The sequence below is a fragment of the Peromyscus eremicus genome, chromosome 17 (genome assembly GCF_949786415.1).
Source record: "Peromyscus eremicus chromosome 17, PerEre_H2_v1, whole genome shotgun sequence".
In the NCBI taxonomy this organism is placed as follows: Eukaryota; Metazoa; Chordata; class Mammalia; order Rodentia; family Cricetidae; genus Peromyscus; species Peromyscus eremicus.
In genome coordinates, this window is record NC_081433.1 from 19,364,052 (window position 1) to 19,488,036 (window position 123,985).

The following is a 123,985-nucleotide window of genomic DNA, read 5'->3' on the forward strand; positions in this document are numbered from 1 at the left end:
CCGGAAGAAGAGAAAGAAACGAAATCCAGCTCGACTTGAATCGAAGGAGAATCTCTACCCATCTCGAAAGTCAGAACCTCGGAACCAGAAAGTCAGAACCAGAGTCGTGGTGTCCGGGAGCCCACTCTCCCAGCTCTGGGCACTTGCGCGGTGGGCATCCTAGGACCCGCAATCCCAGGTCCGTCTGCAGCCACCGGGTCGGCTCGCGGGCGCCCCCTGGCGGCACCGCCGAACACTGCCTCGAGGGGCGGGGCAGGGCGGGCCGACGAGCGGGGGCGGGGGTAGGGGCGGGGTCTTTTTTGCGCGGATTGATGGCGTCATCGAAGCGACCGGCCCGGAAGGAAGTAGCTTGCTTGAGGGGTGTGGCGGTTTCTGCGGTTGCACGGGGGGTTCAGACGTGTACGGAGCGCCTGGAGGGACAGCCTGGTACGCAGCCCCCGCCCCTCAGTGCACGATCGGCCTCGCCGCGGCTCGGGGATGGAGCTGACCCTGGCGGAGCTCCAGAGCTCTGGTCCCCCGCCGCCGCTCACCCTCCGTCCGCCCACCCGGGAGCAGAGAGAACCCCTGTCTGCCCGGTCTCCCGCCCACGGGTCCTTTAGCGGGTCCGAGCCGATGCTGTCGATCGTGCCTGCCTCGCGGAGGAGGGCGGGGAAAGGGCGCGAGGTGGGCCAGGGTGGTGGTGAGGGCATTTGCAGAGAGGACGCTGCTGCTGCTGCTGCTGCTGCTGGGTAGCTGGAGGCCGCCACGGTAAAAATAAAAAAAAATAAGTTAGACCTGAGAGTTGGAATCCGCGCCCTGTGCCCAGGGGCCGGTCCGTCACCGTAGTTTTTCCAGACGCTCGGTCGCATCTCGGTGCCTGGACGTTTGGGACCCTCCAGGAGTCCAGAGTATCCCAGCCTTGAGGCACTCCCAGTTTCCGATAACCACCGGGCTTGGCGGGCAAAGGCTGTGGGAGAGTGTGGTTTCGGTTTTGTCAAGAGAGCTGTCCCATTTAAGTCCAAAGGAATAACTGGAGAGGTGGACGACAGGCCAGAGGATCCTACCTCGGGAACTCAACTGCCTGCTGTCTCTCTCCCCAGAGCCCCAAGGGAATGACTGATGGTTTCCTTCGAAATGGCAGGCAATTAGAAGTAGGAGGGCTCTGGCCAGAAATACATAGCCACAGCTGCCTGTCATTCGACATCCTCTGTAATTTGGGCCAACACACTGCAGCTGCCTCTCTCCCCGTACTTCTAAGTGGCTTCAGTGACAACACATTAATGAGAAGTGAAGAGAAGGCTGTGATTTAAACCCTGCCCAATTGGCACCAGATCTCCCTTAGGTACGGCGGGCGGTATCTGGAGCACTTAGTGGCTCTCCGCTGCAGTGGGCGTTATACTCCCACAATTAAGGAACGGGATGTTGACCGAGAACAGGGATGAAATGAGCTGTAGATCTGGCTAGCGCTGTGTTTCCCCTACCACGGGCTGCCTGTGAATCACCTTCCATGAGCTGCAGCTTGGTGAGCTAACGCTCAGTGGTGCGGCCTCTCTCCTGTAAGTCAGGCCACGCATCGTCCCTTATCTTATCTCTAGGATACCGGTTCACTGATGGCTCAGTTGGGAGCAGTTGTGGCTGTGGCTTCCAGTTTCTTCTGCGCGTCTCTCTTCTCAGCTGTGCACAAGATAGAAGAGGGACATATTGGAGTGTATTACAGGTAAGGCAAGAGACAGGTGTCTCCTTTCCCCACTCGCCGGCTGGCAGATCTTGCTAACGTCTGTATAGTTTGTTAAGTAGGGGGGTCCTTTTCAGGTGGAGTTTCTAAGTCAGTGGCCATGGGTAAGGGTGCGTGTGAGCGTGTGTATTTATTTAAATTCAAAATTGTCTTTAGTATGTGCTGGTGATACGTGTGTTTATAGGATTAAAGGTAGAAATCTCAAGGAATCACTGCTCTTTCAAGATCATCTCTGAGATACTGTTTTCTCTTGCATCCCTTGAAGAATCTGGTCTCCACACTGCTGGGCGACCTCTCTATAAGCTGTCAGAGTCCCAGTTCTTGATGGCAACTTAAAAAGTATACTTCGCTAACTTGAGAGTTTGTTTTGTGTTGTTGGGTCTGTTTATTGGGTTTGGGTTGTTTTTGTTTTTATTTTTTCTTTGTAGCCCTGGCTGTCCTAGAACTCACTCTGTAGACCAGGCTGGCCTTGAACTCAGAGATCGACTTGCCTCTGCCACCAAGTACTGGGATTAAAGGCATGCGCCACCAGGCCTGGCTTGAGAGTCTGTTTTAAAGTGAGTATTTCAAGGAAGTGTGTATGTCTGATTTTTATCAGTCAAGGCAGCTTTGGGAGTGACTCTTTACATAATCGAGTCACTTTCTTTCCACGGGCCTCTTTGGCCAAGGTTTTCATTTGAGGTTGTAGAAGGGGGAATTTGCTTGGTTTGTGGTGTTGAGGATCAAATTCATGCATGTTGAGCTCTTGCTCTCCCACTGAACTACAGCCCTAGCCTTGCTATAAGCCTTTCTGACACCACCCCCTTTTTGAGACAGGGTCCACTGTGTAGCTCTGGCTAGTCCTGAACACTATATGTGGAACTCACAGAGATCCACCTGCCCCTGCTTCTCTAGTACTGGGATTAAATGCATGCATCAACATGTTCAGCTTGACCCCTTCTTTTATATGGGTCTTATTTAGTGCTTTTTTATGGAATAGCAAGCTCGAAAATGCTTGTTGAATTAGAGTTGTAGCTCAGTGGAAGTGCTTCCGACTAACATACTCAAGACCCTTAGTTAAAAAATAATAAAAAGGTTTAAGTTTTTGTTGAGTTCCCACTCTTTAGTAATTTATCTCTGCCGTCTGCTTTCATGGTCCCCCAAAGCTTTTAATTTTGTCACTCATATACAACTTGACTAGAAATATATTTGTCCGAATATATATTATATATTTAATATGTGTTGAAGTGACTTTAAAATTATTCTTGAACTAAGTATGATGGCTCAACCCCTGTAATTCCACCACTTGGGCGAGGGCAGAGGCAAGAGGTCTACTATGAGTTTTGGGCCATCCTGGGCTATATAGCAAGTACTACGAAATCAGGGCTGTGCAGCAATCTCTGTCTCAAAAATGAGCAAGCTCTGTCTCAAAAATGAGCAAGCTCTGTCTCAGAAGTGGTGCTCTATCGTATGTGAGTCCACGGATGCTTCTGGAACATGGTCAGGTAAAGGCACACCAATTACCCTCGTGCTCTAAGCTGGACTAAAACTTTGGTTACGATCCTCTCCCTTCCTCTGTTATTCAGTCTCACTTGCCTCCTCTGTCGTGGAGTATACCACTTCCTATTGAAGTGTATTTAAGGAGCAGGGTGTAGCTCGTGACAGTAGAGTACTTTGCTAGACTGTGTGATGCCCTGGGTTCAGCCCTAGCACTGCCAATGCCAGGGTTCTTTTAATGGCCTCTGTCACTGGACTCCCAGCCACAATGCCGCTCGTTGATAACTAGTACCGGGTTTAACATTCTGGAGACTGCCACAGGCTCAGCAGCTGGGACAGACTCCCTCTTATCCTGGGTGTAGGCAGGGATTCTGCTGTCTTTGTTTTTTAGTCTACATACTTACTTCTCTGATGTCTTATGTTTTCCCATCAGGCTTCCTAGAATGTTCAAGTTGAGACAGAAGGAAGAAAGAGAGACGGGATGGGCATGTCACTGGCATGTGTCACTCTACATTAAAAGTTTAGGAGTAGAGAGATGGTTGGCCCATAAGTCTTGATCTGAGGCAGTGGTTCTCAACCTTCCTAGTGCTGTGACCCTTTAATATAGTTCCTTATGTTGGGTGACCTCCAACCATAAAATTATTTTCATTGCTATTTTATAACTGTAATTTTGCTACCATTATGATCATAATTTAAATAACTGTTTTTAATGGTCTTAGGTGACCCCTGTGAAACGGTTGTTCAACCCCCCGAAGGGGTCATGTCGCACAGGTTGAGAACCACTGCTTTAAGGGATCTTGAGATATTGAACTTCCCTTTCTCCCTCCTCTACAGAGGTGGTGCCCTGCTGACCTCCACCAGTGGCCCCGGTTTCCATCTCATGCTCCCATTCATCACATCCTATAAGTCTGTACAGGTATATGATATGCGGCTTGTGTGGTGTGGTTGGATCACTGCGAAGTTGGGTTGTTGACTAATACACAATTTGAAGTTAGTTAGCTGTTAGATGAATAAAATGCCTTTTCAGAGACTTACTTAAGGATCTCTCTCACACACACTTACCCAGAGAGAGACAGACAGAGGCAGGGGCTTTTATAATATTACTTGATCATTGAAATGGCTGAATGGAGCCATTGCTTTGCCTTGGCCTATCAGCCCCAAGTGGAAATCATTTCCTCACTTCTCAAGTGGGACTGAAGAAGAAAAGTCGAGTATGTGTGTATGTTAAATCACAGGTTACCATGACAGATGAAAATAAAACATGGAATTTGGTTGTACTTGTTTGAACCTAATTGCATGGGGAGGAAAGTTGGTTGGGTGAGGGCCAATGCCATGTCAAATGGGAGTAAGGTTAGTTGTAGCTGGCTTCCTCCTGGCTGAGGGAGACTAAATCTCTCTAAAGTCTGTCCAACTAAGAAAACTCAGCAACCCAGCAGAATGTCCACCTTCCCTTGTGAGCATCCTCTCTTGCCTTTGCCTTGCTCTGTGGACTCACGGCGCTTTGGGTACTTTTATCAGAGTCTCACAGTAATGCTGAGCAGGTACTGTATTCTGAAACCAGTCAGAAAGGGAGTCTGCTGCTTCAGCACTCGTAAAATACACTCTTCAGGCTCCAGACTCGGTGTCATGTTCTTTATGATCCTGCCCATCCATATGTGTTTCACATACAGCAACACCAGAGTAGGTACTTTTGCTTGATTTCAAGTCTCAGCCTGTGAAGGGGGGTTAGTTGGGACAGTCATGTTTAGCAAGGGTGAAGCTCAGTCCAAACAAGCAGTCAGTTACAAAGGCTTTGGGGCTTCCCCAAAGTAGTTGGTGTCTGTCGTTGCCCGTTTTACATTATCTGATGTTTCCTCTGTCTCCAGACCACTCTCCAAACAGATGAAGTGAAGAACGTACCCTGTGGGACCAGGTAAGGTACCAAGAGTAAAAGGCGGTGCCAAGCTGAAGTGATGGTGAAGCCAGGATGAGGATGAACTCTGGGCACCCAGTGGGCTCCGAAGCCTCTTAATCCTCTATTCCTTCCATGTAGTCAGTTGCTTTGATCAAAAGATACTAGTGACACAAAAGATAGGAAGTGCCCTTTCCTTCCTGACGATGCCAAGGTCCTGCTGTCTCCTTGTGCAGGTTTTAAGCTCTGCACATCTCCTCCTGCTTGGAGGTGTGAACTGCCTCACATCCTATGAACACTGAACTCCTGTCCTCCCAGTCATTAGGAGATGTCACCAGATCCCAGAGCTCCCTGCTAACTTGTCACTTCTCCCTCCAATAGTGGTGGTGTGATGATCTACTTTGACAGAATTGAGGTGGTGAACTTCCTGGTCCCAAATGCAGGTATGTGTTCCAGCTCGTCCATACGCGTGCACACAGCATCTGTGGGCACCACAAGGATTGAGAAATGAGGAAGCTGAGGAGGTTTGGAGGGGATTGAAGTTGTGGATTTGTCTTACGCTAAGCCCGCCCTCTCCTTCCCCACAGTGTATGATATAGTGAAGAACTATACTGCAGACTATGACAAGGCCCTCATCTTCAACAAGATCCATCATGAGCTCAACCAGTTCTGCAGCGTGCATACGCTCCAGGAAGTCTACATCGAGCTGTTTGGTAAGAACCTGGTCATCGTCGATGCCACCCCATCCCCCTCCCTGAGGCACGTCAGGCTTCAGCAGTCCTATATCTGTCTGTTTCTGAGCTACCACACCATAGAATGGGGAGTACATGAATAATACCGAGAACAGCCAAGCATGGTGGTCCATACCTGTAATCCTAGCACTCAGGAGGCTGAGGCAGGAGGAAAGCAAGTTCAAGGCCAGCCTGGGTTACAAACTAAGACTTTTCCTAAATAAATGACTCCCCCAAAAGAAAAAGTAAGATGGGCAGATCCTTGGAGTAGTCAGACATAGCACTGGAGTAAGAGTGTAATAAAGGAGTCCCTGCTGGCCTGAAGAGAGGACCGGGACAGAAATGTTCTCACTGTCCCTGGAATACTGTTCTTTAATGAGAATGCAGTGATTTCTAGAAGAATCTGGCAGGCCATGTAGCCTAACACACTCATTTTCAAGTAAGTATACTGGGGCCAAGAGCAGGAAGGTGAGAGGGCTGTTGCTGGTGGAGAGCAGAGCTGCACCCAGACCCTCCTCTGCTGTCACTTAAGTGTTTTTCCCACTGAGTGCAGGTGCCAGGGATGGTGGTAAGGATGGTCAGTCCTTGCTGCATTCTACAAGTAATGAAAGAAGTGTGGCTGTTTACACTTTCTAGAACCTTTGTGGCATCCTCCCTCTCCCAGAGAGGTGACTAGGAAGCACTGAGTTAAAAGGATCCACAGGCTTAAGTGGAACTTGTCTTTTTCACCTGGTCAAAGGAAATGCAGCCTTGATTCTGCAACAGAAGCATCCCAGTTAGTGTCATGGTTCCCTTGTGGTATTCTGTTTGAATTTACATCTAGAAGCTTCCTAGTAGCCATTGCTAAACGCAGATGGCCTCTTCTTGACACTAGGACTGAGCGATGACTTTCTCCAGGAGCACTTAGAAAACAGGGTTTTTGTCAGTGCCGGGGCTGGAAGCCATGTCCCCGCAGCGTGCTAGGCAAATAGTCTACCATTCAGCTGCATCCTCATCCCATGAGTACTTTCTAGAAGTGAAAGGAAACACGTCAGAGTTGGCTGTGATCATAATTAACCAAGTGGCCAGGTGTGGTGACACAAACCTGTACTCCAGGAGATCTCAGTGACTGTGAGGCCAGTCTGGTCCACATAGTGAGTTCCAGGACAGCCAAGACTACCTAGTGGCTCAAAATAATAATAACAATAAAAATAATAACTCAAATGGTTAGTTGTTTTATTATACTTTTACACTGAGATTGAGGAAATCTTTCAAATCACTTTCAGTGTTTCTGTAGTGGAAATGAACCTAAATTCACTTTAAGAGTTTGTACTCTTTTATTGGTTTTTGATTCATTATATTTAAAAAAAAATTAAAATGTACTGTATCTTTTTATGTCACGATAATAGAATTTAATGAAATATTAATTTTCTAGCCATTGTTTTAGGGCTTGTACCATTAATGAACATTTCAAGACATATGAAACATCAAAAGACAAAGGATCTCTAATGTCCCTGGAAGGAAATTAAAATAGATTGTTTTGTGTTTGAAAACTCTTGATGTCCAAACAGATACCCTTAACTACTTATTTACTGTTGCTTTCCTACAGTGGAGCTGGGAAAAAGTCTTCGCCTTGAAACTCTTTTCTTTTATGGGCTGGTATCCTAGTTGGCTTTCTGTTGCTACGATAAAGCACCAGGACCAAAAGCAACTTGGGGAGGAACGGGTTTAAGTGCCTTACACTTCCACATCGAGGTCCATCACTGTGGGAAGTCAGGGCAGGAACTTGGAGGCAGAAACTGAAGTAGAGACCTTGGAGGAGTGCTGCTCACTGGCTTGTCTCCATGCTTCACTTAGCTTGCATTTTTATAGAGCCCAGGAGTGCCATGGCACACAGTGATCTGGACCCTCCTACATCAGTCATCACGCAAGAACATGCCCCATAACAGGCCCGTCAGTTAGTCTGATGGAAGCAGTTCTTCTTCCCTTTTCCCAATTGTCTCTAGTCTGTGTCATGTTGACAAAAAGAAAGCAGCATGGCATTTATTTCTTCTTGTCCTCTTAAGCCCGTATCAGATGGGAGGTGCTGACTTTATGCCTTCTCTCCCTCAAAACTGAGAGGCATGTGAGAACGTATTCAAATATAGAAACATCACAAGTCCTTGCCTACTCATAGGACAGCTGAGAATGCAGTTTAACATAACAATCAAAGGAGATAATCAGGTGATTCTCTCCCTCTCGTGTGTGTGTGTGTGTGTGTGTGTGTGTGTGTGTGTGTGTAGATGGAATCCAGGCCTGCCTTATGCATGCCCAGCAAGTGATCTACCACTGTTCCACTCCCCACCCCACCCCACCCCCAAACCATAAGGTTCACATCTTGGTTGCTAGCTAGCTTCCATAGGCTTCAGTCTGAGCATCTATAGAAGAGAGGAGAGCCGCTGTTCCTCACAGGCTATCCCTTGGGCACAGATGGCAGCTGACAGTAACAGCAGTGATCGTGCCCCGATATCCCAGCCTGGTTCTATTGACTCTCTTTCCAGGATCTCAGGGAGATCTATGGAAAAGAAGGTGAGGCCAGAGAGGCAGCTTTAGTGTTTGTGTTCATAGAGTGGGTCAGTGATAGCCTTTCCCACACTTGCCTCTGAAACAGCTCACATTGGAATTCCAGACTAGGAACTGGGACCAAAGCAAATGTATGAAAAGACATAGTTGGACTGGGGAGATAGCTAGTAAAGTACTCGCCTCAGAAGTATAAGGATCTGAGACTGAGCCCCAGAACCCAAAGCTTTGGAGTGTTATAGCACAGGGAGACCGACAGGAGACTCCCCGGGCCTCACTGGCCAGCCAGTCTGGCCTAATTGCTGAGCTCAAGACCGGTGAGAGATCCTGTCTCAAAGGAAGTAGATAGTGTTCCTGAGGATGACACCCATGGTCCCCTGACCCCTGTGCACACATACTCAAACCATGTGAACACACAGCAAACATTAGAAAAAAGACAAGCTGATTTTCAGAACGTGAAATTGCATTTTCCCCTTGTGTTGATAGAATTCACAATGAAAGCAATATGAGGCTCTCCTGAACACCAGGCCAGGGATTTTGCTTTGTTTTCTGGTGTGTGTGTCTGCATCTGTGTGAGTGAATGAGTGGGTGCCATGTGTGTTGGGCGGGGAAGTGTCTACAGAGGCCAGAGAGGATGTCAGGTCCTTTGGTGTAGCTAGAGTTTTCCTGCCTGGCCCACAGTCAGGGCAAATCTCTCTCACCTGCCAGTCCCACAGCCGCTCAGACCCAACCAAGTAAACACAGAGACTTATGTTGCTTACAAACTGTATGGCCATGGCAGGCTTCTTGCTATCTGTTCTTATATCTTAAATTAATCTATTTCCATAAATCTATACCTTGCCATGTGGCTCGTGGCTTACCGGCATCTTCACATGCTGTTTGTCATCGCGGTGGCTGGCAGTGTCTCTGACTCAGCCCAACCGTCTTATTAAATAAGAAACACAGAACCAATGCAAAGAAGAAAGCCAAGAGATCAGAGCTAAGAGCCTTACCAGCCTGCTGCAGCTAGCCTCTTCAGCCAGGAGACCTCTCCAAAAAAGAGCTACTTCCTGTGTGTTTGTCTTTATGTAGTCTTTCTGTTCTGCCTTCTCATTGGTTGTAAACCCAAACACATGACTGCCTCGTCACTGCCTGTCTGTAGAGACTTCCAGGTCTTCTATGGTTGGTATTGAGATTAAAGGCGTGTGTCTCCAATGCTGGTTGTATCCTTGAACACACAGAGATCTACCTAGCTCTGCCTACCAAGTGCTGGGATTAAAGGCGTGCGCCACCACCGCCGTGCTCTTGCTATGGCTCTAATAGCTCTGACCCCCGGGCAACTTTATTTATTAACATACAATTAAAATCACATTTCAGTACAAATAAAATACCACCATACTTTGGAGCTGGAGTTACAGGTGGTTCTGTGTGGTATATGGGGCTGGTAACTAAACTTGGGTCATCTGGAAGAACAGCAAGTGGTGTTTGTTTTTGTCATGGGGCTTATGCTATAGCTCAGGCTGGCTCGGAACTCACTGTGTAACCCAGACTGGTCTCAAATTTATGACATTCCTGCCTCAGCTTCCTTAATGCTACACACATGAGCCCCTCCATACCTCCAAAATTAATTCTTGATTTGAGAATACCTATACTGCTGCAGCAAGTGCTCTTAACCACTGAGCTCTCTCTCGGCCCCTTGTTTTGTTTTTTAACTAATAAAATGACTAGGTTTAAGAACTACCTGTTGGTGACAAGACCTCATAGTGCTGCCCAGGCCAGGCCTGTGGTTCTTTCTCCTCCTTCAGTCTCCCAGGTGCTGGTACAGGCGTGTGCTTCCATGCCCAGCTCTGCTTGCTGCTTTTCTGAAATCCTGACATAGCCATTCTGCCCTCCTCCAAGGAACCATGGTTCTGCCTTCTCTTGATGCCGTTGGGGAAAGGCTGCTCAAGGAATGTTTTAAAATTGTTTTTCGTTTCTTAAGCTCAGGCCCCTGGAAGGTACGGCTGATGTTTTAAACAATGAAGGGGGCTTTGTTTTGAGGCCAAAGTGAGAGGTTACACTTGGCTCTCACTTCCATGGAGGGCTGCTCCAGGGTCTCACCTTAGGTGTCTGGCTTGTTGTGTACACTGTTTTGGAAAGACAAGTCAGTGGGCTAATGTTTTGTTTGTACTCTCTCCACATTCTTCTCTCCTCACCTAGACAGCCTAACAGCTCCATTTGTGTCTCTCTTGGTTCCAGATCAAATTGATGAAAACCTCAAGTTGGCCTTGCAACAGGACCTGACCTCCATGGCCCCGGGACTTGTTATCCAGGTGAGCATCGCCTCAGTGGGGAGTACTTGACACTGCATGCTCTCTCCCGAGGGAAGCTCCTTTAGCACAGGGACACAGAGCCCATTGTCGCGGATGTCATTTTCATTGTTGGTGCCCTTCTCTAGGCTGTACGCGTGACAAAGCCCAATATTCCTGAGGCCATCCGCAGGAACTATGAGCTGATGTGAGTATGCCCTGAGCCTAAGCTGTCCACCGTGAGCTCCCCGCAACCCATCCCAGAGTGGCAAGCTCTGATTTTCCTTCCTTGAACATCTGTTAGTCTGTTGTCCCTCGGGGCCACAGAGGAGCCCTGGCGAGTAGCCATGCTTTTAAAAGGTGAGAGACTCATAGCAGAGGTGGAGATAACAGGGCCAGACAAGTATGTTTGCTGGCAGTCTAGTTGAGTCAAGTAGACTATGTTTCTGTTTTGTTTTCCCCTGAGAGGACCTTGTTTAGTGTCCAGGCTAGCCTCAAGCTCCTGTTCCTCAATTCCTGAGGAGCGGGGACCACAAGCATACACCCGGGCATTGGGTTGTCTTTCTCACAAAGGAAGCCTTATATCAGCTAGTGGAGGCTGGGCCACGGAACAGCCCTGCACAGGAGAGCGGAGGCGCCCTGGTGTGCCTCTCCTCGGGATTCTCCGGGAGTGTTGCTGTTCTCCAGAAACTGTCTCACAGATCTGTGCTTTTCCTTCCAGGGAAAGCGAGAAGACGAAGCTTCTCATTGCGGCCCAGAAGCAGAAGGTGGTGGAAAAGGAGGCAGAAACAGAGAGGAAGAAGGCCCTCATTGGTCTGCACATGGTTCTCTAATCCTTTAGGGAAGAAGGGTTGGGGTGGCAGATGATGTAAGGAAGGAAGTCCAGGGCATGGTTAAATCCTCCAAAATGCTTCCGGTGTGCTGGGGTGGCATTCTTATCCCCAGGAGCCAAGTGGGAATTGTCGGACTGTGGATCCAGGTAGTGAGTCTTGAGTTTTTCTGTATCTCTGAAATGGAAGGAGCTCTTTTCTTAATTCTTGATAGGAATAACCACCTCATTTACTAAGAACTTCATAGTGAAGTGACTCAGTTGTCATATGTCACCACCAGAGGAAAGCACTGTCGTCTGCTTGGACTCTCGTTTGGTTGGTTTCCTAAGTTTTAGTGTGTGTGCGCGTGCATTTTGTGCGTGTGTGTGTGTGCGTGCATTTTGTGCGTGTGTGTGTGTGTGTGTGTGTGTGTGTGTGTGTGTGTGTGTGTGAGAGAGAGAGAGAGAGAGAGAGAGAGAGAGAGAGAAAGAGAGAGAGCACTGTGCAGTAAGCAGGAGCCCACATGCCATGGCACAGTTGTGGAGGTCAGAGCACAACTCTGGGAATGCTCCCCTCCTTGCACTGTGTACTCACTCAGGTTGCCAGGCTTGTCTGGCAAGCACTTTTACCCACTCAGCCGTCTTGAGGTGCTTGCTTTATTTTGCTGAACTCAGAGATTTGTAAACATGTCCCAGGTCATGTGGCAAATCAGAGGAAGCACTGGGGCCCTGCTCCAGATCTCTGGTCACAGCAGTTGACCGAGATACTGCCTCAAGTGAGTGTCAGGTGAAACTACTCTTTAAAGGGTTGGCTTGGGAGAGAAGGTAGCTTGTACCCCTGACTTCCCGGAAGCATGCTTTTCTCCTGGGTCAGCGTCTCCGGTTACTGTTTCGTGCTGATGTCATGCTCCTGTGCTCACTGGGCCATTCATCTCTCAGGTGTGCCTATTGCAGCTGCCCTCTGTGGACTTGGCTCTGTGAGCATCCCCATTCAGGTATCAGGGCGCTCAGGTCAGGGGAAGGCACAGTCAGTCGAGGTTACTGTCTGTGTGTGAGTGTATGGGCACATGCATGCCATGACTGCTTCTGTGGAGGCTAGCAGACAACCTGTGGGAACCAGCTCTCCTTCCACCATGTGGGCCCTGGGATTGAACTTGCATCGTCAGGCTTGGCAGCAGGCACCTTACCCACTGAGCCATCTCTCTGCCCTGGCCAAGCTTCTGACGTGTCAGCACTAAATCCTTTCTCAATTTTGTCTACTCAGAGGCAGAAAAGGTGGCTCAGGTTGCAGAAATCACCTACGGGCAGAAGGTGATGGAAAAGGAGACGGAGAAGAAGATTTCAGAAATTGAAGGTGAGCAGACGTGCTGTCGTGCCTGGTGGAGCACAGTGACTGAGATACAGTCTGTGCTCTGTTCTGGGGGTCGTGGTGTCTCTGAAATACCAGCTCTCCTCTGCTTAGAGCTGGGGTTAGAACTTTGAACTGGCCCTGCATAGCAAGCAGATTTTCACAGGACAGTACTCAGCAGGTGTCGGTTGTGTTGATTATTCACTGAGCATTTCATTAGGAATGAAGATGACGAGAAACCAGGGTGATGGGGCTCTGTGGGTAAAAGGACTGCTGCCAACCTGAGGCCCTGAGTTCCCTACCCAGAACCCTGACGGGGGAGAGAACCAGCTCCTGAAAGTTGTCATCTGACCTCTATACACTCACATGGCATGCTTGCACATACGCGCACACAAGTAAATAAATGTCTATAAATCAGTCATTATTAAATAGGGCTAAGAGCAAGGGTGTCAGTGAGAGGATGGTTGATGGGTGGAAGAGTCACGGGCCATGGTTACCAGTTAGAATGGCCTTTATTAGAGAGAAGAGGGGATAGGACAGAGAAGCCAGGCCTGGCAGAGGGGGGAAGCAGGGCAGAGCAGACAGCAGATAGGAAACAGAAAAGGGAGGCAGAGAGAGAGAGAGAGAGAGTGTCAGAGTCAGTACAGGCATGGTAACATTCCTATAGTCTGAGCACTTGGGGTAAAAGCAGAATGGTGTAGTGAGTCAGAGGATATCCTCAGCTACAGAAAAAGACCAGAGAGAGAGAGAGAGAGAGAGAATGAAGAAAAGAGACGTAACAGTCCCTGCCGTCCTGGAGCTCAGTCTAGCAGATAGATCTCTGAGCATTAGGAATTAACTCTGACACTGGGCTCGAACAGCAGCTTTCCCTGCCTTTGCTACCTCCTCTTCAAAAGTCCTGAGGACCAGGCGTGTCGATGCACACCTCTGCTCTCACACAAGCCTGTTAGGGGAGGAGGGAGTCAGTCGCTTGCATTATTTGCATCTCAGAGTTTGCTCTCCAGGTCCATGCAGGTATTGCACTAGCCTTGAAGACATGTCTCAGCTCCAGCAGCTCTGGAGCTGAGAAGAAGTGTTCTTTGCTGGCCTTCTGACCACGGCTCACCTTCAGCTCCCCCTCTGGGCCCTCACTTCCCCACTACCCTCCCTTTGCTTCAGGTAGGGCTTCTGTCAAGCGACTCCAGGACCAAAGTCGATCCTCCTGGAAGCTTCAGGCCACAGTGTTCTGTGTAATTGTACAGGCATTGTGGAGTCTGCAGGATTTGCAGGGACCCACTGAAGAGCTCATTAGGATGTCACAGATCTGTGGGCTCTCACCAGGGAGCTCTTAGTCCAACAGTGCTTTCATTTCCTGTAAATACTTGTCCTGGGGCTGAGAGAGGCGCAGCAGAGGAACTGAGTTGAGTTGCCAATGCTCCACATTGTGCAGGTCACAACCACCTCTAAATCCCACTCCAGAAGTATTTTACACCTCTGGGATCCACAGGCATCTGCACTTATTTTTTCCTTTTTTGAGACAGGATTTCTCTGTGTAGCCCTGGCTGTCCTGGAACTTGCTCTGTAGACCAGGCTGGCCTTGAACTCACAGAGATCTGCCTAGCTCTGCCTCCTGAGTGCTAGGATTAAAGGCGTGGGCCACCACTGCCCGGCTACATCTGCACTTACACGCATATAATCCTACACAGATACACATAATTAAAAATAAATAAATCTTTAGTAAAACATGCCATTCTGGGGTGCAGTAAGATACCCCAAAGTGTAGCTCAGAGTCTAACATACTTGCCTGGTGCGTTCAAAGTCCTGGGTTCAGCAAACAGCACTGAAAAAAGAAAGGACTTCAATTTGCCTGTTATGGGCACACCTGTAACCCTGTGACTTCGGAGGTGGAACATGAGGATTTAGCATTCCAAGCCACCTGGGGTCAGGTTAAAAACAAAACAAAACAAACTGTCTCCAGAACACCAGCAGCAGGCCAGCCAGATGACTCAGCTGGTAAAAGCACTCACTGCCCAGCCTGACAGCCTGAGTCTGAGTGTGGCCAAAAGAAGTAATTTCCCCAAGTTGTCCTCTGATCATCACACATGTGCCATGGTGTGCATGCCCCACCCCTGCTCCCAATAAATAAATATTATATAAATAGTAAGTGTAATAATAAAAAGGTTTGAATTTGTTAAAGGAGTCAGAAGAAACAGCAACAACCACAAAACAGCATCCTCAGAGGGTGATCTTTGTCTCTGAATATTCTGATACAAATGTGACTGGAATGAGGCTGGCGCGTTCCCAAGACAGGGGCTCAGTGTTGAGGGGTGCATCAGTGCCCAGCAGGGAGTTGCCCTGCTGCAGGATGAGATGAAGCAGGTCTGAATCTAAACAGTGCTCCTCTGAACCACCATACGTAATTCTAGAATTAGCCAGCTTCGTCACTGTTAGAAACTTTGGGGAAATGAAGTTGGAAAGGGAACTGATCTATTTTTCATTTGTGCTGTTCACAGAGACCCGTGACAGGCATGGCAGTGCATGTCTGTAATCCCAGCACTGAGGAGGCTGAGGCAGGAGGATGCCATAGTAGAGGTTTTCCTTTTTGCATTAAACTGAAACTCTTGCTATACTGTCTTAAAGATGTTAAGTTACTTTCCTTTAGAGAAATGCTTTCCCTGTGCTAACAGGAAGGCTATGTAGTCCAGCGCTAGCCTGAGCTATAAGGTGAAACCATTTCAAAAACAAAACACACAAAGCAGTCTCGCCAAGGTCATAGAGACCAGGAAATGTCTTTGTTGGGTTTTGTTTTCTGCAGTACTGGGAATGGAACCTGGGGCTTTGTGTGTGCTGGGCAAGTGCTCTCCCACTGAGCTATAATTGCCAGCCCCCAGAGCACAGGTGTTTTTCTGCCCCTTCCCTTGGTGTTTTTCCCTTGACCCAGTTCCCTGCACCCTTCGCCCTTAGATGCTGCATTTCTGGCCCGGGAGAAGGCGAAGGCTGACGCCGAGTGCTACACGGCTCTGAAGATAGCAGAGGCCAATAAGGTAAAGGGCGACCCACCATACTGAGGGTGTGCGGGGTCTGCTGCCCTACCCAGAGTCCACAGCAGTACTGAGGGTGTACGGGGTCTGCTGCCCTACCCAGAGTCCACACAGCGGTGCTGAGGGTGTGCGGGGTCTGCTGCCCTACCCAGAGTCCACACAGCGGTGCTAAGGAGCCTGTGCTGGGCGAGACAGGCACTTCGCAGGCGGGGAGCCTCAGCGGAAGTTTCATTTTTGTGTTAAACATGGAAACTCTTGGAACTGTTGCTAATCTGTCATAGGACCTTGGATTCCTTTCTCTTAGAAAAATGGTTTCTGGGTAACAGGAAGACCATGAAAAGTAGAAGGAGCATGTCTGCTTGACGGAGACCCTCTCCAGATGAAAGTTGAAAGGGCACCACCAAATTCTTCTCTAATGTCCTCGCTCCTCAGCTTCCTTCACTTTTGTGTTCCAGCTCAAGCTGACCCCAGAATATCTGCAGCTGATGAAGTACAAGGCCATTGCTTCCAACAGCAAGATTTACTTTGGCAAAGACATCCCCAACATGTTTATGGACTCCGCAGGTGGTCTGGGCAAGCAGTTTGAGGGGCTAACTGACAGACTGGGCCTCAGCTTAGAAGATGAGCCCCTAGAGGCCACCACAAAGGATGATTGAAAAAAAATGTATACAACCTCTGATGTGACGCTTAGAGAGAGCTTTATTTTTTATGATGAAACAGAACGCTCCTCCTGTCCACACTACCTTCTTTGACTCTTCAAGTTACTGTGGTAAGGAAGAAGAATCTACCCCCCTTCCGAGAAGGGAGAGCAGATGGAGAATTGTTTTTTTGGTTTTATTTTTAATTCAGGTAAGTAGGTTATATGACTTCTGGTAAGGTGTGTACACTATAGATTTGACCCTTGACCTGCAGGCACCAACTTTGTCCCTTTGAAGCTGGCTTAACTGGGGATACTATTGGGAAGAAGTTAGATGTGTGGCCGCTGCTTCCATGAAAATGTGTTCCACAGTTGTCCCTGGCCCCGGCGTCTGTGGAACGTCAGCTGCAGAGAGCAGTGGCCTGCTGCTTTCTAACAGTGGAGTGGGTTATCCTGGAGTTAAGCTGGGTTGGGTCCTCCTTAGGAGGAACCTGGTGCTAGGTTTTTGCAAGATTTTCTATACACTGTACTCTTGCCCTCGTGTTCTCTGACCGTGTCCATCGCAGCAGGGCTCAGTCACCCCACACGCTCCTTTTTCAGAATGGTCACCTCATCTGTGATTGGTATCTTCAACAGTCTGTCCATTGGTTCCACTCAGCATCAAGATGGGAACAAACAGATGTCATACCCAGTAGGCACCGTGGTGCTGGCTGGCTACTTACATGTATACTTTTATCATTGTGGAGATTTTTCATTGAAGAGCTCTTGACCCTGGAGGAGACGGGGCCAGCCAGTCGACATCCAAGTAGTAGGCCTATGGCCTGTGCTGGGCATTTATCTGACACACTGATAAAGGGATCTTTTAAATCCAGAGAACAGGCGGCTGCTTGGGAGTCGGCTCCAGGGCAGCTACATAGATGGAAGTCAGAGTTGATGCCCAAGCCCCATGGGCTGCACTGAATCCCCATGCTTTGTTTTTTACTGCTGGTTAGGAAAACAGTGAGTCACCCTGGGGGACTTAGGATGGGAAGAACAAATAGGAAAGAAAGGTATTTCTTAGATCCTGCAATTGGCCCGGGCGGGGGCAGGGCTGCAACTTGCATGGCCTGTGAGTGCTGCACGCTGTGGAGAGCAACTGCAGAGTTCACTGGCCGCCATGGTGGTAGGTACCCTGTGTAACCGTGCTTGGCCTTGTTATTAGCTGCACCCCTCTCCCCATACTCCCCCACACAAAGCACCTACTGTTACCTTTTAGGTGAATACTATAAATGATATTTGCTGGCATCAGTCCTCATTTTTGGTTTTATAAGTCAGGCCAATTTTGCTCCTAAGTGGCACCAGGCTTGTCGGGTATGTGGGTGTCATTTAGCCTGCCTAGAAGGAAGCACAGTGTTAGTTCTGCTGACTTCACATGTTGCCCTTCTCTGTTCTCACTCCTCATACTGAGAGTTCTCCAGCCTCTGGTCGTGGCCACACTTTGTCCAGACTATAGAATGTTCCTGAAAAGGATAGATGTTAATGTGCTCAAAAGTGGGTTCTTTTTTCCCCAAGACTAACTCATCTTCCCACTTGCTGCTGTTGATCCCTTGTTGAGAGCAACATGCTGTGCCCAGCATCCCTCTTCCTCCGCAGGCTCAGAAACACTATTTCACTGGAGTCAATGTAAGGGTGTGTCACCAAATGGCACCCTCTTCGTCTGAAAGTCTGTCTGCTACTCCATTCCGATTGCTCGTCCCTCCATCACAAAGAGCCTCAATAAAGTCCTGCTGCAAGTGCTGCTTCCCCACCCCTTGAATGTCACTTGACAGAACAGAACACATTAATGTTCCCATGTCACTAACAGAAATTCAGTAGTTGTTGGTATCTGTCCCCGCAGTGAAATCATGGAATTCAGCTGTCTTTTTAGCATGGGATACTAGTCCATCTGTCGGTATGACTTTGTTTTTTGTAATACTAGAAAATCTGATTGTAAAGCATTTAAATTTGAAACATAAAATGTGATAAGCCTGCAGTTTTGTAGGCAGTGAAGTCATGGCTGCTATTTATATAGAGAACTTCTATCAAAATAAGTAACTGTTTGTAAAATTCAGTTTTGTAGGATTTTCCCAAGGCACAACCACCTTGGTAGAATGTTTCTCACTCACTAAACTTGCAGAAGCAATTCATATTCAGAACAGTTTTTAATCACTTTTCAATATATGGTCAGAATGTTTGTAAGGAAACCTAAGTTTAATAACTTTTTTATAACTAAAAATAGATGTAAAGGAGTGAGTATGGTTGCTGAGTTGAGGACGAGGGAACCACTGAATGAGGCTGAGTAATACAGTGATGTAAAAAAGGGAGATGTTTCATAAATGATTTGTGGTCTGTATGTGTCTTATAAAGTAAGAGAGCCATATTACTGACCTGGACTTATCGTAAGTTGGAATTTGCTAAACTGTACGTTGACAAATAGCTCCTCTGTCTGTAAACCTAACCGATTTTGTTGTCTACAGTGGGATTCTAGCCTCTTTGTTTCCTTATAAAAGCTGTAATGGGCAATCACGTGTCTGTACTTCCATCCCTTTCTATCTCTACTTCTTTGTAAACTGGTGAGCAATTGTTTCAGTGTGCCCCAAGGGCATTAGTGAGCCTTTGTAACTGAAAAATGATTCTTGTTACAGTAATCATTCCATAAATGATACTAGATTAATTACCTTGGGTTAATAGCTCCAGGAATTGTTTAGAAACACAAAAGGTCTCATGTGAATATACTTACATTCTTGGATTTAATTTCAGTCTTGCTAAATAAAATGTCTTTGTCTTTACTTTTTTTATTAAAATAAAATTTACCAGCCAGGCGGTGGTGGCGCACGCCTTTAATCCCAGCACTCGGGAGGCAGAGCCAGGCGGAATTCTGTGAGTTCGAGGCCAGCCTGGACTACAGAGTGAGTTCCAGGAAAGGCGGAAAGCTACACAGAGAAACCCTGTCTCAAAAAACAAAAAACAAAAAAAAAATTTACCTAATACTAGGATAGGTGATAGAGATATAACTTCCTTGTTAGGCTTTCTCTGAGATAGATCTTCCCAGCAGTCAAGCAAAAGCAGGAAGACCTGTTGGAGGCCAGCCTGGTCTGCATAGTGAGACCCTGTCGAAAACAAGCAGAATGAACATATTGCTGCACTTCTCCGAAAGATAAAGGCATTCTCAGTTGACCCAAAACCCGCGTGATAGCAGTTTAAGTAGGTAACTCTGAGACTGGGCTCTGGCAACCTGCCTGGCCTAGTGTCACCAGATAAATGTCAATGTCAGTTAATTTTACAACTCTGTCTCATCCCAAATAGTGCACAAAATCTACTTTTATAGGATATTTGCTCTTTATCTGAAATTCACATTTAACTGGGCATTTTAAATAAGTTTCAGTTTTTGTTTTTTTGGTTTGTTTTTTTTTTTTTTTTTTTTTGGTTTTTCGAGACAGGGTTTCCTGGGTAGCTTTGGAGCCTGTCCTGGAACTCACTCAGAAAGATCCTCCTGGCTCTGTCTCCCAAGTGCTGGGATTAAAAGCGTCTGCCACCACCGCCCAAAGTTTCAGTTATTTTATGTGTTTTGCCTGCATGTATATCAGTGTACCACATGCATACCTGGCCCTATGCCAGAAGATGGCGTCGAGTCCCTGGACCAGAGTTCAAGCAGTTGTGAGCTGCATGTGGGTCCTGGGAATCAAACAGGGTCCTCCTCAAGAGCAGCCAGTGCCCTTAACCTCTGAGCCATCTCTCCAGCCCTCTGAGAGTAGTCTTATTTCTTTTTGAAAATGATAGTTTCTGCTGGCAGTGGTGGCGTATGGCTTTAATCCCTGCACTCAGGAGGCAGAGGCAGGCAGATCTCTTTGAGTTCAAGGCCAGCCTGGTCTGCAGAGTGAGTTCCAGGACAGGCAGGACTACACAAAGAAACCCTGTCTCGAAAAAACAACACACACACCAAAAAAAAAAAAAAAAAAAAAAAAAAAGATTAAAGATTCACAATTTGTACCTTGATTGTATCCCCCCACATCATCCTCTTAGTCTCTCCTGCCCCCTAAACCTTTTCTCCCCAAGTCCCTTTCCTACTTTGGTTGCTTGTATGAGCCTGAGTAAGGAGTAACTTGAGCAAGGGCAACACCACTGAAATATGACCCCTCCCTCTCCCCCAGCAACACAACTGCCTAAACTCCCCAGAGACCAGTGGGGCTTCACAGGCTCCTTCCTTGTCCACAATGGAATGTTGATGGACCTGATGGGCCCAGTCTTGTCCAGGTGACCACTGTTGCTGTTGTTAAGGGATACAAGAGCCATGACATCCCCAGAAGGACAGCATTTCACAGCTCTCCTCCCTAGCCTCTGGCTCTTACATCTTTTCCCACCCCTCTCATCCAAGATGTTCTTTGAGCCTTGGCGAGTGTGCTAGATGCTCTGTTAGGGTTCAATGGTCACTTATTTTGAGCACTTTGACGAGTTGCAACCAATCAAAGTTGTGACAATGTTAATCATTATTCATTATAAGAAAAACAGCTTCTCTGACCAAGGCTGAAGTCAGCACTAATCTATGGATATAAATAACTTAGAAGGCAGTTTGATACCATGTCTACTAGCAAAACAATAGTAGGTTATCCATTAGGGCCTATGACCTCCCCATCATGAGCTTTTGGCCACGTTTACAGTAGTAGGCATGAATTCCACCTACGGAGTGGGCCTCACATCCAGTCAAAGAGCAGTTGGTTGCTCCCATAATAGTCATAGCGCTATTGTACATCTTGCACAGCAGGTTGATTTTGTAGCTCATGAGGTTCAATGCTAAGTGCTACTGATGAGTTATCTCCCTCAGTAGCCTGCATAACACCTTCTGGCATTACCAAAATTAACCATCAAGGAGGAAGCTTCCAGCTCAGTTCTAGCCTAATTTCTCTATGTCCTGTAAGCAAAGAGTATGGTATCTTAAGCAGGAGGGCCTCATCATCTAGTTAGGCAACCAAGAACAGTAGGAATAGCCAGTATTGTTGGTCTCCCTGACCAACAACTTTTAAAGCGCTATCCCACACACAGGGATTTTCTTTTAATAACCTAAACAGCATTATCCATGCCTAGTGTCTCTGTTACATTTGACAACACCAGTTAGGCTTGCTCAGGGATTTTGTATTGTTTTTTTAGTGTTTGGGGACAGAGTTTCACTATAGGCCAGACTGACCTCAAACTCAAAGTAATCCTGCCTAACCTTCCCGAGTGGTAGGATTACAGGCATGAGCCACCAAAGCCCTGCTTTCTTGGGGTTTTTAATGGTGTTCCCTAATCTTGGTGTTGGTTTGAGAACATGATACACAAGTAATATGAATTTACAACTTAAGAATATAGTTATCTGGAATTGGATTGCCAAGATCCATGCCCTTATCACTTGTAGATATGTGGTTTTGAGCTTACTTTCTGATTCTACTCAAAGCTTTGTGCATGTTAGGCAAGTGCACTCGGCCAATAAACTCCAACCCCACCCCTTAGAGTTTTTTAAGATTTTTTAATTTATGTGTCTCTGTAAGTTTACTAAATTCTCACTGTAGTTCAGTTCTGATCTTAAACTCACTATGTAGCAACCCAAACTGACCTTTAGTTCATGGCCTTCAGGGCTTCAGCATGCTGGGCAGGAGCTTTTCCTCTGAGCTGCAGCCCTAGGCTTACTCCACTGCTGCCTGGCATTGTCTGTGGCTGTCCTGCTACTGAAGGGAAGAAGCATTTAGAGCTCATTCTGCTTCCACAGCTTCCACCCTAGACGTACCATCAGGACTGGAGTCAAATCCTCATGGTTCAGAGTATAAACAGTGGTCTCTGTGTCCCTAGAGTCAACTGTTTTGGTGGCATTTCTTCTCCACATCTTCTCTTCTCTCTCTCTCTCTCTCTCTCTCTCTCTCTCTCTCTCTCTCTCTCTCTCTCTCTCTCTCTCTCTCTCTCTCTCTCTCGTTTTTCGAGACAGGGTTTCTCTGTAGCTTTGGAGTCTGTCCTGAACTAGCTCTGTAGACCAGGCTGGCCTCGAACTCACAGAGATCCACCTGCCTCCCGAGTGCTGGGATTAAAGGCGTGCGCCACCACCGCCCGGCAGCAATTACGTTTTTAAGAAGAGAAAGTTCTGCGGGCGGTGGAAGCGCACGCCTTTAATCCCAGCACTCGGGAGGCAGAGGCAGGTGGATCTCTGAGTTCGAGGCCAGCCTGGGCTACCAAGTGAGTTCCAGGACAGGCTCCAAAGCTACACAGAGAACCCTCTCTCGAAAAACAAACAAAAAAAAGTGGGGGCTAGAGAGATGGATCGGTGGTTAAGAGCACCTGTTGCAAAGGACCCCGCCTTCAGTTCCCAGCCACCCACATGATGGCTCCCAACCCGCTTCAACTCCAAGCCCAGGAGATACTCCAATACTCTCGTACACCATGATGGACATACGTAATGAAGGCAAAACAGTCAATACGCATAAAGTAAAAATTAAGAATGCTTAAAAAAAAAAAAAAGTTTGTTTATAATCCCGGGCACGGCTCGGGACTAGCTCGGCGCTCGGGATCTCCGCCAGGATAGCCTCGGACTTCCCCAAGATGGCGCCAGCCTCTGCCATTGGGGGGCGGGGGCTGGATGCTGAGCGGTGATTGGGCCTGGCGGGGGAGGGGGCGGGACCGGAAGTTACTCTCCGCGGGTCGCCGGTTCTCCCCGGGGCATCCTCCGGGGAATGTGGAGAGCCGGCAGCATGTCGACGGAGCTGGGAGTCGGGTTGGCGCTGCGGGCCGTGAAGGAGCGCGTCCAGCAGAGTGTGGCACGGCGGCCGCGGGTGAGGACGGGCCGCGGGGCACTGGGGCGGGCGGAGACGGGGGAGACACCCGCGCGGGACCGGGTGTCACCGTGACGCAGAAGGGGCTCCCTGCTGGAGGAGCTGGGGCTGGCGGGGCTGGCGAGGTTTCCCCGGCGGCCTGGCCTTGAGGCTCCGGGCTTCCTGGAGGGAAAGAAGGTGCTCACTTAGGGAAAGGGACTCGTGTCCAGGTGTCTCTTCCATGTGCCGTTTCCCGTCGCCACGGCGCTAGGTCCCCTCAGAGGGCCACATTCACCCCACGATCACGTGCGTGGGGGCGGCGGCGGCCCTTGGTCAAGGTGCGAGAGAACTGACAAGGTTTTACTCTGACCTCCACAGAGTAGGGGGGAGCTGTCAGGTGCCCAGTCACAAGCATTTTTTAAATTTCGGTATTGGTTGTTTTATCCCCTTTTGGACTTACGAGACCAGGGTCAGTGTCTGCTTTTCTCCATGCAAATTAAGCTATGGTGTGTGGCGAGACAGGAGAGAAATTAAAAGCCCTCTCTGGTCTAGTGTTTATGGTCTCAGATTTCAAAATGATGCCCCAAGACAGTCTTTTCTTAAACTGATGTCTAGATGGTACCTTGAACAAGTCCCGTTAACTTCTCCAGCCCTCGGTTCATCAACGTGAGGCTAGGAAACAGTCCGTGAGACACTCATCACGGTCCTTCAGAAGGAAGTAACAGGCCACTGTGTGGTAATTGATGTGGTGGTTCTGTGAAAGCCCCAGAAATGGTGGGGTACACGTAGACAGCTCCGGGAGGATCCAGCTGCAGCTGGAAGCAGGGAATCCCTGCATTTTATGTGACAGATGTGGGGAGAGTGTGGATGACTCTAATGCTGAGTACAGAATTGTCGGTGTGCCCGTTGTCAGCACCGCCATTGGTTGGTTGAGTCATAGACTGAACAATACATTGTCTTTATCCCAATCGCTCTCCTTTCAGAGTGAATGGAAGCATTATTAATAATTACATCAGGCCCAAAATGAATTTCTAAACTCTTTACTTGTTGTGTGAGAACCCAGAAGTGAACTCCCTGCTCAATAGGATGCTGCCTTCCCTTAATGAACTGATTCTGGCTGGGGTGGTGGTGGCACACGCCTTTAATTTCAGCACTGGGAGGTAAAGCCTGGCAGATCTCTGTGAGTTCAAGGCCAGCCTGGTCCACAGAGTGAGATCCAGGACAGGCAACAAAACTACATGGAGAAACCCTGTCTCGAAAAACAAACAAACAAAAAATGAACTGATTCTGATGGGTTTGTTTTTTTCTTTTGTTTGTATGTTTTGGGAGCTGGAGATACAACTCAGCTCCACAGCTACCCTTTATTTGGAGGTTGGGGTCTAAACTCGGGCACTCATGCTCCTATGGCTAGCATGTTACCCATTGAGACACCTTTTCTGCCTCAGATCCTTAAACCTCTGGCACTGTTTTTCGTGAGAATCCTCTGGAACACTTGTTCATAAGGCAGTCTGCAGGCAGGGTTGTAGCTCTGTGGTGAAACACTTGCTTGGTGTTCCCAAAATCCCAGGTTCTATCTATATCCAATATCACAAAACAAAAGAATAGGGAGAATGGATCTTACCAAGTGTATCTTTTTTGTTTCGTTTTGTGTTTGTTTTTCTAGACAGGGTTTCTCTGCATAACAGTCCTGGCTGTCCTGGAACTAACTCACTTTGTATCCCAGGCTGGCCTGGGACTCACAGAGATCCATCTGCCTCTGCCTCCTGAGTGCTGGAATTAAAGGAGTGTGCCGCCGCAGCAACCACCACCTGGCACTACAAGGTGTATCTTATTGGAGCAATATTTTCACCCATTCACTCATGTGGCTCTTTCTTTCTTGGCAGGATCTCCCAGCCATCCAACCCCGGCTAGTAGCGGTCAGCAAAACGAAACCCGCAGACATGGTGATTGAAGCCTACGGTCATGGCCAGCGCACTTTTGGAGAGAACTATGTAAGATAACCTCTTACAAAGAGCCTTTGGAAGAGTTTGACTACCAGGTTTCTGACCACTCTGTTCTTACTCCTTAGGTTCAGGAACTACTAGAAAAGGCATCCAACCCTAAGGTGCGTAGACACGGGAAGTATTGGTTTCCACATAGAAGTCTTAGCTCTTAGCTAAAAGTTAGACCCACGTTGGTGATGGACTTTTAGAGCGGAAAGCTGGGCTAGGGATGGGAACGGTCCACATGTCACTTGAGCCCCAAATAATTCTCAGCTACCTTTTCTGTCTTTATTCAGACTTTAATATTCTCTTTTGTGGCTGTCTGTGAATAGTGATTTTTGGAGCTAGCTGAATCTTTGGAGATTTGAAAGCATACATCCAAGGGTATAGGATGCAGTCCAGTGGTGGAGTACTTGCCTTGAGAACAAACCGTTTCTGTCTCTAATGAGTAATATCTGAAAAATAGAGTGAGTTGATGGGAACAAGGAAGGGAAACAGCGTTAGGCTGAGATGACGCTCTGAGTTTCCTTGTGTCTCATCGGGAGACTGGCTGAAGAAGTGACAGTGGTCCCTGTGTCAGGGAGAGCGGAGGAGTAAAGGATGCTGACAGGGCCTCCGTGACATCCGTATCAAATGTTCCCCTTTTTCTCTTCAGATTCTGTCCTCGTGTCCTGAGATCAAATGGCACTTCATTGGCCATTTACAGAAACAAAATGTCAACAAATTGATAGGTAAGACAAAACTCTACATAATGCTTTCTCCTTCTCTGTGACTGTATGGCCTCTACCCCTTTCAGAGTAAGCAGCTTTGAGAGCATTCCCAGCTCACCATTTGTGTTGTGGGGTTTCTTCGAAAAAAATAGTAAATTAAAAATAAGAATGAGCCGGGCGGTGGTGGCACACGCCTTTAATCCCAGCACTCGGGAGGCAGAGGCAGGCGGATCTTTGTGAGTTCAAGGCCAGCCTGGTCTACAGAGCGAGATCCAGGAAAAGCACAAAGCTACACAGAGAAACCCTGTCTCGAAAAATCCAAAAAAAGAAAAGAAAATTTGGAACCATTGTTTCTTCACACTTTATCCGTTCCAGTTACTTACTATACTATTTGAGAGTCCACTGTTTGCATTTCTCCTGCAGAGGCTGGTAGATCTGTGTTAGAAGCTACTGGTCTACAAAGAGACTTTCAGGCTAGCCTGCCTCAATAAAATAAATTAAAGGGGCTGGAGAGATGGCTCGAGGGTTAAGAGCACTTGCTGCTCTTCCAGAGGACCTGGGTTTGATTAGCCAGCATCCACATGGCAGATAGCTCACAACGTCTCTAACTCGAGTTTCAGGGGATCCAACACCCTCTTCTGGCCTCCTCAGAAGGTGGTGCACAGACCTTCCTGCAGGCAAAACATCCATGTGCCTAAAATAAAATAAAAAATTTAAAATTAAACATTTTAAGTAAATAAAAAATCTGTTTAATTTTTAATTTTTGTTTTTGTTTTGGTTTTGGTTTTTCGAGACAGGGTTTCTCTGTGTAGTTTTTGGTGCCTGTCCTGGACCTCGCTCTGTAGACCACAGAGATCTTCCTGGCTCTGCCTCCCGAGTACTAGGATTAAAGGCGTGCGCCGCCACCCACCACCCCTCCCACCCCACCTCCACCCTTGAATTGTTTTATTTTGTTGAGACAAGACCTGGCTGTGTGGGATAGGATGGCCTTAAGCTCACCTTTCTGCCATGCCTTCCAAATGCTGGGATTTTAGGTATGTGCCACCAGAATCTTGAATTAATTGTTCAAATATAATAACCATGTAGTCTGAGTTTTAAACATGGAATATATGTGTTGACTCTGATGCTCAAGAAGTTTCAGATCTTGGATCTTCAGTTTTTATACTAGAAATTCTAAGGCCACCATAAAAGTAACACAACAAGGCGTTATGGCTAATAAAAGCATAAAATGAGAGCCGTTATAGAATTAGTCCCAAAGGCAGAGAAACAGTAAGAAAAGTAAGGCTAGAGAAGTTAAACAACTTGCCCAAGATTAAGCACTAAAAGGTGGCAAGGCTCTACCTGGCAGCCAGAATCCCACCACACCCATCAGGGCCCCAGCTGACTGCACGTGTTTGCACTGGGGTCCTTGTTTGCTTTTGCTGCTGTGATAAAGACCATGACCAAAAGCAACGTGGGAAGAAAGGGATTATTTGGCTCACACTTCCACATCACTGTCCATCACTGAGGGAAGTCAGGGCAGGAACTGAAGCAGAGACCATGGAGGAATGCTGCATCCTGGCTTGCTCCCCATGGCTTCCTCAGCCTGCTGTCTTATACAACCCAGGACCTCCTGCCCAGGGGTGGCACACATCAGTGAGCTGTGCCTTCCCGCATCAGTGATTCGTCAAGAAGTGCCCACGGACTTTCGCCTAGAGGCCAGTCTGATGAAGTTCTCTCTTCCCAGATGACCCCAGCTTGTGTCAGGTTGACAAACACAACAGTGACAGCAGCTGGCTTTGCCATTCTGAGTAATTTCATTGGCTGTGCCTAATGTCCAGTTTGTCAGCTCAGAGTTTGGCATCTGATACACTGTAGTATGAGGGAGGGGTGCTGGTTTTGCTACAAGTTTGAGTCTTTTTAGATACATGGGAGGAATAACTTAATGTCCTTACCTACTAATTCTTTCATTTCCTCCATTTTGGACCAGTTTCAGCTAATGTAACTTCTCATTATGCACTGTCCTGAGAATAATTGCTTTTCATATTGCTTGTTTGGTTGTCTTTGTTTGTTTGTTTTTGAGACAGAGTCTGATTCTAACCCAGCCTGATCTAGGTAGGACCTGTGGTAATCCTCCTGTCTCATCCTGAATGCTGGGACTGCAGGCATGAGCCACCAACACACTCAGAAAGATGCCTGACAATTTTGTTTGGATTTCAGACATGAATTTTGTCTTGCTCAGTTCTAGCTATTTTTATATTCCTATAAATATTCTTCTGCTTTGTTCTGGAGCATAGTTTACATTTTATTGGAACAATTTGATCCTTTTAGGGTTTGGGGTTTTATTTGGTTGGTTGGTTTTTCATGACAGGGTTTACTCTGTTATGAAACTCTGGCTGTCCTGAAACTCTCTCAGTAGACCAGGCTGGCCTCAAACACAAAGATCTGCCTCTGCCTCCCAGCACTGGGGTTAAAGTTATGTACCACCAATCCCTTGCTTTGGGTCTTGTTCTTAATATCGGTTGGTGTATAGCCAGACCAAAGCTGAGTTTAGAAATATTTGCACTACCAAGGCATAGTGTCTCCATCCCGACCTGTATTCCACGTCCGTTTTGAACCTCAGGCCGTGTTTCTCCTGACTGTAACTTCCTCACATGTGTGCATGCTTCAGTACCCAGTGGAACACTCGGGCCCATTAAGATCACTGGTTCACTGAGTGCAGCTCTGTCCTCACTCACATCTGCAGAGTGGACTCTGGGCCCTTGCCACCCTCACAGCTCAAAGTCCACCACATCCTACCTGTCTTCTTCCCAGTGCCCTGTTGGAGAAAATCCCCAAGATAGAAGCTGGGGCAGTTGTGGGGCTCACCTCATTTGTTCCGCACTCTCAGAGATCATGATCTTTTATTCCATGATATTTGATCCTTATAAATGGTTGCTTGAGGGATGTGTAGTCCCCTCCCGCCTTGGGCTATTTTTAAAGAAGAGGAAGGTTGACCAGATGGCTCAGTGAATGAGAGCACCTTCTGAACAAGCCTGCCATTCCTACGTTTGATCCTCCAGTTTCCTCAGGGAAGAAACAGCTCCCACAAGCTGTCCCCTGATCTCCACACATGCCATACATACATCATACACATAGGATGATAATACAAAAATGATAACAAATAGGATCTGATTCCTGTACTTTCTCTCCTCCCAGTGCTGGGGGCTGAACCTAGGGCCTCTCTCAGGCTAGTCAAATTTTCCACCACTAAATTATATCCCAGTCCCTTTTTAAATTCTGAGTTAGGCCAGGTATCACTAAGTTACTTAGGCTAGATTTAAACTCATTTTGTAGCCCAAGTAGGCATTGAGCTTGTGATCCTCTTCCCTTATCCTCCGAAGCAGATGAATTTTACAAGCCTGTACTGCCAAGGCTGGCTGAGAAGTCTGTGTTTTTGGTAGAGAGTCTCGTTTAGCCCTGTTTGGCCTCAATCTCATTGTATAACTGAAGATGACCTGGGGTTTCTCATTCTCCTGCCTCTGCTTCTTAAGTGCTGGGGATTTCCAACATGCACCACCACACTGGGTTATGTGGTGCCTGGGATGGCATTCTTACCAACTGGGCCACATCCTCAGCCCCACCCTCACCTCCACCCTTTTTTAGTAAGAAAAGGCAAATACTAAGAACAAGGAATTTTCCAAGAGGAAAATATACAAAGGTTCGTAATCTGAATAATGCTCATAGATATACAGAATAATAAATTTGTCTTTCTAATCAGATTTGTTTTTTAAAAAAATATATGGAAGATTGCTAACATCCACTGTTTCCAGACCATGAATAGATCAGCACTCTCAGGTTTTCACAAGGATTTCTGTGTGGTGGGGTCCTGCTGGAGTATCACTCCAGTGTGTGAGAAGCCCAGGTTAGCCCCCCAGCAGCTCATTTCATAAAGAGAACATGAAGTCCATTTGTATTGGTTCGCATCACAAGCTTCAGTACTGTTGATTTTGTAAACTTGGTTAACCTTTTGTTGTTCTGCACTCAATTTTCCCTCTCTGTAGATAATTGTGTTCTTCAACTGTGGTTAAAAATTACAAAGACATAAGGGCTGGAGAAATGGCTTAGAGGTTAAGAGCACTGACTGCTCTTCCAGAGGTCCTAAGTTCAATTCCCAGCAACCACATGGTGGCTCACAACCATCTGTAATAAGGTCTGGTGCCCTCTTCTGGTCATACATGCTGTATACATAATAAATAAATCTTTAGCCGGGCGGTGGTGGCGCACGCCTTTAATCCCAGCACTCGGGAGGCAGAGGCAGGTGGATCTCTGTGAGTTCGAGGCCAGCCTGGGCTACCAAATGAGTTCTAGGAGAGGCGCAAAGCTACACAGAGAAACCCTGTCTCAAAAAAAACAAAAAAAAAAAAAAAAAAAAAATTACAAAGACATAGCCGGGCGGTGGTGGCGCATGCCTTTAATTTCAGCACTCGGGAGGAAGAGCCAGGCAGATCTCTGTGAGTTCGAGGCCAGCCTGGTCTACAGAGTGAGATCCAGGACAGGCACCAAAACTGCACACAGAAACCCTTGTCTAAAAAAAAAAAAAAAAAAAAAAAATGCTGATCAGGCATAGTAGCCCATGTCTGGAGTTAGGATTGCAGCTATTCAGGAAACCGGTACAAAAAAAGTCTAGTGAGGCCCTGTATTAGTTACTTTTCTGTTTCTGTGATAAAATGCAAAGAACAAAAGCAATTTAAGGAAGAAAGTTTATATTGGCTTGTAGTTCCAGAGGATAGGGTCTATCATGGAAGAGGAAGAAAGGAGGGGCAGGGGGCAGGGAAAGAAGTTAGCCGCTGATGCAAGATTTCTGTGCTCAGGACAAGTAAGCCGGAGGGTTGCATCGCGGTCCTTTACCTGTGGCAAGAGTCATAGTCCATCTTCATAGAAGATGGCTTTGATGGCCTCACTGTCTGACTGAGCATCTAGTATGAGCTGCTTTGGTGTCCTTGTCAAATGAGAAGAGCCATCCCAGAAAGTTTAAGAACATGATACTATCCTTCCAGACTAGCATTTTGCCTTTGGGTCGCCTCTCTCTGACGTTTGGCCCCTTTCACCCAGTTTGAACTGAGACAAAGTTAGATCAGGCCCGCTACTTACTCAGAATCTCAGTTACCAGCTTCTTGCAATGCCCCACACACACACACACACACAAACACATCCGCAGTCTGATTGTGGCATGTTAGCGTTTCCCTTATCCATCTTCGCCGGTGAGATGGGGCTTGTCTGCCTTTGAATTTCATATCTAATGAACTCACATGCCTGTCTTCTTGGCCAGTCATAACATTTAACCGTCCTTTCTTTTCCTGGAGTACTTCTCCCTCTATAGATCAAAGTTTATTGCGTGTTTCCTCCAGCATCAGGGAGAATGGAGACTGCTACTTTCCCTCTTTCCCATTACAGCTGTCCCCAACCTCTTCATGCTGGAAACGGTAGACTCTGTGAAGTTGGCAGACAAGGTGAACAGTTCCTGGCAGAAGAAAGGTTCTCCTGAACGACTAAAGGTTATGGTCCAGATCAACACCAGTGGAGAGGAGAGTAAGTGACCAGGCCTGAGCCCAGTGTCAAGGGCGTGGTGAGGATTCATTGCGGTGATGCTGCAGAACCCTGGACATCTGGCTTGCTTGCTTTTTGTTAAGAGTGGGTGCCAGGCATTTGCTTCCAGCCATCTCAGTGTTCACATGTAGCAGATCTTAGCATGAAGGAGCTCAGCATGGGCATGTTTTCCAGATGTGCGCAAGAGTCAGGTTGCCTGGGTTCAGACCTCAGGTTCACTGTTCTAGTCATGTAACCTTAAAAGGGACTTAGCCTCCCTGCCTCAGTTTCCTCTAGAGACTGATACTAGTAAGAACACTTACAGTTACTGTATGAAATGAAAAGTCTTAGGGCTGGCACAGTGTTTAATAGATTTTAGAGGTTACCATTATTATGTTATATGAATGTTCCCTGGCTGGCTACATTATATATAAATAGATACAAAATTGACTCCAGAGTGTATTTATTACATTTCTTGACAATTAGCTGTAATTTGCCCTAATTAAATAACAGTGAAAATTCCTGCTGACTCCATTTAATAAATGGGGGCAAAGGCAAAGCAATACTAATAGTTCTTTTTTGGTTTTTTTGAGACAGGGTTTCTCTGCGTAACAGTCCTGGCTGTCCTGGAACTTACCTGTAGACCAGGTTGGCCTTGAACTCACTGAAATCTGCCTGCCTCTGCCTCCCAAGTGCTGGGATTAAAGGCGTGCACCACCACTGCCCGGCTTATTAATAGTTCTTAAACTACATAACAAGTAACCATCTGCAGCAGTTCCCCTAACCATTCTTAACTAGTAAGTTAAACTTGGCAAATAGACAGCCTCAAATTTATTATGTATATATAATTTACTTTTTGCATGTCTAGTAACAAATTGATAAAACCATAAAGATGCCAGGTGTAGGAAAAAGTCCTGAGACTCTTCTAGGACTTTTCAGTGTGACCCCCCCTACTGTACAAAGACATACATATATTAGTTCCGTTTCTATTTCTGTGATAAAGCACCATGGCCAAGGCTACTTGCAGAAGGCAGGGTTTATTTGGTTTATGTTCCAGGGAAAAGGTCCGAGGCAGGGGAGCATGGCAGCTGGGACAGAAGCTGAGGGTTCACATCTTGAACCTCAGCGTGGAGCAGGGGAGAGCTAGGAGTGATACGTGGCTTTGAAACGTCACAGCTGGCACCCACATACTTCCCGCAGGGCCACATCTAGACCTAGCCAAGCAGTGCCAGTAACTGGGGACGAAGCGTTCAAACTTGTGAGCCTACAGGGGATATTCTCATTCAAACCACCTCATGCTTTTCCTGTACTGTTTCCCCAGCCATGCTCAGCTAAAACCCGGTGGGTGTGGCTTAGTGGGAGGAGCCTGTGTGTGAAGAACCATGGCTTCAGTCTCTGGCACTGAGAATAAAAAGTAGAATCCGGGGAAGGAGTAAAGAGAATCTGGTCTAAACGTCGTAGACCCTGAGTGGAAGAGGGGCAGGCATGAAGGGCCTCACATACACAGTCACTCTTTAGGCTTAGGGTAAGAGTCACCTCTGTTGTAAGGAAGGGATGGAAGTGTAGCCTTCTTCTGGCTGTTAAGACATGTTGGCATACCCATCTTCTGTTTCTTTTTGTGAAGGTAAACATGGCCTCCCACCTTCAGAGACCATAGCCGTGGTGGAACACATAAAGGCCAATTGTCCCAGCCTGGAGTTCGTGTCATGACCATAGGAAGCTTTGGACATGATCTTAGTCAAGGACCAAACCCAGACTTCCAGGTACTGGGGTTGTCGGGGTGATGCTCTTGGGCCAGAGAAGCATCTTGGGGCTGTGGGTGTGTCCCACGAGGAGAGTGTATGTGCAGCACCTGTGTTTGATCCAGCACTGGTGGGCTGCAGGAGCATCCCAGCAGCTTGTAGGGCTGGCCGTGTGGTACTTCAGGGACCTCTCAGAACATAGCCTGCCTCTTCTGAAATCTTCTGAGAAGGGGAGGGAAGCCTGGGCTCCCAGACACATACACACACACACACACACACACACACACACACACACACACACATCTTCCTTAACTCAGTTTTCACTTGGCTAAAACAATTTTTAGAGCAAGCTTTTCTTTCCTTTCTAGTGACTGGTGGTTTGCATGTTTTTGTTTTTTCGAGACAGGGTTTCTCTGTGTAGCTTTGCGCCTTTTCTGGGACTCACTTTGTAGACGAGGCTGGCCTCAAACTCACAGAGATCCACCTGCCTCCGCTTCCTTCAACAAATCCTACCGGCGTGCGCCACCACAACCGGCTTGCATTTTTATTGTTGTTGGTTTGTTTTGTTTCTCCACTGCTTGGGGTAGAACCTAGAGTCTGGAACATGCTATGAAAGCATTCTACCACTGAGCCACACCCCCGGCCCTGGTAGTTTTCTTGAAAGTAGGGACTGTGGCTAACATACTTATAGTAACTTCTGATAATTATGACACACCTCAAAATCACGAAGAATAGAATCATCAGAAATAATTTGGTTTGATGACTTTCCTTTTGTTTTCATTTTGATGGGTTTCGCTTTTCTTCTGTTTTGTTTTGGCTTAGTTTGGCTTGGCTTGCTTTGTTTTGGAGACAAATTCACTACCCTGTGTAGCCCAGGCTAGTCTTGAACTCCGGATTCTCCTGCCTATTCCCAAGTGTTACAGGCAAGCACCACTATGCCCAGCAGATTTGGTCATCTTTTGACATCATAGGAAACAACCAGAATAAAATGGTAACGCTTATGTTTTGGTCAGGTGTTACTGTCCCTGCGGCAGGAGCTATGTGAAAAGGTGAACATTCCTGTGGACCAGGTGGAGCTGAGCATGGGCATGTCCGGGGACTTCCAGCATGCTGTAAGTGGCGGGGACACACACACACACACACACACACACACACACACACACACACACACGACTGGAAGAGGTTGTGGGAGGGGGGTGTCTTTTAAATGCCTCATCCTAGTAACAGAGCAGTCACAGTGACTCAACTATTTTAACATTGATAAAAATTACAACTGAATACTTCAAACTCCATAATCCACTCCATGTAATCTGGGAAAAGGCTGATGTGTAATTTAGAGTTTAATGAGTGTGTTATAACATGGGTTTGCTCTCCCAGAACCAAAAAAGAAATTTAAAACTGATTTTTAAAGGCATTTCATACATAAGTCCTAGGGCCTTTGCTGTGTGACAGTAATTATGAACTGAAGCAAAGTTCTGTGTTAGCAACTCACATACATGAATTTCCAAGATAGTAAATAATACCTGGGTGCCGTGGCACACTCCTGTAGTCCCGACACTTGGAAATCAGAGTCAAGAGGACTGCTGTTAAGTTTCAAGTGTTTGCAACTCTCTCCTCTGTGCTGTCTTCTTTCCCACAGATTGAAGTAGGATCTACAAACGTCCGGATCGGAAGCACCATTTTTGGAGAGCGAGATTACTCCAAGAAACCCGCCCTAGACAAGACTACAACAGACCTGAAGGCCTCAGTGCCATTGGCGCAAGAACAGTGAGGCCAGGACAGCTAAAAAGATCGACTATGCACCAGCCTAGGTTTTCATTTCGGTGTTCCGCATGTTCCCAAGCACACTGCCGTGACCCGTACAGAGCGCTGAGGATTACATGTGTTGATGGAGACCGCCTGTGCTTCACCTCTGCCTAGGACGCTCCATTCAAGCAGTGGCTTAGGCTTGAATGGGAGCAGTTCTGAGACTCCAGAACTGACACCAAATCAGTAGCCAGGAACTGAGATCAACTGAACCCTGCCAGGAGCACCTAACCCTCTCCATGAATGCCTTTCCCTGGGCATCTTCTGGGTCGCTGGTGTCTATAATCGAGAAAATCAGAGGGATTCCCATTTGCCATCCCACTCTAATAGAACGCCCTACAGTTGTTCCTACAAATCCCCACTGAACACTCACTGCTCTGCAAGGGGGTGACTTTTGCTCCCAGTTTCTACCCTGGCCCGTAGATGTCTTCAGTCACAGCTCCTCTGTGGCACTGAAATTCCAGGGAAACTTGTAAACAGTGCTTGGGCTTTTCTGACACCTTGCTGAAAAGGTGGGATGTGGGGCTTTCTCCTTGGGGACCATAGTGATGGAAAGTGGGTGTCAGGATTTCTTCTCGATCCTAACCCTTTTCTGGTTTTAGCAAAGACTGTCCCCCACTTGGAGACAGAAGCCCTTCAGAACTATTTCAGGTACAGGGTTTCAACAAGGCCTCACTTGCTTTCTCTTTTCTGGGGCAGTATTTCCCAGGTGTACTTACAGCCATCCCCCAATACACACACCGTATTTACAAGCCAGAATTTTGCAGCTCTTGATGGTTCATGATGTAGCAAGAGTACAGGAGCACCTGCCTGTAACTCTGGCTTTTGGTGAGGTATGGGCAGAAAGAGCAGGAGCTGGATGCCAGACAAGGCGAAATGAGACCCTATCATCATAAATGAATGAATAAATAATAAGACAAACTAGGAAGCACATTCTCCAGAAAGAACAGGAGCTGGATGCCAGACAAGGTGAAATGAGACCCTATCTTAAGCAAACAAACAAACTAGGAAGCACAATTCTCCAGTAACCACAGAAGAGCTTTGGTGTGGGCTGTTTACTTCCTGATAGCTTTTCCTCTTGTTTACTCCAGCCCTTGTCCTTTGTTTACCCAGTAACTTCGGAACCTGCTGCTGCTGAATGTAATTTCCTAAACTTAAACCACTGTGGTTCCTGTTGTGTTTCAAGCAAAGCTAGCGCGGCATCTCAGAGTCTGATAATACAAATGTGAGCTTGAATTATACCATCTGTGCCAACTCCAGAGCAATTAAAGGTTTATTTTTATGATCTGGTGTAATGAGTGAGTATAACACAGGGGGCATTGGAGCTGATAGGAAGCAGCTGCGTTCCTTGTCCGGCACCATGCCAGCCTGGCTCTGGAGAGGCCTACCCTTGAGTCAAAGATGCCACCAAGGCCATGCCATATGTACAAGAAGAGTTCTAGACTTCATGAGCAAGAAAATGTCTTCGTAGTGCTTAGTGACGTGCCTACAGACAACACATGGGTGGAGCCTAGTGACATGCAGACACAACACACGATGAAGCCTAGTGACATGCCTGCAGACAACATGATGGAGCCTAGTGACGTTCAGACAACACACGATGGAGCCTAGTGACATGCAGACACAACACACGATGGAGCCTAGTGACATGCAGACACAACACATGATGGAGCCTAGTGACATGCAGACACAACACATGATGGAGCCTAGTGACATGCAGACACAACACGCGATGGAGCCTAGTGACATGCAGACAACACACGATGGAGCCTAGTGATGTGCAGACACAACACACCATGGAGCCTAGTGACGTGCAGACACAACACGCGATGGAGCCTAGTGACATGCAGACAACACACGATGGAGCCTAGTGACATGCAGACAACACACGATGGAGCCTAGTGACATGCAGACAACACACGATGGAGCCTAGTGACATGCAGACACAACACATGATGGAGCCTAGTGACATGCAGGCAACACACGATGGAGCCTAGTGACATGCAGACACAACACATGATGGAGCCTAGTGACATGCAGGCAACACACGATGGAGCCTAGTGAGCAGACACAACACATGATGGAGCCTAGTGACATGCAGGCAACACACGATGGAGCCTAGTGACATGCAGGCAACACATGATGGAGCCTCGTGACATGCAGACAACACACGATGGAGCCTAGTGACATGCAGACACAACACGTGATGGAGCCTAGTGACATGCCTGTAGACAACACACAATGGAGCCTAGTGACGTGCAGACACAACACACAATGTTGGCAAGTTCTAGACCCTCCAGGCCTACATAGTAAGTTTCATGCCGCCTAGGTGGTAATTGAGACTTTGTCTCAAAATGAAGGTTGGTTGGCCTGTCGGGAATTAGGAAGGAGCCTGCCTCCTGCTGCATGAAGCTCTTTGGATTGCCTCTAGATGGCGACATCGGTTGGCCCAGGGAGCATGCAAACTTCCACATCAGCTAACCTGGAGAGCACACATTCGTGGCTCCAGCTCCGTCAGCGGTTTATCCTACGGGGGACGATTCAGTTTTGCTTGCTTTATGAGAAGAAATGGAGGCCAGAGAGGGCATGTTCTCCCAGGTGACACACTCACGGGTGCTTTTGGCAATCTCACTCCCATGCTGACTTGGTTAAAGGACCTGAAGGTGACTCTGGAAGCTTCGGGAAGAGTGGAGTGGTTAAACAATAAGAGGTCTCCCTGGCTCGTGCCTAGAGACAAGAACACAGCAGAGGAGAAGTCAGGAGAGGCTTTAGTCCAGACGAAGGAAGCCAGACTATCCAGTGCACCCACAGCAGGATGGCTGTCTTAAGGACATTCAGCCAGGCTATGAAACTGTCTTTTGTCTCATGTGAGGCAGCTGGTGGGGTTACTCCCATGTTTTTATAGCAGCTGTGGCAGGATCATGGCAAGTTTAGAGTCTGACCCACCCATCCACCCATGCAGTATTAGCCGTCTCTCCCTCCCCTGTATTAGAGTTCTCTAAGGAACAGAACAGATATAATACACACACACACACACACACACACACACACACACACACACACACCCCTCCTTGGAAAGGCCAAGGATCCGGTAGTTGCTCTGTCCACAAGACTGACTATCCCACCAGTCCAGGTGCTGGAATCCCAAGGCGGTCCTAGGGAGTTGCCTGTTTTCAATCCACATTGGAATCCCAAAACACTGGCAAAGGAATTGCTCAGGACAGATGAGCTTGCCAGTGAGAGCGGGGGCAAGCGAGAGAAAGCACAAGCTTCCTTCTTCTGCGTCATCTTTTTATGTGGGCCGCCACCAGAAGACGTGGCCCAGATTTTGAATGGGTCTTATGACCTCAAAAGGTCTGGACTTAAGTGGTCCTTCCCATTTCAAACAGCCAACCAAGAAAAATCCGTCACAGGCGTGTCCAGCTGCTTGCGTTTCAGTGACTTCCAAATGTCACGTTGACAACCCAGACTAGCCATTGCCTGTCTCTGGAAGCCAGCATCAGGTTAGGGAGGCTCAGGAGGCGCCAGTAATCTATCAAGGATTTGGTCTCTTGGGAAGAGACCATACACACACATACCTATGGCACTGGTGATGGAGCCCGGGCCCCAGTGCATGCAGAGAAGTGCAGCGCCATGAGGCTGCACCCTGACCTTTACTGTGTTCCGTCACTTTTCTATGCACTAGTTATACACAATCATGGACTTCACTTTGACAGTCTCATGTACGTGTAGAATGTATTTTGATCATATTCACCAGCCATCACTCTCTCCTGGCCCCCTCCCACTCCTGCTGGTCCCCTTACTCTTCCTAACCAGTCCCTCTTCGTTCATGACTTTTTTCCCCCTTACCACATATCTTATTGAAAAGTCTGTACCCCACCCCACTCCCTTTTTTTTTTTAAACCTTCATGGTCTGTAAGTCCTCTCCCCTGTATTCTTTCTCTCTAAAACATTTAAGCTTGTTGTTGTTTTATGTATATGGGTGGTTTGCTTGAATATGTGTATGTGCACTACATGTGCCTAATGTTCATGGAGATCACAAGAGGGTGTCGGGTTGATGGATGGTTGGGAGCCACCGTGTGGGTGCTGGGAAGTGAACCTGGGTCCTCTGAAAGAGCAACAAAGGCTGTTAACTGCTACTCCATCTCTCCAGCCCCCACCCCTTTTCAAACTAGTTTATGAGTGTGGGTGTCCTGCCTGCACGTGTGTCTGTGCACTGCATTTGTACAGTTCCCACAGAGGCCAGAAGAGGGCGTCAGATCCCCTGGAGTTATGTTAGCTACCAGGTGGATGTTGAGACCCAAACCCAGGTCCTCTGCGAGAACAGCCAGTGTTCTTAACTGCTAAACCAGCTCTCCAGCTCTCCTTCCTCTTTTTCATCTGTGTGTGTGTGTGTGTGTGTGTGTGTGTGTGTGTGTGTGTGTGTGTACACATTCATGTGAGTGAGTGAGGGCATGCTCTTGCCACTGCACATGTGTGAAGATAAGAGGACAACCTCAGGCGTGTGGCGTCCGGTCCTCACCTTGTTTGAGACAGGGTCACTTTGTTGTTCATAGCTGTGTATGCCAGACTAGTGGATCCACAAACTTTCAGGGACTTTTCTGTCTACATCCCATCTTGCAGCAGAAGCACTGGGGTTACAAAGGCATGCTACTGCGCCCAGCGGTGGCAGTGGCGCACACCTTTAGTCCCAGCACTTGGGAGGCAGAGCCAGGAGGATCTCTGTGAGTTCAAGGCCAGCCTGGGCTACAGAGCAAGATCCAGGACAGGCTCCAAAACTACACAGAGAAACCCTGCGTTGGGGGGTGGGGGGAATGGATGCTACTGTGCCTGGCTTTACATGGGCTCTGGGGATTTGAACTCAGGTCTTCATGGCTTGCATCATCTTTATCCACTAAACCATCTCCCCAGCCCTGTAGTCTCTCATGACAGCTCATCAGGTATTCAGGCTATTTGTAAGTATCCCTCTTTTGGATTCAGCACTGAAACGGGGAGTGGGGACATAGACATAACCTTGTCCAAGGTCAGAAAAAACTGGAAGCAGGGCAAAAAGGAAATTTACAAGTGGTATGACTATCATTGGCTGCTATTATTATTATTATTATTATTATTATTATTATTATTATTATTTGGCAGTGCTAAGATTGGTCCCTGGGGGTTTTCTGCAGGCGGTCTACCACTAAGTCACATTTGGTCTCCATTGCTAACTTCAGCCAGCGATAAGCAGTGTATTAGATTTGCAGCTGTAACTTCAGAAAGCCATATTTCTGTGAAAGAAGCGCTCATTTTTTCAGTCCCTCATGCTAGTTCAGAACTGATGTATATTAACACAGCACGAAGTCTGAAACCACAAACACAGGGGGTGAGAAGGAAGGAGAATTAAGCCCAGACACGAGGAGACTCAGCCTCCCATTATCCCGTTTCCCTGGCTTGCACATTCCTCCTCCAGATCGGTTTTCACGCAGGCTACAGGGCTCCAAGTGTACAAGACTGCCCCCACCCAACTCCTGTTACCCAAGGCTAGACAGAGAAGGAATGAAGTCTGGCGTCCGCTTTGTACTTTGGAAAGCCAAGTAACTCTTAGGCTTCCCACCAAAGCTTCGGGAGAAGGACCGTTCCTGAAAGGGGGCTGTATGCAGTGTTGCCAGGGTACAGTTGGAAATGGTTTACTCTGAGAACTCTGACTGTCCTTACCATGAAATCAGTTGGATGCTCTTACATCATCCTCATGACTAAGGGCCAAGGAATCCAAACCACCGCCATCCTCCCAAATGTTTTACTAGTCTGCCTTCTCCGGAGAAGCACAAAGAAAGAGGATTTTTGGGGTTTTTTTTTTTGGCTTTGTTCTAGGATCTAACCCAGCCCCTAGCACATGCTAAGCAAGGATACCACCAATGAACCACATTCCCAGCCCAAGAAAATGATGCTCTTTCCTGACTGTTTTGTATCAGCTTGTGCATACATGGTTCGAGTGGGCATTTGTTTCTTAAATATTTATAATCACAGTGTGTGTGCGTGGCTTGCTTGAGCACAGGTGTGCGTATGGAGACCAGAGGACAACTTGCTGGAATCGGTGCTCTCCTTCCACCCTGACCCAGGGCTCGAACTCAGGTCCTCGTGTTTACACCGCCAACACTTCTTCCCACTGAGCCGTTTCACCAGCACTTGAGGAGGCATTTATAAGGTGCTTAAACCTAAGTTCCCCTTTAATGACTTACGCATCCCGAGGGGCCTCAGAACTAACACTTTCTTCCCTATAAAGGATTGGACAGGTCAACCGAGGGAGCATTAGGAAGGCACCAGAACGATGATGCAGTACCTTCCTTATTATTTAATTTCTACAAGCTTGAACTCGGAGATGCCTCAGCAGCAGATGGCGCAATTTGGGCACTGAAGTGCTTCTCAGCTGTTAATGAGTTAGGCGACCCCTGTGCCAGTTGCATGCCAGGTTTGCCCCCCCCCCCATCACCATCCAACAGTGGCCTGCTTCTGCAGCCTCGGAGCTCAGCTTGACTGGGCTGCCAATTTCCAAAATAAAATCAACGTGTGACCTTATTCAGCAGATGTACCAAAGAAACAAGCGCAGACCAGGGCCAATTCTGAAGCCAAAAAGGGAAGATGAGAAGAGGGGGAGAGAGAGAGAAAGAGGAGGGGAGAGGAACTTGGCTGGACATGAAAGGTGTCTTGTCTGTCTGTTCCCCATTAGACGCAATTCTCTCGCAATCTGCAGCCTCAACATAATTCTCTTGACCAGAAACTCTCCCGAGAGATAGTGTCAGAAGGAAAAACAAACATCAGTGGTACATCTTCTGACAGCAAAGTCGCGTTAAAAACCTATCTGGGGGAAGGGAGAAGAGATGTGAATATATCAGGGGAGGGTACTCTCCAAAGCTGGCTACATGGTGACTAGGCAGGACAAGAAGAGGGGCCCAGGGAGGGCTGATGAGCAAGGCTATGGCTATCCAAGGAAGCTAGGCCCCAAGTCTTTTTACCCTGCTAGCCACTCCGATACCTCAGGATCTGCCGTGCGTGGCCTTTCTGGGCCCGGACTCAGCACTAAGTTCCCATGAGAGCGGAGGCTTGTAGCTAGGTGATAAGAGTTCTTGACCTGGCATGCACAAGGCTCAAGGTTCCATCCCCGGCCATGCAAAACAAACCGAAAGAATCAAACACCACGGAGCTAGGCTTTTCCACCGGCCTGAAACACGGAGCAGAGCTCAAGAGCGTTTGGAAGAAAGGGCTCCACCTGTATAGCTCCACTTTCCAACTGTACCAGCGGCCAAAAGCCAAGAACTGAGCTCTCCCTGGAAACCGTTGCCAGTTCCCCAGACACCTAAGGCCCTCTTCTCCCGCAGGCCCCTTTGACTTGCCTTTGAGCTAAACAGCCTAGCATTAGGGAAGCAGGGCTCACTCCACCCATCGGAGCTCAGGGGAAGGTTCTGGAGGGGGAGGGGATGCAGGGCAGGGCAGGGCAGGGCAGGGCCAGACCAGGCCACCTTCTGTGCTCAAGTTTCTAGGCCAGGCATCCTGTTATAGGAGAGGCCCTCTTTAAAGGAAGAAAAACTAATCAGTAGAAAGAAGCAAGGCTCTCCCCCTGCCTTTAGGACTTGTTTATTACTAGGATATCTGATTTCAGCAAAGGAAGCCAGCTCCGAAGCAAGGTTTTTATTGGCCACGAGCAAGAGGAATCCAGGGTTTGCTTTTGATTTGGCTTCCCCCTGAACCCTAAGCACTGAAGGGTCCTGCTTTGATGGGACAGCTTGGTTGGGGGTGGCGGCGGGGAGTAGCAACTCGCTGTGCCAAACAGCGTCAACGAAAGTTCCCTATGGAGGATGAGTGCAGAGCGTGGGTCCGAATGGGAAGCTGGCCTCGAAAGATGCCAGAGACAACAGGCCTGCATCTGGAACTCAGTGACGGCCTGCCCCTCTTCCCCGTTGAGTGGGGGAATGCAGTCTTCGTTGGGAGACTACCCAACTGAGAGGCCTCTGCAGTCCGGCCTGCCTGCGCTTGATGGTTTCAATGTGTTGGGAAGATAAAGCCAACTGCACTCCCCAACTAGAAGAGTTCAGGGGAGGGAGGCTCCCGCTGGGCCACAGACTCCCCAGACGATGGGAGAACTGCTCTGCATGGTCCGGTAGCACCAGACATCCCTATCTCATCCTAGTCCTGCGTCCTCGCCATCTTGTTTCCTAAGTCTTCACAGGAAACACCGCCCACACTGCAGGAAAATGGAAAGTGCCTCACCGCTTTGGGGTCCTTGGATGAATCTAGCCGTCTTTTTATATGCCTTCTCAATCCGCATCTCTCCCGGAATCCCATGGTTTCTCGTCTCCCACAGCCCACTGGACACAGCTGCATGCTCAGTGGCCATAGCATGCACATGCACGCGCACACACACACACGGCTCTGCTATTGCTTTGACCAGCACCCTTGAATGAGGCATGGGATGGCCAGCACCATGCTGTTGCTGCGGGTGTACTGGGACTTGAGTCTCAGACTGAGATTATGGTGGGCAGCCCCTTGAGAAGCATAGGGTAGGGGATGGTTCTGCCTCCCTTCCTGGTCTAAGTCTGTGACTGGAAGTGGTAGGTCTATGGAGGCAGCCATTCTTTCCCTCTTCTGATAATGTGGTGTCCTTCCAGGATCTGCGTGTGTGCCTCCTCATGTACGTCCATAGCCACTCTTTTATCTTGGAGATGAAGTCGGTGCCCTGTTCTGGTGTTTGCTGTCTGGAGCATGCCAATACTCACCTGTGAGGCCCCGGGCCACTTTGGCAGCCAGTGGGCCATTTAGCTCTCTAAGCTGAGGCCCAGAGCTTGGGGCAGGGGGTGGGGAAAAGGGGAACAGGGCTCTCACTGTGTCCACTTCAAGGAGCCCAGTCATCAAAAGGACTTTGTACAGTGAGTTGAGAACATACCCCTAGAGGAGCTACAGGAATAGAAAAGACAGCCTTGCCAAGTGGGGAGTTGCTACACACACACACACACACGAAGTCTATGCTCAGACATGCACACACAGCCATAAGCACACGTCATACTATATGTGCATACAACCACTATAGCACATACATACACATATGCTTACAGCCGTGGATGTATGTGCATGCACACACACGCCCATGTGCACACAGCTACACACATGCACAAGCACAGTCACAGACACACACAAGTTGCGATGGTTGCTGGGAGACTGATGTCACTGTGTTTGAGTTTAAACAGCAAATCTGTTCTTTACCAAACAAATAACCTTTAGGCCAAATTCTTCCTGACTAGGGGAGCTTAGTATCCTTATCTCCAAGTAGGGGCTGAAGTCCCAAGCCACGTGACATTGCTGTGATGCTGACATATGACCAGATCCTGGCATGTACTGGAAGGCAAGGTGGCGCCCACCCCACTGTCTCTGTCCCTCGCTCCTTGGGATCTTCAAGGAGTCATAGAAGGAGAGCATTGATGGGCAGAGCAGATAAGGACCTGGGGAATAGCCCGCCTTCCTGCTGGCCTGCCTTCCTAAGTGAAACCTGACACTGTAAGACCCAGTGAGGAGGCAGCTAAAGCTCCACATGCTGAACAGCCTCCCAGCGTGGGTCACTCCTGGATGACCACTGACATAACCAGCTGGGACGAGGGGGTGGAAAGGCCCCCGAGTCTGCTTAGCTGCTGCCCAAATATGGGCATCCAAGCCTTCCCCTTGGTCCCTCCAGCTTAACGCAGAAAGACCGAACGACTGGGACGTAGGGCTGGCGGTGTAGCTCAGTGTCCATGCTCAGCACGGCAAAACAAAATCAACAAAAAGCCTCACCATCTGGACATCTTAGACACAGCAAAATCAGCCTGGAGCAAAACGCAATGCCGACCTCTAGACTCCAGCAAACACCCCAGCCTTTCCGTTGCAATGCTCAGGCTGGGGAGAGAAGTGATAACAGATTCCACATGGACGTGGATTTTCACACCAAATTGAAAAATCCAAGCTCCCAGGCTGCCAACCCACTTGGACTGTGTGATAATGGAGGTGTTTGTCTGAGCCCCAAGCATGAGGGGTTTCTGCACTCCTGGTTGGGCCATGGTGTCGACAAACAAGTGTAGTGACTCAGAGAAAATGGTCCGCACGTTATGGAAGGAACCCCAGCTCTCAGAGAGGTGTAGCCTGGTGGTGCGGGCGCTGAGATGTGAAAGCTGGATTTGAAAAAAAAAAAAAAAAAAACACCAAACCACCAAACAGTGTCCTAGCTAGTTTTATGTCAACTTGATACCAGCTAAAGTCATCTGAGAAGAGGGAACCGCAATTGAGAAAAGGCCTCCATAAGATGGGGTGTAGGCAAGCCTGTAGGACATTTTCTTAATTAGTGATTGACGTGGGAGAACACAGCCCATTGTGAGTGCTGCCCTTCTTGGGCTGGCAGTCCTGGGATCTATAAAAAAGCAGGTGGAGCAAGGCAGTAGGCAACTTCCCTCCATGGCCTCTGCATCAGCTCCTGGCTCCAGGTCCCTGCCCCTTTTGGGTTCCTGTCCTGACTTCTTTCAATGATGAACAGTGGTGTGGAAGTGTAAATCAAATTAACCTTTTCCTCCCCAAGGTGCTTTTGGTCCCGGTGTCTCGTCACAGCAGTAGAAACGTAACTAAGACAGACAGGTATTTGGATCCCTTTAGTGGCTGTTTCCACAGAGCGGAGAAGAATGAAAAGCAGGATCAATTCCAAGTGTCAGTCTCTGGGGATGGAGAGGGGACCGCTGCTTTAAACTCTAGGCTCTTCTGCACTAGTTCAATTCAAATCTGTGGTGGGAGCCAGAAGCGGGTTTAGCAACAGACAAGCGTTTCAGATTTATGTCAACCTCGGCTCTCCACATACACCTCGAAAAGAGAAATCCACTCCTCACTCTTCCCGGCCCCACCCTGGGCCAGCATCCTAGGACACCTTTGGACACTCTAGGCTTCCTGTGTTCTCTCTCCAACTTCACGTCCGAGATAGAGCCTACAGCTTTCTCCTCTGTTGTGACTTTTCCTGGAAAACCGAACACATCTCCATTCACCCCAGATAGGGCACTGATGGTTCATTCCAAGTCGAACTTAGTGAAGCAATGAGCTTCTTGGAGAAGCATGGGCAGTTTTATCATCAAAAAGCCTACCCCAGAATGGGTGATAACTCATGAAAGCTGTCTACTAGAGTTCCTTGACCAACTTCCCGGTGCTGGTTGGTTCTTGTCAACTCAACACAGGCTACGGTTGTCTGAGAAGAGAAAACAGGCGAGAAAATGCCTTGGAAGACTGGCCGATAGGAAAGCCTGTGGGGAATTTTCTTAATTGGTGACTGATGCAGATGGCTCAGTCCATTGCGGTGGGGGTGCCCCCCTGGGGCAGGTGGTCCCACGTGGTATTAGAAAGCGGGCTGAATAGGCTGTGGGGAGCAGCACTCCTCCATGGTCTCTGCTTCAGTTCCTGTCTCCAGGTTCCTGTCCTGATTTCCTCACTGATGGACAGTTACCTGGAAGTGGAAGCTGAAACAAGTCCTTCCTTCCCCAAACTGCTTTAGCCGTGGTGTTTCATCACAGCAATGGAAACTGTAACTGAGAGACCCAGCATTTATGTACTACTTACATGTTCTCAAGGAACGGCTTATCAAGTCTTAGAATTTTCTGAGCTTCTGGAGCCTGTGTGTTTTGTGACCTTTCTGGATCTGTCTTAAGTTAGGGTTTCTATTGCTGTGAAGAAACACCATGACCATGGCAACTCTTATAAAGGAAAACATTTCACTGGGGTGGCTTACATTTTCAGAGGTTTAGTCCATTATTATCATAGTGGGACATGGTGAAGTGCAGACAGACATGGTGCTGGAGAAGGAGCCAAGCATTGCGCGTCTTGACTTGCAGGCAACAGGAAGTGGTCTGAGACACTGGGAGTGGCTTGAGCTTATATGAGACCTCAAAGCCTGCCCCCACAGTGAAACACTTCCTCTGAAAAGGCCACACCTACTCCAACAAGACCACACCTCCCAATTGTGCCATTCCCTTTGGGGCTCATTTTCTTTCAAACCACCACAGGGTCTAATTTTTCTTTTTCTCTCTAGAAGGGGATGTTTCAATTCCCAGGAAGTAGTTGCATAACCTACTGAACAGCCTTTAAAAAAAAAATCATTGGCCGGGTGATGGTGATGCACGCCTTTAATTCCAGCACTCGGGAGGCAGAGCTAGGAGGATCTCTGCGAGTTCGAGGCCAGCCTGGTCTACAGAGCAAGATCCAGGACAGGCACCAAAACTACACAGAGAAACCTTGTCTTGAAAAAAATAAATAAAAAAAATAAACAAACAAACAAAAATCATTATACATAGAGCAGGTTAGCCTAGAAATCATGATCCTCCTGTCCCAACCTCCCAAGTGTTTTTTATTGGTTTATTTGTTGTGGTATATGTGTGGAAAAATACAAGGCCTCACATGGTAGGTGAGCATTCTAACCCCGAGTCAAACATCCAGCTCTCTCACTTAGTGTTGACACTCAGGACACTCCCTGATGTGAGACTTGGGGAAGCCTCAGCTCTGGGGCAAGGGCACCAGGCTTTATGCCTGCCCACTCTCAACACCAAAGTGCAGGGCAGCATATAGCTGAGGCTCGCAACTGCTCAACCCTGTGTAAAGCAAAGGCCAATCCCCAAAGGAGGACGAACCTCCTACACCAGCGCATGCACACACTTGTGCGTGCACGAGCACGCACACACACACACACAGACACACACACTCAGGCTTTAAGTTTCAGCGACTGAGCAACAGCTCCTAGTAGTGGCAAGTGTTCAATGAAACCCTGTGTATGTAACTTTGCACTTATTAGTTACTTGGTTACTGCTGTGACCAAATAGGAGAGAAGCAGTACTTGAGGGAGGAGGGTGTATTCTGGCACACAGTTCAGGAAACAGGGAAGGTATGGCTGCTTGCTCACATGTCCGTGGACCGGAAAGCCAAGAAGGTGGCATGCCAGGATGCGGCTGGCTTCTCCTTTCCTCCTTTTTCAGTACAGGACTCATTCAGGATGAGTCTTCTCCTCTCAGTTAATGCTGTCTGGGTACACCCTCACAGACAAACCCAAAGTTGTCCTTCATTAATAATGCCTTGAGTGGTTTTTATTAGCCTTTTTATTGTATTTTGTTTTGTTTTGTTTTGTTTTGTTTTTTCGGTTTTTCGAGACAGGGTTTCTCTGTGTAGCTTTGCGCCTTTTCCTGGGACTCACTTGGTAGCCCAGGCTGGCCTCGAACTCACAGAGATCCGCCTGGCTCTGCCTCCCGAGTGCTGGGATTAAAGGCGTGTGCCACCACCTCCCGGCTATTTTGTTTTGTTTTATTTTGTTTTTCGAGACAGGGTTTCTCTGTGTAGCTTTGCACCTTTCCTGGAACTCACTCTGTAGCCCAGGCTGGCCTTGAACTCACAGAGATCCGCCTGCCTCTGCCTCCCGAGTGCTGGGATTAAAGGCGTGCGCCACCACTGCCCAGCTTTATTATATCTTTTATATACAAAAACAATATATTTATTAATTCTTTGAGACTATTGAGCATATACACCACCACCCTCAACTCCTCCCAGAACTACCCTCTCTACCTTCCCATCCCTACTGAATGACAATGAGAACATGGCCGCTCCTAGGTATGGTTGAGGAGAAGGGTTTATTGTAGATATGAGGGCAAGAACATCCAGAGGCATCAGGAAGAGTCCAGACTGAACATGGGCAGCAGAGTAGAATGGGCCATGAGAGGAGAGGGGGTGGGGAGAGCAGGAGAGGCAGAGAAAGAGAGAGAGGAGAAGGAGCCAAGAGGACCAAAAGAGCACATGGGAACCACAAGAACCGGGAGCAAGCCAGGAAACCAAGAGAGCACATAGCCAGAATTATATAGGAATTATATATGAGTTATATAGGAATCAAGAGCAGGGTGAGATGTGCTCAGAGGAGCCACAGGTACTGAGTGAGACTTGTCCCAGGTTTCTGCGGGACCTGACACCTTCCCACCTAATTTGAGTTTACTTCTTTTTATCCCCATCAAGTCCAATTTAGGTTGGCCAACTAATCTTCAAAGTGGGCCCACCCTGGATGTGATTGACCTACCAGGGTCATATCATTAAAGAAAACTGATTCTCCCCCTCCCGGGGGTTATCAAACGCCAATAGCTCCTCAGCTAGTGTGGGATTCATGCCCACCCCACCTCCTCTGTGCTGGTGTTTTCTCTGGCTTCAGCCTGTGTAGGTAGGTCTTGGGCATGCTGTCGCAACTGCTGTAAGTCATATGTGCGACTGTGCTACTGTGACCAGAAAACACTGTTTCCTTGAGGTCATCTTCCACCTATGGTTCTAATAATCTTTATGCTACCTCTTCCTTGAAGATCTCTGACCCTTGGGGGAAGGGATGTAATATGTATGTCCCTTTTAGGGCTCTGCACAGTCCCTTATTCTGTACACATTGACCAGTGAGGGTCTCTATGTTCATTGCCCTCTACTGTAAGGAAAAGCTTCTCTGGTGAGGGTTGAGAGATGCTCTGTTCTATGGGTATAGCAATATGTCAGCAGGAGTCATTTTAATACTATGTACATTTAGCAGAATAATAGTATTGGGTTCTCCCCTGGGGCCTAGGACCAATCTAGCCACAGTCTCTTGGCCCCTTTAACAATGTCAGGTAAAGCCAGGTATGGTGGCATGTGCCTTTATTCCCAGTACTTGGGAGGCACAGGCAAGTAGATCTCTTGAGTTTGAAGCTAGCCTGGTCTACATAGTGAGTTTCAGGACAGCCAGGGATATACAGAAAAACCCTGCTTTGTTGTTGTTGTTGTTGTTTTTTAAGCCAGATAACAGTACCGCCTCATGGAGTGGGCCTTAGATCCAATCAGAAAGTGAATGGTTGCTCCTGTAGCACTTATACCACTATTACACCTTGTCGGGCTAGTCATTGTAGTTTTCAGGGTTCACAGCCGGGTAAGATCAATGATTTCTTTTCTCCTCTGGCAATGAGCATGGAACATTCCAGCACCATGAAAGCTAGCCAGTAGGAACGACACTTACAGTTAAGTACAGCTTGATCGCTCCAGGTACTGGGACCCAAGTGTCCCTCATTGGTCCTGCTTCCATGAGCGGCCATGACCAAGAGAAAAGGGCAGGCAGCCAGCTAGTGCAGGAAGGCGTTGTTTCCACAACATTCTGCTTACACACACAACTAAACAGATAAGCACAGTCGCTATTTTAGCTAGAAGTTAGCAGGGTGAGATAGGGAGAGGGGGTGTCGTTAAAAAAATACAGGCTTCCCCCAGACTGGGTACTTGGTGTGTGTGTGGTCAGGGAGGGTGTTTGGTTTGCTTCAACATATGAGGAACGAGAAGATCAAAAGCAGTTGTTTGGGGAAGCCAGAACTGTCAGGAACGAACAGTGGGGTGGGATGGGGGGGCTGGCAACTGGGGTGAAGGGATTGCCCTCCCTGTTCTGAGATGTCCCCTATCAGAAAAAGGACAGCCTGCAACACCCAAGAACAGGTCTGGAGCTGCTAGATGCTCCAGGTGGGGGGTGGGGGTGTGTGTGGGGGTGTAGAGGTGGCTCACAGAGGTTTGTCCTCCAGGGAGATGATGGTGCTGCCACCTAGTTTTTCTGCCATGGTCCCGCCGTCCTTGACCTCCATACGGCAGTCTGCTTGCCATTCATGCTTGATTTCTGTCAGCGTCTTCCTGATGCCTTCTGTGGAACTGGCATAGACACCATGGCTCTTAAGGGTGCTTCTCAGGGCCCAGATGAACACCAGGCTCTCCTTCTCCTTGTCCGATTGTTTCACAGAAAGCATTATAGCAGCCCTGGTCTGGCAGCATCTTGACAAAGGTGGGGGTCATCTACATTTGCCCCATATCTGCCAGGATTCCCTTGCCTTCCTGCAGGGTGGTGTTTTCCTTGTCCTCTCTCAAGCAGAAGGGCACTGGCTCCTTGAATGTCACTTTCTCTGGCACTGACGACTTAAATACCTTCATGTCGTGGAATGCTTTGATCCCACCGTCAGAGACAGTCCTGCCAGAGGCCCTGTTTCCAGTGAAAGGGAGATGAGAGCACAGAGGAACTGAGGCTCAGCAGCTTTAGCTGGGATCTGACTGAACCCCCCCACCTCCTCTGACCCCCCACCCCCACCAAACCCATCCCCTATTGTGATCAAATTGACCATCACGATGAACACCGCAGAACCCTAACCCCACCCACCAAGGTGGCTCGCATCCTCTTCCTCTGTCCCACCACCTTGAAGCCTCAAGTCTCCCTGGCTGACAGGAACTCTGGCCTCCAGCTGCTTCTCCTTCAGGGCCCTGAGGGAGGGATCTGCTTGCACTGAGGTTGGGAAGAAGGGTGTCTGCCCTCAGCCGGGCCTCTTTACTGTCTGCGGAGAAAAGCCCAGGGACCTAGAACAGATCACAGACTTCCCAGACCTGAAGGAAATTCAGTTTCCTACAGGCTCACCATCTCCATCCTCCAGAAAAGGCCCTTCCTCCATGACCTCATGAGGCTGTGGAGAGGAAGCATCATCTTCCGGGCTTCCTCACACCCACACCAATTCTGCCTTTGCTTTGTCCCCTGGCTCCCTCAAACATGGCTCTTCTGGGTAAGGCTCCATGCTCTTCCTGCCCAGGGGTAGGGGAAGCTTTAGAAGCCCATGCCTGCCTAAGGCCGATTTGTCTTTTCAGTCAGATTACCCATTACTTCCTGAGGCTCTTTTTGGGGCCACCAGGGAAACTGATGGCCTTCTGCTCCATGTTTTTCTCTATACCTCTTCTTCCCCATTTGTCACAATTTCTAACTATAGTCATCCTTGTCCTTCTCCACTGAGTAACTGTTCTCCTACTAAACCATCAAATCCATGAAGGCGGTGACCATAGTTTTGTTTTCACTCACCTAGCAGAGTGGAGAGCCGTGGTGGTTTGAATGGAAATGCAACCCCCCCAAAGGGAGTGGCACCGTTAGGAGGTGTGGCTTTGTTGGAGTAGGTGTGGCCTTGTTGGAGGAAGTGTATTACCGTGGGGGTGGGCTTTGAGGCCTTCTTTGCTCAAGTACAATCACTCTGTGATACTCACTTCACTTCCTGTTGCCTGTGGATCAAGATGTAGGACTCTCAGCTCCTTCTCCAGCACCATGTCTGCCTGCAGGCCACCATGCTGCCCACTATGATGATAATGGACTAAACCTCTGAAACTGTGAGCCAGCCCCAATTAAATGTTATCCTTCATAAGGTTGCCATGGTCGGGGCTAGAGAGATGGCTCAGTGGTTAAGAGCACTGGCTGCTCTTCCAGAGGACCTGAGTTCAATTCCCAGCAACCACATGGTGGATCACAAACCATCTAAAACAAGATCTGGTGCCCTCTTCTGACCTGCAGGGACACATGCAGGCAGAACACCGTATGCATAAGAAAAAAAAAAAGTTTCCATGGTCATCATGTCTCTTCACAGCAATAGAAACCCTAAGTAAGACAAGAGCCAAACTTGATTTGTTCCCCAGAACTCATCCCCCCACCATTTTTTTTTCTTGTTTTGAATGAGTGTGCAAGAAGTGGGGAAGAGAGACAACCTTCCTGTATTACCCAGGCTGGCCTGGAACTCATGATCCTCCTGCCACAGCCTCTCTGATGCTGGAATTATAAAATACACCACACCAACTGGCCTTAGGGAGTTGTTCTTCTTTGTTTATTTGTTCATTTGTTTCCTTGTTTGTTTGCATGTAACCCAGGCTAGCCCTGAACTCCTGCTCCTTCCTTCCGCCACCTTCCAAAGGCTAGGATTAAAGGCAGGTGCAGCCATGCCTGGCTCCCACCTAGTTTGGGTGCCAACCCACGTCCCAGGTGTGCTTCTGACAACGGGCTGTAAATCTGAGTTCCCAACTGGGATTTGATTGATTTGCTGGAGCTGCTCAGAGACCTCAGGAAAACATTGACTGACATTGGCTGATTTGATGAAAAGATGCAGGGGACTGTATCAGGGAAGGGCAAAGAGCTATGTCCTATGTGCTCAACTACTGGGAAGCTTGACAAACCATCCCTTTTGGGTTTTATAATGGCATGGTTATGTCGGCATGATTGATCAATCATTGGCTATTAAGTTAACCTTCCTGTCACTTCCCAGGAGATCAGTGGCTAGGACATAAAGTTCCAACTCACTAATTCTTGTCCTGGTCTATCCTCTAGTCAGTGGCTAGGACATAAAGTTCCAGCCCACTAATCCTTGTCCTGGTCTTTCCTCTAACCAGTGGCTAGGACATAAGGTTCCAGCCCACTAATCCTTGTCCTGGTCTTTCCTCTAACCAGTCCCTTCTAGGAGCTGTCTACCCTCAGTCAACTCATTAGCATACAAAAAGACACTTATTTCAGAGACTCCAAGGATTTTAGAGTCTATGCCAGGAAATGGGAACAAGACCAAATATTTATATCATGGTGTCATTGAGCTCCACTTTCACTACAAACATCTTGGTTCCTTCTCTCCCTCCCTCCCTCCTTCTCTCTGTCCCTCCCTCCCTCCCTGTCCCTCTCCCCCTCATCCTGTCCTCCTCCTCCTCCTCTCCCCCCCCCCCGTGTGTGTGTGTGTGTGTGTGTGTGTGTGTGTGTGTGTGTGTGAGAGAGAGAGAGAGAGAGAGAGAGAGAGAGGGTCTTTGGTAGCCTTGGTTGTCCTGGTACTCTGTGTAGACCAGGTTGGCCTTGAACTCACAGAGATGCATGCCTGGCTTGGCTCCAATCTCTCTCAACCTCATTCAGCACCTTCTGTGTCTAAGACTCTCATCTCTCAGATGGACTGTTGTTCGGCTTTCCTGACTGTCTCCTGTGAGTCCCACTTCTTCCTCTCCTGTTGGTTCCCCAAGAGAGGGTCAATTTAAGTCTACTTCCGAGCCCAGAGTGGAGGTGGTACATGAATGTAATTCCATCACGGGAGACGTTGGAGTGGAGCCAGGGAATGGCTCAGTGGGTAGACGTGCTCACCACCCAGAATAAACCTGGAGTAAACAGAGAACCTACTTCCAAAGGTTCTTCTCTGACCTCCATGCACACACGCTCTGGAACACACATCTCTCCCCCACATGAACATAACTTTAACAGTAGAAATGGAGCAGAAGGGTCCTGAGTAGGAGGCCAGCCTGAGCTGCACAGTAAGATCGACCATAGAGAAAGCTTGTCTCAAGATAAACAGGGCTGGGGACATAGCTTGGTGGTAGAGGACCTGCCTAGAATGTAGGATGCCCTGGGATGTCGTTCAATCCCTAATACTGTTCTCTCTCTCTCTCTCTCTCTCTCTCTCTCTCTCTCTCTCTCTCTCTCCCTCACCATACATACATTCCTCTTTCTCCACTTTTCTAGTCCTCTCTTCTCATGCAGAATAGAGTCTAAAGTCTTTTCCTTATCTGTATGTGTCCCCAAAGTCACCGTGACCAGCTCTCACTTCTCTCCTTGCTCTTCCTGCTTCTCTCTGTCTTGCGCCCTCCATCCACACTGACCCCCACTCTTCCTTGAACACACCATATCTGTCCCCCTAGATCCGTCCAGCCTGCTCCTGCATTTCTTCAGAACTCAGCTGGAGGGCACTTTTCCAGACGGGCCTTCCCCATCTTTGCCATCCCTTACCCTGCTTGATTTTATTCCATTTGTCTCTTCTTCAGCTAGATCGTGCATGTCTAGTTGGTTGTTGGCATGTTGTCTCTCTCTCTCTCTCTCTCTCTCTCTCTCTCTCTCTCTCTCTCTCTCCTCTGTAATATCACCTGCATGAAACTCGACATTCTTTGATTCATTGCTGTGTCTTCAGTACCTACTGAAGTATCTGGTACACCGTAGATGCTTAATCAATATTGTTTAAATGCATGATGATAGCCTCAGTAATGCTTTGTTGATCATATAAAAGAAGTTTCTATGATTATTTGTTGGACATTAAGATAGTCTGAAGTAGCCAGGTGGTGGTGGTGCACGCCTTTAATTCCAGCATTTGGGAGGCAGAGGTAGGTGAATCCCTGAGTTTGAGGCCAGCCTGGTCTACAGAGTGAGTTTCAGGACAGTCAGGGCTACACAGAGAAACTGTTTTAAAAACAGTAACAACAAAGATAGTCTGAAAGACATAGAAATGAATGAAAGAGCCCTAGGCTGGACACTAGTTGTGTGACACTATTCCTGGGGAGACATGAACAAAAGTCTACATACCTCAAACAGGGAACTGACAACAGACCGAAGTACGGAAACCACCAAAGTCCAACTTGGGAAGCCAATGAATTCTATAGAGGTTATTTACAGGAGTAGGGGTCACTTACAGGAGCAGAAATGACTCAAAGACAGCTGCATCACAAAAGCCCACCCAACCATGGGTGCAGCTTACCAGGAGCACACTGCACAGCCTGCAGGCAACTCAGCAGGTGCAGTGGTGCTCAACCTGTGGGTCAAGATCCCTTTGGGGGTCAAAAGACCTTTTAACGGGAGTCACATATCAGATATTTACATTACAATTCATAAGTAGCAAAGTTACAGAGATGAAGTAGCAATGAAATGATTTTATGGTTGGGGAGTCACCACAACATAAGGGACTAAAAGGCCACAGCATTAGGAAGGTTGAGAATCATTGATTAGAGAGTGTCCTTTGCAGGTAGCTCAGTTGGTCTGAGAGAGTGTCTCTGAGAGTGCATACATATACATGCACTTGGGGAGGGTGGGGCCTAGTGAATCTGATCAGTTTCAGGAACTTCCGGAAGCTATCTTGAGCTATTTATTTCCTGAGCTTAGTAAGTTTCCTTGCAGGATGGAGTGTTTCACCTCTGCTTAAAACATCCTGTTGTTTCACCTCCCTGTAAACACCCTGTGTCTTAATGAGGTCCCCCCCTTGAGTGGAAGGTTTAATCTCTGAGGAAACAGTTACACAACAGGTAGTTTCGTTGTGAGATATCTAGTTAACATGCTCAAGGCCCTAGATTTCATCCCCAGAAGCAGCAACCACAAAAGGAGCACAATTCAAAAGGAACACCTAAATAGCTAAAATGCTTGGAATATCAACTAAGCTACCACTATGGTTCTGCATCCCTGTGAACCCAGCACTCAAGAGCTAGAAACAGGAGGGCAGCTGTAAGATTGAGGCAGCGTGGTCTGCATAGCAAGACCTTGTCTCAAAACAAACAAACACCCACTTGAGAAATTCCAAGCATTTTAGAATCTCTGTTAGGAACCAGGAACTAACTATGCCAGGCATGCCTGTACCTCGCCATACCTGTAACGCCAGGCATCCCAGCAGTGGAAGGAACTCCAGTGTGAGGCCAACTTGAGCTAACAGTGAATTTGATTTGACACCAGCCTACCTTACATAGTGAGATCATGTCACACACACACACATAAAGGCCAAATCAGATGTAGCCTCTCACACCAACACAGTGCTTACCATCATCACATTTCCTCAGAATAAATACACTTGTTAAGTCAACTCTATAGGTGACCAGGCTGGGAATGTAGCTCAGGGGAATTATGTTTACCTCACAGGTACAAGGGCCTGGGTTTGACACAAAGGAAATTTGTTGTTTGTGGAAGCTGTTGGATTGGACTGAACTCCTGCACTAGGTCCAATAGAACACAACAAAATGGACTCACCCATGTTCCATGTCCGCAAGCTAAATTACGCTGTTTTATATAACCTTCTGAGAAGGCGAGAGCTAGAGGCAACAGCCCAGTCCTGGGCAGGCCAGCTTGCGTACATTTTCACACACACTGGCCTCTCTCTCCCCGTCACCTCTCCTGCTGAACCTCACACTCCCAAGTAGTCGCCCCCATTCTACCCTCACATTGTTTTGTTTTATTTATTTATTATTATTGTGTGTAAACGTGTGCAAATGTGTGGTGTGTGTGAGTGTGTCACGACACACATATGGAGGTCAGAAGATACCTTCCCCAGTCTCTGATTTTTACTGTGGATCGAACTCACGTGTCAGGCTTGTACAGCAAGGACTTTTACCCACTGAGCCTTCTTGTCAGCCCCTTTATGTCTATTTTTTTAAAACTTGATTCCATATCTGAGAGAAAGCATGCTGTATTTGTCTTTCTAAGCCCGACTTATTTTACTTTATAGGACATCCTCCAACTCCTTCTACTTTTCTGCAAATGACTTATATTTGTTCTTTAGGATTGAATATGTAAATGTATACCGCATTTTCTTGTCTTAAATTTTGAAAATTTTTTTTGAGATTATAATATAATTACAGCATTTCCCCTTTCTCTTTCCTCTTTCCAAATCCTCCCATATACCACCATCCCTTGCTCTCTTTCAAATTCAAGGTGTCCTTTTCCTTTCATTGCCGTTACATATGTGTGTATGCGTACGTGTGTGTGCGCGCGCATGTGTGTGTTCCTAGATACATGAATACAACCTGCTCAGTCTGTATGATGTCACTCATGTTTTCAGGTCTGACCATGTGGTATTGGATAACCAATTGCTGTGCTCTTTCCCAAGGAAGACCCTTTCGGCTATTTAGGCATTCCTTAGCTGCCTTTGTACTTTGTCTAGGGTTGAGGCCTCACGGGCTTCCTCCTTTCACGTTAACATGTCTACTGGTGACATTCTTGTTCAGGTCAAGTTTAGGCAGCCATGTTGGTGAAATTTCATGGGTGCAACTTCTGACATTTCGAGGAGACACAGTCTAGCAAGGAAACTCCCTATTCCTCTGGCTCTTATAATCTTTTTGCCTCCTACCATGCACTAATCTATTGGGAGGCACCTACTCTGATCCATAGTATAGCTATTGTGACGAGTGCTGCTATAAGCATGGGTGGACAGATAGCTTTAGTCTTGCTGCCTTGATGCTTTTTGCTGTGTATACAGAGTGGTCTAACTGAACTGTGTGCTGGTTCTGGTTTTACTTTTAAAACAAACAAACCTCCACACTGATTTGCATCGGTCTACACTCTCACACATGGTGCTTGAATTTCCCTGCCCCATCTTCACCTCTCTCTCTCTCTCTCTCTCTCTCTCTCTCTCTCTCTCTCTCTCTCAAATTCTCTCTCCCTCTTTCTCTCTATCTGCAGGGTCTTACTATGTACCTCTGGCTGGCCTGGAACTCATATGTAGACCAGTCTGGTTTCATATTCTCAAAGATCCGTCTGCCTCTGCCTCTGCCTCTCAAGTGCTAGGGATAATAGCATGTACCACTCCTGTCTCTCATTCCTTTCTAAAAACAAGGTCTCATGTAGCCCACATACCTGCAAACTCTCTGTCTAGCCAAGGATGATTTTGAACTCTTGACCCTTAATCCTCCTACCTCTGCTTCCAGAGTACTGGGATTACAGGTGTAAACCACCAAGCTTGCATTATGGAGTGCTAGGGATTGAGCACAGGGTCTCATGCATGCTAGGTTATCAGTCTACCAACTAAGCTACATCCCTAGCCCTGTTGCTTCTTTCTTGATGGTAGCCATTCTGACTGAAGTTAAGGAGAGGGATTTTCTTCTTGCTTTTGTTTTTGAAACACTATATAGCTCAGGCTGGTCTCGGAAAACCCAGGATGCCTCTTCCCAAATTGCTTGTGTATGTCATGATGCTCAACCTCAACTCAGTGTAGTTTTAATTTGCATTCCATTGATGACTAAGATGTTGGACATTTTCCCATCCATTTAATGACCATTTGCACCTTTTAAGAGCACTGTCCAGTTTTTTGTCTTCTTTGTTCATTGGATTATTTGATCTTCTGATTTGTGTGTTTAATTTTTTGAGTTCTTCATATATGCTGGATGTTAATCCCTTTTTCAGATAAATAGCATGCAGAAATTTTCCTCCAGTGTGTAGGCTGTCTCTTCATTCTGGTAATTGTTTCCTTTGCTGTGCAAAGCTTTATAATATGATACAGTTCCATCTGTCAATTCTTATGATCTCCTGACTTGTTAGGGTCCTACTCAGAAAGTCCTTGTTCATGCTTAGAACTTTTTAAAAAAGAGTTATTGTTAGCCAGGCAGTGGTGGTGCATGCCTTTAATCCCAGCACTAGGGAGGCAGAGGCAGGCAGATCTCTGAGTTCTGTGAAGCCAACCTGCTCTACAGAGTGAGTTCCAGGACAGCCAAGGTTACACAGAGAAACCCTGTCTTGGAAAACCAAAACAACAACAACAACAACAAAAGAGTTATTGTTATTAGGGGTGTGTGTGTGTGTGTGTGTGTGTGTGTGTGTGTGTGTGTGTGCCATAGTTGGCCAGAAAAGAATGTCACATCCCTCAGAGTGGGCATTACAGGTGGTTGTGAGCTGCCCAATAGGAGTGCTGAGAACCAAACTCTAATTCTGCAAGAGCCAGTACTCTTAATGCCTGAGCCATCTTCTAGACCATCACGCTTATATCTTGAAGTGTTTCCTTCTGAAAGTGTCAAAGTTTTGCACCTTTTAATTGGGTCTTGTATCCAAAAGTCTTTGCTCCATTCCGAGTTTATTTTTGCATAGGGTGAGAGATAGGATCTGGTTTCACATCTCTGCACATAGTATCCAGTTCTCCATATCTCTGCACATAGTATCCAGTTCTCCATATCTCTGCACATAGTATCCAGTTCTCCATATCTCTGCACATAGTATCCAGTTCTCCATATCTCTGCACATAGTATCCAGTTCTCCATATCTCTGCACATAGTATCCAGTTCTCCATATCTCTGCACATAGTATCCAGTTCTCCATATCTCTGCACATAGTATCCAGTTCTCCATATCTCTGCACATAGCATCCAGTTCTCCATATCTCTGCACATAGCATCCAGTTCTCCATATCTCTGCACATAGTATCCAGTTCTCCATATCTCTGCACATAGTATCCAGTTCTCCATATCTCTGCACATAGTATCCAGTTCTCCATATCTCTGCACATAGTATCCAGTTCTCCATATCTCTGCACATAGTATCCAGTTCTCCATATCTCTGCACATAGTATCCAGTTCTCCATATCTCTGCACATAGTATCCAGTTCTCCATATCTCTGCACATAGTATCCAGTTCTCCATATCTCTGCACATAGTATCCAGTTCTCCATATCTCTGCACATAGTATCCAGTTCTCCATATCTCTGCACATAGTATCCAGTTCTCCATATCTCTGCACATAGTATCCAGTTCTCCATATCTCTGCACATAGTATCCAGTTCTCCATATCTCTGCACATAGTATCCAGTTCTCCATATCTCTGCACATAGTATCCAGTTCTCCATATCTCTGCACATAGTATCCAGTTCTCCATATCTCTGCACATAGTATCCAGTTCTCCATATCTCTGCACATAGCATTCAGTTCTCCATATCTCTGCACATAGTATCCAGTTCTCCATATCTCTGCACATAGCATCCAGTTCTCCATATCTCTGCACATAGTATCCAGTTCTCCATATCTCTGCACATAGTATCCAGTTCTCCATATCTCTGCACATAGTATCCAGTTCTCCATATCTCTGCACATAGTATCCAGTTTTCCTAGCATCACTTCTTGAAGCTTAAGCTTTTTCCCAGTCTTCATGTTTGGCTCCTTTGGCTCAATTCAAATGGGTGTTGGCACATGGGTTTGTTTCTGGTTTTTGTTGTTTTATTCTAACCCATTAGTCTATGTTTGTTTTGGGGTCAGGGAAGATAACTTTGAAAGCACCAATCACTCTTCTTTCCTGCTTCTGCTTTTCTCAGCCCTTTTTGGTCTGTAAAATCAGCATCCTCTGCTTGGCTCATCGACACACTCATTTTATAGACTGAAGTATGGCCTGATTCAAGAACAATAAACACACATAAAAGAGAGCAGGAGTTTAAAAAAAATAGAATGAGGAACAAAAGCCAATTAAACTCCTTAAATTAAATATGTTGTAATTACATTGCTTTTTTCAACTGTTTGCTTTGAGACAGCATCTCTTATATCCCAGGATGGCCACCTATCCAAGGGTGACCTTGATCGCCTGATCCTCCTGCCTCTATCTCTGGAGTATTGGAATTACAGTTTATAACGCGGTTTTGTAGATCCAACCCAAGGCTTTGTGCATGCTAAGCAAGCACTCTACCACCTGACCTACAGCCCCAGCCTAATTATGGCCTCTGACATTTCATTTTGTCCTCATTTACAGAGGGGAAAGTATAACAGACTCCAGCTTCAGCCTCAGCCTTCATGGTGTGGTCCCCCTGCATTAGAAGGTCGAGAACCACTACTCTAAAGCCTTTCGGAAATAGGACTGGGCACATCACCCCCGTGCCTCACTGTGGATCAGGGCTAATCAGAAGCAGTGGTCCAATGCCACATTACAGATCAAGCCAATGGCCTGCCAATAACTCCCCTGTGGTCTTGCCAGGATCCTGCCTCTGAAAGACAACAAAATGCAGAAGGGGTCTAGAAAACCCTACAGAGAAAATGTGACGACAGTATTCTTTCTCTGTCTCTCTGTCTTTGTCTCTGTCTCTCTCTATCTCTATCTCTATCTCTATCTCTATCTCTATCTCTATCTCTATCTCTATCTCTATCTCTCCTCTCTTCCTTCATAGTCCTGGCTGTCCTGGAACTCACTCTGTAGACCAAGCTGGCTTTGAATTCAAAAAACCCTCCTGCCTCTGCCTCCAAGTGCCGGGATTAAAGGCAAGCACCACTTCTCTTGGCTGAAGGTATTTTTCTCAAGTGAAGTTTCTCTTCCCATATGAGTCTAACTTGTGTCAAGTTGACAAAACAAACTAACCAGGACAATGTATATATAATACCCTCTTCTGGGCCCCACAGTCATACCCCCCCCCCACACACACACACGTGTCACGCAGACACACGCATCCACACAGATAGATAGGTAGGTAAGTAGGTAAGAGAGCGTAGGTAGATGATGGATAGATAGGTAGATGATGGATAGATAGATAGATAGATAGATAGATAGATAGATAGATAGATAGTAGGTAGGTAGGTAGATAAACCTCCCTCTGCTGTGAGAACTAAAGAACTAAATCTTATTTCCTCTTCTTCCTTCGAGACAAGCTCCTAGTACATACTCTGGGCTGGGCTCTAACTCAAAGTCCTCCTGTCTGGATCTTCCAAGTGCTGGGATTACAGTCATGTACTACCATACTACACTCAGAACTTTTAGATATAGTGTTTGTACATGGGTATGCAGAACAGAGCAACAATTTAGTTTATGTATTCAATATGTAATTCTCAAATTAGTATAATAAGCAGTTCCCAAGCTGGGTATGAGACATGCCTATTATCTCAGCACATAGGAGATGGAGGCAGGGGGATCAGGCATCTGAGGTCATTTGAGGCCAGCCTGGGCTACATAAGATCCTGTTTCAGAAAACTAAAAGTGCTTCTGTTCTCCTTAGACATTAATGTTAATAATTCCTATGTACTGGTACTTCTACAGCTATTCTGAAATACGTCACATAGGCTGAGCACGTAGCTCAATGGAAGAGTTCTACCCATCATATACAGGCCTTGGGTTTGATCCCCAGCACCGCAAAGGAAGAAAAGACAGAACTATACCATAGACTATTAGAAGCAACAGTTATCCTGCTGTGCTCCAGAAAACCAGAACCAAGGTGCCTATCATTGGATAAATATGATACACACACACACACACACACACACACACACACACACACACACTGGAATATTAATTGGCCTTAAAGAAAAAAAAAGCAAAATTATATCGATTGCAGCAGCATGGTCATTATGTTAGTGAAACAAGCCAGGCATGGAAGTTAGTAAGTCCCACCAACTCCTTTTACGAGTAAGGCAGGAGGTGGGCATGGCGACATATGCCTGTAATACAAGCCCTCATGATGTAGAGGCTGGAGGATTTTGAGTTTTCAAGGCCAGCCTAGGCTACATATAGAGTACTAGTCTAGTGAGCGCTATACAACAAGAGACTACCAAAAAGGAAAAAGAGGAGGAGGAGGAGGAGGAAGGAGAGGAGAAAGAAAGAAAGTGGGCGGGGCAGTATGCTAGTGTTTGTGAACTCCCTGACATTTATGGAAAACTCACTTTACTAGAAACGGGTTGGGTATCTTCTGCTCTTGGTAAGCCCCTCTACCCTGTTATCTTGTACTTAATCCCAACTTTCGCTGCAAGGTCTCTCAAGTATAGTTAAGGAGAAGGGTGTGATTCAGTGGTAGAGCACTTTTATAAAATTCATAAGGCCCTGGGTTCAACGTGTGTGTGTGTGTGTGTGTGTGTGTGTGTGTGTGTGTGTGTAAATTTGGACAAAAATCTGTTAAGGAAGTCTCTTGTCCCACAAAACATCTGAGGCTGACTAGAATACAAATAGTATTGTCATGCTGTTGAGAGGAGATTCACCATGGTAAGCATTTAGCATTAATGTATATAAACACATATACATTGAATACATAAGTGCATGCATATATATGGATTATTTATATAATTTTATTATATATAGTTATATAGATATATAATTTTTATTTGTTTACATTCCTTGAGATAGGAATTTAGATATCCCAGGCTGGTCTCAAACTTGATACATAGCCAACATCAGTCAAGGCCAATTCTTAATCCTCCTGCCAATTTATTTAATTGGTCGGGCTCCTTAACTAGATTGCCTGAGAATGGGAATGAAATGTGAGTTTCTGTTCTCTTTCAAAAAACTAAGCCTCTAAACAAGACATTTGGAGGGGGGCAGGTAGGGATGTGACTCAGTTGATACAGTGCTTGCTTGCCTCGCATGCATGGAGCCCTGGGTACTGTCTATCCGTAGAACCGCATAACTGGGCGAAGACGCATCTTCCTGTAATCCCAGCACCTGGGAGATATGGCTAGCAGGACCGGGAGTTCAAAATCATCCTTGGCTGTGCAGTGAGTTTCAGGCCAACCTGGGCTGCAGGAGCCCCTGGTTGGGTTGGGTTGTTTTCCTTTTAGGACAATCACAGAATGTGGACCATTAACTCCTGGGTTCAGGTGAGTATCATGCCTCAGCCTCCCAAGTAGTGGGATGATAGATGAGTACCAGGTAGCAGTCTTCTAACACACACACACACACACACACACACACACACACACACGCACACGCACACGCACACGCACACACCCCAAACCTGTCCCTGAGCACAGGCAGGAGAATGCAACTTATGGGGAGAAGCATTGAATGGCTCAGGGAGCACTTAGGGTTTCAAAGGGAAGTGCCCACTCCTGCTCTTCAAGATTTGGCTTTCTTCCTCTATATATACAAATGGGGGTGCACCCCACACCCTGTGCATTGTGCAGAAGTCAAAATGATGCCCATCAGGGTGGGAGTGCTGTGGAAATGTCCCCCCACTGGGCATCTCATGCCTACCACAATGTACCTCCCCTCTATAGCCTCCAATGTCATCGGTAATTTGTGAGCCCCAGAGGGTTCATGGGACAAGAGACTTCCTCCTGAGACTTTGTCTTTCAGCAAAGAGAAGCCACAGAGAAGCTGTGACAGGGTCAGAGGCCCCACAGCTCTTCTCTGTGGTATCTCTGACCCACAGGGGTTAGAAGATAGGCAGTGTGGTATACGTGCCTGGTCTCTGCCCATCTCTGGCCCCTTTCCTGAGGAATGCAGTCTCCATTAGGCCGGGCCCGAGGCTCCTGCTGGGAGCGTCCATTCCACTTCTCATTTCCTCCATTTGCAATCACTATTTATTTATCTTTGGAAGTTGAAGGAAACAGAGCCTGCCACAGGGATTGACCAGGGAATCCAGCGAGGGAAAGCTGAGAAAGCAAGCTAATGTGTCCACTGCCGTCAGGCCAGGGAGAGAAGCTGCTTCCCTGCAAAGGAGATGCTCAGAGACTTGGCTCACAGACCACCGTGGCAGAAAAGGCACTGGACACCCCAGCAGGTCCAAAGTGGGGTCACTCTGCTGGTACAGGAGGGTGGGGAGCAGTTCCGCCCCAGCCCTGAAGATGCTACCCAGCAGTGAAGAGACAAAAAGGTCATCTTGTGGGGGGAAACTGAGAAGGTGGCACCCGGGTCCTCTGACCCCGGCCTTCTTTTCCGTTGGCACTGCAGCACATCTGTCACCAGCTGTTGGTTGTTGTTCCTGTTGCTTTTTGAGGCAGTGTCCACCGGGCACTTTCATTCCCCTGCCCAATTGTCAGAGTCAGATCCTACCCGCGACTGGACGCTTCCTCCCCTCATGCCACAGTCTACACTCATAGACAATGAGACGAGCAGGACCCAATAGATAACACTCCCCTCGGTGTTATGTGCTGTGTCCAAAGTCAAACAGCTAATAAAAGGCATCGCTGGGCCTCCAAACCTAGACGGGGATGCCCTGACTCCTGGTACAGGGCTCTGCCCACACCCTATTACAGGTCCCTGGGCCTTCTCTTATTTTTCCCCTTTCATTTACTGCCCCCCACCCCCCAAACACACACACACACACACACACACACACACACACACACACACACCATACCACACCAACCTTCGCTAACAGGGGGCTAACTCTGGCGGCATCTGCCTTAGCCTTTGACCTCTCCTTGGCCTAATGACATGCACCTCCTGCTGGGCAAGGTCACTGCTCACAGGGTAAGGTCTACGGCCTCCTTGTCTCGGACTTGCGTCCTCCTGCTGTGGCCTCGGTCAAAATTTGGGGGTGGGAACAGTACTGTGAGAGTCAGCTTTAGATCGGCCCATCGTGTCAGGGGCCAAGAACGACCTTAATTCTGAGCAAAGCTCAACCCTCTAACATAAAGCACCCAGACAACCGAGACCAAGCCCGAACTTCAGCAAAAGTCCTAATAGGAACAAGGGTGTAGGCGGATGAGAGGGTTTTGTTAAAAAAGTAATGGTTGCCTTGGAGGTCTGAGCTGGGTTGTGGCGAGAAAGGGTCCTGGCCCGTAGAAAGAGTCGGGATGGAAAAATAGTCTTGGTGCAGGGAGAATGGGAGAGGATGGCTGTCCAAGCCGGCTTCCAGGCTTGCACTTGAAGGAGGGCAGCCGCCTAGCTGCGCATCGGGCGGCGCTAGGGCCTCGCAGAGTGACGAGGCGGTGAGGGAGGCGGGCGGGGGCTGGCGGCTGGAGCGGCGCGGCGCCGAGCTGCCCCCATCCATGGCACGGAGCTGCGGCGACAGCAGCGGCCGGAGCCAGGCGCGATCCGCTAGGTCTCAGCCGCGCGCACAGCGAGCCGGCGACGCGCAGGGGCCGGGCTCCCGTCGGCTCGGAGCGCTGCGCTGAGACTCGGGCCGCTCCGCCGGGGGCCACCCGCGCTGCGCTGTCAGTGGCGCCCGCGTCCCGCCGGGCCCCGGTGCTCGTAAGCCATGCCCCCGGGGCGCCGCAGCGGGGACCCCGAGGCTTGCCTCCGCCCAGGGCCCCCCGCCCCGCCCTCGGGCGCCCGGGGCTCCCGCTGAGCACGCCTCCAGCACGCCCGGGTCCCTCCGGCCGGCGCGCCGTCTGGCTCCTGAGCTGTAGGTCCCCGCGGGGCGATGGGTTGATGGGCGCCGGGGGACGCAGGATGCCGGTGCCGCCCGTGCGCCTGCTGCTGCTGCCGCCGCCGCTGCTGCTGCTGTGTCTTCTGCTCCTGGCTCCCGGAACTCGGGGTGCGCCTGGCTGCCCGGTCCCCATCCGTGGCTGCAAGTGCTCTGGGGAGCGGCCCAAGGGACTAAGTGGCGGCGCCCACAACCCGGCTCGAAGGAGGGTGGTGTGCGGCGGCGGGGACCTCCCCGAACCTCCGGACCCCGGCCTTCTGCCAAACGGCACCATCACCCTGTGAGTACCCTATGCCGGATCAGGACAACGAGTGGGACCCAAAAGCACGGGGGCGATCTTGCCACTTGAGAGACTGGGTAAAGTTTGAGTCCAGGCATCAGCCGGGAAACTTGAGTTAGAGGAAGGATAGGAGTTTCGGGAACCAGGGTGTGCCCCAGAGAGAGAGGCACCGCGGAGTCCTCTCACCTGCACAGGTGAAGTGCGAGTGGGCGCTGGAAGGACATCCGTGTCCCTTGTCCCAGGTGGGCTAGCATTGCAGCCTTAAGGGGCCCTGAGCTGGGTGGGAGTGGGAAGGCTGATCCGGGCCAGGGGCCCCCTAGATGGCTGTGGTTCTTACTGAGGCTTCGGAACCCCCACAAGGGCGGGGAGGGGGCATCCTCCTGGACTCAGCTGGCGAGCCTGGACGCTAACTAGGATAACTGAGTCTGCGGTGCCCCGCCCCGGGCCTGTGGAGCTCTGCTCCCAGCCGGGCTTCATTGGGCAGGAGGCGAGTGAGCTCCGCTAAGCCTGTCTTGGAATGCTGGAGCTTCTGGTCTGAATGAACCCTCCTGCTCCCCCCTCCGCGTCCCAGTTCCCTCTTGGGCTCTCTCCCACTGTCCACATTTGGGAAGTGAACTCCGGTTGGGCAGCGGGTCCTGGTCTATTCCTTTACTCCCCCTGGAAATAATACAGGCCTTGACTGTTTATCGATTGACTTAATTGCTCAAAGATTTGGTAGAACAACCCAGTTGAAGGGAGACACGTGCCTCCCGGCTCCTTCCAGTGTTCTCCTTTCTTCTGGGGCCCGATTCAGCCCTTGCTTTACTGGTCACGAGCGCCTGTGCTCCTTAACCCGAGTCTCAAGTTCCGGCAACCGCACGAGGAGAGCCTCCCGCACCCTAGCGGCTTCCTGTGCTGGCCATGTGCTCCAAGCTCCACGCACGACGTGGAGTTGAGGGTCGCGCCCTAGCGGTGACTCCTTGCTTTCCTGTTCAAGATCCAGCCTAAAAACCGCCTCCCCTTCCCTGTCATCCTGACCCCGGCGCGGAGGCAACCGTTTCTCCAGCCACCCCTAGCCCAGAGCTGAGGCTGGCTTCATCTATTCGATTGTCCCCAGAACAATACAGTAAGTCCTCTGGTGGGTTCAGAGGCTGCCGGCTTCCTGACAGGACACAACTGGTCAGCCTGTGATGTTAGCCAGCTGGCCTGCATTTTCTCCAGCTGGGGTGTGTGCATGCACACGCCTGTGTGCCTTGAGTGGAGGCGGCATTTCTTCCCTGTTCAGCCTCCATGCAAGCTCTGGGGGATGGCAGTGGCTGCTAAGACTTTTCACAGTAGGTCCGAGTGTCCAGTAATGCTAAGGGTCGTAGAAGGCTTGGGCATTCCCAGCCTACTTCGTTAGGGAGGAGCAAAGTGTTTTGCTCGTGAGCACTAGCTGGGCTGATGTTTGTGTCACACAGCTGCACAGTGATGGTGCAGCTGGGGGTGGAGGTGATTTGTGCAACCGCACATGCTCCTGAGGCTCAGCACACTCACATGTGTGGGAGATGTCTCTTGTATGTCTGTTGGTGGGGATTAGGGAATCCTAACATGGTCAAGGCAGAAGGAAGGGAGGGGGAAAAAAATAGAAAAGTGATTTTGCAGTACATCTTAGAATGATTTGGCAACTAATGCGTTCCAGCCATGGCTAATTCCCATCGACGCCACTCAAAGGAGTGAGACCAGCTCTTGGTGAGAATATATCATGGCAAAGTAGCAGCAGAAACGACGTAACTTACTTTCCTGCCCCAGCCTCAAGCCCACCCTTAAGGAAAGGCTCCCCTCCCCTCTCAGGCCATTCACCTAGCTGGCTCACACAATACCTTCTGGAGAGACTGGTCCCCACCTGACTGAACAGTGCAAAGGACAGACCAGGGAAGCCCACTCATCCATCAGTCTGGAGTGGGATGGACTCTGCATCTCTCTCCAGATGTTTGTCTTAGCTTTCCCCACTTATGATCCTGATGGTCCCCCCTACCCGGGCCAGCAGCCTCTGAAGGGAAAAGACCCAGGGGTCTTCTCAGCAGAAGGTAGGCGAGCATCCTCAGTCCAAGCACAAAGCTGTCGCACCCCAAAATGCATCTTGGGATGAGAAAGAAAGACTGTCAACGGGGTGCTGCTTCCCCTTTCCATGCCGACAGGGTGGAAACCCCCTTATAAGTGGGGGAGTCATGGTAGGTGCGGGGGTCGTGCTTGCAATCCCAGAGGGCAGTGAGTTCCAAGCCATTCTGAGCTACATAGGGAGACCCTGTCTCAAACAAAACAGAACATTCATTTCGCCCTCTCTAACTCCTCTGTGTTCTTTTTTTTTTTCCACACAGATTTTCCCTTTCTTTTTTCTTTTTTTTTTTTTTTAGCTTGTCAACCGGGTTGAGCAGCCAGACTTGAGCCGGCTGTTTTTACATTGTGGCTGTGTCCTCCCTCGCAGACATTTGCTGCAGTCCCACTGAGGACCTTCTTCTCCTCTCCGGAATGGGTCCCCCAGCTCCCAGTCACAGGAACCCTCCAGATAGAAGCCTGGCAGACACTTAGGGCTAGGACTCCAAGTGCCAGATAAGGTCCCTGTCTGCTAGAGGGGGCCTCCCTTGAACAGTCCTGTTTACCTCATTGGAAAGTCCTTCCTCCGCCCGCTGCCCGCCCGCCCCGTTATCTCAACTCCTGCCCTCTGTTTTTGCAGACCGCAGGTCCCCTCTCCCCCACCCTTTGCTTTGTGTCCTCCATGGTGGACTTTCATTTGCAGTTTTCCAGGAAAGCAGAGCTCTTGGCTTCCTTCCTGATCCATTTCTCACCCCAACCCCCCAGCCTCACAGCCCTGTCTGCTGGGCAGCTGTGGGTACAAATGCCCCGAGCGAGCGGGGAGCCCTTATGAGCCCTCTCTCGGAGGGGAAAAGTCCTAGGGTGGGTGGCTTATGGTGGGGAGGGTTTTGCTGGGAGTGGGAACCTCTCCAACCTGGGCAGTGGCTGAAGGCCTGCTTTCTGGTCCTTAGCTCTGAGAGGCAGAGGGGGTGGAGGCTTGAGAATAAGGGATTCCAGGAAGGACTGATAATAGATATTTGCCGAAGGAAGGAAATCTCCCCAGGAGGACCTCAGAGGACACCAGCCAGTGCCATAAATTCCCACTTCGTCTGCACTGACAAGGGTCTTAGGAATCAGCAAGCCCGGGCCCACATCTTAAGGCTTTGTAGCTAAGGCTGGAGAGATTAGAGGGATCGCTAGGTGGATCAGTGTGGGATTAACTGAGTCTAAATGTTTCTACCAGATGAGGGTCTTGCTATTTGGGATCCAGTGGACCCAAACTCTATATTTAAAATCCATTTAATTTTTTCTCCAGCAGGACCAGAGCCCTCTTAACCTGGAACCATTTCAGGCTGAGTGAGGAGGGAGCACGCATGGGCTAAATCACTGCTCATCCCCCCCAGAATAGCAACCTGCTCAGCCTATGACAGACGCTCCTGTAAAGGGCAGAAGGGCCTGTGTGCACACATGTGCCCAGCTCTAGCTGGGGTGCTCATGCTGGGCATCTGATGGTCCTGGGTAGGGAGAGGTAGGGGGAAGCCCCTCATGGATGGACCCTGCCGATTCTCCTGCCTCAGGGAGGTGGCTCTTCTGCAAAGATCTCCCTTGGGGACTCTCAGCTCTGGCTTGGGATGCAGGCAATTCAACCACCAGAATTTAGTTAGTAGAGTGTGGGGCAAAGTGTGCCAACCACCAGGCACACAGCCTGAGGGCAGTGGAAAGATGCTGGCTGGAGGGGCGGGCCCAGCCTGCTTCCCCACCCCCTTCTCTTCTACCCTCTTTCCCCCATATGGTTCTCATAAGGTCTGGGCTCCGAGACAGCGGCCAGAGGAAGTGGCTGTGTACAGAGAGCTTTTGTGAGCAGGGGAGGGGGAGGGGGAGAGTGGAGAGAAAGAAGGAAAGGAAGGAGGGAAGAGGCCGGAGATGGAGAGATGCGGGAGGTTTGAGTCTAGCACACTCCCAAGCCCTCTAGGGTGAAGGTCTTATTCCCACCTCATGAGCCCCTAGACCCCCTTGCCTATCCCAAGTGAGGAGAGAGGAGGGATCCCAGGGCCTCCCTGACTCCTCCCATCCACCTTCATGAGGGGCTGTAGATGGCCTGCCCAGGTGCCAGAGATTTTTGACTGCCCCTGCTCTGTGGCCTTGAGAACGCCTATCCTTCAGACTCCTGGTACCAGATATTAGGGTGCAATGCATGGATGGCCCTGTTTCAGGGGAGCCCTGTGAGGAAAGCAGAACCCGCCCCCCCCCCATTTGGATTGCATTATTTACTGCACTTAAGAGATTGAGACCCCCTTAGGCCAGGTCCCAAAGACGTACATATACTTCAGCCCCGAATGGTACCAGGACATGGTTAGGGAAGTCTATTTGCTTGTATTAATCAAGACATGTGCATGGACTCTGAACCCTAAGGTCCCTTCTCGTGGGCTCTCATGGAATTGGTGAAGGGTGCGACAGCCTAGTCCTTGATGGTGACTCTGAGAATCTACCCACCACGTGCCAGCAAACTAGTGTAACAGGAACCTTCTGTCGGTTGACGCTTACATTTGGGGTCATATTTTTCTGTTTGTAAATGTACCCCACCACACGTGTGTCATCGGGATAAGACCCTCTTCTGCCGCTTCTAAGTCGGTCCAGGTCTTTCCTCTCAACTCAGCCTCTGTCCGTGCTTCCTCGCCAAAGCCCAGAGAGGGTAGGGGAGCTCCCCGTGGTCACACAGTTAGCCTAGAAGCAGTGACTCTCCCATCACCCCTGAGGGAGAGGCGGGCCAGGGAGTAGAGGGAAAAAGAGAAGGGAAATGGCCCCCGAGCTGAGGGACCATCAGGAAGGGCCGCTGAGAGGGACTGTTTATTTTCATTCCCCCAGCCTGGCTGCTGTGTTCTATTTAGGGCTCAGACACTGACAGGACCGAGTTGCCTCCTCCCCTTCCTCCCTCCTCCGAGGGGCCCCCATCCTTCCCAAACTCCAGAACATTCCTTTGCTTTCAGGACTGGACCACGGAGGGAGGGGGAGGGAGGGCAAAGTGGTCGGGGGAGAAGCCGGAGTGAGCTGACACTCCCCCAGCCCTCTCCTTCATGTTCCCCCGGGAGGCAGGGGAGGCGGGATGGGGCACAACTGGGTGGTATGCAAGATGGATGGGCCCAGGTGAGGGCAAGCTATGGGGTGACCCCGAGGAGGAGGGAGGTGTAGCCAGAGCAGAGGATCCAGACATCTCCCAGCTGGAAAGGAAAGGGGAGGCATGGGCGCCCCTCTCCCCCCAGCCCCCACGGCTATCAGGGCTCCTGCCTTGCTGGGAATTGTGTGGGGAGGTCCAAACGTGTGCTGTAGACTGGAGGAAACGCCAGCCCCAGGGTGGGAAAGGCTGGTAAGGGCTGGGGTCCCCTGTGCAGAACTCTGCCCCTCCTTAGCTCACCAAGCCCTCCTCCGAGGGCTTCTGGCTCCCTTGTCACCTCCGCAGGTGACTTCAAGAGCAATCAGGACAGAGACTGGGAACTGTGAAGCTTCCCAGGCATCTGGGAGGCTTCCTGCTCTCTGGAGGTAACAGACCCTGGTGGCATGACCCAGAAGCATGGAGCACTAGGATTTGAATGATTGAAGGGCCTCTAAAACATAGCTCTCCTTTTCTTCACTTGAGTTGGGTTGCTGAGATAGAAAAAAGTTAGCAGACAGAAGGAAATTTAAAGAAGAACTTTTGTTTTCTTTTGTTTTTCGAGACAGGGTCTTACTATGTAGCACTGTCTGGCATAGCCCTGGCTGGCCTAAAGTGACTATGTAGAACAGCCTGGTCTTGAACTCACAGAGATCTGCCTGCCTCTGCCTCTGCCTCTCCAGGATTGAGATTAAAAGTGTGTGCCACCACACCCAGAGGAAATGTTTTATCACTGCCAAAAGCTACTGTAGTAGCTGGATGTGGTGTGCCACACTTGTAATCCCAGCACCCAGGAGGCGGAGGTAGGAGGATTGCCAGTTCAAGGCCAGCCTGGGCTACACAAAAATAACAAAAAAAAAAAAAAAAAAAAAACACAAAAAATAACGCAAAGCAGAGAGGCTGGTGGTAAAGAGCACTTGCGGCTCTTGCAGAGGACTTGGTTTCCAGCGCTCACACCCTACAGCTTACAAATGCCTGTAACTCCCACCCCAGGTGGCTTCCAAGGCCTGGTGCATACACCAGGTTGGCCTCTAACTCCTTCTGCCTCCAGAGTGCTGGAATTAAAGGTATGTATGTGCCTTAAAAACAAAACAACGCACCCGCGCACCCGGTGGTGGTGGCCTTTAATCCTAGCACTCTGGAGGCAGAGGGAGTTTGAGGCCAGTCTGGCCTACAGAGCAAGATCCAGGACAGGCACCGAAACTACACAGAGAAACCCTGTCTTGAAAAACCAAAAAAAAAAAAAAATCTCAAACCAAACTGGAAGGAGAAAAAAACCAGATAAGACGCCCCAGCTAAGAGAGTCAGAGTTGGCCCCCTAGCAGGCATCCTCAGCCCACTCCTGCTCTGGGATGGACAGCTGCCTCTCAGGCAGCTCCAAGGACAGGCAGGCAGAGTGGGCATGCCCTGGAGTTAGGTGTCTTGGCGGCAAGGCAGATCCATCTACTCTGTCCTTCATCGTTCAGGGAAAGGGGCTCGAACCCCCTAGTAATGGCTTAACTAGTACAAGTGTAAAATACCCCACAGAGCATGTGAAGACACTCTGGTCCAGGAACTGGAAGACCTTTGGTCTCTCAATCAATTCTCCAGGTCTTCCATCGCCTTTCCCGGACCATCTCCCAGCTTTCTGCCTCACCTATGGATGGGGGAGCAGTGGCTCCAGGTAGCTGGGGAAAAGATGGATGTTCAGTCCTATAGACGGGGTTGGGCAGCATAGTGGAATAGGAATGGGAGCAAGAAGGGAACCGCCCTTGACCTGGGACAGCTGGCTCTGCATTGAACTCCTTCCCAATGGGCATTCCCTTCCTGGGTACTCTGCTTGCCCCCATTCACTCAGCCAGTGTCTAATCACATCCAGTCCCCTGAAGGAGCTGAGAGACATGCTTTTTGTCCCAGGGACTTTACAGCCTTGGAGACTGAGAGGATCCAGCTGTACAGTGCTGGGCAGGTCTGGGCTCAAAATTAACACTAGGGAGGAGAGATTGAGGGACTAACTTATGTGTAAGTGTGAACGATTGATCAGCCAGTGTGATGCTGCTCCATCTGGACCAAGAACATCCTGGGCTGCACAGTGAAACCCTGTCTCAGAGATCAATGAAAAGGTAATAGCAAATTAATCTGTTGGGATTTATGTATTTATTGACTCTTTGAGTGCTAAACCCAAGACCTTTACTACCCCCAGCTCTGTTTACATTTTGAAGGATCCACGAGCTTGGATCTCACCGGTAGGATTTTAAATAGTGGGAACAGTCGGTAGTCCTTAAGGTAGATTGAAAGTTCCTCCCTCCCTCCCTCCGATCTCCACCTCCCCCTCTTTCCCCTGTAGAATGCTTCTCTGAAAGTCGAAGTGTAGATTGCTACAGCAGACACCATTTCTTGTGTCCCAGCAAGAGTTCCGGGGCCACAAAATCCCCACCAATTCTCCCTCATCAGCTTCCACAAACACCTGTAGCACTTTGCGGTTTCCACCTGTAGATTCAGTTCTAAAGCTCAAAACCGTTCCTTTTCCATCTTAGCCCAAATGCCTTGGTTTTGCCCACTCTTTACCAAGTCGTGTACCCTTGTAGAGATATTTAGAGGCAGGAGACAAGACCTGCAAGAAAAGTGAGAGGAAATCCAATAAGCGGGAGTCAGGATGAGACAACGTCTCTTTGGTCTTGGCCTTGACCCATGGCTGTCTTTGGCTTGCTCTGTGTCTAGGGCAGTGTCTGGACAGTGCTAAGGCTGGAAGAGGAAGATCCACCTCAGGGCTGCCTGGACAGGCTTCCAGCCAAGCAAAGCAGTGGGGAGGCAGTTCAGGAGTGGGCATGGCACCTTACTTGTCCTAGAGAAAGAGAAAGGAAGCCGCCGAAGGGCAGTCTTCATTTTTTTAAAAATAATTTATTTAACTTTATCTTATGTGCATTGGTGTGAAGGTGTCAGACCCCCAGGAACTGGAGTTACAGGCAGTTGTGAGCTGCCATGCGGGTGCTGGGAATTGAACCCTGGGTCCTCTGGAAGAGCAGCCAGTGCTCCCAACTGCTGAGCCATCTCTCCAGCCCCTTGCCTATAATCCTTCATTAAACACGGTACTTATTACTCATTGATAAAGTATGATGTTTGGTAGTCATGCATATTAAGCATTTGTTAACTTCTAATCCATAGCATTTATTTGTTTGTTTGTTTGTTTATGCTGGGGAATCAAATGCAGGGCCTTTCACGTACCGGGCAAGCGCTTTATCACTGAGTTACACACCCAGCATAGTGTTTGTGTCCTAGAGGCGCTGATTATATTTTAGGTTTCAGGCACTTTATTAGGCACTGGAAACACCCAGAGGCCCTGAGCTCCATCCTACAGGACAATCCGGGAGCTCGGGTTTGGCCTGAATGGTATAGCGGAGCTTATCAGCAAGCAGACAGCCTCCCTCCCTCTCACTGCTCAGCTCCCTGTTACCACATACCAGCAGCAGCGGGTACCGGTGCCAGGCCTTTCCCACACTCTACAAAGCGGTGAAGGCCTAAATCACTGGCACGCTGAACCCTAGGGAGTGTGGGTCCTTACTATCCAGTCTGTTGGATCTGAGGAGGGAGGTTGACACATACATCGACTCTCTTGGGCACGTGAGAACCTTTTGGTGCCGGCACATGTTGGTTCCACGCCCCATAGAGCAAGGCCTACATGAGTCCTTTAGGGTCACTTTTGATGTGGGAGTGGTATCTGGTGAGTTCTTGTGGCTACCCAGAGGCCGCAAGGACTCTCCGAGACGCCAGCCACCCGCTCCACTGGCCTCCTCATTGGCAGTTCTGTGTTCACTCTCCTCCCTAAAAATAGGACCCCCAACCCAGAGAGGATTCTGGAATGGCCTTGGTGTACCCTGTAGTTGGCCAGATTTCAAACTCTGGAATAGAGAAGAGGGGACCAACCGCGGGGGCCTGGTCCTCCTTCCCATTGAAAGTATGAGCTGAGGGCAGGAGGGGTGGGTGGGGCCAGAAGTCAAAGATGCTTAGCCAGGTCTCTGGGGGGCCTGTAGGGTTAGTGTGGTTGGAAGGGATTTGCCAGGCTGGCTCCCTGCAAGGCAGTAGTGTGAGAGAAGTATAGCCTGAGGAGGAGCGATCTGACAGGGCAGGGGGGCGGGGTGGTGGTGTTTAAAGAAAGCCCACGCTGGCACTGTGTCTAGAACAGCTGGATGGAGCTGTAGGGGACATAGCTCCCTCCTCCACCGGGGCTGCTTCCCGGCTTTCTTCCCACGACACAGTTAACAATGGTGGGAACATTTTTTCCTTCCTATTGGATGGAGGTTCTCTCTCTCTCTCTCTCTCTCTCTCTCTCTCTCTCTCTCTCTCTCTCTCTCCCTCTCTCCTCTCTCTCTCTCTCTCTGTGTATTTATGTTCAGCCACCTCACTATCAGCTCTGCAACGTCCAGATTTTCACCTGCCCATAACGTCTCCAGACTTGAGAGTATAGTATGCGCCAGACCCTAGGTTCCATCCCCTGCACCAGTAAAAAATAAATTCCCAGATCCATACAAAACAATAACAACCCACGAACATTCTCTGGATGATACAGGTTTAAAGTAAAATTCCTTGGCCTGCTCAGGGGATTTAAAGCAAAAAAAAAAAAAAAAAAAAAAAATCCAATTCTGGGTATTTGGGGGCTCAAACCATGCAGCTGGAGTCTGTCAAAAGTGGGCACTGCCACCCGGAGGGGGCCCATCGGAAAAGGATAAAGAGCTGTTTGCCTGATGCCCGCCTTTGTATGTGTGGAGATCGGGATCACAGTTTCTGCATCTAGAAATTAAAAAAAAAAAAAGGTGAGTTTTAAGATATTAGGGGATGGCATTTGTGCTGGTCAAGCCCAAATCGTGGGTTGCAGCTGTCCCCAGCACAGAGGTATGTAGAGAAGGGGTCCAACTGCAGGAGGTCTCCGAAGAATGTGTTCGGGAGCTGGCCAGGCTAAGAGATGTGTTGGTATGGTCCCGAGTTTCATCCTGGACTGCCTCGCAGGCTGGTCCCCACCGTTTGCAATGCTCCTGAACCCTACAGTGTTAGTCACACACATTTAGAGCATGGCTGGCCTGAAATGAGATGTGCTGTTGGAGTACAATACACTCCAGATTACCAAGCTTTGAAAGAAATAAAATACCTAATTAAAAATGTAAATAGATTACACATTGAAATGAAAAGACTCTGGGTATGTTGGGTTAAATCAGATTCTATTAAAATTAGTTTCACGCTTTAAAAAACGTGACTGATAGTAAATTTTAAATCACACACGTGGTTCACATTGTATTTCTATGGGCCAGCTATAAGTTAAAGGTTTGGGATATATGAGAGGGATTAGGACTGATGGCTGAAGGGCAGGGAAATATGGGGACCCCATTACCACTTATGTGTTCCTCTGAATAGGATTCTTTACCTGGGAACTCAGGCGCTCATTTTGGAAATTTGGGGATATGAATATATATTTGGGAGTATATAAAAGAATTATTTATTAGAAAGCATTTTCTTTTGTTTGTTTGTTTGTTTGTTTTTTGAGACAGGGTTTCTCTATGTAGCCTTGGAGCCTTTCCTCGAACTCAAAGAGATCCTCCTGCCTCTGCCTCCCGAGTGCTGGGATTAAAGGCATGTGCCACCACCACCCAGCCCTAGAAAGCATTTTCTGCCTGGCAAGATGTCTCATGCCTGTAATCCTGGCACGTGATAGGTAGGTAGAGTCACAAAGATCATGCGTTCCAGGACAGTTTAGATGATGGAGCAAGAGCCTGTCTCAAGAGAGAAGAAAGAGCAGAGACTGGAGGGATTCCCAGCGGTTAAGAGCATGCACTGCCCTTCCAGAGTTCCATTCCTGGTACCCACATCAGGTGGCTTACCTGTAACTCCAACTCCAGGGTACCCAACTCCTCTGACCTGCACACACTCACACCACAGATACACATACACATAATTAAGAGAATAAATAGAAAAGAAGAGGAAAGGGGAGGAAAGGAGGGCTGTCAAGATAGCCCAAAGGGTAAGGGCACTTCCTACCATGCCTGGTCCCAGAACCCACGTGACAGAAGCAGAAAACCAGCTTCTGCAAGCTGACCTCTGGCACGAGCACCATGATGTCTTCCGTGTGCACACACTCACTATTTTTTTTTTTTTTAAGGAGAATGCAAGGAGAGGGGGGAAGAGAGGGAGAGAGAGGAAAAGGGAGGAAAAACAGGAAAAGAGGGAGTAAGAACGTTTGTTAGTTCAGGACCTCCCCCTACATTTATTTGTGTGGGTGTGGGTGTGCGTGTGCGTGTGGAGGTCAGGGGACAGCTTGCAGGACCCGTTCCTCTCCACCCACTGTGTTGATTCTGGGGACCAACGTCAGGTCATTCCTCTTGGCAGCAAGTGCTTCTAGTCACCGAACCATCTTACTGTCCCCTAGTATAGGAATAAGAAAAAAAAAAACTTTTCTTAAAATATTTATTTATTTACTCACTTATTTTGCGATAGTCTTAGCCCTGGATGACTTGGAATTCATAGAGATTCACCTGCCTCTGCCTCCCAAGTGCTGGGATTAAAGGTGTGCACACCATCATACCTGGCCTAAAGATTTACCTTTTAAAAAAAACAAAACAAAAAAAAAACAACTGTGCCTTTTTTTTTAAGATAAAAAAATATACTTTATGGTTGTGTTTTGCCTACATGTGTATATGTATATGTGTATATATATATATATATATATATATATATATATATATATATACACACACACACACACACACATATATATATGTACCACGTGGGTGCCTGCTACCCACAGAGTCCAGAAGAGGGCACTGGGTCCCCTTGGAACTGGAGTTATGGATGGGTGTGTGCTTCTGGGTGCTGATTAAACCTGGGTCCACTGCAAAAGCAAAAAGTGCTCTTAACTGCTGAGCCATCTCTCCAGCCCAAGATCTGCTTCTATCTATCTATCTGTCTGTCTGTCTGTCTGTCCGTCCGTCCGTCCATCCATCCATCCCTATCTGTCTGTCTGTCTGTCTCTCATCTATCTATCTTGAGAGAGTGCTGCATTATGTATCCCTTCAATGGCCTGAGGCCTCAAACACAGAGATCCGCCTGCCTCTGCACTTGAGTGCTGGGATTAAAGGCATGCACCACCACACCAGCTAGTGAGTAGGATTTTTAATGTCAGTGTTTTTCAGACTGGAATCCCCAATCCTCAGACATTGCCCAGAACTCAGACCTGTTTCCCACTCCAAGATCACATCCGTTTTCCGAGCCTGAGCCCTAATGTTCTCTGTGGCTTCTCCACTTGTGAAAAGGAGCCCTGTACTGGCATCCTGGGTCCAAAACACAAGAGAAAGGGAGTTTGCTAAAAAGCTCTTAGTTTTCCCATGTCTGAGGGACCTTTTGGTTTTCGTTCTGTTTTTGCTGTGTGTGTTAGGGTTGAACTCAGCGCCTCACGCACATTAAGTACATGCTCTTTCTATGTCCTTCCTCTGAGCTGTAGCTCAGTTCTGCCATGGTATGCTTTTTTTTTTTTTTTTTTTTTTTTTCTCTGAGATAGATGTTTTACTCTGTAGTGGAGGGTATCCCTTAGTTCTTGAACCTTCTGTCTCAGCTTCCTGGATGCTAGTTACAAGTATGCAGCACACAGATGGTATCAGTGATGTGCTTTTTGGAATATTAAGATGAAGTGTGCGTGCGTGCGTGCGTGCGTGTGTGTGTGTGTATGTGTGTAGACGAATTGTTAAATGGTCTTATTAAATAAAAACCCAGAGCCAGATATCGGGCTTGAGACCTGAGAGATCAGGGAAATAGAAAAAGCCACAAGCTAACCTCACCTCACTGACACCTCCGTCTCCAAAGAGAGAGAATTACTTCCTGTATACCCACAACTATATGCCTTTCTGTTCTGCTCACTCATTTGCTCTCTCAGCCCAGCTACATCACTTCCTCTTCCTGCCCAGCTCTGTCACTTCCTGTCTGTCTGTACAGATCTCCAGACCTCTATGGTTAGTGCTGGGATTAAAGGCGCGTGTCACCATGCTTGGCTCTGTTCCCAGCGTGGCTTTGAACTCACAGAGATCCAGACAGATCCCTGCCTTCCAAGTGATAGGATTAACAGCGTGTGCTACCATTGCCTGACTTCCATATTTACTTATAGTGGTTGGCTTTTTCCTCTGATCCTCAGATAAATTTATTGAGGGACACAGTATACTGGGAGACATAATACATCACCGAGTGCATATGTGTGTGTGTGTGTGTGTGTGTGTGTAGCATTTTGGACACCCAGTAATTTCCCCTAAGTCATTCTTCTGCTGGAAACCACCCCTTGTCACCTTTGGAAGGACTGTTAGACTGTACTGGAAGTTGGGGGAGCTCTATCTGGAGGGAGAAGAAAGATGAGGTGTCTAACCCATTCACTGATCCAGAGACACCCCCTCCCACTCACATCGCCAGTGTTGGACCTGGGATGTAGCCTAGCAGTGGAGCATTTACCTAGAATTCCAAAGGCCCCCAGTCAGGACCTGGGGCTCCTTCCCTGCTTCATGGGGTCATTGACTCACTCCCATGAGGCCTGGGGGGTAGCAGATCTCTGACAGCTCTTCTACTTTTGGTTCCTAGCCCCTTCCCTCTGTATACCATAGGGCACAGGGCCTGTCTACTCCAGAGACATCTTTAAGGTTTGTACTTTGGGCCTTCCAGTGAGTTTTCCACTAGTAAGAGCAGAGCAAAGAAGAGGGAAACCCTTTGCTCCAGCCCAGGGCTGCCAGGAGTTTGGGTTGAGAGGCCTCATTAAAACTTTCTAATAAGCAATTAACTGGAGGGTTGAACCCTTTGGCTGGTCTGGAACTCCTCCCAATAAGAAGTCTGGGAGAAAAAGGCCAAGTGGGTGGGCAAAGAGGAGACTGGGGGCCTCTCCCCAAAAACAGAACCGGTCAACAAACAGAACATCGGTCGGAGCAGGCACTGCAGAAGGGAGGCCTAGCCTTCTGTCAGATCCAGGGCTCTGTCAATCTTTCTACAGGTTGGGGAGGCAAGGACACAGTGACGGTTCAGCCCCTCTGGACTGGAGACCTTTCTGTAGAGTCCTGGGCTCCAAGGAGGGTGTTGGAAAACTCTTCCACCAGGGCTTCCTCCTCCTCCTCCCCTTCCTTCCCTTCTGTTTTTTGTTTGTTTGTTTTTGAGGCTGGGTCCCAGGTAGCCCAGGCTGGCCTCAATAAGCTCTTGCTCTTTTTGCCTCTACTTCCCAAGCATTGGGATTAAAGGAGTGTGCCTCCATGCGGGGCTTCAGGGCTCCTCTTCTATACCTGACCCAGATGAGGCCAGTCTTCCCCATCACTCTGCTCTGGATTTTGGATTGAGGGAGGGAGGGCTTCCACAAGGACAGAAACCCTGCGGTGGGCGTGGCAGAGGCTCAGAGGAATTGACATTGAGGCTCCGTAGTGGAAGTAGGCTGTCACATTTTAACATCGGCTGAGCCCCATCTCAAATCAGATCCAGTCTATGGGTCCTTCACTGCATCATTGCTTGAAACCCATGACTTGAAGCTCTCTCTAGGGCTGGACTGTTCACCAGCTTCTCCCTACGCCACCCCCTAGAGTGGTAGGTGGGGTGCCTGCTGCCTAACTGCAGATAGTGAATGGCATTTTCATGGTGCAGCGTGGCCATCTTGGGAACCTGGGTCCCACTCAGTCTGCATTTTGCACCATCTAGCTTCTAACATCTCTATGTCCTTCCTGTCTCTCCAGGCTCTTGAGCAACAACAAGATTACTGCTCTCCGAAATGGATCCTTCCTGGGACTCTACCTGCTGGAGAAGTTGTAAGTACCCAGGAGTGTGTGGGCAAGGTGGGGTGGTGGTGGTGGTGGTGGGGCGTGCTAGTCAAGGGTGGGAGTGTCCCTCTGGGAAGGATGAGGGACTTGGGTTGCCAGGTGAGGCTAGAACCTGCACAGTCAGGTCTGGTCTAGGAGTTGGTAGAAGATATGGCGTGCTGGGAGCAACTGGCTTTTCCGTAGGGACTGCCCGGTGAACTAGGCAAAAGCCAGGGACGCTGCGCTGTTCTAGGCGGAGGTGAGGTGAAAGGCAGCTCATTAATGTTCTTTAATGAGCAATTAGCTGAGAGGGCCGAGTGAGCCAGCCTCCTCCTCCTCCTCCCAGCTGGGGGCCCAGCATGAAATGGCTGAGGGAGACTTAATGGGACTGAGCCCTCTTTTCCTCCTTCCAGAAAAACAAATCAACAAACAAAGCCTGGAGGAGGCAGAGTGCTGGATGGAGAGGGCGAGAGCTCAGTCCTTTCTGACTCTCCTCCCCCCCCCCCCCCCCCGCCCGTGTAAAGCTGCATTTTGGGGCAGGGTCCTTGCTCTGTCCTGGAGGCCCTCCTCTCCTGCTGATGACCCCTGGGGCTGGGTGGGGGCGGTTTGTGGGACAGAGTTACTGAGCAGGAGCTAGGGGCCACAGGCTTTTTTTTTTTTTTTTTCTTCCCGAGACAGGGTTTCTCTGTGTAGCTTTGCGCCTTTCCTGGCACTCACTCGGTAGCCCAGGCTGGCCTCAAACTCACAGAGATCCACCTGGCTCTGCCTCCCGAGTGCTGGGATCAAAGGCGTGCGCCACCACTGCCCAGCAGGGCCACAGGCTTTAAGAAAGTGAGAATGCAGAAGGCTGAGGACTCAGCTATGACAGAACAGGACACCTGACTCAGGGACTAAGTCATGTAACCTGCCACACGAGGGCTTGCATTTAAGCCACTGCCATGCTTCCAGAACCCAGCCTGTGCCATCACTTTGGGCTCTTGTTCTGGGCTCTCTTCCCTCCTGGGGACTGATTCTTGCTCTCCTTTCCACCCATACCCACCTCTGCAACCTCTCCTCTCCCTCTCTGAGGCATTCCTAATTCATGCAGTAGGATTCTTGGCCCCTCTTGTACCATTTTATTCCCAAGCCTTGGATCCGTGTGTTGGAAAATATAAATGAAGAAGGTGTGACTTCAGCGTGGTGGAGATCACAGATGTCTCTGTACCTGTGACCACAAAAGAGTTTGGGGGCTTCTTTCAGACATATTCAAAGGAGGCGTCATCAAAACTTGAGAGTCCAGGGCAGCAGAGATGAGATGTCCACTTAACTGTGTTCAGCTTTCTTACACAGTGGAAGGGAAAGAGTTTGCCAAACCCACCAAGGTGAAGAGGGAGACTGAGTGACCTTGGTGGGAGACAAACGTGGCCAAGTCCACATGGGGTCAGAAAAGTGATCTGGGGCAGGCTGGAGACAGGAGAGGGTCCTGGGAGAAAGGTGAGAGTGGTATGGTGTAGGGTCACAGCTCTGTGCTCAGGGTCCTCTGACTCCGCAACTCATAGCTGTGATAATGACCAAAGGCTATCGGTAAGCTCATGCCTGAGGCTCAGAGAAAGGCTCTCCCGAGGTGTCGCATTTATATAGAATGTGGCATGGTCCTAGTGGGAACCTGGGTCCTCATTCCGTCTGCAGCCTGTACCTCTTGGCTTCTAATGGCATCTTCTGTTGGGATTTCTTTTTTCTCTCTTTTTCTTTTTCTTTTTTTAAGATAGCCTTATGGCCAGGCGTCGTGGCACACACCTTTATTCCCAGCACCCGGGAGGCAGAAGCAAGCAGCTCTCTGAGTTTGAGGCTAGCCTGGTCTACAGAGCAAGTTCCAGGACAGCCAGGGCTATACATACACACACACACACACACACACACACACACACACACACACACACACACAGAGAGAGAGAGAGAGAGAGAGAGAGAGAGAGAGAGTGTGTCTTGTTATGTAGCCCAGGCTGGCCCTCCAGCTTCACTAAGTGCTGGGATTACGGGTGAAGGAACATGTTCATTCTTCCATATGTGACTGAGCATTTGGGATTGGATTTTTTTTTCTGTTTTTGTTTTAATTTTTATGTGCACCGGTGTTTTGCTTGCATGCATATCTATGTGAGGGTGTCAGGTCCCTTGAAACTGGAGCTAACATACAGTTGTGAGCTGCCATGTGGGTGCTGGGAATTGTACTCTGGTCCTCTGGAAGGGCAGCCAGTGCTCTTAACCCGAGTCATTATGTCTTGATTTTTTTTTTTTTCTTTTTGGTTTTTTGAGACAGCATTTTTCTGTGTAGTCCTGGTTGTCCAGGAACTCCCTCTATAGACCAGGCTGACCTCGAACTCACAGAGATCCACCTGCCTCTGCCTCCCGTGTGCTGGGATTAAAGGCATGCACCACCACTGCCCAATTTTATGTCTTGATCTTAAGAGGGCAGGAAACCAAACATTTTTTCAGGATTCTTTTGGGAGAAAGGCAAACCTACGTTTTCCTTCCTGGCACCCACAGCCAAACACTTCTCTGAATCTCCAGTGGTCCCTCTGGCATCTTCCATCTGTCTTCTTGCTTCATTTTGTTTCCTCTTCCTTCGGAGATACAAGGACTACTCTCCCTCCTGCCCACACAGAATACCAAATTGACTGCCTCTCCCCAGCACCACGGACAGGGGGCGTGCATAGTGGGTCTTTGAAAGCACGGGGAAGGATGTCTTGATAGCCAGCCTGTTGGGTATTGGAGGAGTGTGCCATGAGAAAAGATAGAAAGGCAAGAATTCCCAGCTCTGAGGCCTCAAATATGGCCCAATCGGCCAGGAAGAATGAACAAGGCTGGGCGGTGGTGGTGCACGCCTTTAATCCCAGCACTAGGCAGGCAGATCTCTGTGAGTTCGAGGCCAGCCTGGTCTACAGAGCAAGTTCCAGGACAGCCAAGGCTACACAAAGAAACCCTGTCTCAAAAACAAAACCAAAACCAAAACAAACAAACAAAAAACCAAACAAACAAACAAAAAAAGCACATAACCTTAGATTCAGTCCTCAGCACCTGTAAACTGGGTGTGGTGATAAATGCCCATAAATGAATTGGCAGCCATTCTGGATTATATGGATTATATAAAAACCTTATTTTTTTTTTTTAAAGAAAAAAGGCTGTACATGATAGCACATGCCTTTAATTCTCAGGAGAATTAAATCTTTGTGAGTTTGAGGCTAGCCTGGTCTACATAGTGAGTTCTGGGCTAGCCAGGGCAAACAGTGAAACCTTGTCTCAAAACTAATACAAATTAAAGAATTAAATAAAATTCCCAATCTGAGCTGGGAGCTCTGCTGGTATGAATCACTCTATTCATGTGACAGCTATGTATGGAGCTCCTCTATATGTTGGGCCCTGATCCCAGTGATGGGGTTATAGCCAGCAGACCTAGTGCCTGCCTTCAGGCCATTTATTTACTTTCTCTCTACTGACAGGACCCAGGAAATAACAAATGGATGTGTTATGTGTTGGGAGACATATATGCAAAGAAATTCTTTGAGACCAGAAGTTCCAGGCCAGGATGAGCAACTCAGTAAGCCCTCATCTCAACACACACACACACACACACACACACACACACACACACACACACCACACACACCATTACACCCCCCTGTTCTCTTCCTACTCTGTAGTCATTTGCCTCTTCTCTTTTGAAGTGGTGAAACCCAACATCACAACCTGCTAGGGCAGTGGTTCTCAACCTTCCTAATGCTTCGAACCTTTAATACACCTCCTCATGTGGTGGTGACCCCTGCAACTATAAAATTATTTTGTCGCTACTTCCCAACTGTAATTTGGGTGCTATTATGAATTGTAACGTAAACATCAGTGCTTTCCGATGGTCTTAGGTAACTTACCCCTGTGAAAGGGTCGTTTAACCCACAAGTTGAGAACCACTGTTGAAGTGACCAATAATTGCTGCTAGGTGTGGGGTACCCATTGTCAAAATAGGGAGGGGATAGAGTGAGGCTAGTCATGGACTTAACATCTTGTTTTCCTGGGAGATCAGATTGTTGCCTGGGGAGATCGGAACTTCAGTGAAGTGGAGAGAGAGCCTTTGGGGCAAAGGCTGTGCACACCCCAGTAAGGAGGGCACCTGGTGGGGCTGGGACCTCAGGCTTTCTAGCTTGCTGGTCCCTCCTTGCTGATAGATGAGTGTGTGTTCTAAGAAATCAGGTTCTCGTGATTGTGGGGCCTGTCAAGTCCAAACTCCTAGGGCAGCCTGGGAAGTCAGACAGGAAAAGATGCTGCTATCTTGAGACAGAATTTCCTCTCCACAGTTTTTTTTTTTTTTTCCTCCTGAGCTTTCGTCCGATTACAGGATGTCCAACTGCATTATTGAAGATATCTCCTGAAGGTCAGCTGATTATCTTTCCACATCTGCAGAACACCTCCCCGGCAGGGTCTAACAGGAGTGGTTTGCTTGTTGTTTTGATATGGGCGTCTCGGTGTGTGGCCCAGCAGGATGGCCTTGAAATGCTGAGCTCAAACGATTCTTCCCATGAGTAGCTCGGCCTATCCGCACATGCCATGACACCCAGCTGGATGAACGTATAGGACTAACCATTGTGCTAGGGTAGGGAGAGGGCCCATAAGTCATGTAAGCCCTGTGTCTCATTCCTGGAGATGGTAAGTCACTGGGTCAGATGGGGCCTGGGAATTTTATCGAGCAGGAAGGCAATTCTCATGCTCATCTGAAGTTGGAAGCCAACGTGCCAGATGACCCCTAGACTGGGGGCCTATTCATCACAATTGTGACATTGTGGCCTAGTGTGTAGTTGGTGCCCAGGAAACACTGATCTCTCTGTCCAGTGGGACTCGGATGTTTAGGCATGGGCAGCTGAGGCCATCTCAGTTCCATATCCCACAGTCTGTAGACAGCCAAGTCCTAGGGGAGGGCTGGGATCTGGTCTAGCAACTGCAGTGGTAAGGCCACAGAATGTGCCCTCACCCTCCCACCCCCCACCCCCCACTGCTGAGAGCCCTTTGGGTCTTTGCTAATGGATGAAAGGATAGTATGTGTATGTCTGTGTGTGTGTCTCAGTGTGTCGGTGGCTTTGATGGCCAAGAGTGGGCAGTAGATACGCATGCCATCTATCTGCTTTGGAATTCAGGGTGCTGACTGAGTGAGGCTGGGAAGGGTACAAGCAGGTGGAGAGGGGTATCTGTGTGAATGTGGGGTGGAAGGGCAGAGGAAGGGAAGCAGAATAGATGGAGAGTGATTGTGGTGAGGAGGACCTTAGTGGTGGGTCTAGGATTTAGGGGGACCCATCTCTATCACCTGGGTATAATGAGCCAGAAATCCTGTCTGCTGCAGGCAATTCATGGTCAGCCCAGGGAGTGTACAGAAGGGCCCAGGCATGCCTAAAGTGCTCTTTCCCTAAGGTCCCTCTGACCAAGCTTGTTTGTGACCTAAAGGAAAGACATCTGGGGCAGGGTAAGTGGCAGGAGCCAGGGCCAGGTGTAGTAGCTAGACATGGTGGGACACCTGTAATCCCAGCAGGCTTAGAACTCACCATGTGGACCTGGCTAGCCAGGGCGAGCTCTGTAGAGCTATACCCCAGACCCTCTCAAAACAAACAGAAATAAAGCATGACCTTAGTCTGGTATAAAGAGGCCTGGGATCAAATCCTGCTCCTTGCATTTGTTTCTGGATGCTTCCACGAGCCTCGCATGTGGAGAATGGGGTTAGGGATTCTTTTTGGAGAAGTTGTTATGGGGATTAGATGAGTTTATCTCTAGAGCACTGGAGCACAGGCTTCCTCAGTGAAGACAGTGCCGTCCATGCCTTTCTCTTCTGAAGCGTTCTACGTAAGGTGTTAGCCTGGTCTCCCGTTCTTTGTAGCTGTCCAGACTTCCCAGGCTTACTCAGGCAGTTATGTGTTCGAAACGTAATGATGTCCCTTTCTTGTCTTAATATTTTACGTTTATGCCGTGGTACATGTATGAAGATCAGAGGACCTCGTCCTGGGGTCTACCCTTTCTTTCCACCAAATGGGTTTTGAGGATAAAATACAAGTTGTCAAGCTGAGTGCCAAGTACCCTCACCTGCAGAGCCATTTTGCAGGCCTTTTTTGTTTGTTTGTTTGAGGGCCTAGAACTCCGTGTGCGCCTCGCTTTACCCTCTGGAGGGCTGAGGCTTACAGATACAATCAGCTGTGTGTCAGCAGGGCCAGCTTTTGCTGTTTTTATGGTGGTGGTGCTGCTGCTGCTTAGGGCCCAGCGCATGCTGGACAAGCCGTGTACCACAGAGCCACCCCCACCCCGCTACCCCTGCGCGGAGGACTCATTCCTCGGGTGCCTTGTATGTTTGTCCAGATCCCCCACCAGTCACGTGCGACGAGGAACAGGTTGCTAGAAAATTCTTCAGGGCTCGGTGAGATGCCTCCATGCCCACCCATGAGACCACCGCTCAGGCAGCCCCCAGAAGAGGTCAAGGGGGAGGGACTTAGTACGCGTGGGGGTGTGAGGCTCCGGGTGGATGTGGGCCCTCCGCAGCTTGTGTGAAGCTGGAGCCGAGGGCCCAAGGAGGGGAGCTCGCTCAGCCTGGGATGATTTGTCATTGCCTAATGAGATTAATGAGCCCTAGGGGCTGGTATGCAGCGGGTGCTGGGGTACTCATTAGAAGCAGATGCTCATGGGAATGGGCTGTTCACTGGCCAGGTGGTTTCCATTAATCTGTGGGCGGGGCCCAGGGTGAGGCCTGGGGCTCTTGTCTCTCTTTTCCATTCTCGTTCCCACTAACGCCGCCGGGGAGGAAGGACGGACACTTCGAAGCTGTCCTGGACTCCAAGACAGCTGAAGCCTTGACGGGGTGGCTTACAAGTTCAGGGACAGCCCCTCTGGTTTGCCCTGGCCAGCCTAAGTGCCTGGCACAGTGTATGTGCTCAATAAATATCTGTAGAATGGTGTCTGGGGTAGAAGTCCTGGGAGGTGGGAAGGTGAGAGTGTGGGGCCATAAAGGATGTCCTTGGCCACAGGACTCCTTCTTTTCTTCCAGCCTCTCTACCTACAGGGGTGTTCTAGCCAGTTTTGCAGGCAGCCTGCACTTTCTAGTTGAACCCTGGAAACCTTGAAGGGCTGAGGGAAAGTTGCTGTGTGGCCAGCAAACCTATAATTTGGTTTTGAGACCTACAAGCAGGGAGGTCTATGGGGGGGGGGGGGTAGGAGGAGCCAGTTCTGCACAACCCTGCTCGGCCTGACTGTGTGTGAGCACATACATACACACACACACACACACACACACACACACACACACACACACACACAGTCACGTCAGCTCACACTCTTAACAAATCTAACATGACGTAATTTATGCCACCCATTGAAAGGGCACCGGCCAGCGGGCTTTGGTATATTTCAGCAACCTGTGTGATCACCACTCTCTAATTTTAGAACATTTTCATCATCCACAAAAGAAACCTTGAATCATTAGTTGTCACTCCCCAATCCTCTAGCAGCCCTAAGCCACCACTAATCTGCTTCCGGGCTTTATGGATTTGCCTGTTAGGAACATTTCATATAAATAGAATTATATAATATGGAGTCTTCTATAACTAGGTCCTTCCAGCCAGGGTAACATTTTCCAGGGTCATCCATGCTTTAACACGCATCAGCACTTCATTCCTCTTTGTGGGCAAATAGTAGATCGCTCATGGACTAAACACACTATGTTTTAAGTCTTTTACTCATGTGTGCATTGATGGAGGTTTAGGTGCTTTTCTCTTTTTTTGGCTACTGTGATTGAATTCTTTTGGAAACCTTTGCCCTGTGGGCTTTTTGCTTCGCGTTGGCTTCCCCTGCTGTTTATTTCTTTGAGGCAGGTTCTGGATCTGTAGTCTAGGCTGGCCTCCAATGCCTAGCCTCCTGCTTCAGCCTCACTGCCTCAGCTAGCCTCGATCTTCTCTGCCTCGGCTAGCCTCGATCTTCTCTTCCTGCCATACTCATGCATGCGGGTTCGGGGGTTCTGTTCTCCCAAGGTTGGCACAGGGCGTGGCTGCCCTGGGAAGTCTCCCTCCATTTCTGCTCTCAGGAGACCCTTCTTTCATGCTGGCACCCACAGCGGGAGAAGGGTGTGCCTAGAGTCAAGGGAACTCGGTATGAGCAAGGTTGGGTCAAAGGCAATGGGGATGTGGATACTCCATCAACACAGTGCCTCTTTCCCAGGTTCCATATACAGCAGAGCTCTGTGGAAGCAGAAGGGTGTCATAGAGCCCATATTCTAGAAACAGCTTTGGTTTATAACCTCGGCTAATTAATGGAGAACCAGTTTAGATTAATCTGGAGCAAGGGTCTTTTTTTCTCTTCTTTTCTTTCTTTCTTTTCTTTTTTTTAACAGGGTCTCACTATGTAGTTCAGGCTAGCCTTGAACTCACTTGTCTGTACCTCCAGAGGGCTGGGATTAAAGGCATGTGCCACCATACCTGGAGCAGTCTGTCTGTGTGTTTGGTTCCTACCCCGCTTTGTGGAATGGAACTTGGGGCCTTGCACACATTGAGGCAAGTTCTCTCTCACTAAAGCCCCAGCCCTAGTTCTTTGGAGCAAGGGTTCTTAGCCGGGATTCTACAGCCCACCAAGACTCTGTGTCCAATGTTAGGTGTAGAACATTCTTCTGGGGTGGGAGTCCAGGCCTTCACCAGCTTTTCCCAGGAATATGCTAAACAGGAAGGGCTCCAAACAGTCATTTAACAAAAGCCTTGGATTTCTAGACTATGCAGGTCCTAGGGTGGCATTTCCTCCTGTCCCTGGGGAGTACAGCCCTGAGCCACTTTTCCTTATTCTGGGACCAGGAGACATGGGCTGTCCATAGGCGCAAAGAGTTGTCAAGGTCCGACCCTAGGAGCAGTCCTTGGCCTGTGCCCCCCGAGACCTGGTGTCCCACCCCCTAGAAAACTCACTCCCAAGAGACCATCTTGGTCACCCCTGAGCCTCCCTTGAGGAAAGGGGAGGAATGCCTATTCCCGTGGAAGCTGCCCTGGAGAGAGAGGGCCTCCAGTGCCTCAGCTGCTGGAAACAGGGCAGAGAGAGGGGCTGGGGCCCCACGGCTGCCTTGCTCCCATCTGCAGAGCATCAGTGGGGCAGGCGGGTGGGGTTCACGGAGGGGCGGGTGTGCGGGGAGGAAATGAGAATAAACACAAGTGAGCAGAGAGGGAAGGGGCGGGGGGCTGCCGCCTCAGCCCCTTGGCAGCCCATGAAGGGAAGTGACACAATGAGAAATGTGTTTCCCTCGGCCTGCCCCTGCGCATGGGGGTGGGAGGCAGAGCTCTGAGAACGGCCAGACCCCAGCAGAGGCCAGGGGGCACATGCTGGATCCACAGAGGAGGGTGGGATGAAAGGGTGGAGCCTGATGGCCGAAAGGGGCCTGCGCAGGAAGGGCAGCCCTGGGCAGGGGGACTTACTCTGCCCTCTAGTCTTGCTGTGCAGGGAGTCTAGGGCTAGGCCAGGCCCTACCACATTCCCTGCATGTGCCCAGCATGGAGGCACCTTCCCAGAACTCTACCTTTCTCTAAAGCAGAGTCCTGAGGCTGGCTTTCCTTTCTGTCTGGAGGGGACTCACCTCGTAGGAGTCGGGTGTGAGAGGGGCTGAGATAGAGCCTAGTTAAACAGAAGTTTTATCTCTGCCTCTTGTCTCTGTTTCTTTCCCCAACAGGGACTGCACAAACGGGCCCCCTGGTGGGATAGGACAGCACCTCCCCATCCTGGACACCCATTTCCTCTCACCCAGCTCCAGTTAACTCTCTCCTGTCCATAATTCAGAGCAGTCTCCAGGGCCTTTCCTATGCAGACCCAAGCTGCCTTGCCTCTCTTTGAAACTGGCTGGGATGGTAGAGCATTGGAAACCAGTTTGACTCCAGATACCTTTGTTAGAGTTCCATCTTCTTCCCCCAGGAGTGGCCCTCCTTCGCTCCCTGCTCCCTCCCCTGAGCTCTTTTAGGTAGGACCAGACAAGATGACACAACCTTGGTTCTAATCTGTGTTGGCTTACGAAAGACGGGGTTTGATGGAGCCTTGGGTAGGTGAGTCAAGATCTGTAGCCCTCCCTAGCCATAGCATAGAGGATGATGCAGAAGATGAGTGGGCCAGTATCCAGTGTGGCCCTTAGAGCAGAGGCCGGTGTGGTAGGTATTGGGCTGGTGCCATTAGCTAGGCACAAGCATGTCCCCCTAGTTGGGGAACTAGTTGTCGCCTCTGGGGAGGGGAGGGAGGGCCAAGATTTGAACTCCTGCCTCGGTGGTGTTTGAGCCACTGAACAGAGGCTGCTGTGAGACTCACCGGTGGTATGCTACACCATGTGGCGTGGAATGGCCCCCAGGAGCCATCGTCCATCCTGCTGTGATCAGCCTGGAGGTAGTTTTTTTGCCACCTCCTGACAGCAGTGGGTGGATTGGCTATACTCTCGAGGAGGCAGGGTTGGAGACCTTGCACAGGTTTTATTAGCCCTGGGCCTCATCTGTACCTGTGATTGGCAACCTCAGCTTGGAGCTGTACAAGGGCATAGTGTATTGCTGGCCCATCAGCCTCCCTGCGGGTTTCCTCACAAGCTCCCGAGAGAGAGATCTGTGGGAATACAATAACTATAAAATTCCCTCTGATGGTTAGGTACAGCTCTTTTCAGTGGCTTCCCTGAACAGTCCTGTAAGGTCCTAGAGTGGCTCGGGTGACGGAACATGGGAAACCTAGTCTCCTAACTCGTAACCGGAAGATTAGTCTCCTATTTCTCCACTCCTTGTCCCTGTCTGGCCATCCAAAGCCTCCTGTGCCATTTTAGATACGTTGACATAAAACACAGCTCTGGTCTCAAAGGGAGTAAAAGGTAGTTCATTCTGAGCCACAGGTGAGTGACCGTGACCTCGGAATGGATTCAGCTTGCTCCGCATTACGTGTTCCACCACGGAAGAGGCGACATGAACCTGATAGCCCCAGAACAAAGAAATCCATAAATCAGTGCAAATATTTACCAAATCTATGAAAAGAGTAGGCAGGCATTACAGCGAAGTGGAGAAATCAGCTCTCCTGGAGACTTGCTATCTGAGGGACATTCTTAGCTTTGGGGTTGAGGAAGCTGGTTATCTGCTAAGTTACAAAGGTCTTAGCTGACAGTCGGGAGGATGTTAGGCTGGATACAAAGGTAAGGGCTAAGGGGCTATTAAGCTAACTAAAGATAGCCCGAGATAATTGTGACTTGGCTTTCCATTTGCAACACGACAACTCTCTGTATCATTGGGCAAGTGAACCCTGAGTTAGTCCACAGGATCTTCAACCCAGATTTGTTCTTTTTCACAGGACTTGAGCTTGCACACATTTCTCTGACCAGTACTCCTTGTCGGTGGCCAGAGAAGCTAAAGAGACCGGTTGGGTGGGTGTGTAGGAAAGCCGACTTAGAAGGGAATCAAGCTCCACAGAAAACCAGCGCCCGCCTGTAGTGACAGGATGCCCCACCCAAGGAGCAGGGTAGCCCTCAGACAGAAGTGTGAAGGTCTCCCCACTGCTTCCCACAGGGACCTGAGGAACAACGTCATCAGCACTGTGCAGCCTGGAGCCTTCCTAGGTCTGGGAGAGCTGAAACGCTTGTGAGTGGCATGTCCTGCCCACCCCACCCCAGCCCTCTCTTTACCACCCCCCCCCCCAAGCCAAATTTCCCAGATACCGTGAGCAACTACCCCTAGTAGCCACCCTGGCCTGTCCCTTCTCAGACATCAAGCCTCTACTCAGTCCATCGGCTGGGGCCAGTGGTTGGGGGTGTTTCCAGCTTGCTGTGGCAGAGGGCCCAAGCGTACTGCCCACATAATCTCCAGCTGAATGTCTTTCTCAGAAGTGAATCTTCGTCCTGTTGTATAGTGGACTTGCTGAGTGTGTGTGTGTCTCTCTCTCTCTAGAGATCTCTCCAACAACCGGATTGGCTGTCTTGCCTCTGAGACATTTCAAGGCCTCCCCAGACTTCTGAGACTGTGAGTAATAGATAGGTTTCTGAGAGAGAGAGAGAGAGAGAGAGAGAGAGAGAGAGAGAGAGAGAGAGAGAGAGAGAGAGAGAGAAAGGGGGAAGGCTTGGGAGGAAGGAGGCCGATCCAGACCCTTCTGGTACCTGCATTTTCTCCTTCCAGGGCTCTACCCTCCTGGCCCAGGGAGACCCTAAGATCTCATCTCACTCTTCCCTGCCCTCTGCAGAAACATATCTGGGAACATCTTCTCCAGTCTGCAACCTGGGGTCTTTGATGAGCTGCTAGCTCTTAGGGTTGTGTGAGTATCTTTCCCAGCACAGGAACAATCCCCTGGTCCCTTCCTCCAGCCAGGAGGGAGACACCTGGACCCAGGGGACCCTGAAGCCCAAACCTCAGCCCTCCCCTCACCCCGAGAGAAACTCCCAGATCCTCTGAGCCACCTTACCTACCTGACACCCCACATTGTCCCTCTTCAAACTCCCATTTTCCACTCGGCACTTCGACTGGGGCCATTTCTAGCCCTGAGGGGCATGCATCATGCCTGCTGAGTGGGCAGATGGCCAGAAATGCCCCCAAGTTAATCATGTCCCAAGTAGCGGGGCACACATGTGCCCGAGGTTGTCTTCTCCGCCCCGTTCCTCCTTAGTTTCGCCCCCTCCCCATGAGCCCACACTGTTCCCTGTACCCGCCCTGCAGGGACTTCGGCACCGAGTTTCTGACTTGTGACTGCCACCTGCGCTGGCTGCTGCCCTGGGCCCGGAATCACTCCCTGCAGCTGTCAGAGCGTACGCTTTGTGCCTACCCCAGTGCCCTGCATGCCCGGGCCCTGAGCAGCCTCCAGGAGCCCCAGCTCCGCTGTGGTGAGAAACCTGTCCCAGGCCCCCAACGAGCCAGCCCCTCAGCCACACACAGCTTGCTAGGTCAGACCTCTCTGGGCCCCGTGTATTATATGATGGACGTGTTTTCCAGGCCTCTCTCTTTTTCCCCTAGTTCCACGGGGTGGTCCTCCACCAGCATGCCTAGACCTCTTGTAGGACTACTTGCTTGTCTATATTTTCTTTTCTTTTTTTTTTCCAGTGTGTTTACTTATTTATTTCACATCCCCAACAGAGTTTCCCCTCCCTCCTGCTTGTTTTATATTTTCATCTGGTCTCCGCTTGTGTACTCCTCTGTTTTCCTCTTATTTAAAAGGATTCTTTATGGTCCCTTTCACTCCCTACCAGAGATCACTAGAGGCAGAGGGTCTGGACCTGCCCTGTGGGATTTCCACCTTCACCGTGTGCTGCCCTTTAAGTACAGCGAGCTAATGCATTGCACTGCTGGACCACTCTCAGACATGGGCTCACGTGCATGCACTCCCATGCACTCAGGCCTCATCACTGATGTCTCTCATCCACAGAAGGGGCTCTGGAACTTCATACGCACTACCTCATCCCGTCCCTGCGCCAAGTGGTGTTCCAGGGCGACCGTCTGCCCTTCCAGTGCTCTGCCAGCTACTTGGGCAATGATACCCGCATCCACTGGTACCACAACGGGGCCCCTATGGAGGGTGATGAGCAGGCAGGCATCGTCCTCACAGAAAACCTCATCCATGACTGCACCTTCATCACCAGGTACAGCTCTGTGGTCCCTTTTCAGTCTAGGGCATGGGGAGGGGTAGCCGTGGTTGACATGGTCCTGGGAGACAGGGCGGACAGGGGGAGGGGGAGAGAGAGAGAGAGAGAGAGAGAGAGAGAGAGAGAGAGAGAGAGATTATAAAGAGCTAAGATACAATCATAAGCGGTCTGAATAGAGGTTAGAATTAAAGCCCCACCCCCACCCCAAATAGCAAATGCTTGTTAAAACGAGGCTAGGTGGCGTTTGACATTTGTTACTCCTTCTACAATGCCTACAGTGCCCCTCCAATCAGGAGAAAAAGAGTATGTATGCACATCTATTTCTTACTCCATTAACGGAAGAACCTGAGCCGGTGTCCCAGAACAGGGCATAGGTAGATGGGCTGTAGGGGGTGGGGGGCATGGAGGGGAGGGCTGGGCTGGGCCTGAGTGCTCAGCAAGGGTCGCAGTTTGCTTCCTATTGCTGTGATAAACACCCTGTCCAAAAGCAACTTGGGGAGGAAAGGAAGGGAAGCCAGGGCAGGAACTCAAGCAGGGTAGGAACCTGGAGTCAGGAGCTGAAGCAGAGAGGAACAGTGTTCACCGACTTGCTCCCTATGAGCACCCTGCTTTCTTAAACAGTCCCGGACCACTCGCTCAGGAGTGGCCCCGCCCACAGTGGGCGGGGCTCTCTCACACCCAACAGAAATCAAGAAAATGCTTCCAACAGCCTTGCCCACAGGCCACTGTGATTGACAGAGGCATTTTCTCAGCTGAGGCTCCATCTTCCCGGTTGACCCTAGCTTGTTGAGTCAAGTTGACGAGAAAAACTAACCAGTGCACCAAGCCGGTTCCCCCCACCTCTCCCTTCCCCCCCCGCAGTGAGCTGACCCTGTCTCACATCGGCGTGTGGGCCTCAGGGGAGTGGGAGTGCTCCGTGTCCACGGGCCAAGGCAACACCAGCAAGAAGGTGGAGATTGTGGTGCTGGAGACCTCCGCCTCCTACTGCCCCGCTGAGCGTGTGACCAACAACCGCGGGGACTTCAGGTTGTCTGCTGTATAAATGGCTGTCCCCGCCCCCGCCCCGGCATCTGCACCCTCGGGAGCACAAGTGACTAGGGCCTCCCATTTGCCTTCTTCCTAGTCCCAAGGACTGCCTTTTCTTATTTAGCTCACAATCCTGCTGTTAGCTCTCAAGAGGATGACCATCTTTTAATTGCTTCCTCCCACTTTAGTATGCAGAAGGTTTCTCCAAACAGCGTCACATCTTAACGTTCCAAAGGCCCTCTCTGTATGAAGGGCAGGCATTTTTCTCTATAGTGTAGAGCTGAGAATGCCAAAGCCCAGAAAAGATCAGCGACTCGTCCAATAAACGACAGAGCTCGTCTGTGAACCCAGATATTGCACCCCCATATATTGTCTGCAGTATCATTGTGAGAACAAACAGAGAAAGCAGAACTTGAGAACCCCACGATGGCTGCCAGGACAGTCTTGTCTGAACCCTTCACCAAGCCTCCGGGGGTCTGGTGTCATAGTCCTGGGTTGAGGTTGGGAGGGGATGGCATTTGTCTCAAGGAGTCTTGGTCATGGCAGCTTCCTCCATCTACTTCTAGGTGGCCACGCACCTTGGCCGGCATCACGGCTTACCAGTCCTGCTTACAGTACCCCTTCACCTCTGTGCCTTTGAGTGGGGGAGCCCCAGGCACCCGAGCCTCACGCCGCTGTGACCGAGCTGGCCGCTGGGAGCCCGGGGACTACTCCCACTGTCTGTACACCAATGACATCACTCGGGTGCTCTACACCTTTGTGCTGGTGAGGCTGGGGCACCTCCCCCTCCCAACTTTGATTCCTGGAATTGGCTGGGATGGAGCCTGATACCCCATGGGGGGGAGGCTGCACCTCTGTTCTCAGGGGGTGCATTAAAAGGGGGTACAGCTGCCAGGCATGGTGGTGCACACCTTTTAGGAAGCAGAGGCAGGTGGGTGTCTGTGAGTTCAAGGCCAGTCTGGTCTATGTAGTAAGTTCCAGGACAGCCAGAGTTGCATAGTGAGACCCTGTCTCAAAAATAGATAGATAGATAGATAGATAGATAGATAGATAGATAGATAGATAAAAGTGGGTATAGCAAGGGCCATGGGCTGGCACCCTTTCCCCTGGTGCTGTCCTCCAGCTTGTCTTTTCCAGGGGCCTGGCCTGTACCTTACTCTATCTGCTCTATCCACCATCACAGTGATTTACACCTTCATCACCCTTGGGATATAATGATGCTTAGCCTGAGTAGCCTAGAGTTGTGATGAGCGAGACTCATGTGCACTTTTGATCCCGATGGTCTCCGTAGATGGTCCTCTCCTGCCCCTGTGGCCCTAGGTTCTGAGACAGAAGGAAGCCAGCCTGACCTTCTTTTCCTTCAATGCCCCCAGATGCCCATCAACGCCTCCAATGCGTTGACCCTGGCCCACCAGCTCCGGGTGTACACGGCTGAGGCTGCCAGCTTTTCAGACATGATGGATGTAGTCTATGTGGCTCAGATGATCCAGAAATTTTTGGGTTATGTTGACCAGATCAAAGAGGTGAGATTCAACTTCTCCTCTGCCCCCCACCCCCCGAAGCCATCCTCCCATCATCTCAGGCCTCACACACACCAGCCCTGGGTCCTAAACACCACTGCTGCCCTCAGTGACTGCCCTGCCTCCCTCCCTTCCTCAGCTGGTGGAGGTGATGGTGGACATGGCCAGCAACCTGATGCTGGTGGATGAGCACCTTTTGTGGCTGGCACAGCGAGAAGATAAAGCCTGCAGCGGCATTGTGGGTGCCCTGGAGCGCATTGGAGGAGCTGCCCTCAGCCCCCATGCCCAGCACATCTCTGTGGTACTGTAGCCTGGCGTGGGAGGGGGATTCTTCAGGGGCTAGCACTGGGTGGAGGGGCCTGAGAGTGGACTGGGGCCAGTTTTTGTGATTCTTAGTGCTTGCCTCTCTCCGGGACACACATCAGGCTCTGGGAACATGGTGGCAAGCACAACTCAGCTGTGAACTGTCAGGGAGGTGCAAAGGTAGCTGCGATCCACACTGTGGTGTGAGCCTTTGTGGTTGGGAACTGAGTTGGGGAGTTAAGCGGATGGGAGTAAAGAGGAGCAGACTGGGATTGAGTGCAGGGAAAAGGGAGGCTTTGTCTCAGTGTGGACAGCACTTTCAATGGAATGGGGGGTGTTGGAAAGGTCACCGAGGGGCCGGTGACATTTCTAAGCTGGTAGAATGTACAACCATAGTAGAGCATTATGGGTAAGACACTGTGCTAGATACTCGGGGACATATGGGGGGGGGGGAGACGGTCATAGACATGGATCCTGCTCGACAGCTGAGGTAGGGCAGCATAATCAGCAGGTGGAAGATAGGGAGTGTGTGAGAGCAATAATCTCTCCAAGGGAAGGAGAAGACCTGTGTCTGCGAGGTGTGTGTGCACATGCGCACACACGTGTGGGTGACCCCATGGCATATGTAAGACTTTCCATGCTTTGAAAAGACAGTGAGCCATAAAGAGTAAGGGGTGTGGCTGAAGCAGACCTGAAGTGAGGACCTTTGTGGTCTTGGGCAGAGGACCACTCTATCTCAAATATTGGGTGACAAGTTCTCCGTCCCTAGAACTCAAGGAACGTGGCCTTGGAGGCCTACCTCATCAAGCCTCACAGCTATGTGGGCCTGACCTGCACGGCCTTCCAGAGGAGGGAGGGAGGCCTGTTGGCTGCACAGCCAGGTGGCCCTGGCCAGAATGTCCCACTGGAGCCCGAGTCCCTAGCCGATCAGCAGCTCCGCTTCCGCTGCACCACTGGGAGACCCAACATTTCTCTATCATCCTTCCACATCAAGGTGGGCGCCAGGGGAAGGGGAGGGGGTGGGGGTGGGGACCAGAAGCTGAGGAGGGTGGTGCTGAGATATACAGGTGTCTCCCGGTGGAGGGGGGTGTGAAGGAGGTAAAAGGTGGGAGGAGGGACAAGGCAGGAGACAGGAAGGGACTGGGAGACATCAAAACCCAGGGATGCTGAGTATCTCTGAGGACCTCCTATGTCCCCTCAGAATAGCGTGGCCCTGGCCTCCATCCAGCTGCCCCCCAGCCTGTTCTCAACCCTTCCGGCTGCCCTGGCTCCCCCAGTCCCTCCAGATTGCACCCTGCAACTGCTGGTCTTCAGAAATGGCCGTCTTTTCCGCAGCCATGGCAACACTTCCCGTCCTGGAGCAGCTGGGCCCGGCAAGAGGCGTGGTGTGGCCACCCCGGTCATATTTGCGGGAACCAGTAAGGGACTCACTTCCTGTATGTCTGTCTTGCTCTTTCCGTATTTGTGGCTCCCTCCTGCCCTGGTACAGTCGGCAGAGGATAGCCAGAAACCTCAGAGTGTCTCAAGGAGGGTGGGAGTGCAGATGGCCTGTAAAGGAAGGGACTGGTAGAGAACAGGATTTGGGGTACACGGTTTTATATCCCAGACATAGGACAATTTTATATCCTAAGCATATGACAATATCAGAAAGGATGTGAGCACAAAGCCTTAATTCCTTCCCTTCACGCCAAACCCCAGACCCACTGCACCCGTGGGCCCCAGGCTGGTAAGCCATACTACGTGAGCACTACCTTTGCTGTTATAAGGAGGAAAACATGGAGGCCATGGCCTGCCCCACAATGGCTGCTGCCTCCCGAGTAGTGGAATACTTGAATAACACGCCCCAGAGCTACCCCAGCCAGAGGCTCCCAAGACTGCTAGGCCAGCAGCTCTGGAGAGAAGTGTCCTAAAAGACAAGACAGCTGTGGCGTTGGAGTCAGAGGTGGGACGGGCACAATAAATCCCAAGAGGTAGTCAGGACTTCCAGACACAGCATCGAGGGTAGAGACCGGAGCAGGAAAGAAGGTTACACTGTCTTGTCTGTGGTCTGGTCCCCAGGAGCTGAGTGGATCATTGTAACCCTGTCCTTGGTTGGTCTGTCCCATCAGGAACAGTTCTTCTCCCTACTACCTGCCCACACGTATCTTTCTGAGTCCCTCTTTCCTTCCACCTTCCAAACTCTGGGCTTGCTCACCAGGCAATCTCCATCTGCAGTAGGACCCACACTGTATATCCCAGAAATAGAACACCCAGTTTACCTTCTGAAAATGCCACTGTGCACACCACCAGAGCCCCTTCAAGCATCACTGGTTTATAATATCTACCTTCTTTTACATGCCATGCAGGGTCCTGTGTGCCATGAAGGTGTTGCCGTCACTACCCTGGGCTCCTTTCCTGTTCCTAAAATGGGCTCTTTCCAGTCTGGGTGGGAACGCTTGTTAAGGACTTAGCGTGTCAGTCTCTGCTGGGCCGAGATATGCTTGAACACCAGACAGTTGGGTCCTCGCCCTTAAGAGTGCGCACCTCAGCTGACAGGCGTTGACCAAGTCATTAGACGTGAGAGGCAGTGCAAGGTACCTGGACTGCGGAGTCACGATGTCATCTGAACCTAGTTAGGGGCCAGGGAGGCCTGCCTTGAAAACCCAAGTCTCTCTGAGACCTGGATGATACGTCATCAGAGGAAGGGTCACTCAATGTCAACTGCATGGGTTAATAACTGTTTTGATGGAGCAATGTGGAGGTAGGGTGGGGGCTGTATGATCCACGTCACAGGCACTTTCTCTCACGTGGCTCTGCTTAGTTCCTTCCCCAGGCTCTCTCCTGACCCCATCCATCCCTCTTTCCAGATGCCAACTGTTCCTTCCAGGGATCCCTCCTCACTTGGCTTGTCCGTCCCTCTGGGTTAGCATTGCAGCCAGTGTCCACGCCTCACTGGGCACCTAGGGTGGGGAGGCCTCCCATGGTTTCACCTGTCCTGTCCCCGTCCCCACTCCCTGGCTGAGTCTCCCTGGGTAGACTGTCACCTGCACCGTATCTAGCTCTGTCCCCAGGTCGGCAGGATCCCTGCATGCTCTGACCACCGCGACAATTGCTCTGCTTTGCCACTCACAGCCCCGTGTGACTGTGTGGACCTCCCTGTCCCTGCAGGTGGCTGCGGCGTGGGAAACTTGACCGAGCCGGTGGCTGTTTCACTGCGGCACTGGGCCGAAGGAGCTGACCCCATGGCAGCTTGGTGGAACCAGGAGGGGCCCGGGGGCTGGCTTTCCGAAGGCTGCAAGCTCCGCTTCAGCCAGCCCAATGTCAGCTCGCTGTACTGCCAGCATCTGGGCAACGTGGCTGTGCTCATGGTGTGTATAATGGTGTGTGTGTGTGTGTGTGGGGAGTGTGTGTGTGTGTGTGTGTGTGTGTGTGTGTGTGTGTGAGAGAGAGAGAGAGAGAGAGAGAGAGAGAGAGAGAGAGAGAGAGAGAGAGGGAGGAGGGGGGAGTGTGTGTGTGTGCGCGCGCGCACGCGCGCACAGACATGCAGGGAGGGAGGCAAGGGAACATGCGTGGGAGATAGGGACTGTGGTACTTTGATCACTTGGAGTCACAAGACAATACAGGAAGGACAGCAGCCTTGTGCTTTGTTGATGGCAAAGTTCACGGGAAATGACCCTCTAGCCTGTCCATGCCTCTCCATCTTTCAGGACAGATCTGGAGCCATCTAGCTTGGCCCTCAGGGCCTATGTTTTTGGTATTTTTGTTTGTTTGTTTGGTTGGTTGGTTTGGTTTTTGAGACAGGGTTTCTTGTCGCTCAGCCCAAGCCGAGAATGACCTTGAATTGCTTATCTTCTTGCCCCCAACCACCCAAGTGCTGAGATAATAGGCATGTATCACCATACCTATTTTGACCTGAATTCTACTTAAAAAGCAACCTGGTGCCAGGCAGTGGTGGTGCTCGCCTTTAATTCCAGCAGCCAGGAGGCAGAGGCAGGTGGATCTCTGTCAGTTCAAGGCCAGCCTGGTCTATAAAGGGAGTTCTAGGACAGCCAGGGCTACACAGAGAAACCCTGTCTTGAATACCCTCCCCCCCCAAAAAAAAAATCAAGAAAAGAAACCTGGGAACATATGTAGTCATCCGCTCCCTATTCCATTCCTCATCCAGCTTTTGCTGATACTGAGCAGACACCCAGTCCTTCACAGACAGCCATCTTCCTCTTAGCTCATCTGAACTTTTTAAAAGTGATTTCCTTCTTCTTATCTTATGTGCATTGGTGTTTTGCCTGCATGTATATCTGTGTCAGGGTGTCACATCCCCTGGAACTGGAGTTACAGGTGGTTGTGAGCTGCCATGTGGGTGCTGGGAATTGAACCTGGGTCCTCTGGGAGAGCAGCCAGTGTTGTCTTTGAGTTTTCAACTGGGCATCTAAAAAGAAAAGCAGAACGCTAGAAGGGAGGCCGTCAGTGTTTCCTGAGGCCAGCTTCTTGAGTGACTGTCTTCATATTTGTATTCTACCTGCCAAACGCACTGAAGCATCCAGATATAAAGGTCCAAGGCAGGCAGCTGTCAATATAAGGGACAGTGGCTTAGGGAAAGACAGGGTCTGCTCAGCCCTCTCACCCCCCGCTATCCCAGGAGCTGAGTGCATTCCCTCGGGAGGTAGGAGGTTCTGGAGCTGGGTTGCATCCCGTTGTCTACCCCTGCACGGCCTTGCTGCTACTCTGCCTTTTCTCCACCATCATCACCTACATCCTTAACCACAGGTGAGCACTGCTCCAGGGAGGAGGGAGTGTGGGGCGGGGGGCCTCACCCCAGGCTGGCAGATGTTTCTTCTTCAGGCAGGTCCACATGACCTGGCCAGGCTCGGGGGTTGAAGGGCACATTTTGAGGGTGGGGAGGTGGAAGTGGAGGAGATTAAGGCCCCACTTTCCCATGGCCTGGAGCACATTTATATACATGCCCATAGATCATTTGCTTTCTCTTTTTTGGCTCTCCCAGTGGTCTTGAGACACTGTAGGGTAGCAGTTTTCAACCACCCTAATGCTGAGACTCTTTAATACAGTTCCTCATGTTATGGTGAACCCCCCAACCATAAAATTACTTCATTGCTACTTCATAACTGTACTGATATGAATCATAATGTAAATATCTGATATGTAGAATCTTTGATATGTAACCCCTGTGAAAGGGTCATTCAGCCCCCAAAGGGGTCTGGACCCACAGGTTGAGAACTGCTGCTGTAGGGGGGTTGGACAGCTCATTAATAAAGACTCTTTCTGGGGCAGCTCCATCCACGTGTCCCGGAAGGGTTGGCACATGCTGTTGAATCTGTGTTTCCACATGGCCATGACCTCTGCTGTCTTCGTGGGGGGCATCACGCTCACCAACTACCAAATGGTTTGCCAAGCGGTAAGAAGGGGATGGGCCCTCCAAACTGAGTGACTTCAGAGGAAGAGGGGGCAGAGCAAGAAGAATAAGGTGGCTACAAGGCTAGCTGTTCTCTGTGCTAGCCTTGTAGGGTTGGGAAGGGGTGATGTGTAGAGTCACAGGAATGGTCAGACTAGCTCCAAAATCACTGGAGATGGAGTTTCAAAGTGGAGAGCGGGGCATCCCGGTGGAGGAGCCAGACTGTGTCACATGTGTCATCCAGACTGCTGTGTCTGGGTCCTGGAGAATCCCTGGGGTGTGAGAGAGAGAGCGAGCCCCGGCTGGAAGCAGAGAGGGCACCAGCAGGGACCAGTATGATGAGTACCTGGGTGGGATGCTAGAGACATGGGGCGAGTGGGAACATACACGGCCATTGACGTTCCAGGGTGTAGCCCAGTCAGCAGCTCAGGTCCCAAGCCTCAGTGCCTTGCCCTTGTAGGTGGGCATCACTCTGCACTATTCTTCCTTGTCCACGCTGCTCTGGATGGGGGTGAAGGCTCGTGTCCTCCACAAGGAGCTCACCTGGAGGGCACCCCCTCCAGAGGAAGGGGATGCAGCCCCACCTGGTCCTCGCCCCATGCTCCGGTAAGTGCGCTCAGCTCTCGGCCACGGGGAGGGGCCTCAAGACCCAATACTACAGGTGTAGCAAAGCTGGGGTGTCTGGGGGGGGGTGAGTACAAGATCCCTGGAGATCTCTCTCCAAAGGCAAGAGACAAGCTTCTCAGGCGTGACACAGATAGGGAAAGGGCTTGACACCAAAGGGCGCTGGGTGGGAATCCTAAAAACCTTCGTGACATCCCTCCCTCAGGCTGTTTAAGGTTGGAGAGAACAATTTTGGCTCTTGGCCAAGTTCTGAAGAAGCTGCCCTTCCCTTAGGAGACCTTACATCCTTGCCCTCCCCCCACCTCCCCAAATCACACAGATTTTTAAGAGGACAGAGGAGATGATAGAGACATTCAATGCAAGGGCTCCGAGCACCTGGTTCTCTTACCGCCAGCGCTCCATTTCTCTGACCTTCAAACCCCGCCCTCCCCCAGGTTCTATTTGATTGCTGGAGGGATCCCCCTCATAATCTGCGGCATCACCGCTGCGGTCAACATCCACAACTACCGGGACCACAGTCCCTAGTGAGCACCACTGCCTCCTCATCACCATCTGCCTGCCCCAGCCTCCACACCAGCCCCCTGCCCGCTGTTCCACCTGGCCAGAGAGCCCCCTGCATGCTAAGCCAGGTCCTGCCTCGCCTCTCCTCTTCCCCACGTCCTACCTCATCAACCACCTAGCCTGTGCCCCGCCTCCAGGGCTCTCCAAACTCTTCATCCACTATACCTCTGTCTCCCCCTAGTTGCTGGCTGGTGTGGCGTCCAAGCCTTGGTGCCTTCTACATACCGGTGGCGTTGATCCTGCCCATCACCTGGATCTACTTCTTGTGTGCGGGCCTGCACTTACGGGGTCATGTGGCCCAGAATCCTAAGCAGGGTAACAGTAGGCTCTCTCCGGAGCCAGGGGAAGACCTGAGGGGTTCCACCAGGCTCAGGAGCAGTGGCGTCCTCCTGAGTGACTCTGGTTCCCTTTTGGCTACAGTTAGCGCAGGGGTAGGGACGCCTGCGCCCCCAGAGGTTGGTGATGGCGTCTATTCTCCGGGAGTCCAGCTGGGGGCGCTGATGACCACACATTTCCTGTACCTGGCTATGTGGGCCTGTGGCGCCTTGGCCGTGTCTCAGCGCTGGCTGCCCGGAGTGGTGTGTAGCTGTCTCTATGGTGTGGCAGCGTCAGCTCTGGGCCTCTTTGTCTTCACGCACCACTGTGCCAGGCGTAGGGATGTCCGGGCTTCCTGGCGCGCCTGCTGCCCTCCTGCTTCACCCTCGGCCTCCCACGCCCCACCCCGGGCCCTGCCGACGGCTGCGGAGGATGGATCCCCAGTGCTGGGGGAGGGACCAGCCTCCCTCAAGTCCTCCCCAAGTGGCAGCAGTGGCCGCGCGCCGCCGCCCCCGTGCAAACTCACCAATCTGCAGGTAGCCCAGAGTCAGGTGTGCGAGGCCGGCGTGGCTGCCCGCGGGGATGGAGAGCCAGAGCCCACGGGCTCCCGTGGCAGCCTAGCTCCCCGGCACCATAACAACCTGCACCACGGACGCCGAGTACACAAGAGTCGGGCCAAGGGCCACCGAGCCGGAGAGACTGGTGGCAAGAGCCGGCTCAAGGCGCTGCGCGCGGGCGCGTCCCCAGGAGCTCCCGAGCTGCTGTCCAGTGAGAGCGGCAGCTTGCACAACAGCCCCTCTGACAGCTACCCGGGCAGCAGCCGCAACAGCCCCGGCGACGGCCTCCCACTCGAGGGTGAGCCCATGCTCACGCCGTCGGAGGGCAGCGACACCAGCGCAGCGCCGATCTCGGAGACGGGGCGCCCCGGGCAGCGCCGCTGCGCCAGCCGTGACAACCTCAAGGGCAGCGGCAGCGCACTGGAGCGGGAAAGCAAGCGCCGCTCATACCCGCTCAACACCAGCAGCCTGAACGGCGCCCCCAAGGGGGGCAAGTACGAGGATTCCAGTGTTACCGGTGGTGCAGAGGCCATAGCAGGAGGCTGCATGAAGACCGGCCTCTGGAAGAGCGAGACCACCGTCTAGGGCAGAGGCGGGCCAGATATAAGATCGGCTGGCTTGTTACTCCCAGATCCTCCTGGGCGGTCCAAGCTGTCTACCGACGTGTAGGTTTGAGGTGGCCGTGCTCGATGGCTGCCGCTGGGCTCACCATCTTTAGTTACCCGGGCTGGGGAAGGGAGAGGCAGATGCTTGCCGGTTGTCTGGTGGACTATCCCTCTGCAGTAGCGACAGACAATCCCAGACATCATCAGCTTAGACCAGTTTTGATGGTCAAAGTCTTTGGTGTGCCCTCCCAGATAGGGGGTCAAAGTTCCGTCGGTCTGTGGGGTGACCCACAAACCGAGTGGAAAAGCACAGCCCAGGTAGGCGCAGGAAACCTGGGAACTGCCTTTTCCTCACCAGCCTCTGGAGGCACCGTGTGACTGCCCAGATCCCAGGCCTCTCGCCCAGTTTTGGCCTGGGAAACCGCCCTAGCAGGTGAGCCAGGTCCCCTGCCGGGGGAATAACAGGTGCTGCCTTTTCAGATCAACTATGCAAGGGGGAGGGGACAGTGTGTAGGCAACTCTAGAGGTCAGCTAAGTCCCGTGGGAGGGGGGCAGGTGCGAGAGAGAGGTGTGCACAGTTAGGGAGACATGATCCCTAGGGGGTGGTACACAAGTCTTCCAGAACAAAACCTGAACACCTGAGAAAGCAATGCTGCCAGGTGCCTAAAGACTCAAGGGAGGGAGCTGCTGTATGGATCCGGGCACCACCTGTACCATGGTCTGAAGAGTGGTTCCACTTAGCTGCTCAATTACAATACCCACTGCCTGCTCTCAGCTGTCCATCTCCAAGGGACTGAGGAAAAATGCCTCCATGAGGCTTTCTGTGGCCAAGCCATGGTAATAATCCGATTTCTAACTCCAGTTAGAAGCCTAAAATGCCAAACCACCTCCCAACTCACTGAAACCCAACCAGACTCGGAGGCAGTACCTGGGTCCTGGTTGCCCAACAGTCTGCTTTCACTGCTCGCTAAAAACCCCAGCAACCATTTCCCCTCAACTTAAAATGCCTTCTACTACAGAAGCACATGGAAGGAGAGGAATCCTTGGGCCTTGTGACCCCACCTAGGGACCCCAGGTCTGGTCAGGTGAGAGAACACAGTGGGGGAGAGGCCACACTCCTTGAGATGGGTCCCATTATTTATGCTTGCTGCACAGACAATATTAGAGGCGACGCTTTGTATTACTCTATCACACATGCTGTTTACATACCCTGCCAACGCCTTAGCACTGGAGAGCTTTTTGCAATATGCCGGGGAGGGGGGGCTGGGAGGGACGACGAAGTGCCAAAGAAAACCTGTTTTAAAAGTTCTGGTTTTATACAACAGAATGTTTTCTAGCAGATGCCTCTCTGTTTTAATATATTAAAATCTTGCAAAGCCCTTTGAGCGACAGCTGTAGTCCACCCATGGTCCTTTTGTTAATGATGTAGCGGAGCTGACGAAAGCGTAAGACCACTAGAACCTAACTGAACCTGGGCCAGGAGTCGCTGCTCCTGCTCATGTGACGGTTGACACCATGAGGATTGCCAGCTCTTTAACAACAGCAATGCGTTTACTTCACACTGAGGCAGAAGAGAGCAGGGCAGATCTTCAGCAGTCTTAGGAGGAATCCATCCCAGACTGGAGACAGCCAACTTGCCCGCCTGCACCAAGGACGGGATTTCCCACCCATAGACATTGCACACGCCTCCAAACTTCTCTAGGACGTTGGGTCCAATTAACTGCTACTCTTGGTTCCTTTAAATAAGAAAGGAATATCCCAAGGGTCATATACATTTACTTCTGGCAACACAACAGGCCTATTAGCAAACTATAGTCAGAATTCTTGAATACGCCTTGAAGAATGTGTGCATCAGTGGGGGTTAGGGACACTCATGGCTCCCTGGCTAGCAGCTTGGGCTCTCTCAAAATCTCTGACTTCCTGAGGGGTGCGCAAATATTGCTCGATTTCACTGTCAGAAATGTCCTCATCTCCGGTCACTACAGAAACGGAGGGTGTGGGATGGGTCCGTTTGGGAGGCTTCAACATACAGGGTGGGAGGAGAGGCGCGGGGCTGGCAGGGCGTTTCCTCTTAGGCAAATCACAGGTACCATCCTCTGCCTCCTCTTGCTGTGCCTGCCCCCTCTGCTCTTGCTTCTGGGTCTCCACTTCTGCTGGTCCATCTCGAAAGGCCATGCGGACCAGCATGTGGCGGTGCTGGAGAAGGTCGCCGATGTGTTTCACCACAGTCCGCTTATCCAGCTTCAGCACCTGCAGCCAGGCCAGCTGGCTGGCCATCCGGAGCAGCACAGCCAGGAGCTCCTGCAGACGAGAGGCAGCCGGGTAGGGCAGATCCACATTTGCCAACTTACAAAACTGGGCAAGAGAACATGTCAGTCGGCCTGAGGGCCGCAGAGACTGCCACGCCAGGAAGGTGGCTGCAGTGATGATAGGCAAGGGGTGCCGCCCAGTCACGAGCCATGTCTCATTTGCCAGCTCCACCAGGAGCAAGGTTCGAGACAGCATCTTGTCTTTGTCCTCCACATACTTGGCTGGCATGGATGGGGAAGCCTGGAACAGTTTGAAGCTGAAACAACCAGAAGGAAGGTCAAGTGAATGACGGGTATTCTTCCAGGGCGAGAAGGGCAGTCTACCCAAGGTGGATGGGGAAGCTGTTTTGTCCTAGAGACGGTCAAGATCACTGGGGAGAGAGGTACTGAGAAAGAGGGGGCAGGAAACATGCCAGGTGAAGGGCACTAACATAGCTGAGCACCTTCCTAGGGCACAATTCCAATGTCCTCATTTACTCCATAGAATGTGTACCATTACACAGAAAGTGTACCATTATACAGAAAGTGTACCATTATATAGAAAGTGTACTATTATACAGAAAGTGTACCATTATATAGAAAGTGTACCATTATATAGAAAGTGTACCATTATATAGAAAGTGTACCATTATATGCATCTACTTGGGATATGACCAAGTTTCAACCATTACTGTTTGGGGTTGGTTGGTTTGGGTTTTTTTTTAACATAGGGTCTCATCATGAAGTCCAGGCTGGTCTAGAACTCCAGATAACTCTTGCTTCAGCCACCCAAGTGCTGGGATTAAGGGTATGTGCTACCATACTTGGTCAGCCATTTTGTGGTTTTGTTTTGTTTTAAAGTATACTTGTTAGGCCAGCCTGGGCTGTGCGAGACTGTCTAAAACCAAACAGCTAAGAATCTCACTAAAACCTCAGCTTTGAACCTTGTTCTACCATTGACTAGTATCTTTGGACTTGATATAGAGGCAACCCTGCCACTACATACAGTGACACATGGCCCCTGCCACGTAAATCGAACGATCTCCATTCGTAAGGCAGGAGTCAGGCAACTCAGTAGCCCTATGCCAAGGCTGGCTAAGGATTTTTTAAAAAACATTATCCCAACCCTGTGATGGAAAGGAGATTGGAAGATTACAGCGTTCTGGAAATGTACAAATGGTACTGATCTCAGTGGTAAGCGTGAAATGGGAAGGAAAGACCCCCACCCCCTTTGAGACAGGCTCTGGTGAAGGCATGCACCTGCCAGGGCACCTCCCTACGCAGCCTTTCCCCCTAGACAAACAAGTACCCGCTGCAGTAGGACTTCACCAAGTCTGCCAGGCACAGAGACGGCACATCCAGCCCCAAAAGCTTCACGATCTGCATGTAGGTGCCGGAAAACATATCCAGATCTGCGTACAACAGGGTGCAGATGGTTCCCATGGTGAGGGGCCAGTTATGTTGCCGGCAGGTGATTAGAACACAGCATCCGACTAACACTTCCTTCTTCTGTAGCCTAGCAGCGCGGATGCCGGACAGCTTATAGGCCTTTTGATAGTAGGAGACAGCTGTATCCTCGAACGTTGGGGGCAACTTCAGAACCCGGCACAGGTCTCTCACCCGACGGAGGTCTAGGAAAACACACAGCAAGCAGAGAGGCCAGCTAGGGCTTAATTCAGGTCTGTTAAACTCGCCATATAGAGCAGATGCACAAATAATACGCCCTTCTGTACTAACAGAACACTTGATGTGGCCATGTGTTTTATGGTGCTGGAGCTAGACTCGAGATCCTCAAGCATGCTGGGCAAGCTCTTTATCCCTGAGTTGCAGTCGTAGCCCTTTAGAACTATGGTCCATCCAAAGATAGAGAACATTTCGGGAAAGGTCACATTCAATCCACCACCTTCTATGAGTTAATTTGACTTACGGACATGGCAGTTTCTCATTTGTTTTGGTACCAGGGTTTGAACTCCAAGCCTTACATATGATAGGTGCATACTCTATCACCAACCTACCCCTAGCTCCAAAGCCAAGCTTTACCCAGGCTCCTTGAGGCTACATTAAGCCCAGTGCAGACCCAAACCTTCATCTACCACAATTCCTTTTAGTTTTTAAGACACACGATGTAGCTGGGCTGATTTCCAAGTCTATCCTCCTGCCTCACCTCCTGAGTGCTGAGACTGTAGGCCTACACCACATCAGCAATTGCTCTCTTCTAGCCTATCTTAGACCAGTAATGCCGAAAACAAGAACACACAGATGGACTCAGACATCAAGACAATTTTCTTTAAAGCCACTGTATCATAAAAAGTTGATTCTCTGGGCTGGAGAGATGACGCAGCAGTTAAGAGCACTTGCCGCTCTAGCAGATGACCTGGGGTTCAGTTCCCAGCACCCACATGGCAGTTCACAACCACCTATAACTCCAGTTCCATGTGATCCAATACCCTCTTCTGACTCGGTGGGCACCAGGCATGCACATGGTGCACATACATACATACATGCAATTAGAACACCCATACACTGGGCGGTGGTGGCGCACGCCTTTAATCCCAGCACTCAAGAGGCAGAGGCAGGCGGATCTCTGAGTTCGAGGCCAGCCTGGGCTACAGAGTGAGTTCCAGGACAGGTTCCAAAGCTACACAGAGAAACCCTGTCTCGAAAAACCAAACCAAACCAAAGCAAAACAACAACAACAAAAACCAACAAAAAAAACCCCATACATATATTAAAACCAAACATTAAAGAGTCGCGTAAATAAAAGCAAAGCTGAAATTTAAGGAAAAAGGTTGCTTCTCACCTCGTTGCTGGCTGCGGCTAACTTGTTCATTTTCCCCTGTGCTTCGAGAATATGTCACTTCTGTAAAATAACAAATAATAATAGCACAGCTGGCCTCCATTCATTCATCCATCTCCCTGCCCCCTGACCACATCAGACCAGGGAGATTTCAAATTATTGAGTATCTACTTCCCATCTCAGAGAGGATACCCAGCCACGTAAAAGTAAAGGCTCATCTGGCTGTTTATGTCTTCAGTAGCACCAAATCCAGAGACAGCCGGTACAGAACGATATAAAGCAGCGCTGGTGATTCCAATTTTCCAAGTTATTTCTCTGGTACATTCCATTTCGAGGGCTGCACTAGTCAAGGACTAGCCCAGTGGTTCCCAACCTCCTAATGCCGTGACCCTTTTAATACAGTTCCTCATATTGTCGTGACCCCTAACCCTAAAGTTAGTTTCGTTGCTACGTCATAACTGTAATTTTGCTAGTTTTATGAACTATAATGTAAAGAGCTGATATGCAGGATGGTCTTGGGCTACAAGACCCGTGACAGGGTCGAGACCCATAGGTTGAGAACTACTAAGCAACGGCGTGGAAGGAAAGGAGGAGCATTTTGCCAATTGGTGCTACAAACTGCTATGGGGTAATGGTTCGTGTTGTATTTCCAAATAATTTACCGGCCAGCCTTCAACACTGATTAGGTGTTGAATGTGATTGTTGAATAAGATGAGTGAAACCTTTTCCGTCTCATTCATCCACCATCCAGTATACCCACTAAACGCCAGACACCGTAGCAGGTATTGGGGAACACAGATGACTAGCACCCTCCTCCAGCTAATTTACTTGGAGCGAGCTTCTCCCACATTTAACTGTGCACATGACCCCCCCCCCCAAAAAAAAAGGGCGCGCGGGGTGTGGGAGGGAGCTAGGAATGTGGGTTTAAGCACTCCACCGCCCCAGGCTCTCCCCAGGGCCCCAAGACAGGTACCAGTACCTCTGAGGTTGCCCTCGTCGCTGAAGGTGGTCGTAAGGACCCCTTCGGTGACCACACAGCCGCAGTCGGAGCACACCAGCTGGCTCTGAGAATAATGCGAGTCTTCCACGAGCTCAGAGGAGCCGCAGTCCGGGCAGCGGCTGCCGCTCGGCATCTCACCATTCGTCACGTACCCCCGGGACACCCAGCCCTAAGAAGGTATAACTAACTGCCCCGCTGCAGAAAGGTGGAGGGACCCTTATTCCGACTGCACCTGCCTCTTCCGGTCAGCTGGACAACCGACTAGTGGTTGGCTCCGCCCCCGTGGCGGCACGCCCCTTCCGATCTCGTTTGTGGCCCCGGGTAGAAACATGAGTTAGAAAGGAAGGTTCCTAGGCTTAACTGTGTCTCCGGTTCTCTGGTGTCTTGAGATGGGGCCACATTGGGAGTTGACACATGCCAGAGATAAGGAATTGCTGTCTGTGAAACGCTATTTTATTTATATTATTTAATTTATTTTCTTGTTTTTGGTTTTTCGAGACTGAGTTTTTCTGTGTAGTTTTGGCGCCTGTCCCGGATCTCGCGCTGTAGACCAAGCTGGCCTCGAACTCACATAGTTATGCCTGGCTCTGCCTCCGATTGCTGGGATTAAAGGCTGCCCAGAGTCTTCTGTCTTTTAAACTCTATTTTTTTGTTTGTTTTCAACTATAAAATAAGGGAATTGGGCCGGACATGGTGGTACACACACCTATAATCCTAGTGCTTGGGAGATGGAGGTGGGAGGATCAGGAGTTCAAGGTCATCCTCCTCAATACAACAAGCTGGAGACCAGTCTGGGTTACACGAGGCTTTGTCACAAATAAATCAAAAAGTTGTGGTGGCATACTTCTTTAATCCTAGCTTTTGGGAGACAAAGAGTTTGAGGCCAGCCTGATCTACATATCAGTTCAGCCCAGCCAGAACAACATAGTGAGAACCTGGCTCTAAATAAATAAAAAATGAGATCGTTGAATTAAAATCTTGAGTGGTAGACTTAGATGTCTTTAGAGAGTAACATGAAAAAAACAAACAAAAACCCCTTAAAGAGGATAAGCAAAAATTTATTCTAGAGCCAAAAAGGAGGACTAGCACCCAGGAACAAATTCAAGTACAAACAAAGCCATATATCAAAATATTCACCAGATACAATGGTGGAAGCCACAGGTGGGCATGCTAGAGGATAATGGGTAAATCTTTCCTATGGGTTTCAGATGCTATCTGCCATTCTAGATTCTGGAATGGTAGAAGCTAGCAGCTGGGTAAGAATACATTTTATATTTTTGGTTGTGAGCCTAGCCTTTAACGGCTGAGCCATCTCTCCAGCCCAGAGGGCTTTTTGTTGTTGTTGTTTGTTTGTTTGTTTGTTTGTTTTTGAGACAGGGTTTCCCTGTGTAGTTTTTGGTACCTGTCCTGGATCTCACTCTGTAGCCCAGGCTGGCCTCAAACTCATGGAGATCCACCTGGCTCTGCCTCCCGAGTGCTGGGATTAAAGGCATGCACCACCATTGCCCGGCTCCATTATTTTATTTTTGAGACAGGGTCTCATGTAGTCCAGACTATGTCTAAACCATGTGGCTGAGCATGACCCTGAACTTCTGATATTTCTGCCTCCACCTCTCAAGTCCTGGAATCACAGTCTTATGCCATCATACCTGGCTTGGCTCCTTTTATTTTATTTACTTATTTGTGGTCATGCTGGTGTGCATGCACATGTGTATGAAGCTGTCTTGAAACTTTCTCTGTGGATCAGGCTGTCCTCAAACTCACAGAGATCCACCTGCCTCCTCCTGAGTGCTGGGATTAAAGGCATGTGTCCCTTGTGTGCTACCACTGCCTGGCCCACATCCAGTTGTTGGTTTTTTGTTTTTTGTGACAGGATTTTTCCGTGTAGTTTTGGTGCCTGTCTTGGATCTTGCTCTGTAGACCAGGCTGGCCTCAGACTCACAGAGATCTGCCTGGCTCTGCCTCCCGAGTGCTGGGATTAAAGGAGTGCTTCTTTTCCTGGGGGCTCCAGTCCATAAAAGAAGCAGACTCCTGCACAATAGCCACTGATGGACCTTAGCATTCGAAGTCACCTTCTGTCTTCATGTGTGTCAATTACGAGTGAGGACTTATTTCCGGTTATCTGACACCCTGGCAGGTGTACACATTCATACACCTCATCTACCGGTTTCAGACAGTGCAGTTGATGCTTTTATTCAGATCTCTAAGAGCAACAAATTAACATTAGAAATAATTGTAGGTTTTTCAAGACAGGGTTTCCCTGTGCAGCCCTGGCTGTCCTGGAACTCCCTCTGTAGACCAGGCTGGTCTCGAACTCAGAGATCCACCTGCTTCCTCCTCCTGAGTGCTAGGATTAAAGGTGTGTACCACCACCACCTGGCCAAGAATGGCTTCAAAAATCTTTTAGGCTGGAGAGATGGCTCAGAAGTTAAGGGCATTGACTGCTCTTTAAGAGATCCCGAGTTCAATTCCTAGCAACCACATTGTGGCTCAAACCATCTAGAATGAGATCCGTGCCCTCTTCTGGCCTGCGGGCAAAAATGCAGACAGAGCACTGTACATAATAAACCTTAAAACATACATAATAAATAAATTAAAAAAAATACACTCTAGCTGGGCAGTGGTGGCACACACCTTTAATCCCAGCACTTGGGAGGCAGAGGCAAGCGAATCTCTGTGAGTTCCTGTGAGTTCGAGGCCAGCCTGGTCTACAGAGTGAGTTCCAGGATAGGCTCCAAAAGCTACAGAGAAACCCTGTCTCGAAAAAAAAAAAAATGATTTATTTTTATTTCATGTATATTGGTTTGACTGTATGAGGGTGTTGGATCCCTTGGAACTGGACTGGAGTTACAGATAGCTGTGAGCTGCCATGTGGTTGCTGGGAATTGAATCTGGGTTCTCTGGAAGAGCAGCCAGTGCCCTTAACCACTGAGCCATCTATCCAGCCCCCAGTTTTTTTTTTTTAATTTTGAGACAGGGTCTTATTGTGTAGCCCAGGCTGACTTCCAGCTCTTAATCTTTCTGCTTCAGTTTTTGGAGTGCTGGGTTACAGGCATGTGCCACTGCTTCTGCTAAGAAGTCGTTCTTGAATTACTATACAGAACCATATCAGGTTGCTTTCTTCCTTTAGTGTACGCAGCTCTTGAACTTCAGCGCATTTAAAGAGAAAAGGGAGAATTTTACAGGACCTGGATGTTCCACTTCCTCCATAATGCAAGGAGGAAGCGCAGTGTTATAATAAAGCCTCCCTCTACAACTGTAGAGCCGGAAGCAGGGACACAGATAAAGGACACCTGCTTTGACAGGACAGACTTCTCAGACGGATCCAGGTCGTACTCTGGCCAGTGGAGTATGCCTAGTGATTCTCCATCTCCTCAGGAGTTGATGTGTTTGGAACTATTTGAGTCATAAGAGCTCAGGGCACAGCATTCCTGGTGCTTCCTCTCACAGACTCTTTGGAGAGCGACTGGCCACCCAGTGCCCTGTTTTATCTGAGGCACTCTTGAGTAGAATGCCACACGGGCTGGTTTAGAGCTACTGGGGAGGGAGACGTGGAGATGTAGCTCCAGGCACAGCCCAGAGAGACTGCTGAGAAGACATTCCGGGCATGGTCCATGTGCGCAATGCCAATTTTGACCTTGGGCTTTTTCCAGAAGGGAGACTGAAGAGGAAAATGCTCAAGGAGAGGATGGTTTAGAGACAAAGAATCCCCTCCACCCCCACTCCCCAACCCCAGGCTAGATACATCCATTCTAGCACACTGTTAGTCTGGCTGACCTCCCCTTGACGGCAAATTTCTGAGGCTCGATCATCTTGGGGAGGGCTAACACTGGGTATGAAGGTTCAATTGCTGAATAGCTGTGCTGGGTGGGCCTGGGAGAAGCACTAAATAGATGGAATTCCTCAGATCATATCATTTTTAGACCCTTCTAATCTAGCGTGAGTCACCAGTGAGGTTTGTAACTCAACCCCCCCCCCCCTCCGCTGGACTGACTCCTCTCAGCTCTCTGGACTGCAACTTTGTGGCTAGACCACAAAAAGTTCTCACTGTCACCCCAAGCCTAGCTGTTCCATCAGGCTTTAGAGCCATTCTGACTGGATTTCCTTTTCCATCACCTGAGCTCTGTAGTGAACATTCATTCTCCAATACTCACTGACAAGACAGCCACAGTGCAGAGTATGGGCACGACTCTCCTGGGTCTTAGTCATCTTTCTGTTCAGAGAGAGAGAGAGAGAGAGAGAGAGAGAGAGAGAGAGAGAGAGAGAGAGAACTGGACTGAAGAATAATATGCTCAACTTCTTGAACATCCAAGACCAAAGACATCTGTTAACTTTTTATCTTTTTTGAAAAAAAAATTATTATTTTGAGACAAACCCTTATAGCCCAAGCTGACCTCCAATTCATCATCCTTCTGCCTCTGCTGGAATTATCGGTGTGCTACCAGTCCCAGATGACATGTGATCGACAAGAAGTGGTCATTCGACTCACTTTGCTACACTCTGCAGAAATACTAGTCACTCCTCAGGATCTTCGCTTCCGGGAAACTATGGATTATCTGGTCTTATGCAAAGTCCCTGAGAGAATTGTATTATGTGGACTCCACTTCCCCAGTTTGAGCTCTTTCCCTAATTCTCCTAGAATCGAAGACCATTATCTGCTTGCCCCACAGTGATTCTCGAATAGAGGGTGACAAGCGTGTTCTATAAAAGGCCAGAGAGCAAATATTTTGGTTTTCAAAAACAAATTGGACTACCTGACCCTGCTATTATAAAGTGAAAATACCAAAGACATAAATAACCATGGACACAAATAAGTTTGGCTCTGCCTCATGAATCTCCCATCTAGGAACACTACGGTTTGAAGTTCACGTAATTTCTGTATTATGGAATACTATCATTTTGATTTTTCTTTCATTCATCATATCAACGTACAAGTCTCTCATGGCTTAAAAGCTGGATACACACAGGCGACAAGCCAGAGTTTGCTGACTCCCTTTCTAATCCACAAAGTCAGATAGGTTAGGAGGTCTCAAGAGCCCTGGCTGCAGCAATCCCTGCAGAAGTCCCGGAATGTTCTTGAGTAGTTGCGACTGTAGGTACGTGCTACCTCACCCAGCTGAATCCTCACTTTGACACTCAGGTGCAGCCCGAACCGAGCACTCATCCCACGCAAGGGCAAATGCAGCTTTCTCTCCTCAACTAACTCTGTGTGTGTGTGTGGGGGGCACAATTCTATCACCTATGTGACCCTTTCCAGAGCTCAGGATACATGTTTCTGTGTGACAGAACAGAGAATTAAAAAGCTGAGAACATTTACCCTTGAGGTCTTATTAAAACAAAACAAACAAACAAACAAACAAACAAAAACAAACCCAGAGCCAGATATTGGGGTGAAAGCTGTAAGATCAGAGAAACAGAACAAGTCAGTCACGTTCTTACCTGTACAAAATCCTCAGCCTCAAGACAGCAAGTTCCTGTTTCCTCACTCCTTATATACCTTTCTGTGTGCTGCCATTTTACTTCCTGAGATTAAAGGTTTGTGTCCTTCCCAAACAAAGGCAGATCTCAAATCCTGGGATTAAAGGTGTGTGTCACCACTGTCTGGCCTCTATGTCTAATCTAGTGGCTGGCTCTGTCCTCTGATCCCCAGATAACTTTATTAGGGTATACAATATATCACCACAGATTTTGGTTGTGGGAGATGCTGGTCCAACTAAGCCAGTTTTAGGTCAGAACTGAATGATGGTCAGGATGCTCCAGGAGGAGAGATTTCGGGGATCCTCAAGATGGCACCAAAAAGGAAGCCCCAAACACAAGATCCATTTGTCTGGTATTAAGCTCAAGGACTAAGGAAGGCTGTGTGTTGACACTTTGGGTTTGAAGGACGGGCAACACCATGCCAATGTATTTCAAGGTGGGCTGAGGCCAGGGGCCCTCCCCCAGCAGGTCCCCCTTTTAGCCCATAGGTGGCAGTCATAAGCTGTGTCAGAAAGGACCTGGCTCTTGGTGAGTGGCTGGTTGTTAGCTGGCAGTGGGTGGGTGGGTGTGTGTGTGTCTCCCTCTGAATCCTTATCAGTGCATGTTGCAAAATATGGATTATTGCAAATCATGGTCATGTTCAAGAGGTACATTTTGTTTAAACAGGTACTGTGTGGTTGTGTTAGATTCTCACCACGGGAGCAAAGAACCCAGTGGGGTCAACTGAAAAAGGCAGGCTTATTTGGGTTTCCCATCTCAGGTTTTCATGCAAGGCTGGTTGGCTCTTCTGCTCTGGGTTTATGTCGCCGCAGCATATACGGCTGGGACACATGGTAGAGCTTTGCTGATCTTTCACGGTGGCCAGGAAAGAGACCTCAGAAGGGGTAGAGTTCCCAACATCCTCAATGACCTAAATTATTTTCACTCTATCTTCCTCCTAACACTTCCACCACCTCCCAAGAGTGCCACAGCTGACAATCAAGCATTTGTTTACAAATTATTTATTAGTGTCTGAACATACAAGCACACATAGTGCAGATGTGGAGACCAGAGAACAGCTCACAGGGACTCGTTCTCTTCTTCCACGGTGGGTTCTTAGGACCCAACTCAGGTCCCCAGGCTTGTGTGGGAAGTACCTCTCGTACAAAGCCATCTTGCTGGTCACCCAGTATTTAATATGAGGCTTTGGAGAACGTTTGAGATTGAAAACAAAACAGTGATCTTTCAGGTAAAGGGCGTCTACTTGTGTAAGAGGAAAAATCCTGTCAAGAGTCAGAGTCACAGCACCGGGAACTACTCAAGGCGACCTGGCTGACAGCAGATGCTTCCTGAGCCCTCGGGCCTTGGGAGTTAGCTTCTTCCGGCTCTGAAGTCCAGATTTGGGAAAGTTTCCTTTCTATACTGTTCATATACTCTATTGCTATTTCCCTTGTTTTATGTCTGTCTATCTATAACAAAGGATTTTATCTACCTACCTACCTACCTATCTATCTATCTATCTATCTATCTAAAGCTTTTATCTATCTATCTATCCATCCACCTACCTACCTATCAATAACCAAAGCTTTCTGTTAATAATAGCCAAGTTAAGGACAAGGTAAGTATCCTTCCTTGAATTAGAATTTGAAAACCCTAGGCTGGCTGACTGTAAGAGCTAAGCTTGGTAGCATTACCAGGAACCAAATTGAAAGAATTCCAAACAAGAGAACCAAACCTAGTCATTTACGAAAACTTAGGAAAAAATAAAAATTCCTACTACTACTACTATAAAAAAAAAAAGAAAAAGAAAAAAAAAAGCCCAACCCAAAATGAGAGAATACGAATGAATATGAATCTGTTTTCAAATTCCTTAATGAAGATACTCTATCAGTGTCCTATGGAAGCCCCTGGCCCCAACCTAGAGCACCATGGGCTCTGCAATGTGATCTCATCTCTGTGAGAAACAGTATCTGCCCCTCTCCAGAGTCTACAGAGCAAGGCCTATGAGCCACGCTCCACACCTGAGGCCAGCAGATGCTCTCCTTGCTCAGACAGACTTAGTCACACTCCACACCCGAGGCCAGCAGATGCTCTCCTTGCTCAGACAGACTTAGTGACACTCCACACCTGAGGCCAGCAGATGCTCTCCTTGCTCAGACTTAGCCTGGATGGAAAGTCGAGCTGAGGACGATAAGCCTGGGAGGAGAGGCCTTCATCTGCCCTGACAGCCTCTATCAGATCAGCTGAGCTGACTGACCCCGGATCTGCTTCTCAGATGGGGGTACTTCTGAAGCCCCAGGCAAAGACTTCCCTGCGGAGACTTCTGGGTAGACATTCACATGGTGTCAAAGCCATGGTCCCTCGGGATAAAATGAGGATGACAAAAAGTCAGGGCAGAGATGCTCTGTCCTCTCCACAAGGTGAGCAGGCACTCTCTGGCCCTGAGCGTGGTGGTGGCTGCAGGACTTCACAGGAGAGGCCATCGTGGGATACGACCACCCTAGGAAGTTTCCCAACAAGACAGAAGGAACTTTCTTTTTTTTTTCTTTTTTTCTTTTTTCTTTTTCAGAGCAGAGGACTGAACCCAGGGCCTTGCTCTTGCTAGACAAGCACTCTACCACTGAGCTAAATCCCCAACCCCCAGAAGGAACTTTCATCACACCCCAAGTGAAATACAGACGCAAATCTTTGAAAGGTAGTATCATTTTATTTAGTGTTAGGAAATTTAGAGTTAGGAAATTTTAGGGTTTTGTTTGTTTGTTTTTAAGACAAGGTCTCCTATATCCCAGTCTGACTTATAACTCCCCATGCTGCTAGGATGAAGTTGAACTTTTGGTCACCTTGCCTCCACCTCCCAAGCGCTGGCTGGGATTACAAGTGTACATCACAGTGCTCGGCTTCTGTAGTACTGGCAATGGGGTGGGGGTGGGGGTGTCAAACCTAGCGCTTTGTGCATGTAAGGCAGGCACTGTACTAACTGAACTACATGCCTGATCCCTTAGGTATTTCTTAAAAGCAATACCAAGTAAGTTCAAAATCCCCAAATTAACACTCAGGGAGCAGTAATTCTGTAATTTGAAAAACAAAACAAAACAAAGAGCCTTCAGCTGGAGAGAGAGGAAAGCCAATTTAGTAGCTCACAGAGTAAGTAGGAGAATCCAGAGTTGGGGTTGGTGTGGGTTCGTGTTTCCCATCTAAGGCAACTGACGGATTTTTAGTCTTGAAGGATCCTCAATCAATACCCTCCCACCCTCACCACTAAAAAGAAAAAAAAAAAAAAAAAGAAAAGAAAAAGCTGGGGGTGGTAAGATACTGATATTCCTGGCACTTGGAAAGTGGGGACAGGGGGATTAGGAGTTAAAGGTCATCAGTAGCCTTAAAGCCATTTCAAGGTTAATCGGGGCTACATGAGAACCTGCCTAAAAAAACAAAGACAAAAACATCACCAAGTGGGGTGGGGGTCCAGCCCTACATTCTCCAGTACTTGATAACTCAGTGGCAGAGCACCGGACTGACATGCACAAGACCTGGGTTTAATCCCCAGCACCAGGAAAGTAGAGGGAAAGAAAAAAGGTGGGCTGGAAGAACCTGGGGCGTGAAGAACTCTGGCCTCACTAGAGCAATTGGCAAAGCATCACGGACCAGCCTCTCTTGACGCCCCATGAACTGAGAAGCTAGAAGCACATAGCTCATCTCTCATGCATGTGCCCAGCTGTGGAGCATGGCACAAGGCAGGGTTGCTCGCTCCTTCCTTCTGCTGTGGAAGTAAGGGTAACATACAGGAGTAAAACAGCCAGGCCAGTCCATGCGACAAAGCCAAGAAGGAGATGATATGAAACAACTGGTCAAGGGCTGACTGTTCTTAGGAAGCTGACCTCCAATCGGAGTCAGCTGGCATTTAATCCAATGCCCCCTCAAGACCCTGGCTGGCCTTTCTGGAGGCAGCCAGGTAAGGGTAAGGAAAAAGCCCCTCTTTTTCCAGAGCGCAGGCTCCTCCAGGGCCCCTCACATTGGCTTTGGTGGCAGCTATAGGCACAAACCAGTGGCCAGCCTCAGGAGCTCCAGGGCTCTCCACGTCACCAACCTCTGCCACCAGGCTCAGCTTCCCTTGGTATCTTCCTTCAGCCCCCAACTGCATATTCAAGAACAGTTATTAAGTGGGTGTGACCTCTATGTACTTTGTGAGCTACAGCCAAGTTAGAAATGCAGTGTTTTCCAGTGAAGACCTTGAAGTCAACTGCCCTACATTCTCCAGAGTTCCCAAGTGGCATTTCAGAGCACAGGAATTCACTCCACCTAGACGGTCCTCTCTAGAGCTGACTCAATAGCATACCAAAAGTCCTAGTAGCAGCAGAGACCTCCAGACCCGTCATTAACAAGGCAGTTAGTTCTCCAGGCTGACTCCTCCCAGAACCAGTCCCCTCCTCCCCCGTGTACTTAGGTTATCACAGTAAAAATGCCTTTTTATCAAGTAAAAAAAACATGATGCAGAACAGACATATACATGTACATTTTCAGAGTTCAAGTGAATATAGTTTTCTTTATAGGCATGTTAATGAATTTCACAGTACTAAAAAAAAAAAAATTACACATCATCCCAGAAATCTGCAGTGCTCCCTAGTAATGTAGGAGAGGTTAAATAAAAACAGGTGTGAATCATTAACAGCTAATTAGATAAATCAAGTTACAGTCTTGCCCTTCAGATTAAAGTGCTCCAGTGTAAGCAATGCTCCTCATCTTCAGGATGATAAGGACATACACACCGAGATTCTTCATTGGAACTACCACCACCTCCACCCTGTCCATTCCACTGGCCCGTGACTTCCCCTAACAGAGATGTTAAGATTTCACAAGATTTTTATTACAACCAAGAAGAGAAAAATGAACAACATGAAACACTTTAATTCCAGTATGAGGTGACCAGCAATGAAATTCCCTCTATTGGTGAAAATGGGACTGAGTTTAAGGAGAGAAAATATATATATATATAGCTGTATTTTAAAACAAGATTGATACATATAAATCTAGTTTATATATAACTATAACTATGTATCTATCTCTCTATATATCTATACATATAGTTTTATATGTATAAATCTAGTTTAAAAATACAGCAGTCTACCAGGCATGGTGACACACACTGGTGATCCCAGTATTTGGAAAGACAGAGGGGACAAAAGTTTGAAGCCAGTGAGATCCTGTCTCAAAACAGCAGCAACAATGAAACACCCCCAGATCAGGAAGTAGCAATCAAAAAGTGCGTGTGGGGGTGTCGAGCGCTCGACCACTGAGCACTTACCCAGCCCTGGCCCATGGCGCCTTCATCTTGAGGAATTAGTGGACTCTGGCTCCTCCCTTCCAGAAAGGCTGCCACCAAGACCAGCAAACGGAAGCATGGCCATGGCCAAGAACCCTTCCTAACGTCATTCTCTACCTCACAGACTGTCGGAGTAAGTGTCCGATCGCTTAGTCCTCTCTCCAGGCACCGGAGAGGCCAACTGAGCAGCAGGAACCCTGATAGCTGGAGGGGAGGGACCATTTCCCTCTCAAGTGACAAGTGACTTTTGTTTTCTTTGAATGTGCACTGGTGCTGTGCCTGCATGTGTGTCTGTGTGAGGGTGTCGGATCCTCTGGAACTGGAGTTACAGGCAATTGTGAGCAACCATGTGGGTGCTGGGAACTGAACCTGGGTCCCTCTAGAAGAGCAGCCAGTTCCCTTAACTGCTGAGCCAGCCTGAAAAGTGATTCTTTAATTCCTTCATATCTCCGGGACATGGCCCTATGGATCTACAACACACAGAGTGTGTGTGTGTGTGTGTGTGTGTGTGTGTGTGTGTGTGTGAGAGAGAGAGAGAGAGAGAGAGAGAGAGAGAGAGAGAGAGAGAGAGAGAGAGAGAGAGAGAGATCACACAAGCACGCTCACATTCGTGTGGGGTGTGCTCACCTATGTGGGAGCATATGAAGGGCAGAGGTTTATTTAAGGTAGCTTTTCATCTTATTAAGACAGGGTCCCTCACTGAATCCGGAGTTCCCTGTTTCGGCTACAAGAGCTGGCCAGTGAGCCCCTAGGACCTGCCTGTCTCTGCCCACCCAGGCACCTGCTGGCTTTTTTGCATGGGTGCCAGGAATGCAAACAGATCCTCAGGCTTGCAGTGCAAGCCCTTTACCCACTGAACTGTATCTCCCCACCCACGAGGAGCATGTTTTTAAGGCTAGAAGGGAGAAGGAGCTGGAAGAGGCAGTTTGTTCAAAGTCTAAGAAGCATGCTCAGAGGTTTTCTGTAAACAGCTGTGCTCCAGTCAAGAGGTCTCAACACGGTGGCGGTAATTCCAACACTTGG

General features: G+C 49.4%; 4 protein-coding genes and 1 pseudogene across 6 annotated transcripts; 3 read left to right on the plus strand and 2 right to left on the minus strand.

Moving 5' to 3' along the window:
- Positions 1-312: 312 nt before the first annotated feature.
- On the plus strand, positions 313-19,237 carry Erlin2 (ER lipid raft associated 2). Of its 3 annotated transcripts, XM_059244324.1 has the most exons (11): positions 1,575-1,696; positions 4,025-4,106; positions 5,056-5,102; positions 5,463-5,524; positions 5,669-5,794; positions 10,568-10,641; positions 10,767-10,825; positions 11,339-11,430; positions 12,690-12,779; positions 15,717-15,796; positions 16,249-19,237. In XM_059244324.1, the coding sequence occupies exons 1-11, from the start codon at positions 1,590-1,592 to the stop codon at positions 16,447-16,449; spliced, it is 1,020 nt and encodes a 339-aa protein (XP_059100307.1). In that variant the 5' UTR covers positions 1,575-1,589; the 3' UTR covers positions 16,450-19,237. The 3 variants fall into 3 exon arrangements, with proteins under 3 accessions (XP_059100305.1, XP_059100306.1, XP_059100307.1); XM_059244322.1 differs by lacking the exons at positions 12,690-12,779; positions 15,717-15,796; positions 16,249-19,237 and adding an exon at positions 313-426 and having other exon boundaries at positions 11,339-11,777; XM_059244323.1 differs by lacking the exons at positions 12,690-12,779; positions 15,717-15,796; positions 16,249-19,237 and adding an exon at positions 439-747 and having other exon boundaries at positions 11,339-11,779.
- Positions 19,238-23,049: 3,812 nt separating this feature from the next.
- Plpbp (pyridoxal phosphate binding protein) lies at positions 23,050-36,293 on the plus strand. The gene is given in 10 exon segments (XM_059244309.1): positions 23,050-23,081; positions 23,083-23,242; positions 25,105-25,212; positions 25,290-25,325; positions 25,859-25,934; positions 31,329-31,463; positions 33,085-33,162; positions 33,165-33,223; positions 34,216-34,314; positions 34,842-36,293. Coding segments are annotated over 10 exon segments (915 nt in total). The 3' UTR covers positions 34,974-36,293.
- Positions 36,294-50,562: 14,269 nt separating this feature from the next.
- LOC131894699 (cofilin-1-like) lies at positions 50,563-65,996 on the minus strand (annotated as a pseudogene).
- A 349-nt stretch (positions 65,997-66,345) lies between these two features.
- Positions 66,346-106,110, plus strand: Adgra2 (adhesion G protein-coupled receptor A2). Its single transcript, XM_059244503.1, has 19 exons — positions 66,346-66,651; positions 81,544-81,615; positions 93,150-93,221; positions 93,528-93,599; positions 93,817-93,888; positions 94,287-94,450; positions 94,990-95,203; positions 96,068-96,232; positions 96,799-96,997; positions 97,606-97,755; positions 97,892-98,053; positions 98,825-99,049; positions 99,257-99,473; positions 101,203-101,402; positions 102,671-102,798; positions 103,321-103,444; positions 103,902-104,047; positions 104,500-104,589; positions 104,808-106,110. Exons 1-19 carry the CDS (start codon positions 66,377-66,379, stop codon positions 106,081-106,083), a joined length of 4,023 nt encoding a protein of 1,340 aa, XP_059100486.1. The 5' UTR covers positions 66,346-66,376; the 3' UTR covers positions 106,084-106,110.
- A 1,525-nt stretch (positions 106,111-107,635) lies between these two features.
- On the minus strand, positions 107,636-112,435 carry Brf2 (BRF2 RNA polymerase III transcription initiation factor subunit). The gene is made up of 4 exons (XM_059244504.1): positions 112,168-112,435; positions 111,192-111,251; positions 109,701-110,022; positions 107,636-108,669 (listed from the first exon to the last, which is right to left on the minus strand). The coding sequence occupies exons 1-4, from the start codon at positions 112,319-112,321 to the stop codon at positions 107,955-107,957; spliced, it is 1,251 nt and encodes a 416-aa protein (XP_059100487.1). The 5' UTR covers positions 112,322-112,435; the 3' UTR covers positions 107,636-107,954.
- Positions 112,436-123,985: the final 11,550 nt, after the last annotated feature.

Excerpts from the sequence above, each read along its gene's own strand:
- Erlin2 (XM_059244324.1), top strand. The coding sequence starts at position 1,590 with ATGGCTCAGTTGGGAGCAGTTGTGGCTGTGGCTTCCAGTTTCTTCTGC. Across the intron at positions 4,107-5,055 it reads CATCCTATAAGTCTGTACAG|ACCACTCTCCAAACAGATGA; the intron begins GTATATGATATG and ends CTCTGTCTCCAG. Across the intron at positions 11,431-12,689 it reads GAGGAAGAAGGCCCTCATTG|AGGCAGAAAAGGTGGCTCAG; the intron begins GTCTGCACATGG and ends TTGTCTACTCAG.
- Adgra2 (XM_059244503.1), top strand. The coding sequence starts at position 66,377 with ATGGGCGCCGGGGGACGCAGGATGCCGGTGCCGCCCGTGCGCCTGCTG. Across the intron at positions 99,474-101,202 it reads GGTCATATTTGCGGGAACCA|GTGGCTGCGGCGTGGGAAAC; the intron begins GTAAGGGACTCA and ends CTGTCCCTGCAG. Across the intron at positions 104,590-104,807 it reads TACCGGGACCACAGTCCCTA|TTGCTGGCTGGTGTGGCGTC; the intron begins GTGAGCACCACT and ends GTCTCCCCCTAG.
- Brf2 (XM_059244504.1), bottom strand. The coding sequence starts at position 112,321 with ATGCCGAGCGGCAGCCGCTGCCCGGACTGCGGCTCCTCTGAGCTCGTG. Across the intron at positions 110,023-111,191 it reads TAGCCGCAGCCAGCAACGAG|ACCTCCGTCGGGTGAGAGAC; the intron begins GTGAGAAGCAAC and ends GTGTTTTCCTAG. Across the intron at positions 108,670-109,700 it reads GTGAAGTCCTACTGCAGCGG|CTTCAAACTGTTCCAGGCTT; the intron begins GTACTTGTTTGT and ends TGGTTGTTTCAG.